The sequence below is a fragment of the Hypoxylon fragiforme genome, assembly GCF_022984875.1.
Source record: "Hypoxylon fragiforme strain CBS 206.31 chromosome Unknown GGS25scaffold_8, whole genome shotgun sequence".
Taxonomy (NCBI): Eukaryota; Fungi; Ascomycota; class Sordariomycetes; order Xylariales; family Hypoxylaceae; genus Hypoxylon; species Hypoxylon fragiforme.
The window spans coordinates 885,164-1,020,605 of record NW_026054763.1 but is presented as its reverse complement, the minus strand read 5'-3'; the positions used below and the strand labels follow the sequence as shown (position 1 = coordinate 1,020,605).

General features: G+C 46.0%; 30 protein-coding genes and 1 non-coding gene across 31 annotated transcripts; 15 read left to right on the top strand and 16 right to left on the bottom strand.

Moving 5' to 3' along the window:
* Positions 1–5,172: 5,172 nt before the first annotated feature.
* Positions 5,173–7,215, bottom strand: GGS25DRAFT_524491 (uncharacterized protein; the record flags this gene model as incomplete). Its single annotated transcript, XM_049264616.1, has 2 exons — positions 5,173–7,107; positions 7,156–7,215. 2 exons carry the CDS (start codon positions 7,213–7,215, stop codon positions 5,173–5,175), a joined length of 1,995 nt encoding a protein of 664 aa, XP_049113780.1.
* A 3,145-nt stretch (positions 7,216–10,360) lies between these two features.
* Positions 10,361–13,494, bottom strand: GGS25DRAFT_408690 (uncharacterized protein). Its single transcript, XM_049258480.1, has 3 exons — positions 13,222–13,494; positions 12,909–13,161; positions 10,361–12,828 (listed from the first exon to the last, which is right to left on the bottom strand). Exons 2-3 carry the CDS (start codon positions 12,949–12,951, stop codon positions 10,862–10,864), a joined length of 2,010 nt encoding a protein of 669 aa, XP_049113779.1. The 5' UTR covers positions 12,952–13,161; positions 13,222–13,494; the 3' UTR covers positions 10,361–10,861.
* A 1-nt stretch (position 13,495) lies between these two features.
* Positions 13,496–15,766, top strand: GGS25DRAFT_408695 (uncharacterized protein). The gene has a single exon (XM_049258481.1). The coding sequence runs from the start codon at positions 14,137–14,139 to the stop codon at positions 15,499–15,501; it is 1,365 nt and encodes a 454-aa protein (XP_049113778.1). The 5' UTR covers positions 13,496–14,136; the 3' UTR covers positions 15,502–15,766.
* GGS25DRAFT_408699 (uncharacterized protein) lies at positions 15,612–16,986 on the bottom strand. Its single transcript, XM_049258482.1, has 3 exons — positions 16,632–16,986; positions 16,002–16,572; positions 15,612–15,690 (listed from the first exon to the last, which is right to left on the bottom strand). Exons 1-2 carry the CDS (start codon positions 16,836–16,838, stop codon positions 16,033–16,035), a joined length of 747 nt encoding a protein of 248 aa, XP_049113777.1. The 5' UTR covers positions 16,839–16,986; the 3' UTR covers positions 15,612–15,690; positions 16,002–16,032.
* Positions 16,987–17,254: 268 nt separating this feature from the next.
* On the top strand, positions 17,255–19,564 carry GGS25DRAFT_408682 (HSP70-domain-containing protein). The gene is made up of 3 exons (XM_049258479.1): positions 17,255–17,551; positions 17,635–17,761; positions 17,824–19,564. The coding sequence occupies exons 1-3, from the start codon at positions 17,416–17,418 to the stop codon at positions 19,274–19,276; spliced, it is 1,716 nt and encodes a 571-aa protein (XP_049113776.1). The 5' UTR covers positions 17,255–17,415; the 3' UTR covers positions 19,277–19,564.
* Position 19,565: 1 nt separating this feature from the next.
* On the bottom strand, positions 19,566–21,554 carry GGS25DRAFT_408641 (N-terminal C2 in EEIG1 and EHBP1 proteins-domain-containing protein). Its single transcript, XM_049258478.1, has 2 exons — positions 21,409–21,554; positions 19,566–21,322 (listed from the first exon to the last, which is right to left on the bottom strand). Exons 1-2 carry the CDS (start codon positions 21,442–21,444, stop codon positions 19,904–19,906), a joined length of 1,455 nt encoding a protein of 484 aa, XP_049113775.1. The 5' UTR covers positions 21,445–21,554; the 3' UTR covers positions 19,566–19,903.
* GGS25DRAFT_515461 (ribonucleases P/MRP protein subunit POP1-domain-containing protein) lies at positions 21,548–25,718 on the top strand (the record flags this gene model as incomplete). The annotated part of the gene is made up of 2 exons (XM_049263085.1): positions 21,548–21,562; positions 23,052–25,718. 2 exons carry the CDS (start codon positions 21,548–21,550, stop codon positions 25,716–25,718), a joined length of 2,682 nt encoding a protein of 893 aa, XP_049113774.1.
* Positions 25,719–26,439: 721 nt separating this feature from the next.
* GGS25DRAFT_408376 (FAD-binding domain-containing protein) lies at positions 26,440–28,789 on the top strand. The gene is made up of 6 exons (XM_049258477.1): positions 26,440–26,850; positions 27,015–27,458; positions 27,522–27,594; positions 27,656–27,964; positions 28,073–28,370; positions 28,465–28,789. The coding sequence occupies exons 1-6, from the start codon at positions 26,633–26,635 to the stop codon at positions 28,662–28,664; spliced, it is 1,542 nt and encodes a 513-aa protein (XP_049113773.1). The 5' UTR covers positions 26,440–26,632; the 3' UTR covers positions 28,665–28,789.
* Positions 28,790–28,914: 125 nt separating this feature from the next.
* On the bottom strand, positions 28,915–30,141 carry GGS25DRAFT_524483 (uncharacterized protein; the record flags this gene model as incomplete). Its single annotated transcript, XM_049264615.1, has 4 exons — positions 28,915–29,254; positions 29,357–29,718; positions 29,819–29,920; positions 29,998–30,141. The coding sequence occupies 4 exons, from the start codon at positions 30,139–30,141 to the stop codon at positions 28,915–28,917; spliced, it is 948 nt and encodes a 315-aa protein (XP_049113772.1).
* A 1,622-nt stretch (positions 30,142–31,763) lies between these two features.
* GGS25DRAFT_524482 (glycoside hydrolase family 105 protein) lies at positions 31,764–33,063 on the top strand (the record flags this gene model as incomplete). The annotated part of the gene is made up of 2 exons (XM_049264614.1): positions 31,764–32,903; positions 32,968–33,063. The coding sequence occupies 2 exons, from the start codon at positions 31,764–31,766 to the stop codon at positions 33,061–33,063; spliced, it is 1,236 nt and encodes a 411-aa protein (XP_049113771.1).
* Positions 33,064–36,363: 3,300 nt separating this feature from the next.
* On the top strand, positions 36,364–38,673 carry GGS25DRAFT_408190 (IMP-specific 5-nucleotidase). Its single transcript, XM_049258476.1, has 4 exons — positions 36,364–36,568; positions 36,661–36,696; positions 36,901–37,059; positions 37,133–38,673. Exons 1-4 carry the CDS (start codon positions 36,544–36,546, stop codon positions 38,236–38,238), a joined length of 1,326 nt encoding a protein of 441 aa, XP_049113770.1. The 5' UTR covers positions 36,364–36,543; the 3' UTR covers positions 38,239–38,673.
* A 670-nt stretch (positions 38,674–39,343) lies between these two features.
* On the bottom strand, positions 39,344–41,276 carry GGS25DRAFT_408185 (uncharacterized protein). Its single transcript, XM_049258475.1, has one exon. The coding sequence runs from the start codon at positions 41,178–41,180 to the stop codon at positions 39,423–39,425; it is 1,758 nt and encodes a 585-aa protein (XP_049113769.1). The 5' UTR covers positions 41,181–41,276; the 3' UTR covers positions 39,344–39,422.
* An 18,605-nt stretch (positions 41,277–59,881) lies between these two features.
* Positions 59,882–62,595, top strand: GGS25DRAFT_515454 (kinase-like protein; the record flags this gene model as incomplete). The annotated part of the gene is made up of 3 exons (XM_049263084.1): positions 59,882–60,158; positions 60,383–60,673; positions 60,851–62,595. The coding sequence occupies 3 exons, from the start codon at positions 59,882–59,884 to the stop codon at positions 62,593–62,595; spliced, it is 2,313 nt and encodes a 770-aa protein (XP_049113768.1).
* Positions 62,596–68,207: 5,612 nt separating this feature from the next.
* GGS25DRAFT_t99 lies at positions 68,208–68,323 on the top strand. The gene has a single exon. It is a non-coding gene; the product is annotated as a tRNA-Ile (tRNA).
* Positions 68,324–70,226: 1,903 nt separating this feature from the next.
* Positions 70,227–74,158, bottom strand: GGS25DRAFT_407998 (glycosyltransferase family 39 protein). The gene is made up of 5 exons (XM_049258474.1): positions 73,606–74,158; positions 73,234–73,523; positions 71,415–73,171; positions 70,345–71,244; positions 70,227–70,264 (listed from the first exon to the last, which is right to left on the bottom strand). The coding sequence occupies exons 1-4, from the start codon at positions 73,845–73,847 to the stop codon at positions 70,738–70,740; spliced, it is 2,796 nt and encodes a 931-aa protein (XP_049113767.1). The 5' UTR covers positions 73,848–74,158; the 3' UTR covers positions 70,227–70,264; positions 70,345–70,737.
* Positions 74,159–75,165: 1,007 nt separating this feature from the next.
* On the top strand, positions 75,166–77,747 carry GGS25DRAFT_502879 (Pre-mRNA splicing factor PRP21 like protein-domain-containing protein). Its single transcript, XM_049262043.1, has 3 exons — positions 75,166–75,440; positions 75,493–77,240; positions 77,303–77,747. Exons 1-2 carry the CDS (start codon positions 75,350–75,352, stop codon positions 77,019–77,021), a joined length of 1,620 nt encoding a protein of 539 aa, XP_049113766.1. The 5' UTR covers positions 75,166–75,349; the 3' UTR covers positions 77,022–77,240; positions 77,303–77,747.
* GGS25DRAFT_502877 (uncharacterized protein) lies at positions 77,715–80,043 on the bottom strand. The gene is made up of 2 exons (XM_049262042.1): positions 79,852–80,043; positions 77,715–79,783 (listed from the first exon to the last, which is right to left on the bottom strand). Exon 2 carries the CDS (start codon positions 79,424–79,426, stop codon positions 77,825–77,827), a length of 1,602 nt encoding a protein of 533 aa, XP_049113765.1. The 5' UTR covers positions 79,427–79,783; positions 79,852–80,043; the 3' UTR covers positions 77,715–77,824.
* A 1,137-nt stretch (positions 80,044–81,180) lies between these two features.
* GGS25DRAFT_533832 (uncharacterized protein) lies at positions 81,181–84,308 on the top strand. The gene is made up of 5 exons (XM_049265714.1): positions 81,181–82,156; positions 82,214–82,311; positions 82,362–82,544; positions 82,601–82,907; positions 82,969–84,308. Exons 1-5 carry the CDS (start codon positions 81,544–81,546, stop codon positions 84,003–84,005), a joined length of 2,238 nt encoding a protein of 745 aa, XP_049113764.1. The 5' UTR covers positions 81,181–81,543; the 3' UTR covers positions 84,006–84,308.
* Positions 84,309–85,327: 1,019 nt separating this feature from the next.
* GGS25DRAFT_524472 (like-Sm domain-containing protein) lies at positions 85,328–85,989 on the bottom strand (the record flags this gene model as incomplete). Its single annotated transcript, XM_049264613.1, has 3 exons — positions 85,328–85,458; positions 85,559–85,630; positions 85,767–85,989. The coding sequence occupies 3 exons, from the start codon at positions 85,987–85,989 to the stop codon at positions 85,328–85,330; spliced, it is 426 nt and encodes a 141-aa protein (XP_049113763.1).
* A 2,641-nt stretch (positions 85,990–88,630) lies between these two features.
* GGS25DRAFT_407673 (uncharacterized protein) lies at positions 88,631–91,242 on the top strand. Its single transcript, XM_049258473.1, has 3 exons — positions 88,631–89,284; positions 89,595–89,699; positions 89,760–91,242. Exons 1-3 carry the CDS (start codon positions 89,170–89,172, stop codon positions 91,118–91,120), a joined length of 1,581 nt encoding a protein of 526 aa, XP_049113762.1. The 5' UTR covers positions 88,631–89,169; the 3' UTR covers positions 91,121–91,242.
* Positions 91,243–91,679: 437 nt separating this feature from the next.
* Positions 91,680–93,994, top strand: GGS25DRAFT_502860 (mitochondrial carrier). The gene is made up of 3 exons (XM_049262041.1): positions 91,680–92,219; positions 92,296–93,040; positions 93,125–93,994. Exons 1-3 carry the CDS (start codon positions 92,032–92,034, stop codon positions 93,335–93,337), a joined length of 1,146 nt encoding a protein of 381 aa, XP_049113761.1. The 5' UTR covers positions 91,680–92,031; the 3' UTR covers positions 93,338–93,994.
* GGS25DRAFT_502858 (Sodium/hydrogen exchanger family-domain-containing protein) lies at positions 93,995–96,179 on the bottom strand. Its single transcript, XM_049262040.1, has 3 exons — positions 95,909–96,179; positions 94,878–95,791; positions 93,995–94,777 (listed from the first exon to the last, which is right to left on the bottom strand). Exons 1-3 carry the CDS (start codon positions 96,147–96,149, stop codon positions 94,088–94,090), a joined length of 1,845 nt encoding a protein of 614 aa, XP_049113760.1. The 5' UTR covers positions 96,150–96,179; the 3' UTR covers positions 93,995–94,087.
* A 1,253-nt stretch (positions 96,180–97,432) lies between these two features.
* On the bottom strand, positions 97,433–98,788 carry GGS25DRAFT_502854 (Phox-like protein). The gene is made up of 2 exons (XM_049262039.1): positions 98,166–98,788; positions 97,433–98,001 (listed from the first exon to the last, which is right to left on the bottom strand). The coding sequence occupies exons 1-2, from the start codon at positions 98,292–98,294 to the stop codon at positions 97,672–97,674; spliced, it is 459 nt and encodes a 152-aa protein (XP_049113759.1). The 5' UTR covers positions 98,295–98,788; the 3' UTR covers positions 97,433–97,671.
* Positions 98,789–99,822: 1,034 nt separating this feature from the next.
* GGS25DRAFT_524467 (uncharacterized protein) lies at positions 99,823–102,303 on the bottom strand (the record flags this gene model as incomplete). Its single annotated transcript, XM_049264612.1, has 5 exons — positions 99,823–100,074; positions 100,139–100,525; positions 100,604–101,020; positions 101,098–101,928; positions 101,989–102,303. 5 exons carry the CDS (start codon positions 102,301–102,303, stop codon positions 99,823–99,825), a joined length of 2,202 nt encoding a protein of 733 aa, XP_049113758.1.
* Positions 102,304–106,608: 4,305 nt separating this feature from the next.
* On the top strand, positions 106,609–108,331 carry GGS25DRAFT_515445 (major facilitator superfamily domain-containing protein; the record flags this gene model as incomplete). Its single annotated transcript, XM_049263083.1, has 2 exons — positions 106,609–106,749; positions 106,811–108,331. 2 exons carry the CDS (start codon positions 106,609–106,611, stop codon positions 108,329–108,331), a joined length of 1,662 nt encoding a protein of 553 aa, XP_049113757.1.
* A 912-nt stretch (positions 108,332–109,243) lies between these two features.
* GGS25DRAFT_502849 (ARP23 complex 20 kDa subunit) lies at positions 109,244–110,611 on the bottom strand. The gene is made up of 4 exons (XM_049262038.1): positions 110,405–110,611; positions 109,866–110,318; positions 109,772–109,816; positions 109,244–109,719 (listed from the first exon to the last, which is right to left on the bottom strand). Exons 1-4 carry the CDS (start codon positions 110,405–110,407, stop codon positions 109,711–109,713), a joined length of 510 nt encoding a protein of 169 aa, XP_049113756.1. The 5' UTR covers positions 110,408–110,611; the 3' UTR covers positions 109,244–109,710.
* Positions 110,612–110,936: 325 nt separating this feature from the next.
* GGS25DRAFT_407443 (cysteine proteinase) lies at positions 110,937–112,904 on the top strand. Its single transcript, XM_049258470.1, has 2 exons — positions 110,937–111,036; positions 111,113–112,904. The coding sequence occupies exons 1-2, from the start codon at positions 111,021–111,023 to the stop codon at positions 112,750–112,752; spliced, it is 1,656 nt and encodes a 551-aa protein (XP_049113755.1). The 5' UTR covers positions 110,937–111,020; the 3' UTR covers positions 112,753–112,904.
* A 465-nt stretch (positions 112,905–113,369) lies between these two features.
* On the bottom strand, positions 113,370–114,570 carry GGS25DRAFT_407486 (uncharacterized protein). The gene is made up of 2 exons (XM_049258472.1): positions 114,158–114,570; positions 113,370–114,083 (listed from the first exon to the last, which is right to left on the bottom strand). Exon 2 carries the CDS (start codon positions 113,928–113,930, stop codon positions 113,433–113,435), a length of 498 nt encoding a protein of 165 aa, XP_049113754.1. The 5' UTR covers positions 113,931–114,083; positions 114,158–114,570; the 3' UTR covers positions 113,370–113,432.
* GGS25DRAFT_407446 (uncharacterized protein) lies at positions 113,829–114,570 on the bottom strand. The gene has a single exon (XM_049258471.1). It carries the CDS (start codon positions 114,549–114,551, stop codon positions 113,991–113,993), a length of 561 nt encoding a protein of 186 aa, XP_049113753.1. The 5' UTR covers positions 114,552–114,570; the 3' UTR covers positions 113,829–113,990.
* A 4-nt stretch (positions 114,571–114,574) lies between these two features.
* GGS25DRAFT_502842 (phosphoglycerate mutase-like protein) lies at positions 114,575–116,983 on the top strand. The gene is made up of 4 exons (XM_049262037.1): positions 114,575–115,333; positions 115,744–116,010; positions 116,131–116,358; positions 116,448–116,983. The coding sequence occupies exons 1-4, from the start codon at positions 115,155–115,157 to the stop codon at positions 116,512–116,514; spliced, it is 741 nt and encodes a 246-aa protein (XP_049113752.1). The 5' UTR covers positions 114,575–115,154; the 3' UTR covers positions 116,515–116,983.
* A 6,858-nt stretch (positions 116,984–123,841) lies between these two features.
* GGS25DRAFT_407182 (uncharacterized protein) lies at positions 123,842–126,000 on the bottom strand. The gene is made up of 2 exons (XM_049258469.1): positions 125,071–126,000; positions 123,842–125,006 (listed from the first exon to the last, which is right to left on the bottom strand). The coding sequence occupies exons 1-2, from the start codon at positions 125,671–125,673 to the stop codon at positions 124,371–124,373; spliced, it is 1,239 nt and encodes a 412-aa protein (XP_049113751.1). The 5' UTR covers positions 125,674–126,000; the 3' UTR covers positions 123,842–124,370.
* Between the last annotated feature and the right edge of the window lie 9,442 nt (positions 126,001–135,442).

Below are 135,442 nucleotides of genomic sequence, written 5' to 3'. Positions count from 1 at the left end.
AAAACAAGGTTATAACGTTATAATTTTTTATTATAAAAACAAATAAAACGATAATATATTTAACATAAATAATATATATTTAATTTAATTCTTTAATAAAATATTTATTAAGGTAAAAATTAATTATTAAACTATAAAATTAAAAATGTTTTATTTGGTATAAATTTACTAATATTTTCAAATATAAATTTAATCGTATAAATATTTTATAATAATTTTAACAAACCATAAATTTATTTATAACGTGATAAATTAAAGTTTTTTACGTTTTATTAATTTAACTAAATTAAATATATAGCTTATATTAGTTTTAATATATTTATTTTAATTTTTTTTAAATATTTAATATATCTTTAATTAATTAAATTTAATGTTAGACATTTTACTTTATTTATTAACACTACTTAACCTTAACGACAAAAAAAAGATTATTAAGGAAATAAAAAACGTTTTAAACAATATTATTAATAATTTTAATTATATTTCTTAACATTATATATTTTCTATTTTTAATTTAAAACTTTTTATATTTTTCCGTTTAATACCTAATAATATCAAATAATATAATTATAATTTTAACGTAAAAGATAATAATTATAATAAATATTTTTTGCTTTTATCGTTAAATTTTAATTATATAATAAAAATATACGTTTAAATAAACGACATTAAAAAACAAGTTATAATAATTAAATATATTAATAACTTTTATCTCGTTAAGATTATTATTAAATTAAAAATTAAAAATAAGCATAACGTTTAGCCCGGAATTTTATATACGTATTTAAAAACGACGGCTTTTTTTAAATAAAGAGGTAAAACGGTTATTAAAGGTTATATATTTTCAAAAATTAAATATAAATATTATTTAAAACGATTTATAATAAAAAATATTATTTTAAATTATATCGTATAATATACGACTTAAACGGCTTTAACGTTTAACATTTAAAAAAGAAATTATACTAATATTTTACTTATTATTTACATTATTAATTTAATTAAATAAATTATTAAAAAGCTTTAAAAAAATTAAAATTAATTATAAAGCTTAATATCTTTTATTATATGATTTGTATAAACTTTATAATCGGCTTATTTAAAATCGACATTTAAGGAGATTATATGGTATATACCAAGCTATAATTATTATAATTCCCTTATAACGATTACTAATAAATTTAATAAAAAGATTTTATTAATTTTTAAATATTTAACATATATTATTAAAAATTAGGCTAAAATGTTTTATAAGATATTTATTACGGTAAATTAGAATTTCCTAATAAAAATAATTATAAATAAAAACTAAAAATTTATTAATAAAATATAATAAACGTTTTAACGTTATAACAACATTAAAATTATTATAATAATAAGTTATTATGCTTAAATAAACGGCATAAATAAAAGGCATAATTAAAACGTTAAAATTATAATAAAGTTTTAATGCGTTATTTTCCTTAACATTTCCTAAAATAAAATATTAAACGTTTTTTAATATAACTTTAATAATTTTTACCATTTAATATTTAAAAAATTATTAAACGAGGTTATATTAAGCTTTAAGCCTTATATTTTATTATTTATTTTAAAAGTAAACACCGGCGTAATAAACTTTAAAATTTAATAAGACGTATATTAATAAAAAACTTAAACTATTATTAATTATGCCGCAGCTAACGTTAAAATTTATTATAATATTAAATAAAACTTTTAATAATTTGTGGGAATTGTGGGGAACAGTCACGTGACCCACATGGCCCGTGCCCATCTTTGTAGCTTACTTTAATTGGGAAAGGATCTTTAATCCTTTCCATTTTACTTAATAACTTTAACTATATTCATGATTTTAACCTTTTATTTGCAACCCACCGTGATCACGAAACCACCTTATTTATTCCAACATAATTTAACATTGGAAAAAAAGTTTTTTTTAAGTTTTATAAAAGTTATTATTTATTTAAAAAACTAAAATAAAAATAATTTAAATAACGTATAAATCTTTTTACGGTTATAAAAAAAATTAAGGATTTAATTTATAAGTTAAATTTTTTATAACATTAATAAATTTATTATGTCGTTTTAATCGTCCACTTTACTCCTATATTTATTAATATAAACCCTTAATTAAAACGCCGGCTAAAGTTAAACTAAGTTTTTATTAACGGAAATAACGACGATTTAATTTCATATAAAATTAAAAAACTTAAAAAACGTTAAATTAACCGCATTAAAAGGCGCCTTATATTAAAATATTTAATATCTTAAAAAAGTTATAATTTAAAATTTAATAAATAATATTTAAAACCATTTTTAATGTAAAACGCCACATAATTTATTAAAAAGTTTCATAAAAGTTATCGACTTATTTTTAACGAATTAAAATTAATTAAAAAATCGGATTTAATCGATAAACCAACCCTTATATATAATATCGATACCTTTATTATAATCTTTCCAAACGGCTAATAAATTAATTAAAAAATAATTTATGTCGTTAAAAAAGGATAAAAAAGGCTAAAAAAGGTTAAATAAATCGGATAAATGTTTAAATCGATAGTTTTAATTAAATTGTAATAATTTTTAATTACGGGCATATAAAAAAAAAAAAAAAAAAAAAAGGCGTAAGAATAATAATAAAACTATTTATTATATATTCTCAAACATTTCTTTTATTAAAATAACTAAATATATAAGTAAATAATTAAAATTTTTAAATCTTAACTAATTTTTCTAATATAAGCTTCTTTAATTTAATCTTATAATACTTATATTAAGATTAATAATTATCGATTTAAATTTTAATAAAAAGGAATAAAAAATAAAAAAAATTAAATTATTAAAATTTTATTATAAGAAATTATAATATTAAATAAAAGTGTTATTATTTATATTTTTATTTTTTGCTATTAAAGCCTTATTTGCATTTTTATATATCTTTTAAAACTTTAAATTTAGGCTTAATTTAATGCTTTTAATTGTTTATATTAATTTAATCTAAATAACTTTTTAAAATATATAGTTATAAACGTGTAACCAAATTTAATTAAAAGGGTATTTAATTTTAAATTAATTAATATAAGTTTTAAATTAAAGCGATATGTGGTTATAAAGTTATTTAAGAAAGTAGGTGGTAAGTTAAGCGGCATATAATTAATTTTAAAATTATATTAAAAGCTTTTAATGCCACGTTAAAGGCTTTTAAAGCTATTTAAAAGCCTTAAAGCTGCTTAGGTTACGCTAAAAAATGTCACGTGATTGCTGTCGAGATAAATACTAATATAACTTTTTAATTATATATTACCTTATATTACGATTAATATTAATTAATTAATAATTAAATTCTTTTTTAATTAAATTTAGTTACACGTTTATAACTTTATATTTTAAAAAATTATTTAAAGTTAAAACTATTAAATAAGGTTTAAGTTTAAAAGTTTTAAAGGCATTAAGGGTTTTTAATATAGCTTAAGAATTATTACGTACTTCTTAGGTTTTCATTTATTTTCTTAAATAACTTTATAACCAAGTATTACCTTATTTTACGATCGGTATTAATTAATTCGAAATTAAAACGTCTTTTAATTAAATTTAATTACACATTTATAATTATATATTTTAAAGAGTTATTTAAATTGGATTAATATAAGCAGTTAAAAACGTTAAAGGCGTTAAATTAAGCTTGGATTTAAGGTTTAAAAGATATATAAGATATATAAAAATACAAATAAAGCCTTAATAACAAAAAATAAAAGTATAAATAACAATACTTTTAAATAAAATAGAAAAATTATAATTTAAATTTTAAATAATATTTGGTAAATAATTTTAAAAACTTTATAAAATTATTAAAAGAATATTACGATTAAAATTTAAAAGTTATAAATCTTTTATTTTACTTTAATATATAATTAAAAATAATTAAAAAAAATAATTTTAACCTTTTATATAAAAATAATAATAAGTTATATAAAGTTAATACCTTAAAAACTTATAAGAAATAACGATAAAATTTAAAATAAATTTTATTAAAAAAAAAGGATTATTATAATAAATATAATCTTTAAAGCTTAAGGCTTTAAGATTATACCTGCCTTTTAAGCCTTAAACATTATTTAAAATATTTATTATAAAAAATTATATAAAGGTAAAAATATTTTAACGGATATTTTTTTTTCTCTCTTTTTAATTTTCTTATAATTAAATAAAATAACTTTTAAATAAAAAATATTAAATCCTTTATCTTAATTATTATTTAACGTTATAATAAAACAAAAAAATAAAATATATATACGTTATAATAAGAGCAACACTAAATCCGCAGTAGGAGTACATGCATTTCGTCTGCAGTGCTACCTGATCTCCCACACAAATTAGGTGTGCGCACAAGTACCTCTGCCACAATCAATTCAACGCCATTTCAAACCCACCCCAGCCCATCCAAACGATTTTTCAAAAATCCCCAAAGACATTCATCTTTGTCGCCTTGACGAGACGGATTGATTGATATATGTCTCAAATCTTCAATAATTATATTGATTGAGGAATTGATTGATCTTTAATTGATCTCTTCGGGCCCTACTGTATCAAGTCCTCAATCAAAGTGGTAACGTAGGTGGCCCATGCACGGTACTGGTTGCAACTTCAACCATTGATAACTCTTGCAATAGAGCAGCTGCAATCGTGCAACCGGGGTCAATCTGCTCCTTAGATTGAGACCTTCAAATTGATATCTTCAATCAAGGATTTAAAGATGGTTTGGATTGGTTGCAATTGATTGACAGCTTGGTGTGTACTGGAGCCACCGGAGCTGCGCTACTAGCGCCATACTGCGGACAAAAAGCTAAGTACCCTTATTCGTACTACGGATTTAGTATTACTTATAATAAAGCTCATTTTAATTATTTAAATATTATTACGGTAATTTTTCTTTTTATATATTACACGATATTAAATTACATAAAAAATCCTCCTTTTTTTCGTCTTTTATTAAGTTCCCTTGATATATAAAAACCTCTTCGTAAGGATCGTAAGAATTTTATGTCATAATAATGGTAACCAATTAATACTCATGTTATACATAGAACGGAAAATGAGTTGCCTTGTAAGGCGACTGCCCTTTTAATAACTGGTTGGTTTCTTTAATTACTTGCTCGCTCGTGTCGTACTCTAAATTAGAGCGGCGACAACCATACCCGCGAAACCCAGGGCGCCCATGCCGGCACCGATGTGCGCAGCACCGGCCGTCGGGATTGGGGAAGTAGAAGATATGGAGGCTGTAGGATACACGAGACCAGTGCTTCCAGGAGCAGTGAACAAAGTCGTGGAACCAGTAATGGTCGGGTAAGGAGCAACAGGTGTCGCAGTCGCAGTAGGAGTAGCCAGGGTAGGAACAGCGACAGGAACGGTCGCAACGTAAGTGCCAGGGACAACTACAACACCAGTTGAGCTGGGACCAGACGTGAGAGTCGTGAAGACGACAGCCGGGACAGTGTAGCTCGTGTTAATGGTGATAGTGCTGCTGGAGCTGGGGATCGTCTCACCAGCCTCGTTTGTGCATGGAACAACAACGGTTGTGGCGACCTCGATGGTGGTAACAGCAGCCGGGGGGGCTGTAGCGGTGGCAGTAAGAATAGTAGTGATAGATTCAGCACCAGTAAAAACACCAGGGTTGATGGGTGCGCAGATCCCTTGGAAGTAGTTGATAGCCTCGGAGATGACCTCGTCCGACTCGCCGTGGGCATACAGGCAAGTGAAGACATTGCTGACAAAGCTGGCGTCAGGGCAGTAGCAGGAGGAATCAGTGTTGTCCTTGCAGCCAACGCTGAACATCCAGGTGTTCAAGCAAGAAGGAACAACATCTGGGCAGGGAAGAGTCTCGACGGGGCCAGCCGGGCTGCTCGTTGAGGATCCGATGGGGAGCGAAGTCGTGGGCTTGTTCTCGCTAGATGAGGAGCCGATCAGAGTGGAAGCGGATTCCGTAGGATAACCGCCGGGAGTCGAGACAACTTGGGTGGAAGATGCGATAGGTAGGGATGTGGAGCCAGTTGGCTTGACCTCGCTAGTCGACGATCCAATCGGAAGCGAAGTGGACTCAGCAGGATAGCTACCAGGGGTTGAGACAGCCTGGGTAGAAGAGACACTGATGGTCTCGGTGACAGGGCAGATGGTCGTAGAAATGGGAACGGTGACAGTGGTCAGAACGGTAGACCTGGCGGGGCAGTTGGTAACGGTTGCACCACAGCTGGTAATGGTTTGTACGGAGGTCGTGAACACGGTTGACGTCGTTAGGTAGCTGGTTACAGAGAACGAAGAGAGAACCTCGCTGCTGGAAATGGAACTAGCGGCAGAGCTCGAAACCTCATAAGCTGAGCTGGTAGTCTCAACGGCCGAGGTACTGGAAATGACGGCTGAGCTGCTGGAAACGACGGCCGAGCTGCTGGAAACGACGGCTGAGCTGCTGGAAACGACGGCTGAGCTGCTGGAAATAGCGGAAGAGATGGTGGCCGGCAGGGATGGGGTGCTCACGGCGTAGGTCGAGGTTGAGGCGATGTAGGATGTGGTAGGTTGGGCATCCTCGCAGTCGAAGTCGATCTGGTGGATACCGAAGTCACAAGTGCTCTTGGGTAGCTTAGGCTGCTCAGGGTAAACGATGGTAACGTCAGTAGCACCACCACACTGGGTGTTTTCCACGGTGGTACCGGAGGCCTTGCAGCTAGATCGGTGCTTGCAAGATGATCCATCCGGCATGGTGTAGTGGAACTCGAGGTCGCAGTCGAACTCAGGTGTTACCTGGAACTTCTTGATAGAGGTCTTGCTGACACCTTGGCTCTTGTCACAGCTGATCTTGGGGCTCTGAGTCTTGTCCTTGGTAGCCTTTCCGGTGATGCACTTGTTCTGGAAAGTCCGGGGAGCCAGCTCATCCCGCTTGCTGAACTTATCGGCGCAGGTGAAGCCGCTCCACTTGAATCCCTTGTATGACTCGAACCCACCGATGTTGAGATCAGACCAGTCAATGCCCTTGACGATGTCAGGGATACACACGTTGTCCGTGTTGTCGGGGCAGGTGAATTTAGGGGCATTGGAAAATCCGAAGCCGAGACCCTGATGTAATTAGATACTACCTAGACGATGATGAGTTATGGAACTTACTGTGGCTGACACCTGGCCGAGGCTAGTAGCCAAGGCAACGAAAGATAAGGTATTCTTCATGTTTATTTGCTTCAAATATCTTGGAAAGTGAAAAGTAGCCGAGATGATATTTTGCTGAAGGAGCGAATGCAATTTGTTACGGGTAGCTGTATATATGACAGAAAAATATAACGAGAGATAGAAGCAAGTAAACGAATGACCTTGACTTCTGAGAATAAAAGAACTGACAGAAATGTCTACCTTCAAGGGAAAGAAAGTGCTTGATGGAAGGAGGCTCTTGTGGGATAGATACAGACGAGGACATCCCAACATATATAGAAATTTCATGTCAGACTGCTGTGAACCACTCGTCGAAGCTAGGAATTTAACGGGGTTCTACGGATGGAGGCCAGACCCTATCAACCTCAGAGGAGGGGCGGTTTTAGGATTGGGTGTTTACCATTCCAATCAGCCATGATGGGGTCTGTGGGCTCTGCTCCCCTGTTCTCCTGTTCCAGGCTCGGGAAAAGCTAGATGACAAGGGTGGTCTTTGGCTAGGAGAGATATATCCATAAATGGCAAGGCATGGCTCTCCTGGGGGTCTAATGTCGAATGGATGTTCGTAGTATGCTAACTTTGCTAAGGGGTGAGGAGCGAAGTTGAAGAAAGCCGCAAGCCCCATTACAGTTAGGCCGAGTTGAGAGCACAGAGCGCGCGGCTGCAAGCCGGGATGTCTTAGATCTTGGAGTATCATTTTCAGGGGGTTCATCAGGGATCACTTCAAGGTTGCATCCGATCCACCGTTCTTAGCCACTTGATCCGACCTCCAAAGATTCCCCGTCCAATGACAACCCCTCTCCTCATCCGTGAACATGGCCTAGAATGGTGAGTGTACTATGTAAGTATAGTACAATAGTACTGTTTCCTGAAATTGCAGCTTTTGTTGGAGTAAGCTTCTATGAGTAATATGAATAAACCTCCCAATGGAAGACATCTCCTAATGATGCTATCAAACGATGCACTTTCTAAGCTTACATGCAAATCGACACATGATATCAGACTGCAAAGGAAACAAAGCGAGACTACTCAGCAGCCTCCTCACCACAAGAGCGATGGTGTTCTGTTTAACTTGAAACAAGCATAGCCACTTTGCTTTTGCCTCAAGAACTCGGCTCTAATGCAGGTACAGGACTTTCATCTGCAGCTAAGTTACATTGATCGATTTCTTGCAACCATCAGTCCGTTCCCTCTTGTTCTTAGCGATGGCATAAAAGGGATCATACATAGTAACCTTGTACCTATTAGATGGATAGTGTTTATGGTATGCTCATGTACATAGTAGGTCTATGCTTGCTGTTTCGTACAGCTTTACACATTATCTGGTTAAGGAGTTGCCTAATAATAGACATAATAGACAGCCAACTTCAAGTTCAAATTGGAATTTGGAGGTCGGAACCGTAAAACCGTTGTTGTATAACAGCAAGCCGGTAATGTGACGGGATAGGTAGTGAATGAGGGAGAGTCCTTGGTCGGAGGAGTAGGGGCATAGGAGCATAGAAGCATAGGGGGCATAGGGGCATAGGGGGCATCCATAGTACTAGAATTAGTGTAGAGCTAACTACCGCTTGTCAGCTCGGAGGCGACTGACTGACACAGTCTGACAGGGACTTAGTCGAGGAACCCTAACCGCCACTAAATTCCGGCCCTCTGTAGCTGACAGTCCAGAACCAATGCCATCCATCATTTGCGGCTTAGCTTGCTGCACTCCATACCTAGAGTAGTCTAGCCCTCAGTCCCTGTCTCAGTCAAAGCTCGCGCAAGTTTCACCACATTCAGTTTAAAGCTTGCCCTTTCGTTTATATGCCTACTACTATGTTTATACACACTATTATTACACAGTAGTGACAGTACATGTCTAAATATGGATACTACCTACAGTTAACCTACATTTGCAAGATGTTGGCAGGTTGAATCAAGGAACCCCCCCTGATCGATCGCTTCATACCGAGAATCTACTTGCTGTCCGCCATCAACTAGCTTCCCTTTACTTGGACCACAAACAGTTCTACAAGGGGTCGAATACGAACGGCACGCACCACCTGAGACCTACCCTTGGTTGATGCGACTTTAAACAATCCCTTTGGCTCAATTTTCAAACATCACCAACTATCATATGTTGATAAGAGCTCGAAAATAACATCTTTTTAAAGAGACAGACCTCAATATCGGACAAACTCTTACACGAGGGAATGATACGATGATGAGATTATGTACATAGTAGATACCTGCTGAATATGCATAATACACTGACGGCAGCTGGGCTGCCTCGCATTTCATCTCGTTTCTGTATCGTCAAAAAGAGACACGAAAACTATTATGTATCAATCTCCACAGTCAACTTGCCACAGCTGATCTATGAGATCAATTAAGCGATGGCCAAGAAGCTACAATGATCGCCAGGCACAAATGCCTCTTTTGGCCATCTACTGCAGTACTAACACTTAACTGGGCCAAGCGCTACCAGTCCCAGCTACGCCAACTCCTTGAGGTCTAACCGTCGATGGTCTATATTAGGATAAGTCCTACGTAGGAAATAGTTACATAAATAATTACATAAAGTATGTAGTATGTATGCCACCGCGCTTAGAACGCTCCCCCGAGTCACCCTCTCTTACCGAGTTACTACATATGTAGGCGAGCTTTCCGGATTGTGCGCCAATGAGTAGAATGCCCACCTACCTACCTACTCTAATATCCGAGGTCTATTAGCTGGTATCCGAAAATTAAAATTACTAGATGAGCTTACAATATTTACTTTGCCTGGTTTGCCAACCCGATGGGCCCGAAGAATTTGAAGCCAACGAAATTAACCCGTAACTACCAACTTAGCAAGTCTTCATGTGGCATGATGGAAAATGATTTCATACAAAATCTGTCGTCAACTCGTCGAAGGCTGGAGGATAAACAGGGTAGGTAGGGTTTACTATTAATAGCTGGGAAACTCTTGTAGCGCTATGAGAAGCTCAGGCAAACTCTCCATCCATTCCATTCTCTTGGTAATCGTTGTTTTCTGCTGATCCTCATTAAAAACCCTACTGTTGATCGCGGGAGCTAAGCCTGACAACAACAATCCTGCAGGACTCAGATCTTATTTGTCCAAATAAGGCAACTTCCTGTGAAAATCGATCTTACGAGTTCGTGCTTTATTTGGCTATTTATTAATGATCGCGATCTGTTGGTTTGAGCTTATTTGGAGGGTCCCCATGCTACCACAGTCTCATCTATACGGTTCTTGCTACATGATGCATACATGGATGGCTACATACCTATATAACAAGACCGGCCACCCATAGTTGACGAACGCCAAATAATCCAAATAATCGATTTAGCAGATCTCAACTCATGTGCATATAAAGAAGCTAAACCCCCCATTCTCGTCCTTCACTTTCAACGTGAAAGGCGTCGTGGTGGCTGAAAACATCTTGTTAATTTCATTGGCCGTTCATCACATTGGAAAGCGCTTACACAGGCTTACACAGAGGGGCGGCGCGTATATGTTCTACCTAGCAATTTATCCCACTGCCTACTCGTTGCATGTGTTTTCTAACTAACCTGCATGATGTACTGATCAATATCCAAGGCGCCACAAAAACGCATATCAGCGCTTACTACATATCCAGTATGTAGCATAGGTATGCAGCAGGTAGTAGGTAGGCGAGGCACCTATTTAGGTACTATTCTCCTGCTGCATCCGGCGTACCCTCTCTTCTGCCGCGCGAGCTCTCCTTTCACGGTCAAGTTTCGTCCTCTGCTCTACGGTAAGCCCCCGCGCTTCCTCTTCACGCTTATCCTGCGCCGTCTTTCTCGGGCCGGCATCCATCAGCGTTCCTCCACGCGTCTTATTATTACTCTGCGTAATTTTGGGTCCCTCCTTTCTGAGCCGCTCTTCTTCAGCCTTGCGGCGCTCCGCTTCTTGCTTCATATTCTCCTGGCGTTCGCGCTCTTCCCGCTTATCCGCCTCCTCTTTCTTCAACGGTGGTGGCACTTTGGCCGCCTCCCAGTCCCATCGTGCCTCGCCCAACTTGTCGCGAGAGACCCTAAAGGCATCGCGCGTTGTGCGGTCACCTGCAAGCTCGAAGGCCGTCTTACCTTCTTGGTTTTTAAATGTTGGGTCTGCACCTCCTTTCACCAGGAGTCCTTGGACGATCGGCGCTGAGTTTTGGTTCGCGGCAAGGTGAAGGGGGGTAGGTGCGTGATGATTCTGCTGCGAGTCTGTTGGTTGGAAGAGGAACTCGGCAGGTAGGTTATTGCTCTTTAGATACGACAGGAGACCAGGTAGTTTAGATCTTCGTATGAAGGCCTGTAACTGTGATGTATGCAGTAGTGCTGTTTCTTCCTCCTCTGTTAGGGTTGGTGCAGCCGGCTTTGCAGGTTTGGGTGTCGTCTTCACCGACTGCTCCTCTTCCCCTTTTGTATCCTGTTTCTGTTCGATCTCGTAAATTTTCAGTCTCGTCAACTCGATGAAAGATCGCATCAGCTCATTCTGCGTTGCTCTCCGCGTGCTGAACGGGAATCCACGTATTCGCGGGTCGTTGCCTCGTAGGACTTGGCCTTCGTAAGGACCGAAAAGTGTTCTTCGATTCGTAGACCCCGTTGCTCGGATGAATAGTAGCTCTGACGTGTCTAGTAATATTTTCCATTCTTGCAAGAGTAAACGGACCTCGTCTGTCAAGGCCTGCTCATTGTACCGACGGATGCTTGAACCCGCCGAGTGCGCATTGCCTTTCGCATTATCGTTTGCCGACTGCGATCCACCTTGCTTCCTCCTGGTAGTATATCGGTGGAACGTCTTGTGCGCTAGCACTATGGCCTCTCTATTCAGAGGGCCCACAGAGCCGTGCTTTGTTTGTCGCGGCGCCAGTGACACGACCATGGCAGCGAAGTGACCACCTCCGATCATGCAAAGGAATATATGCGGCCCCTTGTAGCTGGTCGACGTGAAGTTCCCATCCGGTCCTGGCTTCGGTACCGGTATCGGCTCTAGTTGCTTTTTCTTGATTGTCTCTACAATTTGGCCATCATCTTTTGATTCCTCCAGTGTGAGAATAGATCTGTAGATGCCAAAATACTTATTTGGCGGAAGGAGTGGTGAACTAAACCATAATAATGGCAGCCCAGTTACACCCTTCGGTTTCCTCCTCGTAAATCTGGCACCACCACCACCATCATCATCATCGTTGGCTATGTTGATAGCGCCCTTTCGATCTGCGAGAGTGGCTTGTTTCTTTAGGAGCGTCGTCAGGAGACCATTCTCTTTATCGTTATGGTTGTCTTCTTCATCGGAGTCGGATGAATCAGAACCTGACAGGCTCTCGTCGAGAGTTGCGATTAACGTCTCGAATTCGGCCTCAGAGACTGGTTTATGGCCGCGTGATTTTCGTTTTAAGTTATAGTGATGCAAGTCTGACTTGAGGTGGCTGCGCTGGTCTTGCACATTCGTAAACGAAAAGACGCAGAGCGAGCAGGATTGTGAGCCAACTATAGATGATGATGGGGTATTGTCAGGTATGTTTTGCGCTTCTTTTCGCCCTGGGGACCTTGGCTTATTTTCTTCTGATGTTGTGTTTGGTAATTCATCGCGGACATCCTGTTTTAAAGCGAGTGTACAGAGGACCTGGTCAGGTAGGTCGTAGACTATTTTTATTCAGTAGAGCGTTAGAAATGCAGAAACATGGCATGTGTAGAAAATGGAAAACGAGAGAGTAGAGATTCACCATAAAGTGGTCGGCGTAGTAGATCATCAACCTTCTGATCCATTGTTTACGGCTCATATACCTATGATATACCTAATAAAAGTAGTAAATACCTAGTTAAGTGAATTAATAAATCTACTAAATGTAAAGATGTATGTTGGACATGTTACGTAGGATGCCTAAGGAAGAAGGGAGAAGGGAGAAGGGAGAAGAGGACTTTTTGAAAAGCTTCAAATGTTCGTCTGATGACGAAAGTGGGAGGTACCCTAGGTAACTATGTATGCATGGGTACCTGGTTAGGATTAACTATTATAGAGATGGACCGTGCACTCACACACAGTCAGCTTACATAGTACGAGGTACATCACGTAGCACATACGATGAATGAATCAGAATGATATGTATTTATCCCTGTTGGAATTAACTATAGTATTTTGTGAGCAGGGCAAAGTTGTTCAGGTTAGGTTGATTGTCTAAGCTACTTTGTGGGCCCGGTTGTGGCCTTATATATTAGTCTAAGGTTAGATGACTAATTATACTGTAGTTGCCTTAGGCTGCTACAATAGGTAACCTTAGGCTACCACTGCGGTGCTTCGTACCTTTATGTACTTAGAACTTAACTTAATCAACCACTTGATTCTTCATCATATATGCTGCCTTATTCTATTCCCTGCATAACATACTATCTGCTTCGATATATCTCAATTTAATATTTAATGTTCTTGTCGTTTAATGTTGTACATACCCTAGGTATATAGTAGTGTTATACATGTAGCTAGCCTAAACACTTCAAGTTCTCTTGGGCTTCTCTTACATTTAGAAGATGTCTACTCGAAGTGATATGAAAGGATAGCTACTAGATTAGTTAATTCCAGATAAAGGTCTCTTGAGCGAAGGAGCTTCCTTTCTCATAGGTATACAAAGCTTCTAGGGGACTTTTTAAGACTTAGGAAACAATTCCTTTGAGGGAGCTGACCTTGGTCGGCTATGGTATTATCGACAAAGATTTTGTCACAGAACAATGCCATTCTCTTGTTGTGATTACAATACAAATACTAAACGGGGCCCATCAGCGTAGGCATGGCCCATCTTTACCGAGACATTTACAACTAACGTACCTGAATCTCTAAAGAAGAAAATTCGTTCTATCGTCTTTTCTTTTTGGGAATTTGCTGGCGTGGCAGGTCACCCACACACCTATGATATTTGATACTCATACTAGGTACGTAAGTAAACTTCCAGGGACATCATGCCGTGCGACTGTACTCGCATTACTTCTCGGTACGCTTGCCGTCACAAGGAACGGGAGTTTAACAGATGCTGGCGATATGCTTTGAGGAAAGATCATTCTTGCTTGGGAGTATTCGTCGCAAGGTGCGAGCCCTGTCGAATGGCGGTCAAACTACCACGTGTTTGTAGCGAATGTTTTAAATACTTTGTTACTGTCTTTGGTAAGGAGACTGCTTATTATGCAAGTAGAAAGTTCTTGGAGTATAAGAATGATATGGGATTATCTCGGCAGGCTATAAACCCTGGAACGATCTCTCGCGAATCGTACATCACTTCGGCAGAGCTGGATGGGATAAGTACTGATGCTGCTGCGAGGTCCACTCAACCACTTCAGGTCAGGAGCCCGATACCAGTGGAACATATTTCGATCCCTCCTCCGTCAAAACCTCGGCCGCTGCTCCCCCCGGATGTCTATCAGGATGCGCTTCGAGAGCGCCGCCTAATGCAATCCGAAAAGAAATCAAACTCTACAGCTCCTAGAGTCCAAGAAACAGGGCCTACGGCCCGGCAGAGGCTGGATAGGCTGGATAGAGCTAACAGAAATGCTCGAGATGGTCCGGCGAGGATAGAAAACCGGTCTCGTAATCAGAACCTTGAGGAGCCTATCGGACTTCTAGATCCTGCTAACGACAACAACTTCATCCGTGGCAGAACACAAATTAGCATGCCTTACCAACCGGTGCCGATTCGGTCAATGGAAGCGCCTAGAGACCCTCTGCATAAACTGTCAGACAGCTCTCTCGTGAAGCGCATTACCACAATGGCCGACACGGTGCAGATTGCAGGTTACCCTAGTCCGGAAAGTGAAGGACAGCCAAGCGCACCAAAACTCGAACAGGCCCCTAAAATCCCTGGCTGGCGTAGTGATACCTTTCGTCCGGCTACCCCCGACGAAGGACACCACGGCCCAACCTTCGCCTGCCCGACCGTACCACCTCGCGCTGCCTCGGCTACCTGTATGAGGACCGTGTCCTCTATGGACTCACTGGTCAGCAACGAGCCACGGTCACATTCCGTGTCTAATGAGCTCGTACCCGTACCGGCCCATCGCACGGCTGGGATTTGCGTGTCGAGCAGCGCACGCCACTATAAAGAACATGGTGTGCCGTCGGCCGCATACCTCGAAGAAGAGAGCCACGAGGAGAAGCCGCGGGCTTCGAACCCACCGTCTGCCATGTTGGTCTCTATTAAGACACCGTCACCCAGCTATTCGTGCGCTGTGCAGTCGTGCTTTTGCAGCCCCGAGGAAGAAGACGATGAGGTATGCCCGGCGTGTCGCGACAGAAGGAGGCTGGAGGGGGAATTGCAGATGACATGGATTTAGGAAACTAAAGAGATAAGATGGCGTGGGGCAAGATGAAGCTCCTCGCGCTGACCATCACAGCTTCCTGATGTTTTGTAGTCGAAATGACTTTCTCATAAATTCGCGAAAAGTTGAGCATCATCGATACAATAAACCTTTACATGTTCTGATATATGTTCTTGAGGTCTCGTTTATGCAAAACGCCAGTACCTGAAATGTAATTAGCAGTTGGACAGTCTTGGATTCCGTTTGAGGTCGGCTTTTGAAAAAATGTTTTATATGGGAGGGATATGGTGGTAATGGGATATTGAGGCTCTTGATTTTGGATCACCCTTGACTGGGTATTGCTGATATTATGTTTGAGGATGGTTAGGGTTGCGGGTTAGCCTTAGAAATATACATCATATAACATCAGAGACCATAATTTTGAAACGAGTTGGTATGTGAATATGCTGAACCACAAGCGAGTCCGGGATAAGAGTGGTTGGGTATCGTTGATTTAGCAAGGAAAATAGCCTCACTCTATCTCACCTTTGCTCCTCTAGGATTGACCTAATTCAATTCTTTTATCAGCCTGCGTACCAACTTCTTTTGTTGCTCGATACTGAGGTTCTTTTCGTCCGTTTCCTTGACTGCACGGCCAACTGCAAGCACAACCTTGGTCTTCTCGCTGTTGACCCAGACCTTCCCGTTCCTACCTACGGCCGTTTCGAAGGCGAGGCCTGCAGCTCCCAGCTCTTCTAACACAACTACTTTACCCTCCTCGACCGACTTCCGCATCAATAATCTCCTGGCCATGCCTAGCGAGACTTCAAATACCATACCCTCATTCAACGGGCCCAAGCCCTCAGCCTTGCCAGTCGTAGGAGAGACACACTCGAGCTCCGGGTCCATGTGCCGGTTGGCGAGGCTCACTCTCGCATACACCAGAGATCCAGGGCTCAGATTGGGACGAGTTTTCTTGGTAGCCATTTCAAAGGCGAGTTGGGGTAGCACGGCATTTGAAGTGTACCCTGACAGCTGGACGTAAAAGTAGTCGGTTGCTGAATGGTGGACGGTGCCAATGACGAGGTCACCAACCGTTGGTACATACTATATGATGGATCAGTACGTAGGATATCTGCGAGTGATTATAGAAGTTGAGGATTTACCCGTCCTCCGTTGTACTCAATCCATATCGAGTTCTTTCTGTGATCTGTAACGAGTTGGCCAGCAACAGTGGGCACGAGCTCATTGGGAGGAATGTGCCGGAGTCCAGGGCCAAGGCGCAAAGCCTTTTTAGGATGTGAGGGGATTAATGTGTGATCTAACTTGTCGCCTGGAAGGACTAGGATTCTTTCACTTTTCTCGATAGCCATTTTGGAAGATTATGAGTTCCAAGATGTTATCATGAAGGATTGATTCTCTTGAAATTTATTGGGAATGGTTCAATGTTATTAAAAAGGGTACTTGGGTAGATGTGGCTGATGAAATTTCGAAGATCTTATTAGTAGTACATAAATCAATGCTGATCAACTTGAACTTGAATGATAAGTGTTCATCATGGAGGGGCTATTGTGGCTGATGCTAGTCCACACCGTGCACTGCATGTAACTTGAAAGTACTTTTGTAGTAGTTAACCTCCATAGTTACCTACTATGTACCCAGGCTACCCTAGTAGTAGGTAGGCCCTGGTAGGGTAGTAGCACCTGTAAAGCGCCTTAAACTTTATATCCCCACCTAATCCCATGTTAAAATTTTGTTTGGTTGTAACTAACTACTTCCCAAAAAAAAAAAAAAAAGAAAAAAAAAAAGAAAAACCATAAAAAAATAGAGATTACCCCCACCAACGACGAATCTTGTTAAAGGACATAATTCTTTTCAAATACTAGGCACTTTCAAATTCATTTTTACCACAAAGTACATTATTTGGCCAAGTCTGTGAATTCTGCACTTATGACTGAGAGGGTCAACCAGCTCGGCGTTTCGCCGAGTGATCGATGCGCCATTGGCATCTCCTTTGGCAATTCCTATAGCTCCATCGCGTGTACAAGTGACGATACCCCAGTTGTAATTGCAAATGAGGATGGAGGTGAGTTGGTGACATGCGCCTCTCTATTTCACCATCTACTCTATCTAGCTTTGCTAACTTATTCGTGTCTTGTACCATATTAGACCGACAGATCCCCACCATCCTATCATATGTCGATGGAGAAGAGTACACTGGCAACCAGGCCAAGGCTATGCTAATTCGAAACCCTACGAACACTGTGGTTTCCTTCAAGGACTTCCTTGGCCAGGAGTATGTCTTCCCTTTGTAACCTTCCGAGTGGACTAACAACTTACCTTTACTTTCTTAAATAGATTCAAGTCGATTGATCCCACCCACTGCCATGCCGCCTCCCACCCACAAGACGTAGATGGAACTGTCTCTTTTACGATCCAGGACAAGGTTGAGGGCGAACCTCCATCAACTCTCACTGTGAAGGAAATATCTGCTCGATATCTGCGGCGTTTAATACAATCCGCTTCAGATTACTTGGGAAAGAAAGTCACTTCCGCCGTAATAACGGTTCCTACCAACTTCACTGAAGCCCAGAGAGAGGCTCTTATACAGTCTGCAAACGATGCTGAGCTCGAGGTTCTCCAATTAATCAACGAGCCAATCGCGTCAGTTCTTGCTTATGATGCGAGACCAGAGGCTATATTAGAAGACAGAATCATCGTTGTCGCTGACCTCGGCGGTACCCGCTCAGACGTTGCGGTGGTTGCCTCGAGAGGCGGACTTTACACTATTCTTGCTACTGCTCACGATTACGAATTCGCCGGTGCTCACTTGGACAATGTTCTGATGGATCACTTTGCAAAGGAATTCATGAAGAAGAACGCTAATGTTGACCCCCGAGCGAATGCGAGGAGCTTAGCAAAGCTTAAGGCTGAATCTGAGGCTACCAAGAAGGCACTCAGCATTGGAACCAATGCCAGTTTCAGTGTAGAGAGTTTGGCGGAGGGTATTGATTTCCAGACCACCATCAACCGGTTAAGATATGAGACAATTGCCCGCAAGGTCTTCGAAGGCTTCAACCGTTTGGTTGACGGTGTGATAAAGAAGGCGGGACTGGACGTACTTGACATTGACGAACTCATTCTTTCTGGTGGCACATCTCACACGCCTAAAATCGCTTCTAACTTCCGCGCGATATTCCCCGAGACCACTACCATCCAAGCTCCATCAACGAGCGCTGTTGCTATCAATCCCTCCGAGCTTCAATCACGTGGTGCTGCTCTCCAGGCCTCATTGATCCAAGAGTACGAATCGGACGACATTGAGCAATCAACACACCCTGCAGTCACCACAGTCAAGCACATTACGAATGCTATCGGAGTTATTTCGTTATCGGATGAGGGTGAAGAGTCCTTCACGCCAATCATTGCGCCAGAGACGGCTGTCCCGGCTCGCCGAACAGTTCACATCGTGGCCCCTGACAATGGAGGTAATGTTCTAGTTAAGGTGGTTGAAGGTGGCACCCATATCAAGGTCACCAAACCAGAGCCAAAGTCTAAAGAGAATGGCAAGAAGGACGACGAGGATGATGATGAAGATGACAGCGACTTTGACTCTGAGGAAGAAGAGGAGGAGCACCGAGAAAAGGTGTGGAAGATCGGCAGCACCCTTGCCGAGGCGACTATCCGCGACGTCAAAAAGGGAGGCAAAGTTGAAGTCACGATCAACGTTGCCGGAGACCTAACAATCACCATCACGACGAGAGAAGTCGGCGGTAAGGGAGGCGTTAGAGGAACGTTGAAGTCTTCTTGAAATAGACCATCTCATTACTTATATGCTACTACTTTTCCCCCTCGCCATCGCCATTGGCCCTTTTCGAGGGAAGGGAAAGAGGCCGACTTACGGTACCCGGTGATGGGCATGCTCTGTTTCGATAGAGGGAACAAATGCATGGGGCATGGAAGTTACTCCACGCTCAAGGGCTGAACAGGCTAGGCTAGGCTAGGTAGGCATGGCATAGCATAAGGACTAGAGTAACGTGAAAAGAAAAGGGATTCTTACGACTCCTGAATGGGCTTCATGCATGATGTGCCGTTTGTCCGTCTATCCATTCTGTATTCACAACCCCTTTATTAATCCATATAAAGTACTTAAGAGTAAGCCGTATTAACTAATTACCATCTGTTGGTAGGACACGAATGACGAATATCCTTATTCTTGCTTGCCTCTATGCTCCTCTATGCCCCTCTATGCCCCTCTATGTCCCTCTATCCTGTCCCGAATTATCCCGGCTCTTTCAAGTACTGAGCAAGTTGCCGGATCGTCAATGAGTAGCTTATCAAGCACAGTATCTACTTAGGTGCGTAGATAAACGCGACGCAAAACATGAGATACTTTCTTACTCAAGAGGTAAGCACTCTTAATGCAAGTACGTCAGCATCACGTAACTGTCTCAGGCAATTTCCAGGCAACGAGATCCTCACGCTCCTCATATTCATCTACCTCCTTCGGCCGCCGAAACCCATCCCGGCCGCGCTCACTCCCTAACGTCGGTGCAAGACTCGCTAAGCTTCCACTTCGGCTTCGTGGACCTCCCCCTTCACTGCCATCATAGAGGCCGACTGTCTCCCCTTTGTGGGGTTTCGTGCGGTACCGCAAATGAGAAGCTTGATGAGAATTTGCGGGCTGTGTACTATTAAAATTACTGTTACCGCCAATTGCCGTATGTAAGCTCTTATCACTGCCACCACTGCGGGTACGCATGTGTTGCCGCATGCGACGGATATCATTTGGTCGAAGTGTGCCTACTGCCGCCTCGTCACCGCTTGCGCTGCCACTGTGGTTACTGTTGCGGCTCTGGATGCTGTGGCTGCTATCTATAGATTGGCGCCCCACCGCTGGCTTTCTTTTTGACTCTCCGGGTTTCCTACTATCGCTCCACCCATCGCCCCCGGCGAAGATGTCTTCGATACACTCGTCAGCGGGTAGCTCACCGGGCTGGCAGGCCCAGCTAGCGGCTAGGGCGCGGCGGTACATATCTTGCTGTTCGGAGGCGTCCCTAGACTTGCTGCTCAGGCTGGTGCTTTTTGGGTTGTGGGGTGGCACAGACCCGTCATCAGATCCGGGCTCAGCCTGTTGCAATGGCTCACTTCCCGTCATGATGCCGGCGATGCCTCCGAACATGGGAGCGGTTTTGAGGGGCGGCGCAACAAAGTTGCGCTCCCCGTCGATTTGAACCATCAGGATGCCGATCTTAAGTGTACTGTTAATCTTACTTTCCTGCATGAGGTACCGGCGTACAATACCCTCCTCAGCTTCATCGTCGACAATATCATTTTCTTCTGGATGGGGTGGAGGTGGCGCCATTGTATTCGTCGGACTAATTCCTACCACGACGTTGGGACCGCCGCTGGATTTGCTACTGCTTTGCCTTCGGTGTGATAGGCCTTGGCCGACCTTGTCCCGCGCATGTTCCAGGCTCGCGCTCATCCGAGCTCCCATGCTTCGGCGCGGGAAGGTCTCGCTTTCCTCTACATACTCGCTTAGGTTCAGCCTAACGACCCCAAGAGATATCTTCTCATCGCGGCCACCGACCACCATGGGGAACTCCTGCAAGACCTCGAAGTCGATGGGACATTCTGTGAGGTTATTGGTGCGGTCGATGGAGATGCGTATAGGGATTATTTTGGAGTAGTTGTAGACGACGCGGTGGTTAATCTTATCGATGGAGCATTTCGCTGTGCGGCCACGATTTTCGCCATGCATCGAGTTCGGAAGATGCCATTTTATCGTAGATGTTCCGGTAACTAGGGGTACGTTGTTTAAGTCATAGATGGTGAGGTGAAGCTCGAACTTTGGCTATAAAGGAGGCGAAGGTGTTAGTAGGCATGGTGAAATACTAGGCAGCGCTGGAGAATAAGGGGAAGGCGAGGATTTGGATATACCTTCCGGGCCTTGTTCACTATAGGAAGAACGCGCATGTTAGCTCGAGTAGATTATGATGACAGTATTTGCGCATAGCGATGGCAATGGCAGCAGAAGCAAAAGACATTATGCAACTTTATGCGCTGGTCTCAAATCTGAATGGCAAAGGCCACAGTCGGATAAAGCAAAGATGACAAAGGAATTGCGGAATGAAGATGTCGGAAACACAACAACAAATAGTTACATATTCGCTTATTGAACAAATGCAAGTTCATAGATGATAAAATGTCACTTCAGGGGATTTGGAATGCGGCTCAAGAAACAAGAAGAATTAAAGAAAGGGCGCGAAGGTGCGAAGGTGCGAGGGTACGAGGATGCGAGGATGCGAGGACGGGCGAATGCGAGGCTTACATACTCAAGGATGCCATATTATCACAATATTAGTAAAGTCGCATTCACCCTGGCGGTAGAAACACTGCACATGCTATCTACCCGCGTATGGGTAGCTTAGCAGCAAATACAGACGGCGGTAGTAGTGGCAATGTACTGATAGCATGCAGTCATGATTTGGCGCGGATTTAGATGACGACAAAGTCCGACTGATTCGGTCAACTTCGGTGTCAGGGTGTTCTGTCAGGCAGGCTCTGGGCGTGTTCTGGGTGTGTACTAACTATAGTACTATAGTATGTACTAGATGTACTAGATACTATAACTATGTCTCCTTTTTCTTTCCCTTCGTCTTCGTCTTCGGCTACACCGGGGAGGACGAATCAAGGTCGTGTTTGCGGATCAATCGTACGAAGAGGGTAAAAAGCAATGCTAGATCAGGAACTATATTGAATCTGGATTGTGTTCATCCTAGTCTGTCATGCAACTACTTATTACGTAGTTAGGATATAACTACATAAGGGTTGAGTTACGTAGCAGACAGTCAAGCAAGTCAGGCAAAGCTACTCCATACATAGTAATTAGGAGGTAGTTAGGCAAGATTAAAAAAAAAAGAAAAAGGGAATGGTAAGAGAACAAACAGCTGGCTGGAGCTTGTTTTGTTGAACTTGAAAAAGCCTTTTTGGGGGCTAATGATTTGTTTCAGCTCCAAATTAATTTGAGACCTTGTCCTTGGCACCTACATTTGTATCTTCATATGTAGTATGTATGCATCATAGGTATGTATGGAATCTGTGGATCCATCTGTATGTAAGTTTGTACATAATGTGCATAATGGAGAGGTATGTATGTACTGTAGCTAGTAGCTAACCTAGTAGCTACTGTAACTTAGTTATCAGGTACGTACATATCTTACATAGCGATATGTGCATTTTCAGTACTTCGTATGTAGTTGAACTCAATTAAAAAATGATCTCACGCGTTAATGTTAACAACCAACATCGAACCTTATTGAAGGAAACTAATTAAAGGGAAATGAACAAGAATTAAGTACTTCCTCACTCATTCATATTTATCAATCTCACTTTTGTTTGTTTATACACGATTGGCTTAAAGTGAATATACGCAAACCCTGATGCCTCCTAGTAAGAATTCTCAGCCAAGACCTTCTGGCGCCCCAACTGAGAAGAAGCCTGCTGCAAAAATCACGTCAACAACTAAAGCTGGAGCTGGAGCTGGTATCGGAAATGCTGGAAATACTGGAAAGCCAATACAGTCCAACCCAAATAAGAGAAAAGACCATTCACGGCAAGATGTGATATCCAAGAATAGCCTGGGGAGGCCCCCCCCTGGTCCGAGTACGCGAGAAACGAAGCGCACGAAGATTCATGATATCAGAAGCATTGCTTCTCAACAATCTCACGCAGCCTTGAAAGATGGTGAACTGAACGTTCAGTCATTCATAAGCTCTCTCTCCTTCGAGATGAGTGCTTTGGACGAGAGCATGAGACGCACTCGGACCTCTCAAACCAGTCGAGCATTTCAGCGCGTACCCTTCAAAATGAGACGCAGGGCTGCAGCGCATAACTATAAGAAAGTCCCAAAACGTCTGCAAAGGAGGGCTAGGAGAGAAATGGCCGAGGACAACACTCCAGCAGTAAGCTCCAAGACAAGAAAGCCAAAAACTACCAGGGCTAGGTTACGAACTGAGACGGCCCGCAAATTGGAAATCCTTATAAAGCGAAAGAGGTTGCAGAAACTGAGGAGCTCAGGTGCCGATGAAGAAACCATCTCCATTCGAGCAGCTAGACTCAAAATACGAAGGAATACACTCAACAGTCCCATTATCTCCACTAGAAAATTCAGAAAGCGACAGATTTCGAAAACATGGCTCCCTACTCACTTGTGGCATGCAAAGAGAGCGAGGATGACACATCCTGCACAACCATTATGGAGATTCGCAATCCCTCTCACTCCCACGCAGAAAATATACCGGCCTACCCACCGAATTCAATGGGAAAAGGGCGCTATGGCTTGGGACATGAGCTACATGAGCACTATCGGCCTATACGGACCCCAGAACAGTGTTCAAAATGTACTCAAGTCATTGGGGCTTACACAGGAAGCTATGTGGAGTGATAGAGCAAGACGTTGGAGATCAGGTAGTATGCACTGGACTGGGGACTTGAGCAAGAAAGGCAAAGACAACTTGCGTTTTATCGGTCCAGCCACTATTATCTGGAATCCAGAAAAGGAAGCCGGCCATGCAAATTTTACAGACCAGCGGGGACCGTTCAGGCAACTTTATATCCGTATCCACCCCTCTACGTTCTTAGAGGTCTTCAACGAGGTGTCACGGCTCGCAAAAATGCAGCACCCTCGGCCTTATGTTGAAGATCTGAGGTTCGAGCTTGGGAGCATTGATATCACTGGCCCCGACTCGACAGAAGCTCTACTTGGAATTCTTAAGCCTTACTTTATGCGGCCCGAGTCTAAAGAACGTGACGCTTCGATGTTTGAATCACTCGCTGGCCTAAAAGACCCAGGCGCTTTGCCTATTGGGTCTCTATTTGCCTTTTCGATCGCAGACCCTCGTCTCCACTATCCTCCACGCCGTGCAATTATTCCGAATACAACAAATCCGGATGCCCAAGTTGCGCTTCTAAATGCCATATCAGCACTTCAGAAACAAGATGCTGTGAAGCCGCATAAGTTGTTCGACAGAGATTTGCGATTCAAAGCCTCTCAACTTCCGTCGCAGCGGTCTCTCAATCGTCGTCGTGGCAAAGGTGTACCAGGAGCCATCCTCCAACCAACCTTAGCTGACCCCCCTATTCCTATATTGTTGCTCGCTTCCCGCCACTCCTTAGGGCTACAATCGTCCGGCACGTGGACATTGATTCTACCCTGGAAATGTGTGCTTGCGGTATGGTATGGCCTAATGCATTATCCATTGTCAACAGGCGGCAATCCTTGGTTCGGTGGCGTGGACGAAGTCAGACATCTCACATTCGAGCGAGGTCTTCCATGGTTTCCGGGTGACTTCCCGGGTGCAGAGGCTGGCAAATCTTGGGAATTAGAAGAACGAGGAGTGAGGCAGAAAGCCTGGGAACGTATGCCGAAAGGGAAACGGGTCAATTTGGATTCGCTTGATTTAGGAGCAGGACGAAAAGGCGAAATTGGAATAGGGTGGAATTGCGACTACGAATTACTTCTCGGCCTTGGCAAAGGGAACAAGTCTGACATGACATTGATAGATGGGAAGAATGGAGGCGATGAGTCAAAAGCAAGCCCAATGGGCCATTTAGAAAGCATCACACAACTATCGAAGTCTTCATTCAGGGCCTATAATTTATCGACGACTGGGTTGCCTCATCTAGCTTCATTGGTGACGGCGAATATCAAGATGATGGGGCGTGGGGTAGTAAGTACCTGTGCGAGGATATATCGCTTACCAAATGCAAACCCCATTGCGGTCTCAACACAGGCCGAAGTACCAGCCACAGAGCCGTCTCTACCATCGAGATCAGCGGGCAAGTTACCTCCAAACCTATGCGACCAGTGGCTAGCACAAAGGCCAACCAAAGCCAGCTCGTCTAAAAAGGTCCGCCCTAAACGAGACTTGGATCTAGAGACCCGGCAACAATTACTCGCCCAACAACTGATTGGTCCGCCAGCTTTATTTCCGCCACCTCATCCCAATTCAGACAATATCAACGGTCATCCGTTATGCCCTGACAAGGAAGATCTGATTGGTTTTGTAACTACGGGGAGCTTTAATCTTAGAGATGGACGAGGTGATGCGATCGGTAGTTTGTCGGCTACGAAGGCGCTAGAGGAGTTAAGACGATATAAGAACTCAGAAGATCCCGCCATTAGACTCTGCGTGGTTAGGAACGCAGGCCAGAATGTTGGATGGCTTGCGAGGTGGGAGCTGATTTAGACACCACAAAGCTATGGAAGAGAAAGCTACCTACGTACCTAGGTAGGCACATAGCTGTGAATCAAGCTTCATCCCAGCAAGCTCCTATTTCGTATTCGGCTGTAGTCAAAAGGATGTCATTGGCAATCCTTGTGATTGTATGCCTAGGTTACTAGATACCCAGGTACCCATTTGCCATACTTAGCAGCTGAGCAGCTGAATGTATTAATCCTCGCCCTCTTTTCTGATGATCGACAGAACCGAGTTCAAATGCGACTCCACCACCACCAATCCTCGCTACATGTATGGTCGGAATTGGCGGGGTGTTACATCAGAAACTTGGGGATATGAGTTTGCTCACATAATTACCCCTGGCATCATTAGATGACTTGCCGAGATCTTGACGCTTCGTTCTTGGCCATGCGCCGTCCAAGGCATATACTCCGTACCCTGCTCCGTGCAATTGTGACGACGATCGTTATCACGGGCATCTTTTCATTGCGGAAAACTCACTACATCCGAGGCACACCATCGCCGAGCATGGCTACACTGTCGTTCATAGGAGGATGCTAGAGTGCTTCTTCAATATGGTACGTCAACATGTAGGAATTTGTCAGGGCACCCCGGTGCTCATTATCTTCGAAGCGTGAGCTTTGAAGCTGGATTTAGAAGGACAGGGTAACTACAGCAATCACGAGGAGGCCAAGGTGAAGCGAGGATTGCATGCGGAAGCTCCCCCCCCCCCCCCTTTACAACTACTTGTTCATAAATACAAGACTCATGGCTTCTGCAAGTGCTACCAGACTAAATGACCTGTCAGCTCTAAGGTACTAGGCACTTAGATGTTTGATAAAAATTGTACTAGTTACCTATAAGCTTACCTATGTCAACTGCCGCCAAGCTATCCACGAACTTGATAGTACGTTTGTTTCGCGATGCAGAGTCTGCACCGAGCTCTTCTAACTCTGGCCGTTGTGAGCTCTGGCAATGTATTAGCCGAGCCATATAACACGTTTGATGGAGATGGATTCCCTGCCTGCCACGATGTTGCCAGTGTTCACAATGCTACCAGTATTGACGAGATAGTTCAACTTGTGAAAAGCGCCTCTGCTAATGGCACCCCGGTGAGGGCATCAGGAAAAGGCCATATGTGGTAAGTTGAGAACCACATTCGTGAACTCCCCTTTATCAATATACTTTGTATTTGAGAATCTACCCTGTGCGACGCTTGCTCCATGCTCTGCAGTGCTTAGGATTTCTTGTAATCCTTTAGCCGTATCTACACAGAGACCAATTCTGACTGAAAATGTCATGAAGGTACGATACTATGTGTTCAGACAACCCGGAGACCATTATCATCCGTACGGAGTTCGTCAACGAAATCTCAAATTTAGTACTAGAAGAAGGCGCCGAGTCCGGCACAGTTGATATAGAAGCTGGCGTGACATTTCTCCAGCTTGCCGAATATCTCCACAAAAACAATGCTTCCATGGGCTACACACTCGTCAACTGGAATATTACTATGGCTGGTGCAGTAGCGATGGGCGGGCACCGCTCTGCTATCCGGGAGGACTCTATGGTTGCAGCCGGTGTTCTGTCGATAGATATCGTCAATGGGGACGGGGAAATCGTCACGATCGAACGAGACGAGAGCAATGATGACTGGCTTGCTGCTTCAACCTCCTTAGGTCTACTAGGTGTCATTGTTCGCATGAAGTTCAAGATCTATCCCGATTTCAAGGTGTTTGCGAAACAAGAGACGTAAGTGCTCCGGCCTCCTTTCCCCTATATTTTTCATTTTCAGACTGATACAAGCCCGCCTAGTATCGACGAAGATGACATACTCAACGGAGATATTTATGGCATGATTGCGCCTTATGCTACTGCCAATTTCTGGGTATATACCTAGACATATTCCTCGTCGAGGCTAGAGCTAGAATCTAACGTTGAGTACTTAGTGGTGGCCTTACATGAAGAAGTTTCATTGGAGATATTACGACAAAGTTCCGCTCACACTTAGCTCCCAGGAAGGGTACCAGAACACATTCTCTATCACTGACACCGAAGCCTTCATCGCAAAAACGACCCTCGAGAGCGGAAAGTATCTTGCGACTTCCAACATGTTTTTCGAGACCACCGCGTTCGGGTTATGGTCCGCTCCCAACTTCCGCGAGAAGACGACACAAGAGACGATCAGCGAGTGGCCGGTATATGGCTGGAACTACGACGTCCTAATCGGTGGCCTGTACCCCGACCAGAAGCCTGAGGTAAATACTTCCAAAAAGAAACCCAAACCCCCAAACTCCCCCCTACCTAGGTACCTGGATACATTGTCAGTTTTAAAAGGGGGCAATTGCTGATTTTCGTCGTTGTAGTGGGAGTACGGGCTGCACGGCGCCACGCTTGAGCTCGCGTTTCCCATCACTATAGCCAACGACATGCTCAAGCGTGTGCGCCAAGCGTTCGACGAAGAAGCCAAGAAGGGTATTATAATGACGAGCACTTACCGTAGTGGGATCAATATCAAGTTCGGCAAGCCCTACTATGATCTGCTCGGCCAAGTCACCTACAACACGTCTGATGGCGCAGATTGGAGCAAAGGGGCCATCATGTTTGATTTCCCGTCTTTCAAACCTAGTATTGGCGATGGGAAACGTTTCAACGAAGAGTTTTGTGAGAGATTCCCGCTGCGTTGCTCTGCCCATATTCCCACCTTTCCACACAGACTGTAAGACTATAGGGTCAAAGCTAACAGAAATGATGAAAGATCCCCGATTGGCCAAGACTCTTGTCGATGAGTTCCCGTGCCGACCTCATTGGACCAAGAACACGCGTGAGGTATTGGGCAACGCGACCAAGAACATTGACCCCGAACACCTAGCAAGATTTAAGACTGTGCGCGAGAAGTTCGATCCTCAGGGTATTTTCAAGAGTGTCGTCGGCGAGATCTTGGGTCTGTATGACTAAATGGGTTATATAGTCGCTTGGCTCGAGTGATCTTAAGAGGGACTATGCGAAGCGTTTAGCATGTTTATCATCGTGGGCCTTGAAACTTCGTACAGCTCGCGGAAATAAACACACGTAGGTCATACATAGGTAGGTAGGTAACTACTGCAACAGATGCCATTACAGTCCTGACAATCATAACACCCCCTTACACGTTTAAAAAGAGGCGTTTACGATTTTAGATAGACTCCTTTCCTTTTTGTTATAGGTTTCAGCAACTAGTCTTTGGTAATATTCCTTCCTCAGTATCGCTAGCTCCATTACTTTCGCCCCTGTGAACCAGACCCAGCTCGTTGCTAGCACCAAGCTCGCGATAGGGGCCGACAGCATCGCTCGTGCCGTGGCTATTTGGTGTCAGAGTCCTGGCCCATTTGACCGGAATAAGTTTGAGGAGTGGCCGAAGAGCTGCTGCCGATGTTGCGAAGGTAGCCATCCCGAGTTCGATATCGGCCCAGAGAAGTAGATCATGGTGAAGTCCAGCAGCTACCTCGCCTTTAGCTGAGGGTAGCTTGATTATAATAACAAGCTTTACGATGGTAGCAGAACTAGCACTATAATAATGATGAGCATGGACCAGCCACCACTTCTCTCATCTCCAGCTACCCGCACAGCAATAAAGGGGGCCTAGAGCAAGGGAAGAATCTAAGACTCACAAGGCGCCTAATCCTAATAGCAGCATTACGGTAACCTTCAGCCTCGTGCTCATTTTCGTCTTCCGGAGAATGTAGATAGGCAACAGGGCGTAAAAGTAGTCGATGAAGATGTTGCTGATGGTGCGGAAGTAGCCCACTTGCGTGCAGGCCTTACTCCCCGCCCAGTTGCTTGAGCCGCTCTGCGCGCACGGCCAGGAGGCGAACAGAGTCATAACTATGGTCCATATCGTAACGACGACCATTGACCCGATGATAATCCAACGTAGGCGTTTGGTGGAGGCTAGCCGATAGAGAACCAGCGCCACAGCCAGTTTCACCAGACCGGCGCTGATATAAAGCGTTACTTGGTTGGCAAATAGGAACTGAATAATCAAATGCTGTCAACTCTCTGATCACATAATACTTCTAGGAGAAGGAGGAGAGAGTGAGTATTATTGTTAATGAGGGAAATGCTTAACCTACACGCGTGGCTAGAGTTGTGTTGTAGTATGGCTGTTTATCTGGAGCAGCGTAGCCATAGTGAAGTGAGGTGAACCCCATAGCACAGGAGATAACGAAGCCAGCCTGAAAGTTTGAGCGATATCAGTATCATGTCCCTTACAAGGCACATAGACGAGTTCTACTTGAAATGTGGGATTTACATAGGTCAATATGAGGAAGACGTCGTCCCAACCAAAGCCACGCGAGAGCATCTTCGTTCGAACGTAAAGACGAGAAGCTATGGCTATAGTATCAACCACTAGAAAGACCGTCATGGCTGCGATCAAGTCTTCTCGATGACCCATTTTGTCGGACGAATGGCATTGACGAGTGAGCGGTTATGAGGTTAGGTGAAGTAAGCTCTAGCTAGGCGGGTCACTTGGATGGCATAAAACAGTATGAGGCGTGATTCCATCTAAAGAGATGGATGTGGGGGGGGGGGGGGACAACGGTTGGCTTATCAAGGCTCATAGGTAGCAGAATGGGTAACATGAGCATGACGAGCTGAGAGAAGTGGCAAGCAGAGTGTGGTATTACTGGTCCTACTTGGACTCGCCATATTTGGATACAGGCCATCCATAGTTGTAAAACATAGATATATATGAACGAATGGTGTGCCACCCTTCTACAGCGGCATGCATAACAGCCGGGGAGTACCCAGAGGAAAACAAGATATTTTTGGCAATAGTGTCTTGGACCCAGACAGCCTTGTCAGCTTCGTGACCGAACAACCCCCCATATCATGCACTGAGCTTGACATTCAGATGTGCTGGATATATCAAATGTAGGTTACATGCACATCAATGTACGTCTGGTGTCAGCATCGGCGAGTATGGGGTATGCTGTGTGCTGGCTTTGCAGGGAAGCGGAACAGGGCTAGGCGCACATGCGGGAGCTGAATGTGCAGTGTAACTCTTTGCTCTGGGGTTCATATAATTCGTGAGACTACCCCCAGAATCGACTAAGATCGACTCCCGACCTGAAGGATTGTGGCATATAAGAGATGGGCTGAATGCATTCAAAGTTGACTAGTTGTCCGTGGGTTGGCTATCCCCCCTTTCCCCCTATGTACCTAGGTTAGGTAGTTTACCAGATTGGTACACCGAGTTATTATGGTGCCTACTTACATGTAGGTTAGTAGTATTAGATATGTTGTGGCGCACGTGTAGAAATATATAATACTGACTGTATGTGACCAATCTACTTACCGACTACCATGTTTGGCCCTTTACCACCCGTCATTGCCGCCTCCTGCATCTACACCTAAGGTCTAAGCGAGGCTGCAAGCAGCTCCAAGGTCAGAAGTTTGCCAACAGAAAGGGTACTGGTACTGCTATATATGACACTCCCTTACTTTTAGGAGACCTCCATTAACATTGTTATGCTTACATATGTATCTACCAACCATAGAGAAGGACTAAGGGGCGTAAGGTGTCAGCACCAACACGAATTATTAACCAATTAACCAATGAATTAGGTCAGGTACAGTCACTGTCAGTCACTGTCAGTCACTGTCAGTCACTGTCAGTCGTCAAAGCTTCCAAGTCCGATTCTTTCAAGTGCTGCATATGCCAAATCATGCCTCATTTCCCAGCAATCGGGATCGGTAAAAGAGAAGAGCTGCAGAGCAAACAAAGATAATCCAACATCAATGCCTTCCTAAGTAATTTTTCTTTTTTTTCTTCGCTTTTACTTTACTTTTCCTTCCCTTTCCTTTCCCCTCTCATTCCCAATTTCCCACCATACATACACTTGCACATCTACATGCACCTGCACATGTATTCAATTCGGCTGTAGCGGTTTTATAAGGGCTTTGCGGTTGTATAGCTCGGTATAGTTCCACGAGAAAGATTGAATTGAAAAAAGAAAGAAAGGAAAAGAAAAATAGGAAGGTAGAAAAAAAAAAAGAAAAAAAAAGGTGGTCAGCATGCGAGTACCAATTCGATCCTACCTCGCGTCAGCGGCTGCCGCCTTGTCCGTATCCGCTGAGCTGGCGGTAGGAACAGCGGTAGCACAGACCAATTACTCAACATGGATGGCGACGAGCCTCATGTCGCGCAGCCAGGGCATCATGACCGGCAACGGCGGCTCCTCCGAGCTGCTGCAGGCCGGCATCACCCAGCGGGCCCTCTCCGCCCTCGTCGCGCAGTACCCGGATCATACCCTCGCCGCCGGCATCCGGGACTACATCCACCGTAGCGCGTCATCCGTCGTGCCCTTCATCTTAAACGCTACCTACGACGCGCTCTCGTACCCTATGGACCGCCTGCTCACCGGTGACACCCTTCTGTCGCTGTACTCGCCTACTGACAATAACACCACCTCCTTCCGCGTCGCCGCCGACGCGCTGCGCCATAGCATCGACCTCAACCGTCGCAACTACGAGGGCGGCCTTTGGTATTTTGTCTACCCGCAGTGGAGCTATCTCGACGGCATGGTATCGCTCGCGCCCTTCTACACCTTGTACACCGCCGCCACCGAACCGTCGCTCACCACTGAGAATGCAACCGACGCGTTGGACGACATGTTCCATCAGCTCGACTTGCTCTGGAACCGCACGCGCAACGCCACCAGCGGACTGCTAGTGCACGGCTACGACGCGTCCAAGACCGCCGTCTGGGCTGATCCCGACACAGGCGCGAGCCCCCACGTCTGGGACCGCAGCTTGGGATGGTACTTTATGGCCCTAGTGGACACGCTGGAGGTGCTGCCGGAGAAGTCGACGTGCAAGTACCGCGAACGTATCCTTGAGAAGTTCCGGTCCCTCGCCAGCGCGGTGATGCAGGCTGTGGACCCGGCGACCGGTGGCTGGTGGCAGGTCATGGACGCGCCAGGACAGGAGGGGAATTACATCGAATCGAGTGGCAGCGCCATGTTTTCGTACGCGCTGCTGAAGGGCTCGCGGCTAGGGTACTTGCCACCGGCGCAAGTGCCACATGCATCGGATATCGGAAGTCGGGCCCAGGAGTACTTGTCCAACACCTTTGTCGTGCGTGAGGCGAACGGAACGGTAGGATATAACGGGACTGTGGCCGTGTGCAGTCTCAACTCCACCGCAACCTACGACGTGAGTTAAACCCCATCACATATCTCCTACTCTAAAACGACGAAAGACTGACCACTTATACTAGTACTACGTCCATCAACCTATACTGTACAATAGCGTGCTAGGCTCTGCCGCCTACATACTCGCGTCCCTTGAGGCAGAGCGTCTCGGAAAGGCGTGAAATAGCTGATGCTACTGTGTATAGTGTATATGTTGCACCTTGCGCTGAATTAGACTAATGGCAGAAGGAGCTCGCTAGGGTTATTCTAACATCTTAATAGGCTAATGCCGAAGCTATGCATGAGTTAATAGTTGGTGTCTTGGTAGCCTTCCCTCAACCTTTTCACCTAATCGCCAACCCCCAGCAGTCAATGTGCTGTTGTATATAATTACCCCATGCATTGAAAATGAGTTGCTTTCTTCCATTAAGAATCTGTATAAAGTTTTCTATTCTTTTCTTCTTTTTCTTCTTTTTTCCAGGTAGTTATCTTCAACGTGCTTAATCTCGCGGCTTGAGGGAGGGAGGAGTAACCCCCTTCAACAAGTGGTAAGGCAATATGGCCATCTTATGGTGAGACTCAGCTTGAAGGATCTTATGAACGATGAACGATGTCTAGTGACCAGCATCAGAACTACCAACAAGTAAAACATCCATAGCCGATGGTACCATGAGTACGGGACCGGTACCAAGGGCTCCCCAGGTTCAAGTGCCAATGTGACCAGAAGTTTCGAGAGAACATGACACCAAGTATCTAATTAATATATGTAATGAATACTAAATTCGGTCTGCATAGACAGGGTGCTAAATCCGTGTCCTTCGATATCGAGCTATTGGCGATTCACCGATCTCCATCCTATGTCCTTTGATGAAAGCTATAGACCACCCCCTCTTAGCAGCGTATCAACGAAATCGCCAACATCGAGTATCCTCTAATCAGAGTATTGATCGTTCTTAGTACGCTCTGTGAAAAGTCATGAGTGACAGAATCCTCAAGGCTCGACCCTGAAAATCCTAGGTCGCCACTCAACATATAACTGTGAATCAATGAATTAAGGGTCATGTGAAGAACATCCGACGCACAAGATTTCGAACAACTTCCCCTACTCCGCGTAGGACATGGAAAGAAGGATGTCCACGATGCCAAGTCCAAATGGTAAGATGCGGTCTTAGCCGTGCCCCTATCTTATGGCTTTGCAGGATGGATCATGCAAGCCTTCGTTTCGAGCCTTGTCTTCATTTAACATAAATTTGCCATGTCTAAGATTGTAACTCGAATTGGTCATTTTAGGACCGTCGAGATGAACTTATATGAAGTTCTATGTCATTGGATATTGTCCTGTAATCCAGGCTAAAGAGGCTGAATAGCCTCGTTAGAATTTGTGGAACTATTCGATAGTGGACTCACAAAACGCCTACCAATCGCGGCTCGCCTGATCCCAGCCAGTCAATCTAACATGGCACACTCATCCTGAGGTTTAACTTTCTGTGCGGTAATTTTCGCTTTTCGCCCGTCAATAATATGTATGCCATGACATCCAGGAGTCTAGAACTTGTGATATAGGGAAAGAAAGGCCGCCGTCGCTATTCTGAATTGTGAATCCCGATCCTCCTGTCTAAGCACACGTCCTCGGAAGGACCTTGAAAAGGAAGGTGTCTTCCCTTCATGAGGCTCGTATCTTCGCCGAAAAGCTTGCACCCATCAAGTTTGATTCTTTGGGTTTTGCCGTAGATAATATCATGAAGTTAGGGGTGGTGTTCGGCCTATGCTGGCTCCTGAATTGTCAGACCGCTGACAACTACTGGCAATATAGACGGTAAACGGTACAAACATGTTGGTCGAACTGAAGAAAACCTTATAATATGGCTATACTTGGTGCTGCATAGTCTGGCAGATGTCCCCGTCTTCGTCTTCGTCTTCATCGCTCGTTAGAGGCCTGGAGGGACACCGAGGGCTTTGTGATACCGGAAATCTCTCCATGCAACTAACGTTAATTGTTAGGTCTCAGGTATGTTGCATTGATGATAGGACTCCGGCCTAGATTTAATCTAAAAGTAAGGTTATTCCAAGAATAGCATCCTAGGACCTATCCTGACAATGTTGGGCTCTTCTGCTGATCCCCGAAGCTCCAACTCGGGGACCGTATCCTCCTCGCCTCTGCAGACGGGTGTGCCACGAGGATACGACACTCCTGGGAAAAGGTAGCTTGCCTGGAGTAGAACTGCTTGAACGGGTGATGGTCGTAAGGCACCACATTAGGTATGTAGGCTTGTTGCTAATTAAAGCGCAGGATCCAAGATAGCACCGAGAAAAGGCAGCGTGTATAAAATGGCCCTTCCCGTCCGTAATCTAAGTCGACTATATTTTCTAGTTTCAGATCAGTATATCTTCTTCGCAAGCAAGTGTAAACAAAGGATTGAATACCTACTTATCGACACCATCACTTTGATTGAGCATCAGTAAGTTGATCTTCACCACCAAGACTACTGGGTTATATAAGACTGGCTAACAAGAAATAGAACATCACCAAAATGAAGGTCCTCTTCATCGGATTGATTACGGCACTAGCCAGGTAAGGAGACTATTATGAGATGACGCTGAAGCTTGATATCAAGAGGAAGGGAACTAAGAATGAGATAGCGCTGTCCATGCCGCAGTCATCGACCCGGACGTCACAGAGACCCATCGTCCACCTCACTACCCAACGAAGACGATTGAAAGCACGTCCAGTTCGACTACGTTCATCATCAGTGTCACCACGCTTCCGGGCCACCCCCCGACTCCCCTTCCATGCCCGACGGTGACGCACACAACTCGGCCTGCCGACTGCAGCCCGATGTTGTGCCCGGTACCTGGTTGTACGTTGGAACAAAACCTAATCATTCCGTGCGGGTGTGCGGGTGTGAAGACAGCTCTGTTCGTAGATGGCTGTCAGACAGCTTGCCCGACAGACTGCCTGACCAGACTTCAAACGTTCACGGCACTTTGCGCAACCCAAACTGCGTCTGCATCTGCGTCTGCGACTCCGATTCCAATTTCAGGCTGATACGAGGGAAGAGGTTAGGTATTGATGGGCTGCGGTTAGGTACCTAGGTTAGCTACTTAACCTTAGATACATGTATGTAGGTGGAGCAACATTTCTCTTCATATTATTATCGTGGGAAAGAAGATAAGGAATAAGGACCAAGGAGCAAAAAAAACAAAAAGAAGATAATTCAATGTTAGATATCAAAAAGATGAGAGTTATTGATGTTAGTAACGCTGTTTTATTTGTAGAATTGGCCTATCTAAGGTACCTAAAGGCTTAACATTGAAGCTAGTAGGGGTTTAAACCTTGGAAGTTGAATGTGGATCACTGCATGATGTGTGCCCAGTGGTGTGCCCAGGGGTGTGCCCAGTGGCTTTTCCCAACCTCCGATGACTCTAGCGACTGAGTTAAGTTTAGTTACTACTACTTACCTACATATCTACATATCTACAATACCTACAATACCCCTTAACTCAGACCGTATGTATTCTTCTACTTCGTCCCTTCTCATCTTCCTTTACACTTTTGACTCTTCAAACTAAATCTCCATAATAAGATAAGTCTTTATTTTATCATATTTATTATATTTGTTATATTTATTTTAATTCAATCGATCGTTACGAATTTGGACAAAATGACATCAAGATATAGAGTGGAATGTGAGTTTCTATGGACTATCTCCTCCAAGCGATCCAAGTGATCTACCACCATCATTTCTGTTACTAACACGGCCGCTTTCTGCTTATAATAGATGCACTGAAGACGCACAGGAGAGACCAATTTATAGGTATTATCTCAACACCATGGCTCTTACCTGAATCCTCCTACAATTAGAACTCCATTACTCTCCCCCGGGTTAGCAATTGGGCTTCTACGGTGGATGCCGGATATCCCCATGACTCGAGTGCGCCGAACGGGGAACACCCACGTGAATCGCCTTTCAATATCGTTTTTAATACACTTTTTAATAGCTAACTTTTGACCACCATAGAATGGATCAAAGGACTCCTCGCCGTTCCCTTCGTCCTGTATTCCCAACCAACAGGAATATTCGAAGCAAATGGGTTCAATGTCACGCAAATGTCTGAAGAGGCCCATAGGCGATATGCCGAGATTATGAGGGACATCGAAGTAATGATCGATGATAACAGTACGTCCCCTTTCCCTGCCCCCAAGCCAACCTCGCGACAGTCCATTGACGTATGTCTGCCTCACTTGTACAGTAAACCATCAATCAGATGCGATCCGGGTCCCATCTAAGCTCAAGCTGCTGGTCCCAACCATAGGCACTTTCTTCACGAGACTGCCGCTTGAGGCCGCCTTCAAGTTCCAGGACCGAAAGCGCTACATCTCGTCCCGGCGATTCGTTTCGCCGTCCTTCAACGATGTGCGTCTCATACTAAACACTGCACAGCTCATGGCTGTGACCACTCACGGTACACTCCAACTCGCTACCTTTGATGGAGATGTGACGCTTTATGACGATGGCGAGAGCTTGGAGCCTAACAGCCCAGTTATTCCGCGCATGATTGACCTCATGCGCAAGAACGTCAAGATCGGTATTGTCACCGCCGCTGGTTATACCACGGCTGATCGCTACTACGCCCGCTTGCACGGGCTCTTGGACATGATCGCGACGACAACAGCTTTGACACCACAGCAAAGGCAGAACATCGTGATTATGGGCGGTGAGGCCAACTACCTATTTGAGTTTAACCCCACTTCGCCTCACCTGCTGTCTTCTGTACCCCGCGAGCGGTGGCTGACGGCCGAGATGAACACCTGGTCCGAGGCAGGCATCGAGGCATTACTGGACGTCGCTGAGGCTGCGCTGCGCGATTGCATCAAAAGCCTAAACCTACCAGCGACACTGATGCGCAAGGACCGGGCAGTCGGCATCATCCCTATTGACCCTAACCTACGGATCCCACGGGAGTCGCTGGAGGAGACGGTGCTCGTGGTGCAAAAGACGCTGGAGCTGAGCGTGGGCGGCCGCGACTTCGACAATAAGGTTGTGCCCTTTTGCGCATTTAATGGAGGGCGGGACGTGTTTGTGGACATCGGCGATAAGAGCTGGGGCGTATCGGTATGCCAGAAATGGTTTGGCGGCGGTGGCGGCAGCAGCAACGGTAACAATATCGGTCAGGACAACAACATCTGCAGCATCAAGCCGGAGCAGACCCTGCACGTTGGCGACCAGTTTCTAAGCGCCGGAAGCAACGACTTCAAAGCCCGCAGCGTCTCTACTACTGCATGGATTGCGAGCCCCGCCGAGACCGTGGAGCTCCTGGACGAGCTGGCTGGTTTCATGGGCAAGAAATTGAGTTAAATCGGGCGACTTTGGAGCGGTATCGCATAATATAACGGTGTATGAGGCGGTGGGATTAGTAAATTGTGAGGATTCTAAAGGCAAAACATCTATCCCGGCTTAGTTTGGAAGGCATCAAGAGTTCGGCGTTTAGGACTAAAATAACCCATATGGAGGACCATGAGCATCAGAATAACGAAAGCCCCCAACCCATGCATAGGTAGTTCTTTAATATTTATGATGGGCAACGTGTTTCATTCTGCATATCCACTAGATTGACATTGACATAACGAAAGCTCAATGGTAATAGATATTCGAGGAGATGGCCTGTACGCTGGCATGCTCTGAGAGGATGTCTAGCTCAACTAGCCGTTATTGTATGGCTATGAGGTCAAGGTCGACATCATTGTCTACACTGTCATTGGCTTACAACACATGGGGATGAGTGGTGGCCTCGTCAACCTAAGGCGATCCATGTTTCAGTATCTGATAGTCACTATAAGCCGGTCTTAAGGGGGAATGCTGATATCCATATAAAGAAGTATATATATATATACACTGAATCAATAGACTAGTTGCCTAGCCTCGAATATTATAACCGAATTACGCTCATCCATAACCCATATGCTCTTTAAAGCAGACCACTGTTTTTTTCATGCCTCGCTCTCGCTGAAGATCGGTCGACGACCCTGATACAGCCATCTATGAAGAATGTATAACCCAAGGCCCTGTGTGCATTGTAATTATTTTTTGCCTTCTCCGTCCGAAATGCCGATCGAGCCGTCCACCGTTTCTATATGCTTCTTAAAGCCAAGAAACTCGTCAATGCAAAAGTTGTAAATATCATAATACCGCTACCCCTTAAACCTAATAGGAATAATCCCACCTAGCATGCGCCCTTTCAATGCCGATTTCGTCGCCCTTCAAAGTCCAACACCAGAAGCTAAGCCAACCCATAATCCCGGATGCATAGAGGGAAGAAAGAAAAAGACATCAGTGGGTATTGGGGTATTCAAATTGATGCAAAGGAAATATTTGTGGGGTTGAATCATGCTTAGAATTCGACAAACAACCTCCTCCACCTACCATATGGAAAAGTATGGTAGGAAGGAACAAACGGAAGAGGGAATGATGCTCAGCCCGGAGAATCGTGAGCAAGAGAAGGTGTATACCAAGGAGAACCATGGCTCAAGAGCATTAAGTGCCTATGACAGCTTTCTAAGCTTTCCGAAGGGCGCACCGAAGTTTTGGGAGTCTTTCAACTTAAGAGGGATATCCTCCTCATCCTCCCCAGATGATTCATCACGCGTATCGTGTGCTCCATCACCGCCCGCCTTAACTGTTGACTTTTCTCCAACGGTCCGTGGCTCATCAAAAGGATCGTTTTTCAAAACAGTGGGGGTCGGATCAGTGGACATGGCGTGCTCAAGCTTAGTCGATAAAGCGGCAAGGAATGGCTCATCGGCTGCCGGAAGGTTCCTCAGATGCAGTGGCCCTTTCAACACACGCTCTGGCTCATGGGTGATTGGGTCGAAAGGCACCGGAATGCCACTTGAGTATGGTCGGGGCTCAATAGTTTCCAGTCCGGGTAGAAACCCCGAATTCTCGGGGGCTATGTGAGCAGCGAAACTTGTCCCTTCAGGCTGTGAGTGCTGCCCTAGGACTGTATTTTGAGCATTTTCTTCTATCTGGTGCTTTGGAGTTGCTGCACCGGAACTATTGACTGTATTGGTTGCGTCAGTAGGATCGACAGTATGGAGCCGAGACAGAGACATGGAGTGATTTGGGGTGTGTCCGGCATGCATCGTAAGTCTGTCGGACTCAGGAGCCTGGAGGGCCTCTTTTGTCAACTCTGTTGGTGCGATACGTGGACGAGATGAATCATTCTTTGCCATGGGTGGAGCGGGCCTTTTTGTTCCAGTAGATGGTGAAAGTAGCACTCCATCGGTGAATGTTGATTTTTGGACAGCATCCGGCCTGACACGAATTCCTTCCAGTTCAGGCATGACTTCCTGGATATCTATTGATGGCACTCTATCCTGTTGCGCCTTAGGGGAGATCATCCCCGGTGATGTGCCCTGCATACGCGGATCCAGCGGTATGAAAGGCTTTGATTCTGGCATTGTGGTTCCAAGCATCGAACTGGGTAGAGTGTTTGTTGACGAGTCCTCTGATGGGCTTTGAATCTTACTAGGTGGCTGCATGCGAGCCCTGGGACTACCGGGACCACCTCCTCTTATGCTGCCCACACCAAATTCATCTGCGCCATCAAAGGACTTACCAGCGTTCTTAAGCATGATGGCCAGGTCATTCCTCTGCTTTTCGGCCAACTCTGCCCTCATCTTCCATTCAGACAGGTCTTTCTCCAGCCTTGTCCTCTCTTCAATCCATATCATACGTTCCTCATCCATTATCGCGCGTTCTTCTTGGTAAACTTCCTCGGCTCGCGCACGGTTGGCCTCGAGATGAGCACGCTCAGCGTGCCAGCTTTCCAGAAGTCTTCGATTCTGCTCCTCCCTACGATGGAGCAGGGCCAGTGCAGCCTGGTTGTTCATGTTCATGTTGTCGGGTGGGGATGTCATGCCGTGATTGCTGGCTGATTCCACGGATGGAGATGCAGCACGAGACTTCGATCGGCACACCGTGGGGGACAAGCTTGACGGGTTCTGCTCACAGACGCTTTGGGGGTTCAGGTGTGATGAACGATATTGCGATCGAGATCGTGGAGGTATAGGGTACGAAGGTGAATGTGAATAATTGTTGTAAGGCGATAGATTTGTAACATGTGACTCGTCCAGGTATGACAGATTGTCTATAGCATGCGGTAGGGATAATGGAGATATAACGGATGTGGAAGAGTGGCCGTTAAGATGAGAAGTGAAGGACATGGAGCGTTCGCTCGCATCCATCACGGCCCCCGATGATAGGAAGGAATCAGACGGCAACCTCGTCATGGCGAGCATGATTAAGGAAGCAACGAACGAGTCGTTGTAAGAAGAGAGGGGAAAATGAATAAATTTGTTGCTGCAGATAGGTTGCGCGTCGCAAGAGCTAACTTGATGATCACGAATATCAGGAGAGCTGAGATTCTAGGTTTCCCTAAGTTCACGATAGACTCTCCCAAAATCCAAGAATAAATCGTCCAAGTAATTGCGATGTTGCAAGTGAATCAGTATCAAGCCTTCCATTCATCAACAACTGACGGTAGCCTACCCGGCAAGGACAGGCACGAATTCAACTGTATCGACCCAACTGAGGTAGGGAAGTATCGTCCAACCAATGAACCCTTGAAGTGCGACCACCTGACGAGCTTCGAGCTTCTTTCTCCTGTATGTATAATAACGATGACACTGCCGCCTGCAACAGCCCAAGTAGAGAAGGAGCTTTAAATTCGTAAGTAGTTTCGAGTCGAGTTAGTGAAGTCGTGATAGATCGTAACAAATTGTGATAGGCCGCTCGCTGTATGCGGTACCCGACGTTTCGCAGATTGGCATATACAAGTTGTATAATCGATAGATACCGAGGTTAATCCAGTCTACGTGTGCAACAAGGTCCTAAATTGCGTTCTCGGGTTGTGGCCGGCCTCTACCACCTCCGCCTCACAAGATAATCCTGTGTGTGGGTTGGTATTTGGTGCGAATAGTTTTGTCCTTAGCTTGGCTAGGTCGTCGAATTTGTTCACATGGCAATCGCTTCTTTTCTTTGTTTCTTTTTCTTTTTCTTTTGCTTCTTCTCTTCTTTTTTTTCTTCGTTTCCTCGTTTCTTCGTTTCTCTTTCCAATTTTGTTCGTTTTCTTCCTTATATTTACGTAGACAATAGCTGTTGGGTGGGTTTTGTGGGAAGAAAGTGTATTGTTAGAATATTGAAGGGTAAAAGGTGAAAGGGGACAGGGCGCAAAGACTCAAAAAGGACCGGACAACTTTGAACCTAAAGTTCCCGGGTAGGTTAAGCTTGGTCAGGTACCTACATACGTAAGGCAGGTTCGATGATGGATGGATTTGGCGATGAATCAATTTAATGCGGGTCAGACAGGGGCTCCAGCGAATTTGGAGCATTCAAATTTCATGGATGATACGGCGTAGTAGAACTAATGCTTTCAATGTTCCTTTCCAGATGTTCATTCTAATCTATGTATGAAATTATGAACACTCACAGGTAGTACAAACTTAAATACGTACATGTACCTGCTTTGGTGGATTTTTAAACCCTTTTTTTAGCCTCTCATAAAGTATTTTCTATACACATGTACCCTAGAAAGGTACATACTAGAACGTCAGATATAATTAAAAGTGATCACATACATGTATGTACATAGTAGTACCTACCCTAAGTATACTCGTATACATAACAATTAATAAGTCACATGGGAAACGTTAAAGGCTTGAAGCATCAAGAAGCAGCCGGCCTGTCGGAGCGGATCTGCCTGGCTTTGCGCCAGTGGGCAAAGTGGAACAGCGGGGCATCCTTCCACGTCTGCCACGTCCATGATTCTCTCTCCACAAAATCCACAAATCCACAAATCCACATTCATAGTAGTAGTACTCTGTGAATCTCTATCACTCTCTGTATTACATGTACCTACCCTACATAGACCTACATAGTACATAGAACCCTAGGGCCTAGGTATGTAATTAACTATACATGTATCTCTAATTTCAAAATCCAATATTTTGTGATCCCATCCAGACAAAAGCCAGATCCATTTTCCCCAGGCAATTTCCAATCTGATATCTCTCAATTATAGATATAAGTACATAAGATACATACATGTATATCGCTAGATTCGCTACATGTCATTTATGCAGGCAACATTAAACCTTGTAGGTAATCCAGTTATTTATGTACAAAACCTACATTTACATATATGTAATTCGCTTTCAGAGTAACTACATACATATCTCTTCAATGTTCCTGTGTAGTTGATACTAGTTGTCAAGCAGCACGGCGTCTGGTGTATGTGCTCACACTCACACTCATGCTCATGCTCATGCTCACTCATATTATGCAGTACATATGTATCTACCTAGTAGGATTCTACTGCGTAGTAAGTATCTAATAAGTATACCACAGATGCGGGAATTTGTTATCCGCAGCATGTTGACGATGTTTGATACATAGTTAACTAGGTTACATACATGTAGTACCCAGATAAATGTACCCTCCTTCATGCAAATCTTGCGTCGCATTTTAATATTTTTTTACCGGTTGCTTTTACATTCTACCTAAAGTACTACTACCTCCTCCCACCTATTAGATCCATATATCATGGCCGTTCAGCTAGCCAAGTCAAGGTCTGATTACTGCTATGTAATTGCTAATTGTGAGATACAGACCTGTGTATATATGCCGCTGGTCTCACTCCACCCAATCGTGCTTTGCCAACGCGGCCAACTGTTCGATATACCAATGAACAACCTCCTTCAATATCGGGGATAGTCCGCAGGAGCTTCTAATGCATATGTACAAGTACCTAGGTACTATACTATGTACGTTCAATGTACGTTCAATGTTGTAGAAACATTGAACACCCAAGATGCAAAACGATCCCGCTCCACCAATCACAGACCCCCTAACAAAGATTTATCACGCATAGAATAACTGACATGCGTTCAGCTTCTTACCCTCTTTGGCCCCCACATACCTCGCATACTTCCTCTTATGGTTCATCTTCAGGGTCCCTTTTTTTTCTTTTTTTTTTTACTTTGCCGAACCATCCTCCTCTGTTTGATTTGCTCTCATACAATTAGTACTAGGTATCTAGTCACCTACCTACATACTAATGATCACAACCTACATAAAGTGATACCTTCCCCTATTTAGACTATTCATGGCAATTTCATGCTAAGATCCGGCTTGATTGTTCATGTTGTCCGGAGGCGTTTGCTACTAACCTAATCTGATTACCCATTAATTTATTTCTCAGGAACCATGTCTAAAGGGTCCTAAAGGGTCCTACAAGAACCCCTGGTGGTACACAGTCCTCAATACTACATACCCTTCCTGCCAGGAAACCCCCTCTCATTCCCCCGCGATATGTCTCTTGACATGCACAGGGGTGATTCATTGGGTCAATTGGGCTTGGGAATCTTTCTTCTATGAGCTTCTACTCTGCTTCGTACAATACATACCATGGCGTCTCTGGGGAGTCGTGACACATTGTTTTTACCTCATTTTGCTCTACTTTTCACCAAGCCCCCCCCCCCCCCCACTCGTCAAACGACCATGTGAGTGTTGATTTACGGGGTTCGCAATCAAGGCACGGCAAAACTCCAGGGATCACATTAACTCCACTGAAGAAGCCAATGAAGGAATGAGTACTATTATGCACTGATTGTCGTATAACCCTAAAAGGCATCACAAAAGGGACACACCAGGAAATAAATACTTGAAATGACCCTCCATAGTATGTTGTAATATAGAATATGTATATAGGTTATTCCTTTTCAAAGATGTTAGATTAGATTCAACGTTAGTCATCCATATTTTCATGCTACTTACTTACCTTTCCTAGCCATAGGGCTGAAGTTAGGCCCTGATTATCCATCCTCTTCTCCAAACATTAGAGACTGTTGTTAGAGTCACGGGAGATATCAAATACATATGTAAGAGCTAAGTTCCCTTAGTACATAAGCACCAAGTCTACCTACCTTCGTAGACTATTTGTTATTGGTCAATGGTCAACTGTCAACAGTCCTAACCTACCCTAGGTACTATGTACAGTAACTACATACCTGGTATCTATGTAAAGCTCCTGATCCGAGGCTTAAAGGAGGGCTAAGCAGCCCTGGAGGCTATCAATTTACCTATCACGAGTCGTTTGTCGAAAGGTCCCACCTCATCCAAAGTACGTATATAACCTATTAGTGGTTGTCCGTTCGTAATCGAATTCGACTTCGTCAAGACCGAAAGCCCCGTCGCTTCGTCGCTGTTACGGCAAAATACAACAGCTCGGCCCTTTAGCTATCCAACCTAAACCATGGCAACACACCGCCTTAGGCAGTAGTTCCTATCTCAAGTTGCATGCCAGGCATGACTCTAGAACAAGACAGCAGAGTTGCCGGAGATTCTGTGTGTGGAGAGGGTTAGGTTACTGCCATTTACTGGTACTGTCATCCTAGGCCTTGCCGGCATCGGCTGGCCTACAAACGAGTAGCAGTCCTGGCTGCTCCTAGGATCCACAGTTCCGGCGACTTGGCGGAGTCATTTTTATGTTCAGTCGCACCAGCACAGTGGTTCTCATGACTTCAATCGGAATCAATCCTTTTTCTTCTTTTTTTTCTATACATGTCTTACAATCCACGGCAGTCAGAACTCAATCGTAACCGCAAAGCAGATACGTGAAGGGGCACAGCGATAGCGATAGATGAGCGTGATCAATGTTCACCACAAAATAGCCTTGTATCCTCTATATGCGAGAAGGTTTTATTTAAGCCTTGGATATCCTAACCGGGAGAATTGTATTGTACGTGCAGTGGCTCTATGCTGGTTTCATTCACGTCACCGGCGTGACATGGATTTACCAGCCAGTTGCAGCTCACCCTCACCGCAACAAATTCTGGTAAGCGGTGTCCGCATGGACGCCATAGAATGGAGCTTCCAGTTAATAAACACCGCATTATTGGGCAATTCCTACGATTACCAAATCAATTCGTGAGCGCATACGCTAGTAGCCACCAACCGAGCAGCCCAAACCAAATTCGATAACAAACGGCTCACATAACATGAGCGGGCCGTCAAAATGAGTATGGTTGGGGGGGTTAAAAACGCTTCCTCCCGCACCGGGTCTTGTGGCGTCGAACGGTCTCACCACTATAGCACGTGTGACAGTAACAGAGATTCCAGGGCATGAACCTAAATAGTTATATGTAAGTATTATACCTGCAGTAGTTAGTACCCACATTCCTAAGATTCTGTAAAAGAAAAAAATTTACATAGTAGGTTTCTTGTCGGAATCGTGGGTCCAGACTCCAGCGTGACTCGTCACTCGATAGGTAGGTTTGTATGTAGTATGTACACTATGTAGGTATTCAATGTTGTACATTAATAGTTAACGCATCAGTTGGCCGGAATCGCCCAGACTGCTGGGACTGGGCTTCGACATCGCCGCAGGTCAAGATTAGTGTGAGTATATATCTACTAGTATCTGACTAGGGAGTCGGGACCTACCTAGCTAGGTAGATTTTTCACGCCTTATACGGGCAAAAAAAAATGAGGCTCCTAATTTTGCTAACTAATGAGCGATCTACGGGCCTACCGGTTATGACCTAGGCGAATGGTCAAGGGTCTACCTGGGGACTACACGAGGGACTAGATAGACTCTGATAGAGCAAAAACAGCTTACACGTACATGTAGCTTCCATAGTATCCAGGGAGGTGTTAGATATCCCCGCGCAATAACGACGTTGTTCTGCGTCTTCTAGGTTCCGCCTCGTGACACAGGTGGTAACTCTTACCTTGACATGGCTTATAGGATACAGGGGAGACTTTCCAGCTTTTGTCTTGGAATATTCTTATGAGGTCAAAAAACTTTTCATATGCTCCACATACTCAAGAATTCGTTTCAGTGAGAGTATTAGCTAGATCTCACATCTCTCGTAAGTTAAAGTTTTAGTCTAAGGCATTCGAACATTAGAAACTTGACCTTCCAGTTATATGAATAACAGTTGCATGCCTCCCACTGCGAACTCGAGGAGGTGACCTGTCACTAAGAGTATTTTGATACATTAATTTGATACTAACCTAGAGATACCTAAATATCATGTTCATTCTTACTTCCCCGGCCTTATTATATTAGATCCTATATGTTGGGAACGCCATCTAATACCGAATGACTGACCATATGAATGGTCTCGATGAAACATTGCTACTAGACAATTTGGTAGAATAGAAGCCTGTCGAGGTATCTGGGCTACCCGGCACCTAACCTAATGAGTATGTACATATCGAGTTGGTATCTAATACAAGGTACCAGACTGTTCCAGTTGTCTCTGACTTAGTATTCATTGTGCAGCAGCAGGTTGGGGTTTCTCAGGTCAGCAACTTAAGTTCAAAAGGCTATTTTAGGCACCTGTCGTAGAGGTGATATGTTATATATCGGAAGTCTGAAGCCATGTATCATACATCAGGGGCATCTTCTCTTCGCAAAGTATAGTCATTGAAAGGGGAACCAAAGAACAACTTCGCCATTCAGGCCAGGCTTATATTGCCATAGTTTCCAAGCACAGTCTAGCAAAGGGCTTAACCTAGGAAGCAAGAGCAGTGTATGCTTTCACCTAGATGCCCTTCTCTTATGTTCTACATGACCACCCAACGTTATACTGCACACTCATAGACCATTACATAAAACCCCTCGGTACTTCAACCACAATCATGAACCAGTTGGAAGATGTAAATAAGCATGACAAGGAAATTGCGGTGTAGTTGCCTCCTGAACTGACGATCAAGGAGATAAAGGGGATTTAGAGTCCAGCTAAAGAGCAACACATTGCTACCTTCTGCTGTGACAAACCAAATATACATGGCTTGGTCCCCTTTTCCATAGAAAGCCGATATAACATAGCTTTCTAGTTGTTCTAGGTGGCAAGCAGGATAACAGTAGAAATCCACGTATTGACCAAGGCTTGCCAGCTGCCCTTTCGAGATTTCCTTTTACCTGCTTGGTATTTTAATGAGTTACCGCTACAACCAAGACAATATCTAGAGATTATACTTATGTCTATTCGAAAGATACGCGAGCACTTTCAGGACCCGCAAGACATTTCTTTGCGCAGATAAAGGGGATTTGCGACAGAAGAATTCCAATCTAAAGCTACTGCATGAAATAAATTTATATATAACCTGGTGAATCATTCATAGTCGCCTGCTTGGGAAGCTGCATTAGTAGGCAATTATCATCGTCTACAGACTAGAGTTTGCGAATAGTGACTAAAGACTTGCATAATACCTACCAAGTTATACATACACCCTAAAGGAACCTCTCGGTAGTAAGAGGAAACTAAGCTGACCAAGCTCCCTTCATCCACTACTACTGCCGGTCTCATCGAGACCCGGAGTACCTGGGTACATATCTAAGCAGTGTGCCATATTAACCGCCGCAGGTTAGTGTGCTGAATCACTGACTATAGCTGTCGTCCACCATAAGATACATACCCCTTATCATGTCTACTACAGAGTGCCACCAGCCCATCGGCTTCGTGTGCTGTCACTGCCGGTACAGGAGTAGTGGCAGTTTCTGCTCAAACCCAGACATGCTAGACTGCCCGCATCGCGCAGTTCCTCGCTGCCAAAACTGTCCAATTCTTTTCACCCCGTCACGCTGTAGTAGCGGGGAGACAAAAGAGGCGGAGGCGGTACACCAAACACCATGGTTCACACAAGAGAGGCACTTTTCTATCGACTCGAATACCAGCAACAGTATTTCGTATGAGCACTCTAGGAATTGGAACGAGCAAGAACGATGAGAAATGGAGAAGGGGATGAAAAGGAGAGATAAGGAAGGAAGGGCGAACTAAGTCATTGTCAAAAGTCAGTAACCTAGATCCTTCTACTTTACTCGCAAAAGTTCTAGCGTTACTCTGAAAAAAAAAAAAAAAAAAAAAACACTCCGCCACTTCAGGAGCCAAGGAGCCCTGAGTTGTTGCGGAGATGTTCAAACATAGAACCATAGAAGGGACAAAGGAGTGAGACTTTCTATGTATTCGTCTCAAAGATGGGTAGACTTTAGGTGATATGGAGGTCTGGCGGTTGGAAAACTACCATCAACCATGCTAGATCCCACAGGGGGTCCTACGATTCAGTTACTCAAATGATCCAGCATACCTAGGTTGCTATCTAGGTAGGAGTTGACTGAGAGCCTATAACCTCAGGAGGATAGCAGTAAGCTTCACGCGTATTTCACCACGAAGACATATTTTATCAAGTTTGGGCACTAAACCTAGCTGTCGTAGAAACATAGTCCGTTTTTAGAAGGAATTAGATTTTTACTCCTTTTCGAACTTTATATAATCATCCCTTTCAAGTGATTGGTAGAGTCTAGATATGATAGAACGATGGGGGGAGCGTCTTGAAACCCGCGAAGAGCTTGTTGAGCACTTAATTTACCCAACTAGGATATCTGCTTTCATAAAATACAGTAAAAAAGGTTAGTTGAGGCATATACATATACATGCTAGGGACAGGCACGTCCGTCCCCAACGGAACCCATTGGCCTACGAGTCGATAGGACTAGCTTGTAAGCTGACCTCAACAACCAAAACAGCGAGCGCATTGACCCCTGAAGTTGAATCCTCTGAGGCTCCTCTAAGATATTGCAGAGGGTGGGAGGCCACTTTTCTCTGGCTCACGGTCCGATCTGATCGTGGACTACCTCAAAGTCAATGTCTGTGTAAAGTGGGTATGCCTCCCCACACACGATGACGGTTAATAGTAGAGTATATTGCTTATAAGGGGTTACTGCGCAATTGTATCCGTTCTACTGGGCCATGGGACGGAGCGCTCTCCAGTATGACGGGAAGTGTGCTCGAAGAGGCCATGAACTCGGGTGAATGTAGATACGCAATGCTCAATTATCAATGTCCCAATATTAGACGGCGCAAAGATTCACTGGCGTCGTATAGTTAGACGCACCTCCATGTAGAACTGTTCTTACGCCTTCGGGGATATTTATCAGGCGTCAAGTTCTAGGAAGTACGAGTTTAGTATCGGCTGTCAATACGATCGCCTCACGCAAGCTACATCTTAGGAGTACTCCACCTGCTTAACTGTATGTAAACTCGACTTGAAAAGACGTGGGACAATTTGGAAACCGAAAAAGCAGCTCACATGCTACGGATTTGAAGCCGAAACTGGGGTTTGAAAAATAAATAAAAAATGCTAATAATATAACCATCACAGAGTCTTGGGTGAGCTTTAGGCCAGGGTCTTTGAAAGATCTGTAGTCTGCTATTCAACAGATCTTCTCTGGGTTGAGTTTTGTGGTCAGTCGGATGACGTTCCTGTCATTTTGTACATCTTTGCGGCCTTGGGCACTTTCACATATTCATCCGTAAGCGACTGGACATCATAGAAGCGAAGCAGAATGAATTGTGTGTGAGAAAGAGAATCCTTACTTGCGGACGCGGACACAAGCGAACAGGGTAGGTCACTGAGATGATGTATTATCGGATGCCGCACCGCCTGTGTGATAACTAGGTAGGTTCTAGACTATGATGTGGCTTGATGGGTTAGGTATAGTCGAGTTTGTCTCTGAAGGGTGGAACAAACTGCGTAGCCGTTGAGGCAACGTCACATCCTGACTTGCAAATACCGCGATCCAGGTCTCTCATCTTATCCTCCAGCAGGTAATAAAAACATTCCTTGCTTACTTGCATAGTTGGCATAGTTGAGTCTGGGCAGGCAAAGTAGGTAACATGAGAGTCCCTGAAAGTCGACTTGTATGTGCGCCAACATTGCCGAAAACTCCGCTGGAGGGTCGGAGAAACCATCATGTTATACCGTACTCCGACCTGTGTCTTTGTTCTGCACTGCAGCCTATCTCTTGGCTCTTTCGCTAGTGAACGTAGGCGTTGTTACTACATAAGTATTGATGGACCATATCGACAGTGGCACTCGAAGTCCTGCAGAGCATAGAAATGCATCGTCGAAGAGAGGGCCCGTGGAATTTCCAATCACCAGCAAACGAGTCGGGCGAAACTGAGGTGACAGAGCTCGCCTGTCATTAACGATATCAGTATGGACGAGTCACATTTGCGGCCGATAAAGGGCGACATGCGTTCAAGCAGAGCTCGTTAGGTAGCAACTCCTGGTGATTGAATATCGACGACACGTCATCTAAGTCGTTGAGGAGCAGCTTGAAGCCTTGGCACCATCACTCTATTCGCTGTTTGTGAATACTAACGTAAAGCATTTTGTTTCAATAACAATCTGCTAGGAAGAAGCGCGGTGCGATATATGAGACAAGACTGTCCTCTTTGGACCTTGGGGCATGTTGCACATCTTCTTGGCGGGCAACGTATCCGTCTCGATAAGCGGCCGCTTGTGGATCCCGCAAGTCTCGAAGCAAGGCATTCGTGCGAGGATTTGCCTCGTCAGGAAGATGACCTTTCCTGTCCGACGCTGTGTCTTTGCCCAGAGATCCTTCCTGCTGATGTGCATAAATTTCGTACATCCCCGAATCCCTCCTACCTGCAAGCCGCGCGCCGTGCCCATCGGAAGGTGGATATTATCTAGCTAGACAAGGTGAGCTACAAATCTTTACATGCCGGCATCCATGTTGCCCGAAGCCACATCTGCTCCGAGTAGTATATTCCCGTGCAGAGCCGGTGCCATAACGGCGAAGTGGGTGTCCCCTAAAAATAGTAGCTAAGGAATCCTACGCAACAATTGACGTGGTGTTTCGGCTCCAGATTTGCCAAGAACACGATCCGTCTGATCCCTCACTCAAGAGTGTGTGTGCCAAGCCAGGTTGGGCCGATGTTGTAGCCAGTCCTGTTCAAACATTTGCCTTATACCAAGAGATTCGACCTGCGCACAATCGACTTGGCAGGAACGGCAGTGAAACTCATTACGAGTCCCGCAGCCAGCAGGAAAGAGGCGCCGCCAACATAAGACATATGGGTAGGTACCTCTCTCTCTCTCTATCTCCCCTAGCGACTGATCCGAGAAAATGGGGGCGAATTTCTCTGTAAAACGGCCATGTCCGAGGATTCGTTCTAGGTAAGAAGTGTCGGTATGAGGTATTTTTACTTGAATGCTTTAGCAGACACAAATATGTAAGAGCTCGCTGGCTAAAACGCAACAAAAACGCTTATGAGTTGTCAGAAACTCAGAATGGCTACAACCTTGAACTTATGTATAGTACATAGTGTGTAAAGACTGGACTTGGCACGGCATATCCCTGGATCTTCTCCAGGACGGATGGATTACCATGGATCTTGACAAGACGGGAGCGCGGTAATTTGTCGCGCGCTAGTACCCGTCTTGGCTCATTATGTATATCATGATCTAGGCTGTAGAAAGGGGGTGCCTTGGCTAATTTCTGAAGTCGACATTCATGACCGAAACAAGCTTCACGATGACGAGTGACGAGTAACCGGGGACTCACCGACTTGCAGGATTCTGAAGTACATAGGCAAGACAGCACACGACGGTGAGCAGGCTAACAAGGGGTCTTCAGCGTCTTCAGCGTCTTCAGCGTCTTCAGCGTCTTCAGCGTCTTCAGCGTGGGGAAAACCTGGAGACTTAAAAGGTGTTTCCCCAATAATATCGGTTCGAATTACTTTTGCTGACAGTTTTGCATCTCGATTTCCTGCAGCCTGAAAGATTTCCACGCGGCTTGGATTCCCTGTGGTTGATTCTACTACGGCGGTAGGTGACTAGGTAACAATCAAATCGTTGGCGCATAATAATAAAACTCACCGGCTTTGCAGACTGGCTGAGGCGGGATCATCACTTAAAAAGCTTATTCACCGCCACTTCCGCATTTGCTTCGTGAAGCTGACGACTGTGGTAGGCTAGGAACTTTTATTAGCAAACATAGGATATGAGGCGTTATGAAGTGAGGCTTCTAATATTCAAGGGGACCATGTAACTAAATGGGGCGCACCCATTTACATAGAAACCATGGCGGGTCTTGTTTTTGTTGCCATCATTATGCATTTACCTATGACATATGCAATTACCTATCAACTAATAGTAGTTTGCTGTAACTAATCTGCAATCATAGTAGCGGTTTGACTATGTGTACCTAGTATACGTTCAGTTCATGCCTCAACGTTGATTTGCTTGCGGTCCCACGACTGTCATCATTTGAATGTCACTGAGTGGCAACCCCCTGTTTGAGGGTGCTGATTGCCTGCCCAGTAGCTGCCCAGAGAACTTCAATGTTCCCAGGTTCGCGCGTTGGTTGTTTTTTCCCCGAGACATACCCCATGGGTAACCATGTCGTTTTGTGGTTGAGGGCGAAGGAAAATCCCGCACCCAACTTAGTCACCTGAAGACATGCCCCTTTCGACACTGATGTCCCTCCTTTCCTTCAACTGGAACACAGAACTACATACTAACCTAGTATGATACTACATAGGTATGTATGTATGTATGTATGTATGTGTCAAGGGCGGCTAAGGCTACGGTCTGGATCTCGCCGATACATCATTCTGCGACTTTGCTCTCGGTACATAGTAGTGAGGAAACGAAATGGATTCCAGTCTTGTTGATAGAGAACACTTGCCGATCCTGTACACAGCCAAGAGCCTCAAAAGGCTGACTGCTTCGCCAAGCGTGAAAATTGCCATACAATATAGGCTCTCACAACCAATATGGAAGAGGACAACATAGTCGCAATTCTCTTCTTGGCTATTTATTCTCACAACATGCCTAGTATGTACTCAGGTATGTACCTTACATACATGCTTACGCAGCTATACGTACAGACATAGGTACCTAAGTAGGTATGTCAAGATAAAGAAATCGAAAATAGAAACACTTTACTCAGACGTACGTCGCAATTAACGACGAGGCCAAGACGGCTTGGTACATTTCGACTATGTAGATTATTCTGTAATTATTTAGGTCACGAGTGGTAAATACTCTGACCCGCAGAAAATCCCAATCGGTTACTACGTAGGAGTACCATACCTTACGAAGGGCTGCACGAATTTGCTCATTTGGGACAGCTGCAGAGGTAGATGAGCACAGGCGGTCCAATCGTCGGCCTTAGTTGCGTGGGGGATATACAACGCTCCATCATGTCTACCCAAGAACAAGGTTAGGAAACAGCCCTGCAGACGAAGTGGCGGATTGCCTAATTTAGTTGAACCGTACTCATTGTGGATGTAGTAGCATAATAGAACTCAAGATGCGTACCATCCCTATACTATTTGGGTTTGAGCTGTCGCCGACTTTCAAGTACCAGCCCCATGGTTGGATGAAATAGGATTGGGGTTTCGTGGGGGGTAAGGCAGCACGGGGAAGCTGGGTAGCAGGATTCTACGATTTACGTCGTCATTCCTATACGCTATTCGGTTAACGGGCAACAGGGTCTTGGCCAGTCTCGTGAACGCTCCTGCGTGGGATTCAGCCGGTGTTCTCATGGCTAGGCGGAGCTAGGCGACGATCTCGACCGAAGCCTATTCCTGCACTCGGTCTGCTATAGATATATCACTTTCATATATTCAGCTTGGCCCGTCCCTAGGAGAATGAACCAAGAGCCAGCAAAGTTCACGGTGTTTGTATACCTACAGTAGGTGATAGATACTGAAGATAGTCGACGCCAGTAAACCAATCAACACATCTTGTTCATGTAAAATCCTACTAGGTAAGGTTGTCATGCATATGCGACTTTAAAACGGCCTCTAGAACATACATTCTCGCCAAGTGCATTTAGAGGGAAGGAAAATGAAAATTTTCATGATCTAGTTGTTATCGCGATCTCTTCCCCTCGCTCGCCGTCGAGCACGGAAACATCGACTGCCGGTAGTTGAGAGGATATTCAAGATAGGTGGCGAATGATATGATACTTCACTTAACCTTAGGTTAATTAGTACCTGGATAGATAGATAATAGTTCCTATAGTTCCTATAGTTCCTGGCAAATCTCCTTCGTGGCTCATTGCGCGTGGATTGGATGATAGGTTAATAAGCTGTCGGAGTTAAAATCGAGATTCGGGACAGGAGACAAGCTATAAACCCAATACCGAAAAATACTGCAGTGATGTCTAATCCAACTGTGAAGGGAAGGATATTGGTCCCAGGAAATTGCTTTAGGTAGATTCAGAGTATCATCAATGGACGCCGCAATTTATTGTCAACCTGAAATATGGCCGGTAGGGTTGGCCAGTGGAATACTACTAACCTTAGGTTACATACCTAGCATAGCATAAGTAGGTACCTACGTAGGCAAGTCATGGAGGAAGCGAACGCGGCGATACGTGAGCGGGTGACAACACATCATATAACGTTGCCGCCTCGGAGACGACTCGGGTTGATGTCACATTTTCCTAACGAACCTCCGTTGGGTAGGTAGGTACGTAATGGACCGTGGCCGAGAGAAACAACTACCAATATGAAAATGCAGACGCAAGCTCAGGGACGCGTCTATGTAAATCTAAAAGAATAATTATCTTAAGATTATCTTAAAAATCAAATAGATTTGCCAATGCTGGGCGCATCAAGCCAGAGATGATCACCGGGCCTTGGCAAACTTGCGGAAAAAGTCGATCGGAATATCTGGTAGATGCGCCAACATGATAGATGTTCGCAATATGATTTCGGGTTCCGACCCGATTGCGTTCGATGCTCCATAGATTCAGATGTTGTCTCATACAGAACAGAGCGTCTATCCAAGAAATGACACACACACATACAGTAATTTGTGAGAGGTCCAGATGCCGGCTTGTATCACCCTTCCAATCAAGTACATTGTATGATGTTTGTTTCTGTAAGACCAAACTCCACGGGGCAAATGAATGATCAATGAATAGACCTTGTCGCAAAAGCTATGGAATCTGGATGGATGGTCCTTTACTTACTCAGTAACCAACTTCTTGAGCACTTACATCATCAGGGGCATGCCTAATCACATAACGACCGGCAATTGCGGTTCTTTAACACGATCAACACGATGGCGTCTGCGTCTCGCGCCAAACCCTACAAGTCTAGGAAGCGCACTTATTATTATTAGCGTCAACTGCTACATTTGTACACTTCATTCTTTTAATGGTGGAAGTAAAAGCCCTCGACCCTTGGCGGGTAAAGGAAGGGCGACAGTTGGCTGGATTGAATGTACTCGCCAAGCTCTTGGACTGAACTTGTTAATTGATGAGCGGTTCTTGGTATTGCCAATGTTTCTCTTCCCGGTAGAACGACACTGAATACTCATTACACAGCCAAGAAGATTTAAGACCGGCATATAGGTTACGTAGTTAGGTACGCGTGCTTTTATAATCTTCTTGACCAGATTCCCATCGTAGGTGTGTGAATGATACACGAGCTCTCTTGGCTTTGAAACGAATGGGTTGTGTAACGGGTCAGCCTGGGGGCTTAGCTTCAGATTTTCTAGAAGAGATATCGATGAAAAGGAGCGAAGCGGTTTACGGTAGGTCACAAGCATGACAAGACCGACAAGAAATAACTAATGAAATCGTTTAATGACTTTGCAGTTCAGAACACCGCACCGCAACGAATCAGTCAGGAATGTACTCTAAGTGATCCACGTCGACGAGGCAGTACGGCACGTAAATGATCGGTGACGAAATTTAGGTATTACGAATTCCTTACTGCTGGAAGGATTATTCATTAGGTATTCAAGCGCTAATTGTATGCGTTGTACAATACAAGTACATACACCTACACAGTCTACACTACCCCTATGTAAAACTGTAAATATGGGGGTTCAACGTTGAGATGCTAGTTAGCGAACGCCAGCAAAGTCCATCATTGATGCCATAACACGTATGACAAGAATTGGTATAAGGTTAGAGAAACACAGCCAAACAGTTAGCCAGGGATCTATATTCATACAATATTATATCTTCATGTGTATTGTACAATACCATACAGTGCTACATAGGCTTGAAAACATAGTATTAGATAGACCCCCTTCCAAGCAAGGTGGCTGAAGTTAATAAACAACCTTAGATCCTTGTAAGCATGCAAGTATTACTGTGTTAGACGTCCGGTCTCGTAGCTCTCGTCGTAAATCAATCATTGATTCCCATTACTGTTATAAAATTGTCATCGAGCATAAAATTATGAAGAGGCTTTGATCCCGGTGTTAGAATTGGGAATAGTGCCCTCTGCCTGTCCACTTATACAATAGTAGATAGGTCTAAGCTGGGGCTCTCTGGGGTCTCCAAGGACCCAAGAGACGACTATGAAAAATGGGACTTGGAAATAGCGAATAGAGAACGGTATCGCCTTTGAATAGGCCATGAATTGTCACCTCCACATTTCCCCCGTTCCGCCGCGGTGGTGTTCCTCGGATGTATACAATACGTCTTGGGGTACCGGCCGTTCTAATCGCGCTTTGATTACGTTTTACTAGGAGGTATGCGGTAGCAATGTAGCATCGTTAGGCTATGCAAGCTGTGCTGAACTATTATGCAGTAGTCAGGGCCGTAATCTCACGTTTCTCCATTCTGACCACCGATTCACGCAAATATACTACCAAACTTTTGTATAACTCGTACCGTACCTAGCACGGGGGCAGGATTGTTAATATTACATGTATAAAGTTAGTTATTTTGTCGATTACCATGCTACTATTACATACGAGGTTAGTTATGTATTGTACAATAGTAACAATACAGCATTAGTTAGTTATACTAGCTATGTACAGCACAGTATTTGACACTTGAATCTGCCAAGGTCCGCATGGATTTTGCCGCGCAATTACTGAGCACACATTTCCTACCGTCTACTACAAGCAAAGCAGATCTTCAGCGTGCCAGAGTCAACGGTCAATACCAAGAAGCACTACATACCTACCATAGTATGTACCATAGTATGTAGTGAATCTAGTGATGTTGACTACCTATGTATGCCAAGTGCATTGAAAAAGTCCGAGATTTGCACGTAGCACCTATCTGTATCTCAGATCTCTCGTAGACCCCTAAAAAAAGATAAAACAGCCATCTTGAGTCTTTTCCTCTCTTCTAGATTTCCCTCTAAAGTTCGAAGTCGGTACTTGGGTCTTCTCTTTTAGTCCACCTAACGTTCTCCCCTTTCTCTCTTGCTCTGTTTCTCTCTCCCCACGCTTCGTGCTGTACTACCCACTCCGGCTGCCACTTACACCCTTCCTAACTTATACGCGCAAAAGAGCAAATCCCTAGCATAACCAACCCCATGCTCAAGCCTGAGTTTGATCCTGACTGGGACACACATCACGTTTTCCTGCAGGCCGCTTCATCTAGCCCCATCCCCAGGGTCCTATGCAGCTAGCTGTGCAGGATTTGGTTTCTCCTTTCGCATGTATCTGTCGCACTATCATACTGTATAGTATAGATACTTAAAACACCTCGCGCTTTTACACTTCCACTACCGGCGAGCCAGGGTACCGTAGTAGTGGGTTGCTCGCATACACATTACAACTTTGGCCAAAGATCAACCAAGCGCCCACAGCACTGACTTACAGAGACACACATGGTCACTACCATGTTGGATGCTTCAGCCTTAACTTTATTATAATCGTCTTCCTGTCCCCTTCCCGGACGGATCTATCCTCTTTCCCTTCTTCTTCTTCCTCTTTTCTTTCTCTTTCCTGCCCTTCCTGCCTTGGCATCCAGGCCAAGTAGATCTCCTGGACCTTGTATAAGAGCTATACGCCCTTGTGCAATCACGACATTATACCGCAGACCACATATAAACCACGGCCACCCACCAAAAACCGTTGACCACCTGCACCGAACATTCGAAGAACACAGGAGCAGCCAAGAGGACTTTGCAGAAATATTCTCTTCTCTTTCCCGTTCTCGTCCACTTCAACAGGTCCAAGGCCCCGGGGCATGCTGGGCTTGCATACTTAGTTGCACGAAACTAGTTCGAGATATCCGAGAAACGAAGAAAGACCGGCTACTACCTATAGTACATATTGGTATTCCCGGCGTTACTAGCGATCATCTCAAAAAGCCGCCGGCGGTCTTGTTATCAGCTGTCAAATCTCCGATATCCAGTTGAAGTCTAGTCCAGTCTAGTTCAGTCCGTTGTCTACCCACCTACCATATCTACCATATCTACTATATCTACTATATCTACTATATCTACTATATCTACTATATCTACTATACCTACTATAACTAGTGGTGCTGTAGTAGTAGTGTGGTATTGTAGTATCTAGTGGTTAAAGATATAAAAAGAACAAGAAAAATAAGAACAAAGAAAAACGTCATCGCAAACCCGAATCGACCGAAGCGACTCCGGACTACCGACTAACCGAGGATTGCTTTCCAGGTTTCTCTTCCAAGGTTCTCTACCAGGTTCATGTTGCTGGTCTGACCATCTATTGGTCTGGGACGAATTGCTTCGTTCGCGTAACAAGGCGCTAATAACTTTTTTGGGCATCTTGACCTCGCTGATAAAAGAAGAAAGAAAAAAAGGGTCTAAGACTTTTTCAGAGGGTTATAGGATAGAAGGATTAATGATATTTTAGCTTGGTGGTGTGCTTGTTTTGGCCGGAACAATCCATCAGCAGTTCATCTACGTTTTCAGGCCCTTTTTTCAGTAACCTAACCTAATCTTAGCGTTATTCTGTGACGCTTTACGCGGAAAATAACGCTACGAGATTCGAGCCATTCACCCAAAAAAAAAGAAAGAAAAAAAGAGTACCCGTCAGAAACGTTCCATACGTCCTATCGGTCCCAGCCATTTTTTGGTCAGCGGCCCTAATTTGTTACTGGACCCTTGGAAAGTTACTATTATCAGCGAGACACTACTACCTAACCCCCCTCCTACTTCCTTCTCCCCCCCTCGACCGGCCTTCTTTCCCCCCTAGGTTGCCAGTCAATTGCCCTGAACTAAAAGGGTTTCTAACGTTGCAAGCCAGCCCTAGTGCCTTGTTGCCAGGCCCTGCCAAACTTCTGGATCTCCATTTTTCCTCATTGTACCAGTGCGTACTGTTGTACCTTGTACCTACCGTACCAAACAGTACCTAGTACCAATCAATCTTATTAACAATGACGGTCCCACAAATCCAGACCCAAACCCTGGCTGTAGCGATGTCATCGGCCTCGCTCTCACCCTCACCCTCGCACTCGCCGCCCTTACAACCTTTACAGCCTTTACAGCTCTCTCATTCATCCGCCTCAGCTCATTCTTCTTCTACCAAGAACAAGAACCATAACAAGAACATTAACACCACCACCACAACAGCAGTTAGCATTGCTGCTGCTGCTGATGTTACTGATCCTTGTGTGACCCAACTTTCGTCATTTTCTTGGACAGTTCCATCAGGTATGTCAATTTTACAATTACACAATCTCACAATCTCACAATCTCACCTTTCATCCCGCATCCCGCAACCCGCAACCCGCAACCTGCAACATCCACCCATTCATTCATTCATTCATCCATCCATTCATTCCCTCTTGACTTTTGCCAATAAAATTAATTATTTTTGTTCCTCCCTACAGATACTGCAGATACTGCGGATACTTCAGACAGTGCAGATACTACAGACATCTCTCCGTCACCCTCTTCTCTGTCACTTAGTAATTCTTGTTCCACCTATTCTTCATCCACTCACAACCAAAACCAAACTCCAATTGAGTCACTTCGGCGTTATCCTATAGACCCCACCAGTCCTATTCCCGAAGAAGGCGACGAAGAAACCAGTAGTGAATCATACTCAAACGAGCCCATTACGCCAGTCAGTGGGAGACAATCACGGGATTTTCGATATTGTGATCAGAACGATACATATCAACGTCGTGATTCCATTACTAATGTTCTAGTCGCCTCTACGTCGGGTGTTCCAGATCACCCCGACGTTACCTTAACAGTCGTCAATAAAGACATTGTACATTCCGATCTTTTATATTCCTCACAAACCCACATCTCTCAACCCTCACCAACTACTTACACATCTGCGCCTGTGCCTTCGCAGCCCGCTCATGAACTATTAAATCCTTTCCTCACCGCGCAAGCCGAAGATTACCGGCCCAAAACAGGACGACGTCCGTCAATACCATTTCGTCTTATTCAGCGACGTTCGTCTTCTGCTTTGTCCAAAGCAATGTCGATATTCAAGCGCAACAGTTTCCACGTGGGGGACAACGGTGGTGCAACCACGGAGTTTAAGGAGCCCAATTACAATGCGGATTCCTCTGAAACCACCCTCTCCTCCGCCAATAGGATAACACCCAACGCTAGCCGTCGCCGCTTCTCTTATCAGAGGTCAGTTATCACGACTAGATCTAACACCCCACCATCGCCTGGCTCTCCAGAGGAATCAGCTTCCAATTCCAAGGATGAGTCCAATCGCGTGTCAATCCCTACGTCGCGCGACTTTTTGACAAACCACAACAAGAAAACCAGGTCAAATACTGGTCTTTATCTCCGCAGCAGGGTCGTAGGTTTTGCATCGAATAAGAACCACTCTCATCGGCGAACACGGAGTGTAGAGAAGAAGAAGAAGCAGGATGACCAAGAACTGACTCGTCAGCCATGGGCGATCCCTCCGGATGCCGGCACTGGCATGAAGGCCAGAAGACTGAGTCTAAGTCTTCCCGATGACTTCACTGTGGACGTCGCAGATTTAATGAAGGAGTATGAATATCAGCACAAATTCTTGGGCCGACATGGAAAGCATTTGGGTAAAGGCGCAACCTCTAAGGTAACTTTGATGGTGCGCAAGGGCAGTCCTGGAGAGTTGTATGCCGTTAAGGAGTTCCGATCCAAAAGCTCCTCTGAGACTGTCGACGACTACGAGAAAAAGATCAAGTCCGAATACAGCATTGCCAAAAGTTTGCATCACCCCAACATTGTCGAGACCATCCGCCTATGCACAGATCACGGCCGTTGGAATCACGTGATGGAGTACTGCTCCGAGGGCGACCTCTTCACTCTCGTCTCGAAACAATATCTTAAAGAAGAGGCCCGCGATGTGGACCGCCTATGTCTTTTCAAGCAACTTTGCCAAGGAATTAACTATTTGCATTCGAATGGCATTGCGCATCGCGACATCAAACTCGAGAACCTATTGATCACAAAGGACAGCAAGTTGAAGATTACTGATTTCGGCGTGTCGGAGGTATTCTCGGGTATACATCCTGGATTGCGCGAGGCTGGTGGTCAGTGCGGAATTGCCATGGGCGATGTTCGGCTATGCAAGCCTGGCATCTGTGGCAGTCTTCCTTATATCGCACCCGAGGTTCTTAGCAAGAAGGTGGACTACGACCCCCGCCCCCTCGACGTCTGGAGTTCAGCAATTGTCATGCTCTATCTCACCTTCAATGCGAACTTATGGGAGAAGGCACAAGCTGGCTTAACCTCGCCAAACCAGAAGACGTACAATGAACTTGTGGCTGGTTGGGAACGAATAAATGCCAAGAGAGAAGCAAATCCTGAAAGCGTAGCCAAGGATGCCTATCCTAGAGTAGGCGCGTTTGACTTTTGCGTCAAGCCTCTCGCTCTCCGTCGACTTCTCCTTCGAATGTTGAACCCCGACCCACAGCAACGCATTACCATGAACGAAGTGGTCACAAACAGATGGATGAAGAATGTCGAGTGCTGTCAACTGGAGAGTTATGAGGATCCAGTGAAGTTCATCGACGCTTCCAAGAAGAACTGCATGAAGTCTAGTACAGGCAAGATCTTCTGTCACAACCATCTACCTCCTCTAAGTACAGGACATGGGCTACCCCCAATGCCCGGCAAGCCTGGCTACTAAGGGGACCCAACCAGTAATAGCCTAGTACGCAGGGCTGTGATACCCTGCTTCTTTTCCTCCCTTCTACTGCATATAATTTATAGGGGTTTAAGGTTACGATATGTGTCAATACACTGGCGTTGAACGGAGATATCCCTAGGGCAAGGCGGCGGCATAGGGCTTGTCGTTGCGGTTTGCATTTTCTCACGACGCAGTCATGGATTCATTAGCACCAGTGCCGACACTATATAAGGCGAGGTTCTTTCTTTGTTCGCTTATTCCCTTGATCATATTCCCTTGCGTCTGAAGCATTTGAGTTGTCGTACAAAGGACGCTCACGGTTACCTGCATTAACATTCACGGGTGGTGGTATCATTGTTGAATTTTTTTATAAAAAAAACCTGAGCAGTGGATGGCACGGTACAAAGTGTAACTTCAGCCCAATGAGGTTGGGGTGATTATTACTCTAGTGATAAGAAGTCGGCGACGACATTCGATCCATGATTGGTCTTGATGAGTTGAAGTTGAATGTTAATGTATATATGTGCGCGCTGACCTGACTGTACACAAGTCCACGCTGTGCGACTGAAGTTGTCAGGTTCAGCTCAAACATTACTTGGTACTACTATCTACTATGTAGCTGGTAGACATGAATGAATGAAACAAGCAAGTTATCTGACCAAGTGCCTATGTAAGAAGCGTTCAATGTTCCCCGCCAACATTACCATATACATGTAGGTAATGTATATTGATGCTATGCATAACTACCTATGTATGTAGGTATCCAATGTCTCCGAGGCACACAGATCGTTTTAGTGGCGTAATTTGATGTACGATTGATAACCTTGTCCACAGGTTACTACGCCGTAGTTACACTTAAACGCCTTAGTAGTAACACAGTAACACAGTAACACAGTAAAATAATATTTGATACTATTTTATCTACATCCTACATAAGTTATACAACATTGAAGATGTATTGTAAATCCCAGGCCTTCAATGTTTACATTCAAGAAGATCTATGTATTGTACCTACATAGTACCTAGTAGGTCACTGTAGGTGTCCATAGATGATGGGTACATGATAGATGTATCCACTTAGCGCGTACGTGTGTTTCGGCATCGGCGTCTCGCGTCGATTGTTCGTCAGAGCTAATAAAGCTTACCTATAATAGCGCGGTTCGTCATTTGACGCTACCAAGTAACTAACTACGATGTACTTGCACAGTTTTTGTTCTGCGGGTTCAAACATTGAAGTTGTAATTCCTCTTTACCATTTTGACTGCTTACAATTACCACGTTAACGGTGTCTAGCGTCGCAGCCAAGCCAAAACAAGCCTTTTCGCAAATGCAGAGCTTTTGCATGATGCATTACCTGCTTCTTACGTGAACGATTGGACGAACTACTATGTAAAGTACTGGATACTATACGTACTGTACGTACTGTACGTACTGTAACTACAATACAATCTTAGGGTTGCAGCCTGCATGGATACCGCACTAACTTTAGAAGAAATTGAAAGCTGGACCCTGGTGATCTGATCAACCAATGATAACCTTCATCTGCCTATGCGTGAGTAGCTCAGTATCCGGATACGGTAATCCAGAAAGAGGCCCACTGCGGGCAAGGGGGGGTTAACAAGTTGAACATGTGCACGCAACATGTGGGGGCCCTGGGGGGAACCCTGAGACAAATCATTGATTGAGCTTCAAAGGTTACTGCAACTTATTTTATCCCTTCATCTCTTCATCTTGTCCACTTTACTACATTACTACATAACTAACTACATGCAAATAGTTACATATGTATATCCATCCATACACACACAGTACAGACTAACCCTACAAGACCTAAGTTGCCTGTCGGAACATGGACAGGTTGTGTTTCCGTGTGTACAATGTATACAATGTATACAATGTATACAATGTATAATTGTATATACAATGCATTGTAAGTTCTGTACATATGTGTATTCAACATGATTGCTAATAGCGACAACATGTTCATGTTCAAGAAGATAAAGGATTTCAACAACATTCGATGATTGTCGATGATTGTCGATGATTATCAGTAGTCTATTCAGTACTTCCACCCCCTACTGCCGCCTTTCGGCACCGATGATACGTAAGCAGGCCCCGGCTAACAGCTCTCCTATAAGCTACTATAAGCTACTATAAGCTACTACAGATGTACTTACATAGTTGGTACTACTGGGCAATCCTCCTCCTCTTTCCGCCATCGTTGCCGCTTTTGCCGCTTCGTCTTCCCTTTTCTTTCTTTGTTAGCGGGGCCATTTCGTCTGATTCGTGCCCGCCGTGTCCATGGGATTTTACCTACATCTATCTGCAAAGCCGAAGGCCGGTGAAGGTTATCTCTTTACATGCCAGGTAGGCAAGTAGGTTGGTAATATATCTGCTTACTACCCGGGCATTGAATGAGTTAATTGGCGGTCCATTACGAAGAGTGGCTTTTGGAACTGCGTACCCAGCACACAGCATATTACATACATATATGCATATCTCATATATCCGATTCATTACATCGGCAACATTCAGATACACTACGACCTACCATTAAGCATTGTGGCGGGAATCGAAACATTCTAGACCTCGTCGATTTAAGGCCGTGGCTTTCCTTCGGCGGTGATCGTAGCACGCACCAATACAACTAGACCGGACATGGATAAATCTCAGTTCATTACCTTACTTCGCTTTGGCGTACGTGGGGAACGCGGTGATTAGAAGAATGGGGGTTGTCGCCCTTGTCTTTCTCCGGCTTTCCAAAAACCGAATTAGTATCGCTTCGCTTTTGGTATCACTTGCGCATAGCAGCATAGTACTGTCCATGACTATCTAGTAGGCTACGACCTAGCGGCAAAGGGATGGATGGCAGCTAGGTCAGAGAGAGACAGGATCGGTCATCTTTCGCCCTTCTCCATACATGATATCCTATCTGCAATCACACGCTCGCATGCTTTCCCACGTAGGATATCCCTCTACTTACATAGATACATGCTACATGGACGACAGCTGCTGCAATGAGGTACCAAGCGCGGTATTGACGTCCTGCTTCTACGTAGCCATAACGACGTTACAAACTACCGGGAAAGGCATTTGAACGGGACTTTTCTTGGCTCTGTCAGGTTCCCGTCCCCTAAGCCCCCGAATCTCTGGTGCCCAGCCTGCAAGACGGCCATTCACAAGATGCCCAGCGCCTTGGCAATCAGATTTCAAAAAGAGCCGCATATCGGAAAAAACGGCAGAGCAGGTAGAAGGTGTGCTTATATTCAGAGCTACGTAATGTGCATAACATAGACACGGGACCGACTGCAGAGAAGCGTAGATCATAAGGCGAGGAATTCTTCTTGGAGGATGGCTACGTTAGTAAGCCCTTTCTAAGTACGAACTCACCCATCTCTTAGTCGCCGTATCGCGGGTTTCCACCTCCAATGCGTGTAAGATTTTCGGCCTAGGGCTAAGCGTGGCGAGAGGGCTGGCTGGCGTGCATTGAGAGACGGCGGATGATCAGGGGGGTAAAGGGACATGTGTGACCTATTTCCCGTGTCAGGTATGTCAGTCCCAGGCCTAGTCTGGATAATGTTTCGCGAAGTCTTCCATACTTTTTTTTTTTTTCGAAACTTTGCTTCGAATCCCACTGTCTGTCATCCTCTGTAACTTATGATAGCACTGACCGTATCCGAACCGTTACCTCACCACCCTCCTTGCCGGCCGAGCTATCGCAGTCTCGAGAATGATTGGGGTTTCGTTATAATAGTTCATGAGCGGCTATTTACCGATAGGGGTTTGCCTTGGGTATCCTCGGGCAAGGGTGGGTGTCATGCGGTATTATAGTATGCCGTGCACAAAAACGTTGCTGGCGTGTGTACAAAATGTGCGACGTGCTATTATATCCCTCCCTCCCTCTTCGAGCCGGACGCATCGGGGCTTTATTAGTTTCTAGATGCTTTTCTCTTTACCACACACCTGGCCCGTTATTTGGTGATAAAAACTTGCCCCTACCAAAATACCATGTCACCCCATGCAAAGCTACCATGCCACCACGTACTGTACACATATATATATATACATGATGTAGTACATGCGTGCATACATATCTACGTAGGTACCTACGTACAATGCTATGTAGGTATGCACCAGGCCGACAGACATCCATATACCGGTAAGAACCTACACAGGTCGTAACGGGGCACCTCTGCCGAGTAACCCTAGGGACGCATGTGAAAAGCTTGTTCCATCTTGGCTACTATTTGTCCCACGACGTTGGAACCGTTGCGCTACTTTTTGATTTTTTTCCCTTGGGGATGGGAATGGGGTGGTGTCACTTCCGACGTCCCTCGGTGCTACGGTGCCTATCTAAACTTTACCTGCTTGTACCCTACGTCAACACATATCCCGTTCGTTAAGTTCGCGGTTAGTAGTGGCTTTTCGAAAGGAGGCCTGCATTGCTGGTGTTGTTGCGGTGTGTGGGTTTCCCTTTTCTTGCTGCAACGCTTGGGTATGGTATGTATGGCCTCGGTACACTGGACAAAGTTGCACAAGGGAGTTGGTTTGGATTCAACTCGGAATAACGGCACTTGGGCTTCCTTCAGCAGGGATACACTTGCCGTCGAGATATCTCGTCTAACCTAGTCTAGTCTAACGTTCAAGGACGCATGAAGAGGAGGAGGAGGAGGAGGAGGAGGGAGGGAGGGGAGAGGGGGCTAGCGTCGAAAGAAGCGCCACCTACCTTACCTACGATAGATGCTGGCTGTCGTTGCAGATCCAAGCGATCAACTACGGAGATGCGCTATCTACCTACGTCTTCTGATCTCTCATAACCCTCGATCATCGTAGAAGGAAGGGGGGAGGGGGGAGAAAGGCACAATGATGTAGGCATGCATAAATAACCCCGACCGTGACGCTGCCGGCTTGACCCGGCGACTCGGGAGATGTCGGGCTTCCCGGAGCCAGGCCCGGCTCATTCCCGCTCTCAGAGTTCGTGCCTTCCGACCAACTTTCCCAGAATCACGATATACCTAAGCCTTTTCCCAGTTGTGCGGGCCCGGCGTGGCGTGGTCGTACCTGCGTGTGCGTGTGGCACGGGAGTCCGAGACATTTGTTGTTGTTGTGTGTCGGACGGAGCCGAGTTTTCGGGGGAAAGTTGGGGGCTGGTTCTGTTGTAGCCTATACTATTATCTCGTAACATTACCTCCTACTTATGGGGTTCCTGCCTTGGGGAAGTGTTACTTGGGTAGATTAGGTATTACCTAGCATTGAATTTAAGGGGATGTAGATGCTAAATGCTATGAAAGAAAGGGGTATCTCCTTATAACCTCTCCTGTCAGTTACCTTATCCCGTGTGTGTATGGCGGTACCATTAGAATAACTCTATATGTACATTTAAAGTTGTTGGGAGTCTTGGAACATTATATAGTAGAGGCACTAATCCTACCCCGATGCAACTAGCCTCGAGACCTATCTAATCTCACCGAAGTCCGGCCCGCTTATGAAAAAAAAAAAAAAAAGCTTTTTTCTTTCCTTCCTTTTTTTTCTTCTCCCCCCAAAAGTTACCGGTAGGTACTTTCAGTATTAAATGCTATTATCTTGGCCAAAGTCATCCAAGAACCATCCCGGGTCCCATAGCTCAGTTGGTTAGAGCGTCGTACTAATATCGCTTAAACAACGATGTTATGTCCTCCTTCATCGGGCAGCAATGCGAAGGCCGAGAGTTCGAGCCTCTCTGGGACCAACTTCTGAATCTTTTTGTTTTTATTTCATTTTGCTACACGAATTGATATTTTTGGTACCAAATTCTTCTTTAGCTACATATAATATTTATAATAAGCTTCACTGCCTCAAGAACCGCACATGCGAGTTGCTCCAGCACATGTGCTACCAGTTTGAATGACGGATTGTTGCGATTCACATCATCGTTATCAATATCAACCTACATAGGTAACATATTTAGACTTCGCAATCGCTGTGTATCTTAAAGGTCACGATAGCATCTATGTATACACCAGGCTAAGAGGGTTGCGTCGTGAGTAGGATCACTCTGTGAACGTTGATCTTAAGATGTAAACTTGCTGGATGTCCAAGGCTCGTTCTTGCTACAATAATCTGACTATGGTTCGAGACCCCTTGTGCCTGGATATAATATCATGACTACCTGCGCCAGTGGCCTTATGAACTACGTGGAGCAAGGCATTGAATCTCGTACTTAGTGGAGAACCTAACCTAACCATCAAGACGTCGGTAGAAATGAGTAATGTGAATATAAGATGTGTACTAGGTCTTATTAGAGCAAAGCCACTGAGACGAGATCAGCTTCGCCTCCTTTATCCATCCGTACGCAGAGCTACCTGATACAACAAGAGCCCTTATTCATCTTCATCTTCCACCACCACCACCACCACCTCCTCCTCCTCCTCCCCCTTTCAAACCCCTCAACCCCTGCGCCAACCCTCCAACCCACCTCCTCGCCCACTCCCCAACTTCCCCCGTCCCCCCATCGCCGCATCCTCCTCAAAGCTAACCCTCCCACCCCACCACTCCAACCATTGCTCTGCCCCTACACTGCCACCACCACCTTCACGCAGCGCGCTGAACACCAACAGCCCGACACTCACACCGACCAAGTCGGGCCGCCACGTATCGTGCCAGAAGACGATGGGCGCCGCAGCGGGGGCAGAACTCGCGGAGGATGCAGCCGGGGGTGCTTTCGTAGCTTCTGAGGTGCACTACCCCGGACTCTTTTGGAGTCGAGGGGGATAGGGGTGGTAGTGGTGGTAGTAGCGACGGAGGAGATTGGAGAGGAAGGGAAGGGTAAAAAGAAGATATTACCCCTCGGCACGAACGCCCACGTCTGTGTCTCAAAACCAGCCGTCAGGCGACAGGAGCGGCAGGCAACGGGTCCCGGCGAGGTACTTGCATGGATTTCGGTGGCCTGCTGGGCGCAGCCACCACTTCCCGTCGTGCGGGTTGGCGATTAAGTCTTCCGGCGAGGTCGCGTATGGCACCATCAGGTCCGGGAAATTGGGAACGGGGGAGCCGGCTGGAGGCGTTGGGGCGCGTGATGCGGAAGCGGATGGTGTTGCAGTGTCAGTGCGCTTCTAAGACGTCTTCGCTCTTCTCGCCCCCGTTGTCATCCTCGACGTGGGCTCTTCCTTCTTCTTCGGCTGAGCTATGCATCTGTGGGTGTGGCGGCAGTGGTACTGCTTGATCATCATGCCTTACTGGTCTACTCATTTCCTCCTTGAATAGGCCCACAAACTGGGCCAACCCATCATCGTACGAGGCACTGATTGTGGTGCCATGTCTGATAGGCTCTTCCTCCACCCGTCTATCAGCTAAGAGTTTCCCATCTGGACCGACCCGTCCGGCGATGACACCGGTAGCTACAGCCCACAACCCATCCTTAATAGCACATTGTCCCTGTTGGAAGACATGGCATCCACAGGTACCACAGAAATAGCGCCGGGAAGCCGTTGCGCTCGACGGATATGGTAGTGCGGACTCATCGGGGTAGGCGACAAGACCATCAAGGGACAGCGGGTGCTGAATGGGGATATAAGAGACGCACAGCAGGCCGGTGATATGGCGACGTTGGCTAGTCTGTTGAGGGAGCTTTACTAACTCTGAAGCCTACATAATTACGAATCTTCAAGGCGATACTAAAGTAGAAACATACCTAACCCTGGAGGTAAGTATTCTTATAGTTCAAAGGATATCAACGGAACGGATATTCAGGCCGTTAAAAAACATACATACTGGGCAGATATGCAATTCAAGAGACAATAGGCATAGTGGAATCTTTAGATTATAAAGGAAACAGTCTGCGATCAGCAGGTAAACTGAGATAGCTTAAGTTGTCCTCGTAGGACAACCACATCAATGTCCTCAAAATTCTTTTGGTTCGCATTCCGCCTTCCCCAACTTCCTTTTCATCGTCCGTCATCTTCATTAGTATGGTGGTAATACAACATGAGCCTAGCTGACAACGATGTCATCCAACTCCCTAAGTTAGATGCTTTGACGCGTAGAAGAATCTCAGAAGAATCAATACTAGTGGGGATTTTCTCTTTGGTGGTTTTGTAACGAGACTTGGGCATGATTAAGCTAAGGGATGGGTTGACCGACAGACCGAGGTAGTCAGACTGCTAATTAGACGGTCGCCTCATTGCCCTCACTGGCGGGCTTAGGAACCGAGTTTTCGGCTTCTTTCTCGCCATCCTTGCTCGACGATGCCTCCTTAGGGATGGCATCGTCGTTGACTAGCTGCTTGGTCTCCTGGTCAGCACCTTGGACGTCGGGATGTGGCGGTGCCACGCCAACGCCCGCTAACTCATCTACTGGCACCTCTACTTCATTGCCGTTGCCGTCCACAACGCGCGTTCTTGTTTCGTACTTAGTCTTGAACTCCACCTTGCCCTCTAGTGCTTTCACCTGCTCCTCGTTAAGGATGTTACCATCCTGGTCGCGATACTCGACTCGCTCCTCTCGGCCAACTACTTTTTGACCCTCGGGCTCGAATTTCGGTGCACCCGAGATGCCTTCTTGAACACCGCCGGCCACAGGTTGCTGAGCTGGCGGCTGCACATTTCCTACAGCAGGTTGTTGGGCCGTCTGAGAAACACTTGGGACAGAACCAAGGCTTGAATATGCATCATACTACATCATTCATTTGCGTTAGCTTACCCTCTATTTCATAACGTATGAATATACTTCAAGGTTATTTGTATCCATACTCAAGAAGTCGAAATGGAAAATGCAAGCTCTACAAGTAGTACTTGGCTTTAACCTCGCCCTCTTGATGGGATACCATGAAAGGGGACACTTACACTATCCAAGAAGTTATTGCACTCCCAATCCCAAGTGTCGAAAAGTTTCATGCGTCTGCATTCGGTCTTGGTCCAGGGATTGCCGTATGCGAGGGGAGAGTAGAGGGCGAATACGACTCCAGCGATGGCCAAGAGCGCAATGACACCGACCTTATTGATGATGGGATTCGCTCTGATACCAGGAACCGAAAATCGAGCAGTTGTAAAGTCGTAAATCTGGCAGAAGGCCATGATGGCAAAAACTAATGCAGGGAAGTAATGGTGAAGGAAGAGCTGACGCTGCATCAAGAAAAATGGAAAGTAGTGCAGAGCCCACCCAAGAACTGAAGTCCCGATCTCGTAGTCGAATCGCTTGAAGGTAGCGTTAGAGTAGTCGTTGCAGCTACGCTGCCATCGAAGAATGGCAATACCCTTGAACACGATATAAACGACGATGGCAAGACTCGACGTGTACCAAATCATGGGGTTGCCGATCAAGTAGATCTGACGGTAATCTCTGCCCCAGAAATTGATACCACGACGGAGAATTGGCCATGATTCTGGACGAGAGTCCCAGGCGTGGGACTCGACCAGACCGGCATTTGTTCTCCACATCACCTTTTGCAACTCCCAGAATTTACCGAAGAATCCAGGGGTGACATAGTTGGCTTTCTCAGCATCGGGACCAAGTTGCGGGTGCTCGTTAGTTTCAACGAACCATATGCTGTTGGGAAGAGTACCGCCCTTCGCGCACGTAACTTCCTGCTGCTCAGATGCCCAGTCAGGCAACTTGACCTTATGAGAGAAGAGCGCGCAGCCAGTCATGACGTGAATTAGCCGAAACTTGGTTTGGATGGTACGAAGCCGTTCCTTGGCGATGGCACCGCGGGATTGCTTCTTGACAATTTCTATGCGGAACAAGTCATTGGCATCACCGGGAAATCCTTCATATCCATAGGCGGATACTTCATTTTGCCATTCGGCCTCACTGACTGGTGGCCGAACGTCGTGAGAATGAAGGCGGCGGTGAGTAGCAATGTGGTATAGTCGGATAACGTCACCGTCCTTGATGTAGTTCTCGGTTATGTTGGCCACATTGTCCCAAGCTAGTGTACCATTGATAGGCTCGCCGCTAGCATCTAACGGCTGAGTCTGGTTCTCGAACAGGAAAACATTGTTCTCGTCTTTATGAGGATAGAGGGTAATTTGTTGTTGCTGGCTGCCCGTCGGGTACATTAGGGAATGAGAATGGAGGTAACCTCCCTGGGTGTTCCAGTGTCGGATGGAGACGCGGCTACCGAAAGCAACATTGACTGGCATATCTCGCATACCCTTATTATTCAAGGTAGCCTGGAATTCAGAGCTCATGAATCCATCGCCATCGCCCGGGTTTTTCAAGCAGACGAAGTGGATGGCAAACATAGCCATATAGAAGGTAATCGGGACGATGATCAAGCAGAAAGCACGGGCCAAAAAGTGCTTCGCAAAGATGCGCATGGTGACAGTCCTGGTGTCGCCCAGTAGTACCCACAGCTGGACTAGAGTCAAAGAACCAACCCAGGCGATTGTGAACAAACCAACCCATTTGATGCTAACGGTAACACCCATTCCTAGACCGGTCATGGCGAGCCAAAACCACCAGCTAGCATCAAATGCCTTGGTGGGGCCCTGCTCATGCTGGTTGGTGAAAGATGTAAAGGCGAGTGCCGTGAACGCGGTTGCAATAACGAGAGGAGCATCGAGTAGTATTAGACGGGCTTGAGTAAGTAGGCCATTCTCTGTATTATAACATATGAGTACAAATTCTACGGTATCTGAACGAAGTTGGGGGAAACATTACCGAAGATAATGAAAGCGGCTCCAAGAGTAGCGGTAGCAGTACGGCAACCAGAAGCTTTTAAAGTCAAAAAGACAGTTGGGACCAATAGTATACCGCAGATAGCCGGGAACAATCGCATGGACACGTATGGAACACCCGGCTCCAGGTAATCCTTGCCAATCTCTTTGAAGTCAAAGTTGCCATTGAAACCAGCGAGCCAGCCGAAGAGTGTGATGAGTAGTTTGGCCAAGGGTGGATGGACATCCATGAAGAATTTACCCTTGATATATTTGCTCGCGAAACCACCGAAACTATAGAGAGAGATCTGGTATTAGACATGGTACAAACTGGTGGGTGGTCATGGTGTAGGTAGTATAGAGTATAGGAACTTACTGGACTTCGTCAAAGACGACACTGGTGGGTTGGTAGATGCGGAACAATCGCACAAGAGCTCCAAGAATGGTCAAGACGACCATGATCTGATAGTCGGAAATTGGCAGGAGGAAGATATCATTATCCTCGACGCCGTCCGAGGTGTAATCATCGTGACGCTTTCTGACTTGGTTTTTGTACCTGGGTGGTGTAAACGTGCCGCCTTTCGAAGTAGGCGGCTTGGTCGAACTGGACCTCGCCATTTTCGGTCGGTATGTGCAGAATTGAACTGCTGTAGAACTTGCCGAGAGAAATGCTCAAGGGTAATGTTGAAGGGTCTGGAGAGGATGAAAATAAGTGGTGAGGTGGCCTCTTTGAGGACGTGCTAGCATCGAAAGTTGGCTTGCCCGTGATACGAGAGCTAGCTTTGTGAGCTATGGCGCACAAGTATGACGGGAGAAGGAAATTGACAGACAGGTTAATGAAAGTTAAGAAGTAAAATAGGAAGTAATAAATTACAAGAAGACAAGTAGGACAATAAAAATCCCATTCAAAGAGACAGGGTTGATATTCTCCCCCCTTTAGTCGCAAAAGTGGCGGCGGGATGAATTTAGGAAGAAGTTGAAGGGGAGGATAAGGGGTGGTGAAAATGATGAGAAGGCTCAAACAGCGTTAGGATTTATTTTTTGAGCTTTCTTGCAATTCCCTTTTTTTTCTTTTCTTTTTCTATTTAAGGTATTCCATGTAACTTCCTAATGCTACCAGTACCAGTACCTGGGCTAGCTGCTAAGCAGTACCGGTACCTGAGGATATTGTATTGTGCTATAATAGCCTACTACCTCAGTCTACCTGCTATGTATCGTGCCTTAGTCGTACCTACCTACCCTAGGTAGCTACATCCCAAGTTGCATGGGTCATCCGCGTACTATGTAATTGATGGGTTGATGCTACAGTGGCCTTAATGGCCATCCACATGTATCCAGTTTGGCGGATTGACACAGGGGGTAACTTTTTTTTGGGGTCCTTTTTTCTGGGGATCCAAAAAAAGATTCAGCTCTAGTTAGTTAAGTACATTTATTAGGCTCGTGCTAATTCAACGCGCGCCCCAATTCCGTAAATGAGGATTATGTATGCATCATTGCATGTATAATTTGTACACGTCTCATGTAAATGATAAAATGATATTATGACTTGGGTGGTGCATGTGTTTCTATTGTCCCAATTCAAAATAAAGCGTCAAGAATTGGATTATTTCAATGTACCCGTGCAATGGCTTTCCTTTCATTGAACCGCATTTGAAACAATGAGCTTTGAGATCAATTGATATTTTATAAGTAGGTACATACTATAACGGAGGGCTGTGATATTCAGTTTCTACTACAATATGTAGGAATGCCGTAGGTACATTAATAGTTAAGATATAAGATATAACTAGCTAAGATAGCTAAGATAATAGCTAAGGGTTCGATAATATCTAATTGGCCAAAATCACGGATTATCCTTAAATCCGCTTACAGTTTATGCTTTGTCGTTTATCCTTTGTCTCCACATGGTAACTAGTTGAAAGTTTCCAGGTTGAATGTCGGCTTTGAAACCAATTTTGCCGTGAGCTAACTGAACTCGTACTGCAACATCATCGCGCGAAACTCGACCAATACTTTTTTTATTTTTTATTTTTAAAAAACCACACAAGCAACCTCCACCTCTATATCCACGCTCACGTCACGTCTATATCTTTGAGGGAGGCTCCAACATTGCCATCAAGATGGCTACGAATACTAACGGTGATGCAGCCGCCGTTCTGGATGATATCAGACCTCCTCAGGGTGTTGTTTTGCCACCAAAAGAATTTCGAAGTGAGTTCCACCATCCATCGCCTTGTCGCGCTGAGCTAACCTACATATGTAGCTATCCTTGAAAAGACTGCTGGCTTCGTCGCCCGAAATGGTCTCGCATTCGAAGATCGTATTCGAGAGAAAGAAAAACACAATCCTAAATTCTCCTTTCTAAGCAATGCCGACCCTTACAATCCCTTCTATTTATGGCGACTAAGCGAGATCAAAGAGGGTCGCGGTACCGCCGTCGCTGCTGGTCGAGCTGCCGAAGCTGCCGCCGTCGTCGAGACGAAACCTGCTGGCCCTCCTAAACCTCCCGACTTTCAATTCTCTGCGCGTATGCCCAACATAAGCGCCCAGGATCTCGAGGTTGTGAAACTGACGGCTCTGTTTGTTGCCAAGAATGGCAGGCAGTTCATGACCACTCTCTCCCAAAGGGAGGCCGGTAATTACCAATTCGACTTCCTGAGGCCAAACCATAGCTTGCACAACTTCTTCCAACACCTTATCGATCAATACTCTATGCTCCTACGCGCTGGTGGACTAGATGGCGAAGGGGGAAGAGTTCAGCAAGAAAGGATCGCCGAGTTGCAACGTAATATCGATGACAAATTCCACATATTGAGCCGCGCTAAACAGAGAGCTGAGTGGTTGAGACATCAAGAAGGCGAGAAGCAGAAAAAAGAAGAGGAAGAAGAACAGGAGAAGATGTCGTATGCCCAAATTGACTGGCACGATTTTGTTGTTGTTGAGACCGTCGTCTTTACTGAAGCCGATGACCAAGCAAACTTACCCGCACCGACTTCTCTATCCGATTTGCAATACGCTTCTCTAGAACAGAAGGCCAAGGTGTCCGTCAGTGCTAACTTGCGTATTGAGGAAGCTATGCCTACAGATGAAGATAACACATACAACGCGTATCCAGCAGAGCCTAACTACAATCTTCCTCACCACCCTGCACAGCCAATGACTGGTATACAACTTCATCCGTCCACTTCCACGCCACCCCAAGCAGCCTACCAGATGGCCCCTCCACCACGGCCGAGCGGTACCCAAGAAGATGAGGAGAACCTGCGAATACGTGAAAGAGAGGAAGCTCGCTTACGGATGCAATATGCCCAGGCAGAAGCTAAAGGCGGCGCTGCTCCTATGAAGATTAAGGAGAATTATGTTCCTCGTGCTGCTGCTCGAGCGGCTAACCGACAGGGAACCCAGACGGCGCTTTGCCCGAACTGCCACCAGCAAATCCCAATGAATGAATTGGAAGCACATATGCGAATTGAGTTACTTGATCCCCAATGGAAGGAACAGAAGGCGAAGGCTGAATCGCGATATGCAACCACCAATTTGTCACATGCTGATGTAGCCAACAATCTGAAACGATTCGCGAGCCAACGAGGAGATCTATTCGATGGAGTTACCGGGCAGCCGATCTCAGAAGAGGAGATGGCGAGAAGAAAGCGAGCGGCGTTGAATAGCTTCGACGGCAACCCTGAGGGTAGGAGCCAGGCGCATATCAATCACATGCAAAGCGTGAATGTCGACGAGCAAATTGCCCGAATCCACCAGAGGTTTGCTAAGGACAACCAACAAGGACATTAGCCACAGCATAACGGACTGAAACCACAGCCGTTGGATATGTACAGATAGAAGTTACTCTTGCGCCATGCTACGAGAATTAGGAGGGTTCGCGGATAGATTTTTAGTCTCCGCTATCGATCTTTACCAGAAAGCATCCCCAGGTTCCTCTTATGCTTATAGCACGTATGGGAGGGAAGTGGCGAGGAGATAGGGGCAATCGTTTGAAGGATGGCTGAACAGGTAAACAATACCCAAGAAAAAATAGGTTGTTTGCACTCAAATCGCTCATACTCTTAATACAGCTCTATGTTCCCCGACCAGACTGCGCTGCGGTCCCTATACTCGGGTATGTCGAGGTTTTATATATTCCGTATCGTGGAATTTACTTAGCTTATCAACTAATGTTCTCACCCGGGACAGAGTTACAGCGGCTTTCTGTGAGAGGACCAAATTGTGTATAAATATTAACACCTGGTGATTCCCGGAACCGAGAGCACGCCTGCCTCTATGTATAAGTAACGTCTCTAGAAGACTGCAAGGTATGACCTAGAACGGCCACGACAAAAATGAGCATATGAACTGTATGTCTTTGTAATTAGTGATGAGCAAAAAAGTGACGAATGTGTCGGCGACATAGTTCGAAATCTTGGGGACTGCTAGTTAAATTGTTCAACTATGTTTACATAGATACCTAAGATACGGACGAGTACATATGAAATATTTGGTATTTCACACTTCACACAAAAATTCCGAGGGTGACTTTTCTGATAAAATTATTATATTTGCTACATTACATTGCTGTGTCGTAGATCCCGTATCCACCTCTATGCCCCCGCTGCTAAAGGACTCTTCTCGTCGACTATCTCATCGTCAGATTCTTCGTCATCGGGTATGATCTCCTCCACGATCAAATTGCCCGACCGCCCAATCTTGTCGCCGAGCGTAGCCGTCTCATCCGGCTCGTACACGACCCGCGGCATCGGCGAGACGATTCGGAACTTGTACTGGTGCTCGTAGCCTTCTGGTTTGTCCGCCGCCTTTTCTTCGTCGGCTTCTTCGCTGTTCTGAAGTAGGTCATAGCACTCTACGAATGCGTACAGCTCCTCCACTGTCGTTTCGCTAGCAAACTTGCGTATAACTCTACCCGCGGACGAAGCGCCGTCGGGCATTTTGAGGGCGAGGCGTACAATGTCTTTCGGATCAGCCTTGGCGTCTGGTTCTGGCGAGATGGTGGTTGTGCGCCAGCGCCTCCACTGCTCACACTGGCGGGCTCGGTGCTCGGCTGCCTCGGCTTCCTCGCGAGCTTTTTTCTCGGCTAGAACCTTGGCGGCCTCAGCCTCCCTGCGTTGGCGAGCACGTTCGCGGTCACGGGCTAATGAGCGCTCGTACGCTGAATCCTGTTCCGTACGGAGACTGCGGGCAACTTCCTGGGCGGAGCGCTCGGCACGGACAGCGGCCAGGTCAGGTGCATACTTATGGATGGCAGTTTGGATCTCAGCGAGGTAGTTAGATGGAGACAGAGGACCCGCAAGACGCTTCACGATGCTCATGCGAGTGCTGCCCTCTTTAGGGGTGAGACACACGAGACATGAGAAAGGGTACTTAGTACAGTTATACTCAGCAGCGACTTGGTAAGCCTCGGAGTCGAGGACGTTGCCTCCCCAAACGATTATATTATTAGCCGGGTCATTGACGAATGCGATAATCTCGGGCGAAAGTAGGGTCTCCCGCGTGAATGACTCCGTATCGTCGTGTTCGGGCGACATGAGAACTATTAGTAGGAACTTGAGCTCTTTCTTAGCAAGATCAAGGGCCTGGGCGAAACCGCCCTCGTAAAAGGGCATGCTATTATTCCCATACTCTTCCTCGAACTCCCGCTTAAACCGCGCAGCTGTATCACGGGGCATAAGCATGCGCCGACCCATCGTGCCTTTCCACCCCCTCGTCATATTTGTGGTTATAGCTCGGGGCCGTATCGAAGGGGGAAGGAAGGCAAATATGTACATGAAGGTGCGGAAAAAGGTCGAGAATGCTCGATATCCGAAGTTGAATGGGGCGAACAGGATAGCAAGGAGGAATGGAGGGCGATGGGTCGTTTGAGGTTGCGGTACGATCCTTGGTGCAGGATCTGGTCTGGCTCGCGGTAATCGCCCGGGCCGCGGTGCCATCTCAAAACTCTCTTGTAAGTTCTCGTGTCTCGCAGCTTGTCGTGGGATATGATCTTGAGCGGCCACAGCTTCCGCCACCGGATCGGGACCCTCGCCATCGAAAAACTTGGCGATTGCTATTTGGACGTTCCATTGCGATCTTTCTAATAAGGGTACTGCGTCCTTGATGTCTTGCGCTGTGACCTGGGTGTACTGCTCCAAAACGGACTGCTGGTCCGGAGAGAGCTGACTTATGTCGATGTCGCCGTTGCTTGTCATACTGTCCAGGAAATATGCACAACCGACCGTGTAGTGGCTTTATAAGTTTGAGATCAAGGCCCCATAGATCATGTGAGTTATATACCTCTGAGTAGTAGTTCTTCCTTGTCTCAAAAGAAAGAGCCAGTGACTAGGTACCTGGGATAGAGCTTTGACCGGTCCAATGCTGTATATGTGAGTATACTTATGTAGGTAGGTATAATACTGTAGGTACAGTTCTAGATTTCAGCCTCAACAGTTCGAGTCAAGTATTACGTAGCACCTTCTCGTCATAGGTTGTACTAGCAACAGCTGCAACCATAAAATGCCACCAGCCGCGGGTATTGGTCCGAATAATATCTAATGGAAGGAATAATACTGATTATGTGGAAGAAAACTGATGAGAACTGGTGAGGATTCCGTGTTCAGATTGATGTTGGACCCACCGATGTGATGGACATCATGGCAGATGTATGTGTGTAGATTGTACAGATGTACTGTGGTACAATGTATACTAGGTAGTTAGTTATATGTATGCATTAAAGACTGAGCAGCTGCTGAGGTAATTGCATCGGAAGTGACGACAAAAGTGTGGGCCTCACCTTCATTTGGGGGGCCGACCGGGGGGATTGATAAATTACTAAGGAAATGTATTGATTTCCATTTAGAGTTGGGGAAACAGTAGAGCTTGGAACCTTGTTCTCTTTCTCATAATTACATATTTACCCCATCAGGACTAAGGCATCTCATGCGGGGCAGTAACATGCTTCAGCTTCTAAAGTCTATTTCCACAAGGAGTAAATGCCTAACCCCAAAGTGCTTAGCGTCACACACAACTTGAGAAATTGTTGCAGCCACGGAACATTTTAGACATGGTAGGCACTCAAGGCTGAGGGTAGAAATCTTGGCATCTATGTAGGACGCCGGAGCCAATCAGCCATGCTGTCCCTTCTTAGTAATCCGCCGTCATCCCACCACATACAACCCTTGGAACCTTTGGAACCCTTGAACCTCACTACATTCAATTCTAATTGAAGTTTGCATCTTTTTTTCTTTGTACCCTTAACGTCGGCCTCACACCCGCCTCTTGGAGGTACCAATTGATATTCAAAAACTGAACCGCCATTAACCAATTATACTACGCGTCTTATTTTGTTACATGGGCGAGTATTCCCGCCCTTCTTCCCGAGAAAAATGGGAGCGCTTTGAGGTGTTCAGTACGTGGCACTCCACCTCTCCCTCTCCCTCGATGTAGTAGTAGTTGGCTATGGGAATGGAATAGAACATTGAATAACTGAACGATTATTAATTTGCGTAGGGGTCGTTTCGATAAGGGCGGCATCTACTTTCCTCCCCGCCTGACACATCTCATCGCAACTACTCCATGACGAGAACACGAGAACCTGCAACATCGACTCGATACAAATGGCGAATACGCGCTTCGGCACTGCCGATAGAGGGAGGCAGATGGCCTCCCCAAGACCTAAGACGCGTGGTAAGAACTCTCAGCCCCCCTGCCCCTCACCTCCCCCCTCACCTCCCCCCTCAATTCTTGATATATCTGCCGTGGTCACGCCTGCTGCTGGTGCTGTTACTGGTACCCGTATCAATGATATGTAACTTGCCTCTAACATGTAAGGAACCTACCCCTTAGATACTAAGGAAACACTTTGTCGGAACGTTTTAATATACGGCCACTGCCGTTATGAAGATCAGGGCTGCGCCTTCAACCACGACAAGGGCAATCCCAATTCAATGGACGCGTAAGTTACCTCCCTCATCTTGCTACCCTACTTTCCCATATCTATCCCAACGCGGTATCCGGTATTCCTGGCTAGCTTCCACTACTATAATGAAATTCCCGCGGCCAAGTCCAGTTAGATCCTGAGGAAGTCAATGGGAAAACGTAGAAAAGTGGGCTAGTTCAAAATCCAATCGACCTTCAAAGTAATGCTTCAGGACACCACTGGCATCTTTTCCTTTATTGAAAGGAATCTACTAGAGGTCTTGTCTAGACTGTCCTGGCATTACCAACCGTGTTGATGAAGGAACCCCTCCAACACCCCTCTGTCACCTTAGTCCTCGACCAATTATCAGGCTTTACAATCGATGAATGGGGATGCAGATTTTCATAAGCAATGCACGAATCAACCAGCGCCGAACAAATGGTGGGCAATGTCTCGCCAGCACGCAGACTTCTGGCTCGGACGGAACCAATATCGTCGACGGCACAACCACCATCCCCAACCGTGCCTGGTCATTGGCAATCTAGGAGCTCCCCGACCAGCACACTGAACCCATTAGCTAGTAGCTGGCCGCCCTTTTTATCCCCTTCGAATGCTGGGAATCTTAACCCTACTAGTTTCCGCTCTCCGGCCAACTCATGGGATCATGAGGATTACAAGAAACACAGCGCAGCTTTAGCCTCTCACACAAAATATTTGACATCTTCAGTTCAATCGGCCCAAGGTCTCGTCCGGCCACCACATGAAGGACGCCAAAGTGTTCCGTTTTCTCCCCTGCCGCAGCCCAGGAGATATTCAGCACCTATCCCTAGAAACCAAACGAGCCCAGAAGAGACGTGTGGCTTGCGAAATTGGGACGATATTTTTACTAATTTGCTGCCTAATAGGAGTGCTAAAAAATCTTTAAACGTTGACTCGCCGTCATTTACCCCTACCCAGCTTGGGGGCAAAAAAACCAACTTTTCAACGAATGCCACACCATTCACACCCAGGGGGGCTGCTACATGTAAGTAAGCCTAGACACTGATGTCCATTCATACACGCACTCACAATTTTGCGACAGCGACAGCCTCAGCCTTGCAACAAGATACCGGTGCCTCTTTATATAAACCAGCACCTTTTGCTGATTTTGCTCCTCAAAATTATGACTTGAACACGGCAGTAAGTTACTGAGAGAACCTACGTGAAGATACAAGGTTGACAAAGCGCAGACCCCAACCAATGGTTCAACAGATGCAGGATCGCTTAACTATGATCCTTTCACTATGTCTAGTGTCAGCCAGGCACTTCCTTCCGCACAGTACAATCCCTATGCCGAAGATCATAATGCGTTAACCGGAGCTGGTGCGTCGTATTTCACGGCTCAAAATTCGTATTCAGTTCCATCCCAACCTGTAAGATTTTGTCGCAAGTGCTCTCCCTTTTGGATTTCTGTCTAATTGCCCCCCAGCTCCAATACCATCTCTACTATCCCATCACTTCAGGGAGGGAGAACCTACAGCCTTACCAGCGACAAGTTCATGACTTGTTTATTCCCGAATCCGTCAGAGAAGAACTTCAAAAGAAGTCAGAGGCTGCTAGACAGGTACTCCCGAGCCAGCCTGGGGTGCAGCTGCCTTCCCTCCAGCATTATCACTCTCTCGTGCCTTTAGACACTAAGATCAGAAGTACGACGAGCACCTTTGGCCTTTCGAGCTGGGTGTTCAAAGCAACTTCTCGTAAAAATGGCAACACATTTTGCCTAAGACGAATCGAAGGTTGGTTTTGTTTCTTTCCCACTAAATTCTTCAAGTGAATTTTATACTAAGTCGATGACAGGATTCCGCCTTACCAATGAGGAGGCAATCAAAGCCGTGAACTCGTGGAAGAAGATCATACATCCCAATATAGTCACAACGATCGAAGCGTTCACTACAAGAGATTTTAATGATAGTTCCCTTGTATTTGTTCACGGCTACCACCCTTTGTCAAAGACACTAGCAGAGCATCACTTTCCCACCAACCGCTATGGCCGCCCAGCACCTGTGTCTGAGAAGGTATTATGGAGTTATCTAGTGCAGCTTGCCAGTGCTCTCAAGGCAATCCACAAGGCTAAACTTGCGGCACGATGTATCGACATCAGCAAGATAATTCTCACGGATAAAAACCGCATCAGACTTAGTGCGTGCTCAATCTTAGACGTACTACACTTTGAAGTACCTCGTCGGATCGAAGAACTGCAGCAAGAAGACTTTTTCAACCTGGGCCGGCTCCTATTAAGCATTGCGAGTAACACGCCTCTACGAAACCTTGGCGACTTACGACTGCCTTTAGAGCAACTTGGTAGGACTTACTCTCCAGAGCTGAAGGAAAGGATATCTTGGCTACTTACCCCATCAGCAAACCTGTCAGTGAAAACAGCAGAGCATTTGGTATATGACCTTGCCCAGCATGCTGACGACGTGCTGGTGGCGTCCTTCAATGCGCAAGACGAGGCAACCATTCATCTAGGCAAGGAACTCGAGAATGGCCGGTTGGTGAGGTTAATGGCGAAGCTAGGCTCTATTAACGAACGACCAGAATTTGATAATGATCCCAACTGGGCCGAGACTTCAGAACGCTATACTTTGAAGCTATTCCGAGATTACGTCTTTCACCAAGTTGACACCCAAGGAAATCCATCCGTAGATCTCGGACATATCGTCAGCTGCTTAAACAAGCTAGATGCTGGAGTTGATGAGAGGATATACCTCACCAGCAGGGACCATCAGTCAACTTTTATAGTTTCGTATAAGGAGTTGAAGAAGCAGGCCCAGGGTGCATTCAGCGACTTGCTTAAGGCAAGCAACAAACCACAGGCAAGCCGGGGCTACTAGGAGAATCTAAGTGCTTGCCGTTTACGAACAACAAATAGATCTTTCCCCGACTCCCCGACTCCAGGAGACAGAAGATGGCAGATGTGGTGAGGCTCTTGGATCAGCCGAGAGCTCGGAGACAATACGGGCTCCCGGAATATGAAGACGAACGAATTCCAATTTGGGAAAACGTACAAGACCCGGTAGAAAAACTGGGTAGTAATAACACTGCTGGGCATAGCAGGTATAGCGCGCGGCCTTTGAGGGCAGAATCTCAAGAAACAACTCAACAAGAAAGCGGGAGTTAAAAATAGGAGAACTGAAACACTGGATATGAAATCCGAGTGTAGAATAAACGGCAAAGTACAGATCGGATAACTTCAACAACTTTCCGTACCTACGATAAGCGCATCACCCCCCTTTTCCTGGTCCGACGCCACAAATAAATCTCATTGTAAATCCGCCACAGTGTTACGATTACCTTAGGACTAGTGCATTGGAGGATATTTGTGGTATGCCATATTGGAGTATATTTCAGTATCGGTTGAATAGAATCGAACAACGATTGCATTATGGCTATTCCTCTATAACCTATAGGTTTGGGCTTTTTTAAACAGCCAGGTTTCTCATCTGACAGAGGGCCTTGGCTGGGTTATCTGCCCAACTGGAAAGCAATATAGGGTTGGAGATATGGGGCATTCACGGCCCGTGATTTTTGCTATCAGCAAGGGGTAGGAGGGTGGAAGTAGCAGGTGATGATGGATCCAAAGCAGAGTATAACAACAATATTTTATCTCCATAAGTAACTATAAAGTAGAACACAAGCAAAACTGTCTCTTACTGTTCATTAATTATGTTTCCCTATACTATTTGGGCATGATCCCGATTCCAGTGAAATATAACTAGGCAACGAAGAAGGATATGCTAAATTGGGGCTCATCATGGAAGACTTTTACGTAGATTACGGCATTCGTAGTACTTTACGCCATGCCGGAAATCTGGCCGAGTAGGGAACTATGGTAGAGGATGTTGGGTCTGGAATCCTTACCTATCCTGCCTAGATATACAAAGTCATGGTGATAAGCTACTAACTTAGCTCATGCTATCGAGATATGAATACCGGTAATCACATGGGCATGATCATTCTGAGAGATGCATAAGATGTAGAGAAAGCATGGTGGTAGTTGTTTGGCCAACGTGATCTCAAAATTGTCCATTTTCCCGGATATATCCATCCGCCCAAGGCCATCTTAAACTTGGTGTTTTTTGGCCTCTTATTGGCTAGCCCGGTCTTTTCCTGTTTTGATATCCCCTTACAGAAGCCACCGTTTTTACTAGGCATTTTAATCTTCTGCCTGTTGGGCAAAGGGATTCTCAATCTCTTCGCTTCCATCTACTGGACTGATGACTACCAGTAGGGTACCTCGGGCGACTACCAGGCCGAGGGACCGCGTTGCCTCCTTGCCCTCGTCATCTATATAGGTAGGATGCAAATTAGTCATGGCCTGAGGATGTGACAAGAACGTCGACGTCGTCTTCCGAGATGGGAACGCGAACGACGGGGTAGAACTTACCTCGCATAACTTCTTGAACCTCATCAAGGACCAAGTTCATTAGTGCGTCATAACCTTTAAGTGTGCCGGTAACTACATATTCGGAACTGGGTTAGTTCTGATATATGATGATGTAATATACTATCCATGTCGGCAATAGATGCTGACAATGGCATGCAAGAAGGGGAGCCATAGCAGGATAAAAGAAGAGAAGGAAGGAAGGGCATACCTTCTCGGCCGCCATTGAACTTGACGGTGATCCTCTTGTCTACATATTTAGCCAAGTCTAGGATGTTCTCCTTCTTGGGACGTTCCCGCTCTTGTTGTTGGGTGCCACCGCTAGCGCCCGAGTCAGCTCCGTGCCCACCTCTTCCGCCGCCTCGTCCGCCCCGCGCTCCGCGGGGATGTCCGCCGCTTCCACGACCGCCGCGATAATGGCCACGGTCGGCCATTGTCTTGGTATGGTATGGGTATGGGGGTGGTGTAGGTGATGTGCTGCTGCCCTATAGGGAAGGGGTATCTTCTAATTGATACGGAATACGAAGAAGGGGGGGTGGTGGTTCGGGCTTCTGCACCGGTAGGAAAAAAAGTATTCGGTCAAGGATGTTATTGACCAGATTCGCTTGAAGGAATGACTAGTATCGGAAGCTGAACGGATGCAGAGATAGGGGATTATGAGGGTCTGGACCGTTCGGTGACGTAGCAGTGTCGCAGGCTAGTACGCTTACCGTTGCAACGGGGCGGGCGATGAAGGGGGAAATAGAGATTAGGTGAGGTTATCGTCGGGTGTTGGTAAATATTATAGGGAATAACTCGGGCCGGGTTCTTCGCGTTTCTGTTATGTTGTTCGGGATTTAATACGTGTAGGGTCTGTTAAAAGACAGCACTGGGTGTGTTCACTGGGTGTGTTCAAAAGAAAGAAAACCGCAATTCGAGATTGGAGATTTTGGTGTTACTAGGTAGGTAGTATGATTGGTATATACACTGTAGGATAGTGTAGGTAAGGTAAGGTAACGTGATAAGATCTCGGATTATTTCGCAAGTTTTTGCCCGTCGATCATGGAAATATGTGGGATGCAAATAAATATGTTAACTAACTAACCTAGTTAAATTGCTTTTCTTTTTCTATATTTTTAATTTTTTAGTTCAATTTTTAAATATTTTTAACAGCTAATAAAGTGGAACTTTTTATCGACAAGGCTATTGTGAAGGAGGGGCAAATAACTAAAGCAGAAGATTAATGAAGAGACATTAACTATTTTTTTGGGGGATAATTTTCATTTTGTTCTGGAACTGTTCTGTCCTTGGCTGTGCCCTGTGGATGTGGCTTGTGTGAAACTTTGGGCTGTTTTTGGAGGGGTACACTCTAACATTTCTAAGGGGTGGAGGGGGGAGACCCGACGGACAACTAGCGGGCTGTATGCAACGTCCAGGTAGCTTCCTGCAACTGTAGGGATGTAAGCTCGGTTGCACCTCTATCTACTCTAGCGGCTCCCAGGGATCATCAAAACAGCTGCAGAGTATACCAGAATATCACATTCGTTAGGTATTGAAGACGCCGACTGTCAAACATTCCAAACCCAAAAATCCCTATTGGAACCGGTCATGGCTGAATGTTGGGTGCGGGGCATTGCCTATTGTCTATCAACACGCTGCCTGTTTCTCTCGTTCTTCTATCCATACATATTCCATACATATGCCTTTTGAAGTGTATACTTATAGGCAGGTAGTCTTTGTCCACCTACTGTTACGAATATGTAGGCTGTTTAACAACATTGAAGGTCAGCATGTTAGTGGTCAGTTTGTAGCTGAGAGCAGAGATGAAACGTTGAGTTGTGAAGAGAGCCCGAAGCAACATGCCTGCTACAGATCGTATCCATCCCAAAATTTTGTCGAGTCTAGCGATGCACCACAAATCAGTCGCCATAGGCTGGTTTCAACGCCAAGGGGGTGTGGCACGTCGATCTTTACCTTGTTCTGTGCGGCGGCATAGAATCACATAATCAGGCAAACCCAGAGAAAATAGCAAAAATCTCAACGACGATGATCTTGTCCTAGATGTGGCTAGAGTCATATTGTAGCGAGGGGTTCAAGAACGGTCCAAAAAGAGTCTGAAGACGTTGAAGTTTAACGAGTTGTTGACCAGACTCGAGGAACACTAAAGCGAGTGTGCTATTATACTCAAATAAGAAGTACATAGTTAATATTGAAGATAAAAACCAAAAAAAGGCTAAAACAAATAGTTAAGTAGCTAAAGATTACCTAACTAACGGGTTGGCTCCTTCACCTATGTAAACCATATAATCTTAGAAACCCCTAGTATTATAACATTGAAGTATTGGCATACATACATATGTACATATGTAGGTACAAGGTAGGTACACATATAGTTAATACCCACTCTGGAATTCGCGGCATCTTGAGTGGACCTTTACTAGCAAACTGCCGCCCTAAATTCTTGTGGGCGGTTTTCTATTCTTCACATTCTACCTACACAGTACATCCATTGTCATTCAAGTTTGACATTCAATGTTCATGGATCATGGATACATAACATCGAACACCAGACATACATGACTATACATTTCATTCAATGCTATTAATTGTACTAGGTACCTAGGTTACTTGCTTAAACCTACTAACCTACATCAATTTAGTATTAGGTATAGCACATATCCGTCAAATCACTACTACTCGACTACTTGGCTACTACTTACATACATACATATACATATCCTACCACACATATCATACATACCATACCTGTATAGGTATTCACTCCAACTATTGAACATGCCACTTTGAAAAAGGAACTTCCTCTTCATATTTCTCCATATTACTGGGGTCTCGTTCCGTTTTTTACCTTACCTTACTTTGCCTCTGCCTCTACCTTTATCTTTACCTCTCAACTTCATACTCCCTTACCCGTAGTAAAGATCGATATGTATGTACAATATCGCGAGCCCCGCGTCAATCGAATCCACCCCAGTTCCCGAAAATCCCCTGTTCAGCCTGCGCGTCCACACGGTAGCTTTCTCCGTCTTTTCTATTTGCGTCGAGGCTGAGTAGGTATCATACTCACCTGCTTACCTTAACCACACGCGTATATCTATTCACCCATCCCTCCATACCTACTTACTTATCTACTACCCTTTCTCCCATTCGTCACCTACATAATTTGCCACTTCATTCATCCTCGACCGTATATTTTATCTGAAGCTGTCTGCTGCATACGACTCCAAAAGGTTTATTTTATGACGGCCATTGAGCTTTAAAGGACTTCCAAATCTCGACAGACCAGACTTAGAAGCTTGCGTGCTGCATTTGGGACTTTCGCAAATCAGAGCCATAATTCTTAATAAAACCTCTTCCCGTTGTTTGCTGTCTTCATGATACCTCCACACGCCACCTCCGCAAGTTCTTGAACAGAAATAGCAACATCAAGCGATTCCCCACTCCTTCAGTGGTATACCCTAGTACTCACACATGTCTACCTTGGTTGGCTGTTGACGGAATTAATTGGGCGGGTCGTTCAGTCATTTTTAGAGCTGCTGAGCATATCGTATATCAAGACTCACCAGTATTGAAAAGACGCACTGTAAATTCCCCAGGGGTGGGAAGCGCTAGCCAGCATGGCGCACAGTCAAGACCCTGATCAACATAAACGGAAACGAGATATATCTGATGATAATGGCAGTCAAGCACCCCATGCTGACCGTATACCACAACCTCCTCCGCCTCAGTCAGGTAAGCTTCATCTACCCACCAATCCATACACACTCATACACTCCTACTCCTCTATAGATGGTTTCTGTACGTAAGGCCTGGATTTAGGCATGGCTTGTTTCATATCTACCATTGACCTCCTAACTTGAGGCCGTTAGATTGACCGGTTGCCAAAAAATCTTCAGTCTTATCTATTGTATCTCTATTCATCCATGCATGGTGTATTATTTCTACGAGATGCCAAGAAACCATGGACCGTTTTCCGTTTATTAACCCGTGTATATCGATCTTGTAAGCAAGTACTGACCGTCCAATAATTAAGGCAACATAGCCCTTATAAACTATCTATCCAAAGCCCATCCAGTAAAGCTCAGGCTTATCCAGGGCGAAAGCGATACCTTCTCCGATGTTCTGGCCCTGGTCAACGAGTACGAGGGTAACCAATGCCTATAGTCCCCATTGCATTTTGCATATATGAGTACTGACATATGTCTAGGGGTATTGAGTCGACATGAAAGTCTCGCGGCCAATTTGGGCGCAAAGTTGGCAGGTAGTCGTCTGCTGAAGGCGATGGAGGGAGCTTTTGAGGGATCGATAACGACCACTCCGTCGCAGACAGTCTTTGCTTCCGACCCTGTCACGTGGCTCGACATCGTAGAATTTTCCAAGGCAAACCCGGGAGAATTCGTCCTCACGCCTACTCATAATGGCACGCGTTGCTGTCAATTTCCCTTGAAGGGTGTCCAAGTTGAAATAGGAGAGGATGACTGGAGACTTATTGTCTCTGGCGCCCTTGATAGATTTAAGCTTGTGCCACCACAGCCCCTAGAGGAGGATGAGACGGCGGAGTTAGCGACTCTCGAGATCGTCGAGCAACGTCTACAAGTATTAATCAAGAAAGCAGATGAAGTGGCACGGAGGGCTCGCCAACTGAACTATCACCTGAGCGGACGAAAAGCATCGATACAGGCGCGTCGTGCGGCGTCGCAATCGACTTCAGGACCTAGCTTCCAAGCCGTAAATCAGTCCATAGGTTCTGGGAGCAATCCAGGCTACGACCTACATGCTGATCTCCTCCAACAATTCCTTGCCCCCTCACAACCGTCTAGCCATCGAATTTCTTCCGTTGGCTCAGTACCACCAACACCGAATGCGATAGGCACAGCAACATCGACACCGCGGGCTTCGATGCAGCAGCAAAGTTTGCTGGGTAGCGGCCGGCCATCGCCCGGCTATTCGACTGAGCCTGGAGTAAGGGATATCGAAGAAGAGCATCGCGCCCTAGTCACAGCTAAAATTGAAAAATTGGCACGTGGAGATGCCATACAGCCACCATGTGATAGGTGCCGAAGGCTCAAGACGCAATGTATTAAGCACCTAACTGCCTGCCAAGGATGTACAAAAAAGCACGCAAGGTGTGTCTGGAAGGGTTTGACGGAGGAAGAGGTCACATGGCTGAAAAGAGAGGCTAGCGGTGATGGAGGAGAGGATGTAGACGAACCAAGGGATCTCGACAGAAGCGGATTCGGATCCCAATTTCACCCTGACTTTGGAGACCGCCGTAGGGAGCTGGAACGAGGCGATGAAGTTAATATAAGCAGGTCAGGATCAAGAATAGCTATTGGTAGGTCTGCGGATGATGTATGGAGAAAGGGGCCAGAGTCGACCAGCAGTAGACACGAGAGTATGGAGCTAGATGGACGAGATATACGCCAGGGACAAGAATATGCCCGGAAAGAGTTGCCCAGTGGTGTATTTAGGGAACATAATTCGATGCTCAGCCATATGGCATCGGTTGCATCGGCGGCGGCAGATGCTGCAGCGATCTCTCGCGGAAGTCAACACCATTCCGAATAGATGAATTTTAAAAGGAGGGTACATTTTTATTAGATGTATATACAGTTGTGTACCAGGTAGGTGTCTATATAAGAAGGTTGAAGTTGAAAAACTTGGAAGTTTTGAAGTAAACTACAACTCATATTGCATTATGTACCTAACCTAGGTATGTGAGAATTTTGAGAATTTTGAGAATTTTGAGAATTTTGAGAACTTTGAAGGGGTTGAAAAGGGGTTCTGTACCTATTACTATATATATAGGTACCTAGGGCAGGTGTGCATGTGTATGTCTGGCCTGACCTGGTTGTGCCTGCATCCCCAAATTCCGAATACCTGGCGAGTGGGAAATGTCAGCTATCATTGATGGACAGAGGGTACTATGTATCCACTTAATAAATTTCCATGCTCCATGCTCCATGCTCCATGCTTCATGCTCCATGTACAATACATAGGTACACACTACACAGTGCTACCTAGTAAGTTAGTAGTAACTACTCAGCGCGCTAAAATTTTGGCGCGACAAGACAGCGGGATAAGAAGACCACATGTAAATGTGGCGCCGCATAGATAAGTAGGTCCCCATTAAAAAAATATAAAATTCAAAAATTTAAACAGTGAAGTGGGAAAAAAGTTTAAAATAAAAAAGTCAAAAAGTAATTACACACAGTCTTTGACGTCGTCACTTTACCACATGCAATCCATTTTTACAATTTTCAAACTCGATCACATAATTTGACAAGAACCATTTGGCTTTTCACCAAACTTGGTATTGTTCTTTGGCATTTTCATTCAATTGATGGAGTCACGATAGCTTAGATCTGATCAAAATTGCCTCTGTGCTCCGTATCTAATCTAATCTACACACCTACCACACTACCATACTACCACACTTACCAAGCCATCATTAGCTGTGATCTCCATAACCAGCAACCATGGCTCAGTCGCCATCCCATGCAGCATACACAATGAACAACGCCAAGGAACGTCGCAAGGGCACAATGCCCGAGCCACAGCAGTCGCCTCTCCCACAATCGCGGGAGCTAGGTCTCGCAACTCCGGAAGTCTCGGTGACCAAACCATCACCCTTTTCCAAGTCCTGGCCACATCTAGTTGCTGGAGGGTACGTCCGCTACCATTCCTGCTAAAGTCATCACAACGTCTCTCGAGTTTTGCGCTAACCACTGCTACTCTTTCAGCGTGGGAGGCATGACCGCCGCCATCCTGACTGCTCCTCTCGACGTTTTGAAAACTCGACTTCAGTCCGACTTCTACCAGGCCCAACTCCGAGCTGCGCGAGAAGCGACGGGCATGGCGCGACTTGGCCCATGGCGCACTGCCACTTATCACCTACAAGAAACATTTCAGATCCTTCGCGACGTACATCGCATAGAAGGTTCGCGCGCCCTGTTCAAAGGCCTGGGGCCCAATTTGTTGGGAGTAATACCGGCGCGAAGCATCACATTCTATGTATACGGAACGGGCAAGCGAGCCTATTCGCAGTGGACGGGCGCATCTCCGGATAACCCAGGAATACACCTCATCAGTGCGGTAACGGCAGGGATTGCGACAGGAACGGCCACAAATCCGATTTGGCTTATCAAGACGCGATTACAGCTCGACAAGAACAATGCCGAGAAGAAGGGCGATGTGAGCGCGCGCCGCTATCGTAATAGTTGGGACTGCATTCGCCAGGTGCTGCGAGATGAAGGGCCCCGTGGCTTCTTCAAGGGCCTCAGCGCAAGCTACCTCGGCGTTACTGAAAGCACGCTGCAATGGATGATGTACGAGGAGCTCAAGCGCCAGCTGCGATTACGTGAGGAACACATTGTGCAGAGCGGAAAGGTGAAGGACTGGTGGGACCACACGGTTGACTGGACAGGCAATTTCATGGGCGCCGGTGCTGCCAAGGGGCTGGCAGCTATTTTGACATATCCACATGAGGTGAGTAATTCATCAACAGGGGGTCTGGACTTGGAGCTGGAAAGGTTATCATGTAGAGGAGAATACTAACAAGTTGGACTATAGGTTGCGAGGACCCGTCTAAGACAAGCACCGGTAGGAGACGGGAGACCTAAGTATACGGGGCTTGTACAGTGCTTTAAGCTCGTCTGGAAGGAGGAGGGTTTCGTCGGTCTATATGGCGGCTTAACTCCTCACCTTATGCGCACAATTCCCTCAGCTGCCATCATGTTTGGCATGTACGAGGGCATACTCAAACTTCTCAGCACAAAGAGCTAGAGGATTCTAGCCCATGTAACCACATCTCCTTCCCAGATGACTCGGGTCGTTATAAACGGTGAGAAAACTGGAAAGGAGGTGGGATGAATGTGTCTACCATGACCGTGATCATACCGGTACTGCGAGTGTGTGGCATTTGGGAGGTGGCTTACTGCCACAAATAACCTGCTTCGTTATAGACGGTGCATTTGATACTGGTCACGCATCCATGTACCATTGAGAGAGCTCTGCGAGCTTTCAAAGGAACTACCCAACTCCTATTACCAGTTTCTATCGATGCACAAACCTACACACCAACACACTCATTGTGTAGGGAACAGAATCCCACCACTGGTATTGTATATCAAAGTAAAATGAACAAGGAAATGTACCATATGAAGAAATGGGTGACCAAGTGGTCGGAGAGAAAGAGAACTTACCCTGAAATTTGGTCGGGGGCGGCTGATCAGCTGACTACCTACTAGTATAGGGCAGTTGACTCAATCGCAGATATACATGAGGTATGATTGGTAGTCACGATCTGTTGGCCAAAGCATATGGCATTCCCGGAGTTCAGGAAAATAGGGAAGAAAAAAGTGCGTGGCAGATGGGATGAATTACTGTACGTAGTACGAGAAAAGGAGAATAGGACGAAACTTGAAATGACCACTCTGCGGAATCGCATATACTGTGACCGTAGTACGTAGGTACCTATACATATATGTACCAGCTATGTATGTGTCTACCACGCAGTAATCGTGCCCTCTCTGCCTAGCTTACCCCCCAAACACCCAGGACATTCCGGCCGTCGCCGCCTACAGCCTCTCCTCTCCTCCCTTCAAGCCTCTTAATCCTCTTAACCAACAGCCCGACACAAACCGGCCCTACAATGGTACACAGCACTATCGCCCACGTGACTATCAAAAAGAGCTCCGAGGTTGCTGCTGTTGTTGTTTCCGAGCCCCCTTCCTGCTGCTGCTGCTGCTGCTGCTGCTTCTCGGACGCGCTCCGGAAGATCCCGTGGCTTTCTGCGATGGCGGAGATTAGGAAGCCGATCTCGCCCCGCGCTACCATTGCGAATGAAAGGATACCGGCTGGGTAGAGGGATAGTGGCTTTGCGGGTGGGATTGGGGGTTGTGTTGTTGGAGCGCTTGGCTGAGGTGGTGGTGGTGGCTGCTGTGCTTCCTCCCTCGTATCATCTCGTCTGTCATCGGTATTGACATTCTCGACCCTCTCTTGCTGTTTATTGCTAGCCGAACCGCGCCTCCGAATCATGGATAGGAAAGCGTGATACCGAGTGGTTACCCCTTTCCCGGCTGTGCTTAGGGATATGGGAAATCGCACCAGCCACGCCCCGCAGACCAGCTTGCCGATTATCATGAGGATGGTGTAGACGATGCCGCGCCAGAGGATGGATGCGGAGAACATCTGGGATACAGGGATCGAGAAGCCGATGGATGCCTGAGTTGGTTAGCCGGGAAGAAAGATTGAGGTGTGTAGATGAATGGATGGATATATGAATGAATGAATGAATGAATGAATGAATGAATGAATAGCTTACGAAAAAGAAGGGCTTCAGGATATGCTCAACAGTCTGCGAATAGTAATGTTCATAGACTAAAGCTCCCGTGATCCTGCTCTCGCCACCTCTGGTTTGCCTTGTTGCAGAATCCGTTTCTAAAGCGTTGGCATCATCACCATCCGAACCTGGTTCCCGCTCCGGAGATGCAGTCGTAGAAAGCGTTCTTCTAGAATCTGCGGTTGTTTCCCCCGTAGGTTCACTATTATCTACCACCACAGTCGGGCTCGGGCTCGAGCTCGAGCTCGGTCCGACAGCCTCTACCTCTGCATCCCACCACGCGATCGTGATACCCGCGAGATAAGCCGCCAAAAGTACCGAAGCGCCCGCGTAACTAGCACCAACCACCAGGGCAAGAAGGAGACACGTGTGAACCACAAATGCGACATGCCTCTCCCGTAACAACGGCAGCGACGAGGCCCTTCGCGTCTTCTTCTCCTCGACACACATTGGAGTCAGGTACTTCATAGCAGGGCGCAAGACACAACGACACGCCAGCGGCACCACAACCGCAAACGCAGCCGAAACCAACACAGGGCGGACCACCGTCACCGCCTCGAAAGATCCTCCTCCTCCTCCTCCTCCTCCTCCCAAACTAGCAACAACCTGCACCATAACCAGCCCCACAACATCATCCAGCATCGCCGCCGTCGTCAACACGCTCCCCAGCCGCGTACCCACCAGCCCGCTGGTCCCGAGCACCGTAAACGTCGTCCCCAGGCTCGTCGAGCACAGCGCCGCGCCCGCAGCAAACGCCTGCACGGGGGATGCGCCGAGCAGCCTGGGGCCGAGCAAGGCGAAGGAGAGGCCGAGAGGCGCGGCGACGCCGGTTAGCGCCACGCAGACGGAGAGCGGCAGGTTGGACTGCATGCGGGAGAGGGAGGAGGAGAGACCGCCTGTTTGCTCTCGCTCGCGGTCAGCCCTGCCTACGCAATGTATGTATGTATGTATGTATGTATGTATGTATGTATGTGTGGGTGAGTGGGTGGGTGAGTGAGGGGCGTACTACACACCTTCGAAAACAATCAACACCAACCCAACATACCCGAGCTGCACGACCGCGCGCTCCACGTCAGCAGAGAGCCACCCGCCCCCGGGCGTGCCCCACGCGACGCCGAGCAGGACCTGGCCCACCAGTCCGCAGTAGAGCGTCTTGTCGAGGAATGCGTTGACTGCATTGAGGGCTAGTAGGAATGACGAGAGGGTTAGGATTTCGGTGATGGAGGGTTCGTGGTAGGGGAGGGATGCTGCCATTTTTAGGAAAGGGGGGGGGGGGGTTGGTGGGGGATCTGAGATGGTTGGATTGAGGTTGAGAGTGTCACGGGTGCTAAGACCGCACTGGCCTTAGAGCCGCATAGTATGGGTAAGTATACCGCAACCAACTTTTGACCGCGAATATTCTTGATACGAATGCTTGCAACTTTGGAAAACGGAGTTGAAATGACAATATTATCCAGGTTTTTATTTTACAACTTGTTTTTATAAATAAGATCCGTTATTAAATTCCATAAAATTGGGCATCAAAGGATTCGCCTTACATTAAAACGAAATAGATACCGACATCATTAGTTCTACGAATGCGTATGCTCGTATTGATACTTTAACGAAATGGCTCTGTAAAAACTAAAGTAATCGGAAATCCAAGCGTTAACTACCAAACAGTCGAGTACTCAAAGTCACATGAGGCTTGCCAGCCATCCCAAATTCCGACCCTTTCTCGCCTTCTCTTCCGAAATGATGTTTCATCGGGCTATTGTGCCATGTCCAGTCATTCCTTTTCCATTTCCTACAATTCCTAGTCAAAAAGCGACTAGTAAATGAGATGTGATATCCCTTCTTGTGATTTACGAGGCATGAAGGATGGTAATGAGGTAGGAAAAGGATATCTTGATGACACATTGAGTGCTGTCGAATGAACTCTGGTGTCATTAGTTTAGTGACAAGCTAGACAACACGATTAAGTAGGTATGTTTGATTTTAATATGGATGTACATAAAAAGGGGGCAAGAAAAGAAGTACAAAAGTCGACTGTACAGCGCCTGCAATTTACAGGCTTTGAGAAGGAAGCTGGTTGCCTTCGTAGGGATCGATATGGGTAGGTATAGCCAGGGGCGATTATGAAAACGCAAAAAGAGAAATCGTAATAGCATCGATAAGATTGATGAGATTGATGAGATTTACCTGCTCCCTTTTCTCGCCGTTTTCCATAGCCTGTTTCTTAACCATCATGTGCGTGTGGGGCCTTCAGTAGCAGGGATACTCATGTGAGTGCCATGAGATAATTTTACGCGTAATATTCCCTCCTTGTCCAATCTCATTTCACCAAAGTAAGGTAGTCCCTCAAGTGCCTCCTTGATCATTAGCATCGTAAAGTCGTTTCAGTCTCCCAGCTGCTCCGTTTTGACGCTACCCTTTGCAAATGGGTTCCTATAAGCTGTTTCGGTGGCCGTTTTTTTAACTTTCGAGGCGTACGACGGCCGCCGGGTATCTGCGACCCGTTGTTGTTCGTGAACGAGTCGAAGAGACGCAGTCACCAGGCGTTGCGGTCCCAATTAGGGTCTGTAGAAGCAAGTCAGCTGAATTATTTTTATGTGGCTCAACACAGTATCTCGAAAGCCGTGCAGGAGTGCCCTGAATTTAGCTCTTTCCGCGTAAACACATAACTCGTCCGGAGCTATCCTCAGGGAGAGGTGGGCTATTTACATTTCGCCATATCACACAATGGGAGCCAAGCGGAGCAAAACCATATTTAAGTAAAGAAAGGGTGGAGTCTAAATTACTCACCCTGCACGAATGCTGCTAGGACCTTGCTCCCGGTCTGAAGGAGCGGGTGTCCTACGACAATCTTGAGGAACTTCTCGAGCCCGGCGCGACGGCCCTCGATAACGTCGTCGGAGAAGCGGTTCGTGAAGACTTTCCCAGGAAGTGGAGGTATGGTGACGCGGGCGCTCTCGCGCTCAAGTATATCGCGGAAGTACTCGAAATCGCTGTACCGGCGCCGCACTGTTGACTGACGCAGCTTGAAAGCTGGGATGTTGGTCCGGCATACGATCTCGTAGTCTGTATACATGTTGCGCGAAGTGCCATGAGTGCGTGGATTGCGGACCTATCACCCGATTAGATGCCTATTATTGCCCAATCTGTCTATTTCGTTGTAAAATGGCTAGGTTATCGCGTCGCGTAGCGTCCCCCAAAAGACAGAACGACGATGAAAAAGAATGGTAGCATTGATTTGCTGGCTTGCGTTCGCACTCAAGGAAAGACCCATACCTCTATCTCGAGGAAGTTCTCGGGTGGGCCATAGATCTCATCGAATGATTGTTGACGTGTGTCGGGCATGGACTGCATGATGGGCCGGGTTAGGCCAGCCATTCCGCGGGGAGAGTTTGTGGTTGGCATTGCGGATGTCTGAGTCGGTGATTTGGGTGGTGGTGACACTGCGCCCCCGCTAGCCGCGGAGACCTGCTGTTGCTCGGTAGGCGCCGTTTTGGCGGTTGTTTTTGTTGCTCCTGGTACTCTGTGTATTCGCGATCGCGTGAGAGGCTTCCGCCCCGTACAGCTCCGTAGACAGACAAGATAATGATGTCAATGGAGAGAATTAAAGAAAGAAGGAGGGATAGAGAAGTTTCTATCTCCGAAGTTCATAGGATTAGGGAGAATTGAGTTGGGAGCGCGCGTAATGGTGTGATCTCAGGCCAAAAGTTATGATGGTTAAACGGGCAGAAGGGTTGGAGGAGGGGAAGGAAATATTTAGTTCGTCGTTGGCGGTGGAAAGTTCCATTCTAGGTGGGGATCCCAAACATTGCAGGTGGAAGTGGGGTGTACTAGGTATTTGTACAATACATTAATTAGGTACTGTTGATGTACATGTATTGTACCTAATACTTCGTATGTAGTACATACATACATGGCACTCAACCCCCAAACATTAAACTTAAGCGGGGAAGTTCGATTTAACTGACGTATCGCCACTCCGGCTGACTAATGTGGGGAGTTACGGACCCGGCTAGCTAAAATTCAACTTCATCTTATCATCCGAAGTCTTTCCATCACGTGATATATAGGGGCTCAAAATTGAACTACAACATTACTAGGTAGTATCATCACCACATCTCAACATATCATCTCAACATCGCAACATATGCTCAACGTGACAGCACCTGATTCCTACATAACTCTTACGGTGGCTATATTTTGAATACACACTTACAGGATCTGGCACATATATAAATCACAAAAGAAATAAGAAGCACATGCATGAGGGAAACCTGTTTGTACATATAGAGCTCTGATTTAACTTAGCTACCTATCGTTACATTGTATCGGAACTACCTCATTTGCAGTCTCGTTGGAGAGAATTTTGCAAGTTGGATAGTTGCTTGCCATATAGGGCATGAAGATCCGGCATGGTATTGCCGGGCATTGCGTATTCTATCAGCTCGGGTGGGATATCTCGCTAGATTCCTACCATTTCGTGGTATGATGAGAGAACGCTTCTCTTCATTCCAATTCCACTGTGTGTTGTACAGTTTGTCCTCCTCAACCCGTATCGGTGCGGGGAGAACTGGTGTATGATGCCAAGGTGTTGGGCGTAAGGCTGTTGGTCATAAAAGCTGTTGACCAGAAAGGCGTTAAAGCGTTCGAGGCTGGACGCAGTAAAAAAGCAAAAAAATACGCAATGCAAGCAAGCAATGTAAGTACAGCAAAAGAGACAAGGCTAAATGTCGTCTAGAAGAGAGCAAATATCATCTTCAGTTTGTTTAGTCTTCGGTAAATCGAGGCCTCGGAGTCGGTATTGGCCTAAAATCTTGTATCTTGGGAAATCCGTGTACCGTTCTCGATTTTTCATCTCGGTCTTTTCGAGATCTTATATGCGGAAGCTCTAATCCGCCGCCCAACGGAGAGCACTCCAGCTAGCCTTCTTGAGCTAGTAGACGGGAGTAGGACCTCCCTCTATAGCCCGATGGAGGATCCGCTCCATAGCAGTCCACTCAAGCTCGGCAAGACGAGCGAGAGACAGGTTGTCAAAGCTTGGGCCAGTAGGGTAGCCCACTTCGCACCAGAAGTAACCCCAATAGTCGGAGGTCTGATCTTGTTCGATTTGCAACTGTTGTCGGCGATTGATGCCTAAGCTGCTGACAACGCGATTGGTCTCTTCGCGAATGAGAGCAATGTAGTACTATTGGGTCATCGTTAGCAAAAGCTCAAATGAGTAAAGAAATAGCAGTAGGGGCATAGCATACCTCAATGACATCGGCGGGAGCATTGGCCTTGGTGCAGATGGAGTATTGGTGTGCCCACATATGGGGCAATCGTGGTAGCCCAAAGCGATACAAGTCGCTCTCGTCAAGGTTCATAACAAAACCGATGTTGTCTTTTTGATTGACAGTGAAGCCCGGGCAAGTCATGGCTGCATTGACAAGTCGGTTCAGCAGCTGAGGGGTCTTACGGATCTGACCCGGCTTCTCCTCAAGATCGGTCTTCAAAATGCTGATCAACTTCAGCGTGGTTTCGTAGATCATGTGGCGCTCCTTGACAGTGATCCATTCAGGCATGAACCAAGGCATCTTCTTGAGGATGCTGATCATAGATTCGTATCCTCGCTCGGGGCACTTGTTTGCGAATGAAGTCTGCAAAAAGAAAATGTCAGCAAGGGGATGCTCCAGAGGAGATTAATGCAGAAGGGGGGGTGGGAAGAATAATCTTACGCGGTCGGGATATTCAATATGCTTGGATAGCATCGTTAGTTCTTCTGCCGATACAAAGCACTTGAAGTTTTCCCAGCTGAATCGGGAATCAAGAGTAATTGCATAGGGTCTCATTCGCCAATCAACACCCTTAGCGATGGGGAACAAAGCCTTCATGAGGCTGCCTTGGCTGGAAACCGACAAATAAACATTGCGGCCTCCGATGCGCTGCTGGGGGTCGTTATTCTTTGCCGCAATGGTGTGCTTGTTCACGGCAGCAACAGCATGGTCAAGCGACTCAAACTCAACGTAGCAGTCGTTGGTCTTACTGTTAATGCGGTCCATAACAATATGGATAGGCTCGTCCCTGTCGGGAGCGAGACGAGCACTGCGGCCGAGGAAGGCAAGTATTTCAGCGCGGGAAACATTGTAGGGGATCTAAGAGAAGAGATTGTTAGGATTCACTCAAAAAGTCTTGAATGTACAAAGAAATGCTAAATAAGTGAGCAACTTACATTGGTAATCTTCACGACGCCATAGTTGGTATGAATGATGTCCCGACTTGGGTTCTTAAACGGCATGTAAAGAGGAATGGCAATATACTGCGGAGAGGGGTGGCCATCAACTCCCGTCAATAGGTTGAGCCACTGAGAGCGAGCTTCCTGGACGTAAATTGGAACGGGCTCGAAGGGCAATGGCCCAAGATCAGGTCTCGTGACAATCAGTCCAGTAGATTGCGTTTGTCGAGAATATTGGGGGCTCATGCCGGTTGTATGGGCACGAGATGGAGTAGGTGGAACGATCGAGCCAGCTGAGGAGCTCTTGGCGACTGACACCGGGCTAAGTTCTGTGTACTCAGGAATAGGCTGCATAGCTCGAGCACTTCTAGCGAGGCTGTCTCGTCTACTTGGGCGGTGGATTCTCTGGGTAGTATCAGCTTGACCATTGCTGCTCGGAGCATATTGGTCGACATTCTGTTGGCCTGTTCCGAAAACTTGGTGAGACGTTGAGCTTGTTCCGTATTCGCCATTGCGCTCTTTTTGGCCCATGGTGACATTACCGAGTCCTTTGCTATGAGAATTCATCGCATCATTGGCTCTCTTAGCCTCTCGTCGCATATGGTCACCCCAGATACCGTCGACAAGGAACTGCGTATCAATGGCTTGCAAAGTGCTGCTATCACTTCGTCCTTGAGGGGAGATCCATGCACTAGGGCTCAAGAAGACTGTAGGTGACATTGTGTCTTGACCCGGTGTTCCAGGAGATCGTAGAAACAGCTCATTATCAGCGGCGTTAGAAGCCTGGCCGCTGATATACGTATCGATGAGATGGTTGACAATTGGCGACTATCGATGACACTTGTTAGCATGGAAAGTTTGTTCAGTGCGTATGGAGGGGTTACTTACCATATTACTGTGCGGAGTTGTCTCGCTAGGAATGTCACCAGGTGAAGCCATGTGCTGCTGGCTAGGATTGGCAATGTTGTCGTAGTTGCCATAGCTAGTACCGGTGAATCTACCCGGCTGCTGGTTGTTCTTGGGCGTATGAGGTCGATCAAAAATAATTGTCTTGGAGTTGTCTCTCAAAGAAGCACCTCCATGATTGTCATTGTCGACCGACGAAAATGAAGCTCCGCTGCTTCGACGAAGCTTGGAGTTAACCCATCGTGTACGTGGAGGTATAGCAAGCTCCGGGGCTGGTCCAGTCATGCGATAAGCCATAGCTATATGATGTAGTCAAATAGTTATAGCGATATCAAAGCGTGATAAACTAAAGGTAAACGAAGTCCAGTGTGGAAGTAAATAGCCTTTTCATAGATATGAAGTTAGTGACCATCAAGTATAACTGATAATATTATTAACCTTTGTGTGCGCGAGCGAAAAAATTAATAAGTGCTGGTGTTGGGGTTGATGGATGAGCATGCTAACAAGTATCAATCTGAGTTGACTGTGCAATATGTGAAAGAGAAGACAAGGCAACCAGGTAGAAAGAAGGTCGGGCCTTCACACATTCGTACACATAAGAGTATGGTATGTAAATATATGTGTATGTGTTGATGTAATCATATGAAATCCCTAGTACTTACCAAGGAGGTTGGATGCTATGATAGGATGATCGTCTAATTTAAAGAGGAAAGAAAAGATGTTAGGTCTGGGAAAGAATGGGGAAAGAATGGAAAGATAATGTGAAAATCGGAAAATGAGGGAAAGAGGACGGGAAGAAGGCGCGACGGAATAGATTGTTGTAATGGGAGTGGTTTAGGAAGTGTACTGTGCGTCTTGGACTTGGAAAAGAACGAGCACGGTTCCGTGTAGGTACCTTAGGAATTGTATGATATCTGGTAACCAAAGTACCAAAGTACCAGCACGTGTCAGCTGGCAGAATGCAGAATGGAATTTTCGTTATTATTTTCTTGCTGGGGCACGGCGAAGTGGCAGGAGGGGAGATGAGGGATGAGGAAAGGGTAGAAGTGAAGTTGGAAGGCGCCTAGTAGGTATTGTATGAACGACTCTAAGGAAAATGACGATTGATTTGAGATTCCTCCTTGCTAGCCTCTTCCCAAGTATGTAACTGGGCTGTGAAAGTCTAGAGGAATTCAAAGAAAGAAATAGATATATGAGTTCGCAAAATCTGAGGATTGAATGCGTTGAAGATGTTGGAGGTGATAAAGGAAGAGAAAATTGTTACATACCTAATCAAGAGCAGGCACGAGTGACCTAGATACTTGTGCGAGTGAGCTCAGTTGACTATCGAGATAAGAGGTTAGATTGTTTTGTAAAAAGGAAGGAAGGAAAAGTTTGTTTGAAGAAAAGAGTGGATGAAATAATGAGGACCAATGAACGATATTGGGTAGGTAGGTAGATGCCTTTTATTTAAGGGGAGTGGCAGTACGTACCTGAATGTACCACCTGAATATACCTTGGTGGGTGACGAGTTTTTGGGCACTGTGATCCAAGTCAGTTGGCGGACATTTCCAAATGTACTGTTGCTATAGAAATAATAGGAAGCGAGGAAGACGATGAACCGTGCTCTAATTACCTAGATAATTTGACCAGGGACAGCTCTTTGGGACTTATCAAGTTGGTGAATTCTCTGTTGTTCGCGATATGTTGCAGAGATCTATAAATTAAAGGCTGTTCAGGAACTGAAAATGATCAATTAAGTAGTGGTGTCTGTGAGGAAATACTCTGGCGAGTGTAGAAGAGGGAAAGGGCTTCAGAAGCCGTGCGAAGATTGGGGTTGATTCTTGATGGTCAAGGCCGAGAAGTTAGAATGAGGAATAAGGAATAAATAACTATGGGAGGAAAGGATGGAGATGGTGTAAATGCAAAGTTCGGATGCTGGTGGAATTACCTATTGGCTGTTTTCTGTACTTGACCAAAGTACCCAACCTGATCAAGAGTTGAGGGAGCTTTGGAGATGCCTGGATAGTGAGTGGGTCCGAAGAGGTTTAACTTATTGAAATAAGGTATGAAGAAGAGGACATAAATGGGTAATTCCCCATTAGCTGCTGAATGGGATGTTGTCGAAAATGGATATGTAAGGTTAATTTTGTAAGTACGTAGGTACTAGAGTGTTGCGGATAAATGGAAGCTTGTAGGAAACTTGCAGCTACAAATAAGGCATCCAGGCATCAATCCATTTCACACGGTAGATGCGTTGTATTAGATACCAAATATTGCTATATTCATATCAGAATACTTATACCTAGGTACAAACCAGTTGCCAGAACTGCCATCAGGCACGAATGACTACCTAGTAGTACACCACCTACACAAAACCAAATACCTCCTCTGGATAACTATCTTGGACGAGACTAATCGAGAATACCTCAAGAATAATTATTCCTACCCTCTGCTAGACAAATAGATGGCTGAACCCGTAGAATTATAATACCATGTGATGCCGCGGTGCGCCTCATATTCATAAATCTGTCGTTATATTACTTATTCTTTTACTACGCACAAGCCGCGGCCTTCGTTGTCATATAGTTTGGATTTGAAGTAGGAAATAGTATTGTGATGGAAACTAGTTTCAACCCAGTTTTCCGGCAAATTTCATCGCAAACGTTGCTGCCATTGTTAAGATCCCTTCAGGATCATGTTGTGTGTACAATATCATTGGAAAATTTATTTGAGTACCTAGGTACCAACCCCACAGAAGCAACAGGGCGTTCCCTTTCTACCTAAAATTACAAAAGTTTTTTTTTTTTTACCTGGAGCGGAAACTCTGGCGATGTCTCTCTATTCGAATATTTTGGGGTTAGTTAAGGCGAATGATTAGGCGTGGGGTGTTATCTGAGATATTGGTAGGCAAATATAATAATATATCCGCTGCCTCCTATCTTCTTATGCCAAGGCAATTGAATGGCTGCCTTTGGGCGTTGATGATACCTCGTGGCTCTTATTCCTCCACTTCCACTATCTTGGAATTCGATCAGGATGGCTCTTTCTGTGGATGCCAGATGCGCTTCTAGATCACTGATGAATCATCCTCTTCTTGAGCGCAGAATAAGTCATATCTATATCTAATTGAACCACCACAAACTCATATGCGAACATTAGGTATCATAGGACACCTTTTGACCTCAAAGAAATCATTGTAGCCCGAGGGGATTTTAGATGATTTCCTATTTCTTAGGCTTCAAAGTAAGACCATTAGGACGTGGTGAAGAGTGAAAATCAGGCAGATAATTTGTTGTAATCTTGTAATAGAGAAGCATCAAATTATAGAGTACTAATTTATAGGAAGTTTCAAGTTCTCTGTATTGTAACTGGTCTCAAATGGCCTGCTTGTTTCTTCTATGATATGATCAGATACATATATTATTTCCTTAAGGGAGCCAATTTAAGAATCTCTTGGGTATGATCCGAGGTGCTATATGAAATGACGTCGTTGGGATTCTGTCTTGTATTTTTGGTAATAGCTTCTGAAATTCGTCGCTGGGACCTAAGAGATGGTGCTAACATGATGCCCGCATCTGAAAAAGCTTCAAATATTATGGAATGATATAAGTGCAACGCCTACTTCTGGAAGTGGCGGTGTTGCTGAACCCGGGTCTTGATATCTGTACGTTGTTCTTTGGACGAAAGGTTCTTTACTTCGTGAAGAAAACCGGCCTTTTCCTTTGAATTTTGATCCTCAATGTTCTCCTTCTGACAACAAATTTCTTGCGGGACTAACTAGAAGAATGTACAGATCATTGCCTTGTAGATAGTATATCTTGTCAATGCCTATGCGACCGAGGGCAAGTACTGTTAACGACGGTATTGATAGTGTAGCTTCACGATATAAACATTCTAAGGTTACTGAATACTTATGGGAGGGCTCTTGAATCTTTTAGAATGTATTTACATCTAGGCCAAAAAGGCTGACCTAGATGTTCGCCGATGTCAAGTTAGCAAATGCGAGATTCCAATAATGAACCCCTATTTGGGGCTGATACCTTTCGATTAGAAGGAAATAAATGTATTGAGAGTAGATTTCAACGACTGAAGATACTTTCAACCCAAAAAATATGGGCTAGATATTAGAGACTAACATGCTGGGTTTGACCTTGGGGTTTTCATCTCATACTGATCTATGTACAGATATCGTCAAGGTGGGCGCGCAATCATTGGGTGGGGCATGGTTGTTGGTGGATCGTGAGATGTTTGTCCGAATTGGGCAGGTACCCGATTTGGGAATTAGTGGGGTGGATCTTAGGGAAGGCGGGAAGGGCGTACCCGCCATGCATGGTGCCATGTCTTGCCTCGGAAGGCGCAAGGACATTAGCTGGGGTAATTTTTTTAATTCATGATTGGCCGTCGAGATAATTTACAAGAGGAAAGAGGTAGTTAGTTAGTACCTAGTAGTTACTCGGTACCGGCATGTACTAAGTACCTAGTACCTTCAATGTCAGCCTTAAATATTCAATACATTGGTGCCTATTTATTTCTTCCCTTTTCCCTCATCTGTCACGCAACTTCCCATCGATTTATCTTCAATTAAAGACACGATTAAATAGCATTCAAAATTGCATGATCATGGGCGACATTACACCTGCCAAGCCTCTTATGGCGGATGCCGCGTTGCCAACTGAGCCACCTGTTGAGTCGCTTGAGATACTCGATGCTCCTAAAGTTCGCACAAAGCCGCGCATGTTCGCCATATTGGCCTCATTATATGTACAATATTTATCCTATTTAAAACCACAGCGGCAACCCTTTAGCTGATAGCCCCCTTTAGCTCGTGCTCTTTGTAGCTGCTCTTGATCAAACCATCGTAGCAACCGCCATCCCCACTATCTCGGCGTCTCTGCATTCGGCTTCGGGGTATGTCTGGATTGGCGGTGCGTACCTACTAGCCAATGCAGCAGCTGGGCCTATCTGGGCTCGATTCAGTGACATATGGGGTCGTAAGCCTGCTCTTTTAGGTGCCGTCGGGATATTTGCTATCGCTAGTATGATTGCCGCCCTAAGCATAAACATGTCCATGTTGATTGCCGCGCGAGCATTGCAAGGCACAGCTGGTGGCGGACTAATGCAGATGGTGGCCATCACAATTTCCGATCTCTTCAGTGTTCGAAATCGGTCTCTCTATATAGGCTTACTAGGAGTAGTGTGGGCTCTCGCCGGATCTGCCGGGCCTCTAATCGGAGGAGCGCTCACGGAACTTGTGAGCTGGCAATGGTGCTTTTGGATTAACCTCCCTGTTTGCGGGATGGCCTTCCTATGTCTACTTCTCTTCCTAGATGTGCATAATCCTCACACAAAGCTAATCGAAGGTGTTATGGCTGTAGATTGGTTCGGCACTATCTCCATACTAGCAGTTACGCTTCTACTCCTCCTCGGTCTGGATTTTGGTGGGGCTATATTTCCCTGGAGTAGCCCAAAAGTCATTTGTCTAATCGTCTTTGGCATGGTTATGATCAGTTTCTTTCTCTTCAGCGAGATACGTCTAGCCAAATACCCCTTGATGCCGCTTGATACGTTCAAGACCCGGTCTAACAACGCAACCTACCTTGTCGCTTTCACGCATAGTATGGTGTCCATCGGGATAGAATATTATCTGCCGCTATACTTCCAAAGCGTCAAGCAGGCCTCACCGGTTCGCAGCGGTACTCTCATTGTTCCTATGATGGCGACGGAGGCAGCTACCGATGTTATTGTCGGCATATTGATCCATAAAACAGCCCGTTACACTGAGTTTATTTGGATTGGGGCAGCTCTTATGACTTTAGGAACAGGACTGTACATTAATTTCGGAACCGACACATCCATTGGCAAAATAATTGGATTTGAGATCATTGGGGGCATCGGCACTGCGCTTCTATTCCAAACACCTACGATTGCCATCCAGAATACCGTCAGTCAGGCTGACACTTCGTCAGCCACGGCAACTCTAGGTTTCATTCGAAACGTAGCTACATCATTGTCCATCGTAATTGGCGGCGTCGTGTTCCAGAATAGCATGGCTGGCCGCCACCCATCTCTTGCCGCTGCTGGCCTTAGCGAATCCGTCCTCGAGGCCTTGTCGGGAGATAAAGCAGCGGCTAATGTGGGAATTGTACAGACTATCCACGACGCGGCTCAGCGCCAGGCGGTGGAGGATGCTTTTGCGTGGAGTCTGAGGAACATGTTCATCATGTACACCGCCATAGCGGCCGTTTCACTGGTGACGAGCTCGTGCATCAAGCATCAGGATCTGAAAACAGAGCACACAGAGACCAAGACGGGTATAGAGGAGTTGAAGCAGCGAAATACCTGAGTGAACATAATCTAGCATGATTACTTTGCTTCCGATAGGACCTATAACTTCATCGCCGCCTCGAAATTAACCCCCGTGTATCGATGCCTACCTACCTACTACCTACTTGACTTTGAGCTCGAGTTTCTAGTACCTAGGTAGTGTTAAGATATTCCCCGCCATGGATGATCGAAGGTCTCCTACATTTGAGATAGTTCAGCAATTCAAAGCGGGCACCAGCCCAATGTGCTTAGAGTTAGCCATGCTACACTGAGTCTTAATAATACTTTACAACACAAGCCGCGACCGTGCACCTATGACCGTGCCGAACAGAATCCTAGATGTTATCCGGAAACTTCCGGAAGGACCATGGTGCTCTGTGCGTATGGTACGAAGTATTTTAAGGATCACGAGAAGTATGATATGGCGGCGGATCATCGAGGCCATCCCATACTCAGCCCTACGGCAACACTAGTGAGCCTTCTTGCCAACCAAATATGCTGTTAGCAGAGAATAGCCTGTTATAGTTGTTGCCACGCTGAGCCAAGTAAGAACGGACGTCTGATTCTCATAGGTTGCCATTGATTACCGGATATCGGAATATACGAATGATGTTTTTGGCTCTGCCTTTGGATATGTGGTAACGAATCTAGACGTGCTCATACAATGGCTGGAGGAATTTATGAAGAGTAAGAATACTTTCAAGACAAGACAAGACAGATCGGAAATTGACTGGTTGACTCAACATTGTTCATATTCTCCTTTTTGGTTTCGGGTTGGAATCCCCATTACAACATCCTCAATGAGTAGATTCCTAACAGTTGTTTTCTTTTTCCTTTATTAGATAGGTAGGTAAATATAATTCAGAGCTCTCAGACATTTGATGGTGCTTAAGAAGCTTCATTTATACTACCGTAGGAGCTAACCAATGGAATGGAACATGCGGGAGCACTACTCAACCCGTATGAGATCGTGATGAACTAACGAGATTACTATAACTCTAGTGGAACAAAGACATTTCCAGGTGAAATTGCGGTAGGATACAAATGTCTAAAGTAAGGTTCATAAGGAAGAAAGGAAGGTAGCATCCGAATCTGTTAATGGCAACACTGCTGAGATCAACCAATCTTAAACGATCCCTCTCCCCGTAGAAAGAGCATAGATTGGTTAAGCAAATCAAATAAAATCCTAACCTAAAATCCATTGATTGCTATCATTTTATGTGTCTAAGTAAAGCGTATCACCAGGGTGCACTACTTGTCTGTGCGGTCTCGCCGGCGGATGTTTTGGGTATGTTAATTCATGCATTTCTATGAACAGCAGATTCATAGTTCATGCCTTCATCTTCTCTTCATCAACTAGGAGGAACCCCAACATTCTATCCCGTATGTAAATTTCACTTAGTCAAACTAGAATATCATGTCAGCAGTAATATTTTGAGATAGGGACGAAAGGACTTACGGGTGTTAAGAAAGACTCGGCTACGAATCTTGCTCGTGCGTTCAACTGGGCACAATTAGTCTACGATCAAATTGTGGGGTAAGGGGCACCATACGAATAGCTTCATCTCTGAGATTTCCTTGTCGACCTCTTCCATGAATTGAATAATGAAGTCCACCAACTTGTGCTTCAACATCTCCTCGGTGTGGAAGTTTGTTATTAAGAAGGAGATATCGTAGCCCTTGATCGGCTTCCTCCTGAGGATAAAGAAGGCTTCTGCTCGCTGGGTAAGGAAACGGGTGAACTTGTGGACGAGGATGTTCTCAATCTCGTCGGCCTGCTTAATCTTGATACTGATTCGTACGCTGTTGATGCTGGGCTCGATCAAGACCTTCTCGTTTTCGTTTCGGGCGATTACCAGGGGGTTGAGTAGAACCTCGGGGGATGTTTGGGCTTCGATTTCGGGGACATTATGGCGCTCAGAAGTCTGGGAGGCGAAGTTGGAGAGGCAAAGAGCGGCAGTCAGAGTGCTTCGCACGCATTGAAGGTAAGGGCGGAGTGATTGAGACTATTTGACATTTCGAGTTAGCAAAGCTACGTTTGGTATTCTACATAATTATAATCAAATAATAGTGAGTCAGGAATTATCAATACCATGGTGCGTAGAGCAGTCCCGTCCCTTGAGGATTGTCTTGCTTCAATGGGCGTGTGTGCGTGTGTATGTGTTTGGAGGGGAGGTGAGGAAGAAGCAGTCGGCAAACCGTAATCTGTAGCACACGGACGCAGCCTGATGATGGTATGCACCTGCTAGTTATTAACTATGTACTACTAGTAGATAGGTAGGTGCTCCTTAGAGTTGAATGTGGGGTATCTAAGGTATAAGTATGAATTTATAGGGGGTATTCTTGTGTTGTGAAGATTAATCATCAGTAATAACCTTATATGAGATGTAAGTCCCACTTAGGCATCGGTTAGTTACAAGGCTTACACAACCTGGGCAGGAATAAATCGCATCCATCCATCCATCCATCCATCCATCCATCTTATCCATCCATACCTACCAGGTCCTACCTACCTACCCATCCATCAATTATTGGGTGACGCACGACGAGTTTGCCTGGTAACAAAATCATCTCCATTACCACAACGTTCTAACTCTAGTCGTTGCCTTACCTCACATTCTATTTATCTCTTCCACCACAACAATTAACAACAACATTACCCATAATTCAAAAGAATATTGTGAATATAATATTGTTGGTTTTACAACATGGCGACAATACCGGGTAAGCATTCAAAGCTGTCAAAGCTTCAGATCTCCATTACAAGCCACCTCCGCTAACCTGTCCTTGCTCGATATAGTCGTCGTCAAGCATCAAGGCACCAAGTACAATGTGGAGGTCGATACCGAATCCACCGGTGAGATCTTCAAGTTTCAACTTTACAGTCTCACCGGCGTAGAGCCCGCGCGTCAGAAGATCTTGATCAAGGGTGGCCAACTGAAGGATGATACTCCTATGAGCAAGTTCGCCTTGAAATCTGGCCAACAGTTGATGATGCTGGGTACACCTGAGAAGAATGGAAAGGAAGTACTTTCCCGGCCAAAGGAGAAGATCAAGTTTCTTGAGGACATGACCGAGGCTGAGGCTGCTCAGCAGGAGGGAGCTATACCTGCTGGCCTGACCAACCTTGGCAATACCTGCTATCTCAACTCCACACTACAAGCTCTGCGTGCTATCCCGGAGCTAAACAATGCTCTGGTCAAGTACGAACCCCCAAGAGCTGGTGCTACTGGTGTCATGCCCCAGTTAGACCTGACCAGACAGCTCCGTGATCTTTACAAGTACATGTCCGAGACTCAGGAAGCTTATAACCCGCTCGCATTTCTTGCCGCTCTCCGCAGGGCCTTTCCCCAATTCGCCGAGCGCTCCCGAACTGGTGAAGGCTATGCTCAACAAGATGCCGAGGAGGCCTGGTCTCAGATTGTTAGCCAGTTGCGACAAAATCTGCGAGTGAAGGATGCCCCGGATTCTGGTGATGCTTCATTTATTGATAAGTACATGGCAGGCGAATTCACCTCTGAACTTGTGTGTGATGAGCCCGCAGCCCGCGAGGGAGAGAAGGCCGTGGTTTCGAAAGACAAATTCCTCAAACTGAACTGCCACATCGACTCAAACACGAATCATCTGCGGGACGGCATTGCAAATGGCTTGAGTGAGAAGCTGGAGAAGCGATCCGAAGTTCTCGGTATTGACACTATGTATACCAAGACCTCCAAGATCTCTCGCTTACCTAAGTATCTCACCGTACATTTCGTTCGCTTCTTCTGGAAACGAGAAACCCAGAAGAAGGCCAAGATCATGCGAAAAGTAACCTTCCCCCACGAGTTGGACCTCGTCGAGTTCTGCGACGACAAGCTAAAGGGAGCGCTCGTTCCTGTCCGGGACAAGGTTCGGGAAGTCCGAAAGGACGAAGAGGATATCGAGCGCGCACGAAAACGCCGTAAGCGCAACGCGGCTGGCGAAGAGCCCGAAGAAGATGCTCCTGGCGGGAAAGGCAAGAAGAAGGACGAGAAGAAGGCAAATGGCGACGTAGAGATGACAGAAACTTATAAGACAGATGCCGAGATCGACGCCGAACGCGATGCTGCGCTGCTCGCATCTAAGAAGGAACTGCATGCACTTATCAACCCGGACTTGGCCAACGACGACGGCGCGAACCAATCGGGCCTGTACGAGCTCAGAGGTGTCGTTACGCACCAGGGTGCTAGCGCAGACAGTGGCCACTACACGGCCTATGTCAAGAAGACGGCCCCGGTTGATGTAAAGACTGGTAAGCGAAAGGAAGAGGACGGCAAGTGGTGGTGGTTTAACGACGACAAGGTCTCGGAGGTGACATCCGACAAGATTGAGGCGTTGGCAGGAGGTGGCGAGTCGCACTCGGCTTTGATATTACTTTACCGCGCCATCCCCCTGCCTTCTGCTGAGGGTACGATGGACTAATGGCGAGGATACGGGATTACAGTATCGCATACGGGCGTTTGAGTGCATGGCGAGTAGGTTTACAGGGCTGACATTAGAGTCACGTTTATTCGATAGGGAACAACAACGGTTGGGAAAATGAAGTTATGCTAATGTAGCCCAATTCATAATGTTCTCTACAAAGTACCTATCTAGGTACCTACCTAGCAAGTTGTATGCTACATTGTGCATTGACATCTCCAATCTGATTCGGTAACGTAAAAGATAATTGAGCGCCACGGATCTCTAGGTTCTAGTGTCTTTCTATATAAGGATGGACCCACGATGCCTATGATTTGCTTCGACTCTACCCTAGTATGTTCCATCCCTTATCTCACTCGTACGACTAACTACTGGGAGATTTTAAAACTCCTGCCTGTCATTTGTATCTCGATCATATCTGAGATTGACCGGGTTTGTAATGATGTCCAAGTAGGCGCAACATGTACATCCATCCAAGACCCGCAATGCTCGTAGCTTGTCTCAAAATGAGTATTCGTAGATCTGACCCGTGTAGCCGTTCGTAATAAACCCCACATCAAGACATGCTCAAATGGAGCTTACCTAGCTTTGACAGGTGACTTCTCAGCAGCCTTTTTAGCTGCTTAACCAATCCTCGAAGGCATCACCGTAAACGTGTTCCAGCACTAGTAACAATGCCTTCACTTCTCCCCACCAGCCGCGACATTACCCTCACCACCGCTACTACTACCCTCCTTAACCTCCCTCATCTCCTCCATCCGCATCCTCTCCCTCAGCTCCCTCAGCCGCCGCTCAAGCGGCATCTTCTGGGTGACGAGCATGGCGCGCCGCTGCTCGAGGTACTCGATGCGGTCCTCGTAGCTGGCCTCGACCACCTGCTGCTTCTCCTCTTGGTACTCCTTCTGCGCCTTTAGACCGGCGCCGTAGATGGCGCCGACGACGGCGACGGCTGCGAAGGCGCCGGTGTAGATCACGCGTTTTAGGGTGGGGAGCTTGTAGGCCCCAGGCCGTGGTGCGGAAGGGGGGTGAGGGAACTTGCTGCTGCTGTTGTTGCGGCTGCTGGTGGGTAAAGCGGAGAGGGGCGTGGGTGTGGGTATTATGGGCGCTTTGGCTCTTCGGGATCGGGGTATCCGCGATTGTGCTCGGGGCGACGGTGGGGGTCGGGGTGGTGGTGCCATGATAGGCACTGCAGATATCCAACCTTTCCCTTTTTTTTTCCCCCTTCCTTCTAATCCTTTTCACCCCCAGTACTCTCTCCAGCAGAGCTGACTTGCCTGTCGCTTCTTGCTTGGGGATCGTCGGCGCGATACGTCATGACAAGAGGGTTCGGACTGGGATCGGGTGTGTCCTCTGCCGCTTTGGGCAATGCTGCTGCTGTTCTTGCTTCCGAAACTATTCCGGCTGCTGCTGCTGGAGCTCGAGCTGCTGTTGAAGGAGCTGGCGCGACTGATTGGACGTAGAGCAAGTAACGACGGGGAGGTGATTCCTTCCTTGGCGCGAAGGACAACTGATTTGGGTACTTGGGGTAATTTGATTTGTAGATCACGGGAGCCTTTTGGTTTGGTGGTGTTGGTGGTGTTGGTGGTGTTGGTGGTGTTGGTGGTGTTGGTGGTTGTGGTGGTTGTGGTGGTTGTGGTATGTGTGGAAGGTGTAGTGGGCCAAGGTTGGAGCTCGAGTTCGGAAGCAAAAAAGTCGGCGCCGTTGCCGATTTCATGGATTCTGCGTTTTTTAGTGGTACCAACGATGGGCAGGGATAAGGCCTTTAGTAAGCGACCTGTAATATCGGGAAGGGACATCATCGATGACTAAGGACCTTCTTTCTTTTTTTTTTTACTTTCATTTATTATAAGAATATCCTTCCCATTCGTTCGATCGTAGAACTCTTTCCTTTCCCTTAAAAAAACATTTAAAAAAATAAGCCAAATAGTTGAAGTTTCATACTTGATTCTTCTTTGTCTCCACCCTTCAAACTAGCATACTTACTTCCAAATTTGAGACAGTTCTTATTTAGATACACGGTACCTACATCTAGCGTCATACATCTTTTCAGTGTCTTCGATCTCTTCGAGGGGTTCGAGGGGTTCGAGGGGTTCAAGGGTTCATCCCACTAGCCAGACCTCTCTACCCAAATTGGTTAGCAGTTGGAATCTAAGTATCAGAACGGACGTTAGATTCTTGGGGGGTCTATATTTCTGCTGTGCCACAGTAGATAGAACACCCCGCGGACCTATTTGCCGGGTGATATCCGTGGCTCGCTGTGCTTCCAAAGTGTCTTATTAATAGACTAGGACTCCATTGTCAACCGTTCTCTATCACAGCGCCAATCACGACGGTATAATCATACGTTAGGTGCCTACCTACCTAAATTTGGCTCGAAGTTCAGCCCTGATCGGTTGAACGCCATGACAACCCCTCGGGTATTCCTCGTCCGTCACGGCGAGACGGAGTGGTCTCTGAGTGGGAAACATACAGGTGTCACTGATATACCGCTGACAGCCAATGGTGAGAAGCGAGTCAAGGCGACAGGTCGCGCTCTCGTAGGGGATGACCGATTGATTGTCCCAAAGCAACTTGCCCATATGTGAGTTCCTCTCTATTTAGCTTTGTTAAATGTCAACATAAGCACGGATCTCTCCCCTGTATCCATGGATGTAAGCAGCAGACAGTCAGAAATACTCTTGCCTATCAAGGCATCATACAGCTTGACATAGCTTGCAAAACTTGGTGTTTTCTCTGTGAAAAGCTCTATAATTGCGTATCTTCTTTTCATTTAGTCTGCTTTATATTATCTCTTCCCTCTCAAACTTGTATTTTCACATTTTTGATTTACTTTAAGTCAAGGTTTTGTGTGCTTTGGACAGGTGACACGGGACCTCTAGACACTATGATAGAATAGATCAGATCACATAGGCCGTGGTCTCTTGTTACGATCCATTAACATGTGTTCTACTTAGGAGTATGCATGTGATACTAATATAATCTTTATTCCAGATACGTGTCGCCACGGAAGCGAGCGCAACGGACCTTTGAGCTACTTAACTTTGGCATTGATGACCCGCTACCATGGAAAGTCCATGGCGATAAATTGCCAGATGTAGGCCCTCATTGTAGCGCTCGGGTCGAGGTCACGGAGGATATCCGCGAGTGGGATTACGGTGACTACGAGGGCATAACAACCCCTGAGATCCGCGAGATTCGCAAAAAACAGGGCTTCGATCAGAAATGGGACATCTGGAGAGACGGCTGCGTTGGCGGAGAGTAAGTCTTAGCCTCTCCTATATCTATCAGCACAACGGTGCCATTGCAGGCTCTAGTCAAATATGTTGGCGTTGATAAAGTAAAGACCATAGAAAGGGGGAGAACTGATGTGGATATTAGGAGTCCTGAAGATGTTACGCAGCGTTTAGACCGCATAATTAAGGAGATCCGAGAGAATTGGCATGCTCCTGTAATAGGTAAACCCAAATCAGCACAGTTGCCGCCAGCAGATGTCCTCATTGTGGCACACGGTCACATACTCAGAGCCTTCGCTATGAGATGGGTTGATAAGAAATTCGAGGAGGGTCCAGCGTTCCTGTTAGAGGCTGGTGGTGTTGGGACATTGAGGTAAGTTATCTTTTCCTTCGAACCGAGGAAGTGGTCTCTCCCTTCATCGGGGCTTACAATGCATGTGATACTAACTCATTGTTTGTTAGCTACGAACATCACAGCATTGACGAACCAGCAATATTACTTGGTGGTTCTTTCGTAGTCGGCCCATAGACAGAAAAAGCACCTCGTAAGGTTTGAAATATATGCCTATTATAAAGACAGGATATCATAGATACGAATCCTTTCATCCATATTGAAGAGATATATAACTATAGATGAAACGATACCAACACTCTGACCTTTATGGCTCCCTCTCTAGATATACATACCTAGTATATATCATTGTTTTGTTACTCCTTCCCATAGCCATGCATCTAGTGTAGTGGTTGGGATCGATGCGGGGCACTTTTGCCCAAAAACAGGCGGTTGCAAGTCCTACCCCTATTCATGTCATTGAGCCACGACTCGTACAATCTTCGGGCTCATCTATATATATCTACAATCATAACTTTAGCGTCTTGAAGCTCACGTCCAAAGTTGATGGTAAACCTTGCTACTTCGGCCCCAGTAGGTAATCCTAAAAGAGATGGAAATGTAAGAAACCAAGTATAACGAATAAATGACCCCATCGTTTGGAGAACAGTCAATTCCACGTACTTCGTAGCGAATAGGCCTCGCCTTGTTAAGGGTACCTAGGGGGGAAACAGCAATACGGCAAAGTGTATGATCCAATTGCAAGAATCAGGCCAGCCGTTCAATGAAGTTAAGGCAGGGTAATGTAAGTATTTACAATTAATATCACAGTTGAAACCTATTAGATTTGGTGTTGTTCGCCGTCTCTAAATATCTGGACAAGTCCCATCCCCCTTTTTCTCTACGTTCCATATATGCCCCTATAAGATCACTGGGTGCCTATATATCTAACTACGTTATAGTCGTAAGTATCGCTACCATATGCCTCATTCGACCATTCATGAATCTTTCCCAGCCAATCTACAATAGCTGGACTGCTTATGTATCTACCCAATCAAGGCCCCATTCCCATCCATACATAACACCGTAAAGCATAGACCCATCGTGGTTTTTTATATTGTATAAGGACGACTCGAATGTGCTTGACACCTACCTACCTAGGCTAGATAGGTAGGTCTTTTATGCCCCCTTACTTAGAACAGATGTACACCTACTTGCCTCTACTCTTAGCTATACCCATCAAGTCTGTTATTCCAGCCGAGACAAAAGTTCCAACGTTTGAGTACCTAGACTCGACTACTAAGACGACCTGAACTCGTTTTTCTTTTCGTAATTCTTGATCTTGCGTATTACCTACCTACTTACTTACTTCAACGTCAAAGACGTAACTTATACCTCATCAACCATCTAATCTCGATATATGGTTATACGCTCATCTAGATCCTGATCACAGCTGAATCACACGCATATATGTATGCAGCTGCCTGCCTGCCTGCCTGCCTGCCTGTCTGTCTGTATATATGCAAGAGAGTCCAGAATAGGGGGAGTGTTGAATGACCGACTGACTGCATTGATACCCGATCCCAGTCCCTTTTATAATTTTCAAGATCGATTCCTGGGTAGGCTATCTTATATGCTCTCCCATCAATACATAAATACTCCTATACCATAGGTACGCAAGGATTGCCCACCTAAGGTTAGATACCTGCACGTAAGCCTCGGCTGGTGCCACGCCCTGCATGACTTAGCTTGGGGGGTGGCAGCTCGCTTACCTGCAGCTATCCTCTTGTCTTGTCTTGCCTAGAAGCGGGACTTTCCTGAAGATGATTAGCATGTACTAGGTAGGTAGGTAGGTAGTTAGGTAGATAGATAGCAGGTGGACAGTATAGAATATCACTGTGAGTATCTAACCTACATAGTCATATCTGCCACTTACTCCCTATTAAGTACTCCCCACACGATCTATATCCCTATCTATTTTATAGGCTGTTTCCCGTCCCCGGTGGGTTTGGATAAAAGGGGTGTGTGGACACAGGGGTGACGTGCACACATACTGCTCTCATGAAAGCTCTTCTTGCGTGGTTTACGTACCTACACAGGTTAGATATCTACTAAATACTACCTATGCTACGCGCCCTGAGCGAGATCCTAATCTCCCATTGTTTACGAGGATATGATGCCAAGTAAACCCATACCAATCATATTCTTTTACCATAATCTGTAGTATGTATACCTACCTAGATAGTTAACAAAACCCACGAGCTCCACAAGCACATGGCCACACATCGGCACCTATACAACCTACACCACCCTTGCGATAGTATAGTATAACCACTTCCCTACTACCCAGCTTACTATAATCACGACTTTCAACGTCATCGTACCAATGTGTACGCCCAAGTATGTGTATGTGTTGGAGCACGCACCTACCTCCCATCTACCTATCTAGCCACATACATGTCTAGCAATCGCTGAAGAAGCAACGCCCAGCAGCAGCCAAGCAAACAGCGCTAACCAAGGAAGCTACTGCAAGAGCGGGCGGGCGGGCGGGTGGGCGATCACAGATAACCTAACCTACATATGTATGTCGGCACTTGCCTAGTTTTAGCGGTCCGTTTGAATACCAACCAAGCAAGCAAGCAAGCGAAAGGGGGAGTCAACTGTACTGTACTGTCTCGCCCCGCAGACTCACTGACTATTTGCAGAATACCTACTTACGTCCTTGCTACATATCTATTAGCGATAGATAATACGAGTTGGGCATGGGGGAAGGAGGGAGGGTGGGGGGAGGTATAAGTAAGTAAGGTAGTCAGTCGAGGTAAGCGAGCGAGCGACAGCTTGACGAGAACAACAAAAAAAGCAAAAGCAAAAGCACCTAGGTTAGCAAACTGCTTGTCTACCTGCCTATCTACGACAGAAGCGTCATGTCTCGGAAGAGGGACGATGGTGGACTTGCGGTGTGGATCTACCTAACCTACTCCCCTGCCCATCTCATCTACCCACGCACTCTCCTTCCCCAAAGCTTCTTCAGGGTGCCAAAGTTTCGCCACTGCCTGTCGACGAGCATGGTGATGATTGGTTGGAGAAAATGCCGAAGTGGCCTTTCTTCCCTGTCAACAAGCACAAGCACAAGCATGTGAAAAGGCGAAAAACAAAAAAAAACAAAAAACAAAGAAACAACCCAATATGCGGGCGCTCTTGCGGGATGCGGGATGAGACATAAAGGCAAGCCAAGCTAGCCTTATCAAGCTATCGATCGAGCCCTTGAAACATGCCTCTTCGTCTGGTCTGGGCGCTGGGCAGGCTTGGCCTGGGGTTCCAACAGATGTTTCGATCGAACTTGGGGTTTCCCCATTCTTATATCGCAGAGCAGGTGAGTTAGGCACCTAATAGGCGAAAGTTGGTTCTGTTCTGGCCTAGGTATGTAGGCCGTTTACACTGTTTTTAAGAGGGTTTCCTGCCTGCCGCTTTCTCGCGCCTTCTACCACCATTTATAGAGCTCCTCGCCACTGTGAGGACTTGGGGAACGTGGGTCATTCGCTAGAAGGATCTCCTTGAGAGGAACTTTGCTTTACAATAGGCGATTTATGAGTAGGTACTTGGATACTTAGGGGCAACGGGAAGCAATAACTGTATGTAGTGTATCTAAATCCAGACCGGTTGAATGCTATTCGTACGCTGCTTACGTATGTTGTAGGTAAGGTAGACGGCGTGGGAATAGACAGGACTCGAAAGTTTCGTAATTCAAATCGGTAGGTATGATATCTAAGGAGGTTAGGTACCTAGTAGGATAGGAAGCTTGCTCGCTATGTCGGTTCTGTGTTTTATTAGTTAGTTAGTTAGTGATAGCTATTCCTAAGTAGCCATACAAGTATCTATACCTACGTACCTAGATGCCCATAGCCTCTGTAACCATCATGGCTTTTGTTTCTTTCCGTGCAGAGTGTCTCTTACCACCTAGTAGTAATTCACACAACGGGAAAAGGGCGCGAGAAGCGAGAGCGCATCGAAAAGACAAACTGACCTTGTCTATCTTCTATCCAATTACTTACTTTAGGTAGTAGGTAGTAGTTGGTAGTCGAATAATTACCTCCGTGGGCTTACAAGAAGCACTTGCTTACCACCGTGTAACCCAAACCGCAATTCGACATAGGGGAAAGCGATGTAAGTAGGTAGGTAGAGCAAGTAGAACGCTCGTGTCTCAACAATCCACCACAAGGCTATAAATCGCGCGAGTGTTGGCTTATCTTCCATAAAAGCCTTCTTGTCTAGCTTCCTCTTTGATGTTTCTCCATTATTTTTAGGTATGGTAATAAAGGGTGAGGTACTTTGCTACACAGAAGTGTCGAGGAAGAATCGTAGTGAGATTACGGCGAGAGCTTGCTACCGGCTCGGAGCGGACTTGATTGGTTCCCTTCGAATGCAACTTTGGTGATGTATACCTACCTTGGTACCTAACTATGGTGTTCATATAACGTACAGGTTACGGCGCAAGAGTAATGCTAGCAGTTTACTGGATTTGCTCCACGGCTATCCATCTGATTTATCTCCAAAGAATCTTTGTATTTCGCAACATATTCTTTTGTGGGATTCGTATGGCCGCAATAAGGGGATGTCGGTGGCTTTATCGACGCTTCTCCCATCCTGCTCGATGGATACGGATGGACGTAGTTATTTCTATTTGCTCTGTTATTGTACCTCGCGAGTCATCGATGCTAGTTACAGACTAGGTAACTTCGGCTTCGGTCATGCTACGAGTTGTGAAAAGATGTTATACGAAGGATCGCGGCTTTAGTTCTAGGGTTTCTCGTATTATACGATTTCTTCGGGCGACGGGTGGGTGGCTTGACCCCGTATCCAGGGCGTATGAAGGATCTAGGCGATGGAAGCAAAGGGGGGCGCGTGTTGAAGAATGACCAACAGTTAGGCTCTGTGTATGCCGACACTTTCCAATGGCAACGAGTTGAATCCATAGCGACTGGGCAATAAGGATGGATGAAAGCACATTATATGTGAACCAGAAAAATGCTGTATTGATGCAAGTGTGTGTTGTAAGTGGTTACCGCAACATGCCTTGTAAGTTGGTAGTAAAGTCGTAGGTAGGTACATATGTGTGCCATATCCATTAGGATTAGACAGCTAATCTAACCACTAATCACTTGGTTTGCCCTAGTTAGTGTATTCCGAACCGACATATGTAATAACACCAGCGTCGTAGTAGTGCTATGTAGGATATTGGAGTTTATTAGTAATCCAAGGGAGGCTTGGCCGGGCTACTTACTGGGTAGGCCGGTAAACCGGTAGGCAGGTAAGTAGGTAACTAATTAACATAGTAAATAGGTAAGTATGTAAGTTTGAATATTGCCCTACCTAGCAAGCCTACCGCGCCGTTGGTTTCAAAAGTTCGCAACACGCCAACACGATAGGTACTACGTAGGTAGCTTCCCTTTTTTTTCTCCTCCCCTCCCCTCCCCTCCCACACACACACCCCCCCTTCCTCCCTTTCTCCGAACTACCTATACAAGGTCCAGTCAAGTTGGAGGAAATCACCCCGAACGATGGAGACAAAGAAACAAACGCAGAGTTTCGGTACGGTACGGTACGTGGCGTCATCCGCGTTTGTCCCACTACTCTGCCGAATCTTGGAGCTAGTGTTGAGCAACCTGGAGCGGCCACGCAGCAGAGAACTGGGGCATTAGGGCTTTTTTCCCCTTCCCTCCAGGGTGTGTTATGTATCACAGATGACGGGTATTCTTCATCCGTTTTACACGGGGTATCATACCCCTCCCTATTCCTATAATGGACTATCTTCTTGGGTTAGGTGCTTATTCTGGATGCTCCTACGTATGTATACCTATGTAGTATATATGTAGGTTAGGTATGTATATGTATGTGCGTAGGTATGTGCGTAGTTCGCGAAGCCGTGAGGACGGCGATCATCCCAACTCCCCCTCCCAGCCTCGATCACCCTATAGCAGAGGATCACGATACTATGGAGTAGCTATGTACGCAACAGAGCGCTACTATGAACAGTATGATTTGTGTTTGTTGCTGCTGAATGGGCCGGACCACCAGGGGTTATCCTTACTCTACACTAAAGCTAGAGCTCCCACGCCACTTAGGCCAACTAACAAGCTTGAGGGCTTATTATGTTCATTGGTAATACGAAGTATCTTCAGTAGCTTTTCCCATTAGCTGTCCATTCGGCTTAACTAACCGTTAGTCAACTTAGTCAATATTCGGTCTGCCCCGTCCATGATTCAGGGTAGCTGAGGGGTCTTTTGCTGGGGTTCCGCAAGGCTAGAACACCTTGTATCATACGTATCCTCTTACAAGAGGCTACCTTACTGAGGAGAGGCATGTTAGGTGTTGTTGGGCTCTTATATACCTGTGCCCCTTCATCCAATACCTACAGAGAGAGAGGCTCTAACTACCTGAATAGGTAAGTAGGTAAGTTTAAGTAGCTATCTATCTACCTACCTGCCCACATGGCAGCTACTTCATCCCAAGTACCTCCAAAATTCTACCTAACCTATTAGGTACCTTGGAAACATTTTCTGCTTTGAAAAAAAAAACCAGAACATGCAAAGTCGATCCGAAATTCGTCACATGGGGACGCCTACTCACCGCACCCCACCGTCTCACCGATGGTTTTTTTCAAGCCAGTTTGTCTGCTAGTCCTTTGCTTTTACTCCACGGAAGCAGAATTGGTCGGTGAATCCTGCTGCTCACCACGTTGGTATCCGTTTGTATTGTACATAACGGGGCCTTCCGGTCGGTGGAGGGCCAGCTACTGCTTTTCGTTTCCCCTCTTTCGTTCAAGGCAGGATGAGAATGCCAGTGCGAGGTCACGACGACACCAGCGTATGCGTGTAATGTGTCGCTAAAATCCCCAGAACGTAACGGCGACTGGGATACCGCTGTCAACGTCAAATTAGTATCGAAAAGCTCACCGGATCTCAATCCGCGACCATGGCGCGAGTGGCAGAGTAGCATCCATGACCAAAATTACCAATAAATCCAGCCCTTTCTTATCAAAACTTGGCCGTCGTATCCACTCCTCGGATCCACTGCTTCTTCTATTCTAACGAATCGCCCCTTATCCTCTAGGTATCCTCCAGCTCTCCCCCAGCTATCCTCTAGCTACCCCCTTGAGCTACCCCCTTGAGCTTCTCACATCATCCTCTACGTGTCCATGAAGGCTACAACCTTGGGCATACTAGCCTACTCTCTCTGCCGTGCCAAAGAGCCCCGAAAGTAATGTCGCCAGGTACTCGAATATATTATAGGTAAATACCATAGCACCTAACAGCTACTTATTACTCTCGATAACATGGCACTTATTAATGCAAGGACAAACATGTCCGTGATAGCTTGTAATTTTTTTCTCTTTTCCCTCTTCCTTCTTTAGATTAATCTCCTCTTTTTCTAAGGACCAGCAGCAGTGCAAAGTCAACATCTCGTTCAGATCATGTCTAAGCTGGGTTTTGAGGGCAATGTAAAGGGACGAAGCCCTTAAAGACAAAATGTAATACAACCAAAATAAACACCATGTTTCGAATTTGTGCCGTGAGGCGAACCATTCTTCTCGTTCCCTCCCAGATTTGCATCGAGTAGGTGTCTTTTTTAATAATTAAGTATACGCAGAATCTCTGCAGAAGGAAAATAAAAAGCAAATAAGCAATATGCTATGAATAGGGTTTGTTGCCAAACTAGAAGTGATCTAGGTAGTCTTCCGGGCCGCCCGTTCTCATATTTTCGTAATCGTCCGTAGATGACCGCATTTTACGCCTTCGACTCGTAGCCGCCGCCGCCGCCGCCGCCGCCCCTTCTTAAATGCAAATGCCGCTTAAAATGCCGCCGACTCGTGAATTGGAAATCGATTATAACACCGAAAACTCGTCGCCAGTGTAGCCGATTTAGCCATTCGAATAAGCCGCCAGCAGCCATCTATTTCCCCAGTTCCTTCCTAGCACGTCCTTTCCATGTTTCTCATGGGTATAATAATCCCCTCGCCACCCAGTGGCTTATGCAGATCATCATTATACCTTTTCCTATGTCCGTCGATTCAAACGTCCCAGCATCTTTTGGTCAATATCATTGCTAGGCGAAGGGCCAGAGCCCATAATGTTTTCGAGGCTCATCACAGAACTCGCGGTGCTTGCCCCCACTGAAGGGCCGGATGGGCTTCCCCTAGGCGGTGGTGTCCTATTATCATACCCAGCATACGGAGCTGGCTGGGATTGCAGTTGCGATAACGGTTGTAGATGGCTTGGACTACCGCTAGACGAGGGAGATCGTCTTCGGGGATTGTCGTCGGGAAAATTGCTCGGAGGTGGTAGGCGCACTCCGTGCTCGTCATCTGCAGGTCTTGGCCTCCGTCTACCTGATTCAACCCTCTCCTCCGAAAAAGATCCATAAGAACCAGTTGGTGATGGAAGCGGCTGATCGTATTGCGGATTCGAAGCCGGATAGCCGCCAGCAGGAGCAAGGTTTGATGGGCCTGCTAGTGGCTGTCCGTATGCTCCAAATAGCTGTGTTCCCGGCGGTATACCGTTGGGCAAAGCGGAAACGGGAACGAATGCAGTGGATGAAGATGAAGAAACAGGCTGGAAAACGCATTCCTGGTTCATCTTAATGCAGTTGGTACATTTCCCTCCGGGCGAATTTTGATACCCACTGCAACGAATCTAATTTTCTATTAGTCCATCTACGAATTATTAAGATCAGTCAGTTCATGTAATTAGGCCTCACCTTTCTTCTTCTACAATATCTGCAAGCAATAGAAGTTCGCTGCCGGGGAGCAGATTGCTGCATCACCGCAGCCCCTCCAGCACCTCCTCTTGCATAATCAGGATGATAAGCTCCTGGGGTCCCGCGATCCCTATACGTAAATTCGTACGGGCTCGGAGCGCTGTAGCTTGAGAAGTACGGAGATGCTCTCGGGTCTGGCGGATAGTTGGCTCTGGGGTCCGGAGCCGCAGCGTGGACGGGTGGAAGATATGAGGGATGGTTAGAGCCTGGAGGAGGATAGGCGTTACCACCACTAGGGGGAGAGTAGCCGGCAGCTGGAGGCGCGTGTGCGCTGCTAGGAGGAGGGTACCCATTTGTAGAGCCAGGTGAAGGGCCGTAGCCACCAGCTCTGGGGTCCCAACCCCTACCACCCGACGGGCTATAGGAGCCGTGGGGATCTTGGATAGAGGGTAATCTTACTGTACCCGTCGCCATTTGGGGCCGTGGATGATAAGGAATGCCTCTTGCGCGGTCGTCTTCTTCACCAGAAACTGGTAGATATTGAGATTCCTCGCTCTGATCGTGTCTTGGTGGTTGTCCTTTATTCCGACGATCTTCTGCCATGCTACGTTAACAAGACGCTGAAGGGCGCCAGGATGAAGTATGAAAGCAGTCAACCACGTAGCAACCGGAAGACAAGTGGTTTTTAAGTGGATCTGAGGCGGCGAGCGTTTTGAAACCAGTATACCCAGATGACTCAATGTTTCCTGTTTCCTCCTTCAAATGTACAATTTCCGAAACAAAATAGCACAGTAGACGATGACCATATCAGTTCTTAAGATCCCTTGGGTAAATGCGAATTTAAGCCGTGGTCGGTTTGTGAGTCCGAAATTGTCAGACTCGCTTACACAAGTGTAGTCTCGTTTTAAGGGCTACCCGAAGCTGGCCGATACCATGCAACTGTAAAGCTGGTAATATGATATTAGAACAGCTTTCCCAGAATTGGGTCTAATCGAGTAGAAGAAGATGCAAGAACGTCAGGGAGAGAGTGTGTGTGTATGTGAGAGAAATGGAGAAGGAAAGAGAGGAAAGGAATTAGAAATAGGAGTGTGAGTAGAGGATGAAGAGAGGTATGGGTATATGGGGGTATGTATGGGTATGGGTGTGTGTGTATGTGGGAGAGAGAGAGAAAAGGAAGACAGACGATTGCAGCGTTAAGAACGGCGGCGCAAAGAAATTTAGGTGGAATGGCGGGGCCAACCGTGGTGGAAGGGGAAGAACCTTAACAATACAGACGGCGGAGTCTGTAGTGCCGGGAGGAAGAGAAGGGGCCTGACTCTTCTATAATTTGATTGCGGGATGACCCTTGGGGGCTGCTGCAAGAGAATCTTGGAAAAGCCTAGCTAGCCCGTTAGCTGGAATGGGCCCGAGTAAAAATAAGAAACTAGTTCAGTGGTGTAAAAATATAGTTAGAGACGTTTTTAGTCAGCGAATGGACCGCAAGGTATGAAGAAGGGGGGGGGCCTTTTTAAGACCCTCTAAAACCCTTTAAAACGGAATGGAATAATAACCAGGCAAGTTTAACTTGGGAAAGCAAGAATATCAAATGTTCAAATGACGATTTATGCTCGCCTATTGAACCCCATGAAAACCCATCGAAACCCATGAACCCATGAACCCATGAATTTCATTAAACCATACAACATAGATAACACGAGCTTTTAATAGTACAGAACGGAATCCCCGATATTAAACAACATAACTGACCTGTTAAGAACTTATGCAGTAAGAGGGGGATAGAGAAAGACGGAGGCAAAAAATAGAATAAAAGGTAAAACGAAAAAAAAAAAAAAAAAAAAAAAAAAAAAAAAAAACGGAAGGCAGGTGAGCAAAGCCAGTCAAGGCAAAACCAACCAACCAACGGCGGAAGTTTAAGAACGGCAAAAAATGGGTTTGACGTCTGATAAACCAAATTTAGTTAGGTGAGGTGGGAAAATGTAGAAAAAAGACAAGGCATTTAGTGGGTAGAGAGTCCAAAATGGCAACATTGGTTGTAACTGAGGGACCCGGCGGTAGTATAATGTCAGGTCGTACGTAGTTTTGCATGCGTGTGTACGTGCGCGTGTGGATGTTTGAGTGTATGTGCGTTTACGTGATGTAGATGGATGGATGGATAGATGGATAGGCGGATGTAAGTAGGTATGTTATGTATAGGCAGGTATATGTATATGTTATGGGTTATGTATGTATGCCGAGGCCTTTGACCTACCCAGCTGCCTGCCTACATGCATACCTACTACCTACATGTACATACATATAGGTACATATAGGTTTTTTTTCAAAGGGAAAAAAGGTACATGTAGGCGTTGGGGCCAGGGACAATACCTAGACGACAACAGCTATTGCAGACGCAGTTCTCCAAAGCGGAGCTAGAGGGACCCGCAATTGCAAGGATGATGGTGATGGATATGGAGATGGAGATGAGAATAGGAACGAGGATAAGAAAACGGGAGACTGGGTCTGTGGAGATGTAGCGTAGGTACTAATGTAGTATGTAGTATGTTGGAAAATGCCCCAATATGGTTGAGGCATGTATGTAGACAGTTTTCCGTGTAAGTTGATTCGAGCGCTCGTTGCCGCGCCCGGCGCAGGGCAAAGACAGAACAGAACAGCACAGAACAGCACAGGGCAGGCAGGTTTCAGGTGGAACTCGACCGGAGAGGCCTAGCTTCAATGGTAATATTGAAACGTATAACGTACCTTTTTTTTTCCTTCTTCTCGAATGACTTGACTACGTAGAAGCTAATGGATCCCCCTAGCCGCAGCGTTTCTTCTGGGGTGGACTAATGAGAGCGGTGATTCGCACCGGTGGACCAAAATCAAAAAGAACGGAACCGACGGCGGATGAACTACTGCGGGTGGAGGGTGTACGTGCGGTGCGGATGAGCTGGCGACTAAAAAAAAACAACTTCCCAAAGACAAGCTATTGAGTTGGCTAGCCGAGTTAGAGTCGATTCTACCTTGCGGAGTGGTTAGGGCGGCTGGATGATCTCACTAACAGAGGATAGTTTCATCCAGCTGTGGTCCAAGTGTTGTTTGTGTTGGTAAGATGTCAATGATGCCAATGATGCCAACGATGGTTAGACGGTAAGAATTAGGTAGGGGAGACAGGCAGGCAGGATAGGATAGAATGGGATGGGGATGGGATGGGTGCGATGTGTGTATGTATGTGCGTATGTATGTAAGTATATGTGTGTGTGTATATGTAAATGTATATGTACGTCTGTATGCGTGTGTGTGTATATGTGTGTGTGTGCGTGTGTGTGCGGCGCGCGTATGAGTTGAGAGTGAAAATGAGCGAGCGAGAGAGAGTGAGTGAGTATGTGCGTCTGTGACTGTGTCTGTGTTCTGTGTCCACCGAAAAAAATAAATAAAACCCAAACCTAATTCAGATAAAAATCTGCAGATGGATGATCTAGAGAGGATGGGGAAACCTTCGCACGGTCGCAACCCCGGGTTTATCGAATCGGTAAGGCAGGTAGTGGATAGGAAGTGATGCGACGAAATGCAAAGTGTGTATCAAATGTTGAAAAAGAAGGAGGCAAAGTAAGGTCAGTCGTTGTAATTGTAGCGGTAGTGGTAATTGTAGTAGTGGTAGTGTATGTATGCCAGTGCAATGTGTAATGTGTAATATGTAATATGTAATATGTAATGTGTGTAGTGTGTAGTGCGTAGTGTTAAAAAAGGTGTAGGTAGTAAAGTAGGTAGGATGTATGTATTGATTGTACCAGGCCAAACTGGACCAGACCCAGGGCTACTTCAAATGTTGATGATAACTAGTAGTGTCGCACAGGTGTTATTATTTATTGGAAGTTGCAGTTTGATGTTCCAATTGGAACCTTGGAACATTAAATTTGGAGATGGATTGACTCCTTCTTCAAATGTTCTTTTTTTTTCACCCCTTTCCTTCCTCTTCTTAAGAAAGGGTAATTTTTTTTTGTTCCAATCAAGTCAAGTTTAGGCTTGTACTTCGCGCCTAATGGGCAATGGCGGAATCCCGTCAGGATGGTTAGACCTAACAGGTCGCAGAACGGGCCGCAGAAGGAAGACCCAATCTGATTCGGTTGAATGACTGCCCTTTCTCTAAAACGTGTGCCTCTAAAAGCTACCAGCAACTTTTTTAGGCTTAGAGAACCTGAAATAGACTGCTGAGCTCTGGGTAATGATGGGTACCTTTTAGCACCTCAATGGCAGTATCACTTCCCTACCTAGTAGTATGTAAATCTAGGTAGGTACTGTATTTTCTTCCTCCTTTTTTCTTTTCTTTTTCAATCACAATTCTTAACGCCTTCTCTTCCAACCTCCAAACTTAGGATTGCATACCCCTACCTATATGTACCTACGTAAGTAACCGAATTATAGAAAGGAAGTAATGGCTGAGTAATATGAGTGTAGGTGTGTTGGTTATGTATATGTTTTGTGTTTTGTGTTTTATGTTTTGTGTAGGTATGGTACTACTTACAGTGAATTGTAAGAAAACGTGGTCTGCTAAAATGGCCTAGTAGGGGGGACGTAAGTAGAACAAGACCAAAAATCATCAACGGTGGCAAAGCTGCGTTGTAATATTTGTTATATCTTGTTGTACTTGGCGGGATCCTTGCGACGAAGCGCTATGGTTAGATCTTAGAGACAAGATTAAAAGGATTCTCTCCTTCTCTCCTTTCTGTTTTTTCCTTTCCTTTTTTTTTATGGTTTTTATTTTTGGATGAACAGGTTGATCAAGGTTTTGCTGTGCCGCCCTCGTGGCAGTACTGCGGCGTCGAAGAGGCTGCTGGCCGAACCGATCCTTTCGCTCGGTCCGTTTGACGGTGACGTACGATACCAACTAAATAAATAAATATAGTTTGAAGCGCCACAAGGGAGCGGGCGGTTGCGTTGAATTCGAATTCTGGAAATATCGCTAGCCGTAATCACAATCCTAACTAATAAACTGACTATCCTTTTGGCTAAATCGACTATGAAATCCAAAGCCACCTGACCTAGCGGAAACAGAGAAATGGAAAGTAACCGAAATCAAGACGAGTTTCAAGGGCTACTGACTGGTTTGGCGTAGCCAGCTTCTAATCCCTCAAATGCAACGGTGGCTTGTCCCGAGAGGGTGGGACGCTTCGGGTAGGCTGTTGGCTAGCTTCCTCGGCTTGCCGGCTCGGGCTGGCTGCGTATGCACCACGGAGGACCCCGGTGAGGTTACCGACAGAGTTGAGTTCACAAATTAATATACTTGCACCTCGCAGGTGCGATACAGCAAGGAAATCGTTGCGTCGAGAATTTGAGAGTATTTTGTTTGAATGCCTAGGTAGGTAGGTGGTAACTCTCCCAGGCAAATAAAGTTGAGGAGGGTGACCAGATGCGAACGAGTCAGCGAGTATTATTATGTTATTTTGTTGGTGGGGTGGCCAAATTTTCTAGTAGTAGAGAATTGGAAATTTGCTCTCTTTCCCTCCCGTTTCCCTTGTTTTTCTTATTTTTGCGTCTGTACCCCCCCTCTCCTTCGAGTTTGTGCTTCAGGTTACTTGCTGGATACCAATCAGGCCAACGGGTTTAGACCCAACGGGCGAGGGCCAGACATGTAGTACGACACGACGAGTATGGAGAGAGTGTGTGCTAGGTGCTAGGTGCTAAGGTGGTGGATGTGTGGATGCTTTTCCCTTCCCAGGTTGTATCTATACAAGAAATATTCAGGATTCTTTGCCTCCGTCTTTAACCCTCAGGACATGGGGGTCACGTTGGAATGGAGGGATCGTGCAAGCTGGGGCTGGGTACTAGATAATAAGCACCTGATGCACGCAACGCAGGCGTGCAAGGTCCTTCCGGTTCAGATGACGGGGTACCCGTCAGCTAATCACGATGCCGATGGCTTGACCCAAGGCTCTGGGCACTTCAGCTTGCCTTTCCCCCCTCCTTGTCTAAACTAGGGTTTGCGTTTAGCGTGTGCCCGTTTGTTCTCACACCGCTGCTTTCCTTCAGTAGACACTTAACTTGTTATGCTATTAAACCCGTTCGCTGTTCTCGGGTACCGTTGGTGACCTAAGAGATCCAGGTATGAGACTTGTAGGCGCCAGAAGTTCGCACTAGTCTGCTTCCAGGTGGGAATGCGGTAACGGAATACAAGGCAGACGGATAGATCCCAACGTAGTGGCTCCACGGGGTGGCCCGAAACTCTGATCAGCAACGGCTGCACAATTCCTTCCTGGAGAAGCAGTCCGACCTTGCTGCTATAATACGGAAATGAATTTGTGTATATGTGACGGCGGAAGATATGAAACTGCGGCTTTTAATCCGAACACATATCCACCTGTGCACACCCTAGCCTAGAAGCCTAGTACCCCAGCGTGAGCTGTTAACCAAGTACCTAGGTTATCTGGTTAGCTGGTTAGCTGTACCTGCAAGCCGCGACACGAAGAGATCCAGCAAGGATTGCCGACCCCGGTGTCCCTGACCGGGGGTGTGGGAATCCAAGCCAAATCAAGCCGACTCTAAACGTTTTGCGGGATGCACTACGTAGGTAGGTAGTTAATTGACGCCTATTATAAGTATAATAGACGGAGTTAGTTCCTATAATTGTGATGAATTACCCAGGTGTGTGATTGATTGTCCTCCTATGTCAATGTATTTGATTGTGACTTCTATACCAGGAGAGTGAATCACTCTCCATCCGCTTGTTGTGTAACTGAGATGCGTCAGAAATGTGCCTGAGATCCGAAAGCGAAGTAAGTAAGGACAACGAAGTAAGTATGTAGGTAAGAGGACTCAAGTTGAAAAAAAAACCGCTATGTATTTGGAACAGTATCTAAATGGGAAAAGGATGTCAGATTCGAGATGGTAATCCTAACCATTTACCAGGATGAAGGATGTTTAAAAGGAAACCTGGCAAGACATATGGAGGCCCAGGATATGTTGAGCGAACGGTTCCTGCTGTGATGGTTGTGGTGAGCTTCAAAGGTTGTACGGAAGGTCTACAAGCGGCTGTCGTGCAACATCCAAACGATCATAGAACCCCTGAGGCCGCATGCAACTTGTGTAGCAATGGTGGTAGACAGATGGTAGGTTGGGATGGAATGCAGCGGGGTCCGTAGGGTATATGATAGTAGGTAGATACCTATTAGGTATAGGTCCGTATGTGTTTCCCGCTCTCGATATTGCGGTTGAGTCACTCCAATGTTGGGTGTGCCACCACGATTAACATTTGAATACAACCTTGAATGTTAAGGATGTGGATGACATACATACCTAGGCCATAGGTAGGTACGTAAGTATTCTGCATGACCTTTTTCCAACATCGAATTATTACTACCTAGTACCTCGTGATCTTCCTTTACGGGAATGTTGTAAAGATGCATTGCCGCCAATAGAATCCCACCCATTCTTTCGTCATATTCCCGCGTGTCTTGTTTTATTATGGCATTATGAGCTCGCAACTTTGCACTATGCCTTCAAAGTTGGAATTACCTACCTACATATGGTGGAGGCTGTGTTTTTTGAATTACTGTATGTAGTATACCAAGTCATACATACATTCGCCCAAGACTTCCAAGTTCCATTGTGGTCCGTTGTGTGCGTCCACTTGGCTTCGATGTACCCCAGCGATATGATTACCACAGACGCAGTCAGCCTCGGCCTTGCCCTCTTGTGGGGTGCAGGTACGTAGTTAGGTAGGCTAGGGGCCGGGCCTTGAGGCAAAATTCCTCATGTAGCAAATGACTTGGAACAGCCTTATACATTATTCTTTTCTGCTTCTTTTCCTTCCTCTTCTTCTTCTTCTTCTTCTTCTTCTTCTTCTTCTTCTTCTTCTTCTTCTTCTTCTTCTTCTTCTTCTCGGGTAATCTCTGTTTTTTTGTTTCTTTCATAGTGAATGCATATCTTTTTTTTTGGCTCCTTTTGAAGTGGTGGATAAGGGGGTTCCTGTTTATACCTAAACTTCGTCATGCGTACTTAAACGCCTGGTTATAATGGGGACCATATCGCCCACTTACATAATTAGCTGATATGTACATATGTACATATGTACTATATCTATGTATGTGCTATGAAGCAGTTGGGTACATAATACATATGTATGTAAGTAAGATTGAGAAGGTACAGTACTGTGAGTATAAGAAACAAAGTGAATAATGGCATGGGTCGCGTTTCAGGTCATGCAATATAAGTCAGTATGGGATGTTCTTTTATGCCGCGATGGTGTTCCAGAACATCTATTTCAATACAGATTACGTGTGTACTATATGTACTTCGTACATAGGAGATTCTGCCCACAATAATATCCTATGTAAGTACCTACCTCGGCGCCACAAATGTAGGTATGGATGTTTAGGTATGAATTTAGATATATAGACGTCTACACACCTGTTAAGTGTTCATCAACTATATATCAAATAATTATCCTCCTAGCAACTCAAGCTCTACATAGTAACCCAGATACTATCATACTGGGCAGGTTAGTCGACGGGAGGGGCGTACGGAGAAATAGCAAGACCCAAGACCCAAGACCCGAACGGCCGGGTTCGCCGGACACGTAAAATAAGCAAGGGGTCTAGGATCTATCAGAGGAAATGGCAATCGAGATGTTGCGGTGGTATGCATAAAGTACATAGTAGTTGATGCGGAGGACCTGCAAGGTCATCGGAGGGTTTTGAGCAAGTCACAAAGTACAATACAATAAATACATATCACACCACTGGGCAATGTACAGTAGACCGACGATGACGATAAGATGACATATATGTACATGTATGTAGTTTTCAGGTACATAAGTCTTTAAGACAGACATCATATCAATATTGTAGGCATTCTACATACAAGTGAGAGTTGAGCTGAGCTGAGCTGCAACTAAGCCTAGGTACTTATAGTTATAACCTAGTAGGTACATAACAAGACTATCTAGTACCTAACCTTACTAGCAACAGCCCTAGAGAATCAACCTTTGATGTATGTAGTGTAGGTACCTACAAGGTATGCACCTAGCAGCTGCCTAGGTAAGTTAGGTATTGTATTCAACTTATGGTGCATGTATTGTATTGTACCTACATACATACCTACCTAGGGTAGGGTACCTAGGCACCATAAGTAAATGTAAGTAATTACATACAGATCCTCCCGTTAGTCGGGTCGCCGTTAGCTGCTCCTTCTATTTACGTACCTAGCTTCAACCATCCCCGCTCCCTGTTATTCTTTTTGTTACATTGCAACTCGCTGACTGCATTGCGCTAAACTGTCTAAGGTAGTTTGGCTTCTTTTACATCCCTCCGTTTGGTAATGAACGAGCCGAACCGTCAGATTTCATTGGTCCCATAGAAGCTTTCGGGACGTCAAATCTGGTTAAACCTAAGCACGGGACAGGGGTCTAGCGGTAATGCGGTAATGCGGTAATGCGGTAATGCGGGTAAGGGAACAAGGAGACCAGGTAGGTAGGTCACTTTTTTGGTTATGTACGTTGTAGGTACTACTAGTTAACTAGTAGTAGATAAAATAATATAGTACTCTGTTTCTCTGTCTCTCTCTCTCTTTTCTTCTTCCACTCACACACATTCACACACCCACCCACTTACCTACCTACCATGCTACCATAACTTCCACGAAGGAATCCCTACATAACGCCTCTTCTTCTATAGCTTCCATGATTCCTCCCCCCCCAATTCCCAATTCACCCATGTGACCCTCTAGCTAATTGCTTACCTACCTAGGCAATAACTCCTCCTCCTAGGTTTACGCTCCTAATTAACAACCTGTGACATTGGTGGCTCATTCAATTACTTATATTACTATCCTAACGCCAAACGGGTACAGGCCGCTACACTACACAACCCACAATGCAATGCCCCCCTTTTTTCCAGTATTTTTTTGTCTTTCTTTCTTTTACTACCTATCTACCACTTCGAACATCCGGCGTAGCCCCTTGATCCGGATATTACGCACCATTGCCGTGATGAATATGAGGGTTCCCGTCCCCGTTGGTGCTGCTTAGAGGGTGTAGTGAATAGGTGATGTCTATGCATATGCTGCATCGCTGCATGTGCTACCCGTCCTGAACACCTCAGTGCAATGCCGCTGAGGTCTTGATTCTCGCCCTCCCCCTTTCGCCAAACCTCCAAATTTCCAAGTAAACATATACCTAGTATGCACCTACATATAACACAACAAAAAAAAAGTTACACATGTATCCCTACCCATAAGGCCAGAGGTTGCGGTACCACGATGTAGCAGCACCACGGTTATCCGCGACACAAGAAAAAAAAGGGTGTAACTGTAATCCTTTCTCTAGTTCTAGGCTTGCGCCTTTCTAGGTTAGATTTATTTCGACACATTGCACTGCTGACATTGGTATTCTCATCAAGTT

Bases quoted from the DNA above. Each gene is read 5' to 3' on its own strand.
- GGS25DRAFT_408690 (XM_049258480.1), bottom strand. From the start codon at position 12,951: ATGGATCAGAAGGTTGATGATCTACTACGCCGACCACTTTATG. The intron at 12,829-12,908 runs GTGAATCTCTAC...GAATAAAAATAG, and splicing joins ACTACGCCGACCACTTTATG to TCTACGACCTACCTGACCAG.
- GGS25DRAFT_408695 (XM_049258481.1), top strand. From the start codon at position 14,137: ATGCCGTGCGACTGTACTCGCATTACTTCTCGGTACGCTTGCCGTCAC.
- GGS25DRAFT_408699 (XM_049258482.1), bottom strand. From the start codon at position 16,838: ATGGCTATCGAGAAAAGTGAAAGAATCCTAGTCCTTCCAGGCGACAAG. The intron at 16,573-16,631 runs GTAAATCCTCAA...TCCATCATATAG, and splicing joins TTGAGTACAACGGAGGACGG to TATGTACCAACGGTTGGTGA.
- GGS25DRAFT_408682 (XM_049258479.1), top strand. From the start codon at position 17,416: ATGACTGAGAGGGTCAACCAGCTCGGCGTTTCGCCGAGTGATCGATGC. The intron at 17,552-17,634 runs GTGAGTTGGTGA...GTACCATATTAG, and splicing joins AATTGCAAATGAGGATGGAG to ACCGACAGATCCCCACCATC. The intron at 17,762-17,823 runs GTATGTCTTCCC...TTTCTTAAATAG, and splicing joins AAGGACTTCCTTGGCCAGGA to ATTCAAGTCGATTGATCCCA.
- GGS25DRAFT_408641 (XM_049258478.1), bottom strand. From the start codon at position 21,444: ATGCGCGTTCTTCCTATAGTGAACAAGGCCCGGAAG. The intron at 21,323-21,408 runs GTATATCCAAAT...CCTCCTTTATAG, and splicing joins TAGTGAACAAGGCCCGGAAG to CCAAAGTTCGAGCTTCACCT.
- GGS25DRAFT_408376 (XM_049258477.1), top strand. From the start codon at position 26,633: ATGCAGAGTCTGCACCGAGCTCTTCTAACTCTGGCCGTTGTGAGCTCT. The intron at 27,459-27,521 runs GTAAGTGCTCCG...AAGCCCGCCTAG, and splicing joins GTGTTTGCGAAACAAGAGAC to TATCGACGAAGATGACATAC. The intron at 28,371-28,464 runs GTGAGAGATTCC...AAATGATGAAAG, and splicing joins ACGTTTCAACGAAGAGTTTT to ATCCCCGATTGGCCAAGACT.
- GGS25DRAFT_408190 (XM_049258476.1), top strand. From the start codon at position 36,544: ATGACATCAAGATATAGAGTGGAAT. The intron at 36,569-36,660 runs GTGAGTTTCTAT...TGCTTATAATAG, and splicing joins ATCAAGATATAGAGTGGAAT to ATGCACTGAAGACGCACAGG. The intron at 36,697-36,900 runs GTATTATCTCAA...TGACCACCATAG, and splicing joins CAGGAGAGACCAATTTATAG to AATGGATCAAAGGACTCCTC.
- GGS25DRAFT_408185 (XM_049258475.1), bottom strand. From the start codon at position 41,180: ATGCTCGCCATGACGAGGTTGCCGTCTGATTCCTTCCTATCATCGGGG.
- GGS25DRAFT_407998 (XM_049258474.1), bottom strand. From the start codon at position 73,847: ATGGCGAGGTCCAGTTCGACCAAGCCGCCTACTTCGAAAGGCGGCACG. The intron at 73,172-73,233 runs GTAATGTTTCCC...GTTATAATACAG, and splicing joins AGCCGCTTTCATTATCTTCG to AGAATGGCCTACTTACTCAA. The intron at 71,245-71,414 runs GTAAGTGTCCCC...TGAATGATGTAG, and splicing joins GCAATAACTTCTTGGATAGT to TATGATGCATATTCAAGCCT.
- GGS25DRAFT_502879 (XM_049262043.1), top strand. From the start codon at position 75,350: ATGGCTACGAATACTAACGGTGATGCAGCCGCCGTTCTGGATGATATC. The intron at 75,441-75,492 runs GTGAGTTCCACC...CTACATATGTAG, and splicing joins GCCACCAAAAGAATTTCGAA to CTATCCTTGAAAAGACTGCT.
- GGS25DRAFT_502877 (XM_049262042.1), bottom strand. From the start codon at position 79,426: ATGACAAGCAACGGCGACATCGACATAAGTCAGCTCTCTCCGGACCAG.
- GGS25DRAFT_533832 (XM_049265714.1), top strand. From the start codon at position 81,544: ATGCACGAATCAACCAGCGCCGAACAAATGGTGGGCAATGTCTCGCCA. The intron at 82,312-82,361 runs GTAAGTTACTGA...GACAAAGCGCAG, and splicing joins ATTATGACTTGAACACGGCA to ACCCCAACCAATGGTTCAAC. The intron at 82,908-82,968 runs GTTGGTTTTGTT...AGTCGATGACAG, and splicing joins TTGCCTAAGACGAATCGAAG to GATTCCGCCTTACCAATGAG.
- GGS25DRAFT_407673 (XM_049258473.1), top strand. From the start codon at position 89,170: ATGGCGCACAGTCAAGACCCTGATCAACATAAACGGAAACGAGATATA. The intron at 89,285-89,594 runs GTAAGCTTCATC...AAGGCAACATAG, and splicing joins ACCTCCTCCGCCTCAGTCAG to CCCTTATAAACTATCTATCC. The intron at 89,700-89,759 runs GTAACCAATGCC...ACATATGTCTAG, and splicing joins CCTGGTCAACGAGTACGAGG to GGGTATTGAGTCGACATGAA.
- GGS25DRAFT_502860 (XM_049262041.1), top strand. From the start codon at position 92,032: ATGGCTCAGTCGCCATCCCATGCAGCATACACAATGAACAACGCCAAG. The intron at 92,220-92,295 runs GTACGTCCGCTA...CTACTCTTTCAG, and splicing joins CCACATCTAGTTGCTGGAGG to CGTGGGAGGCATGACCGCCG. The intron at 93,041-93,124 runs GTGAGTAATTCA...GTTGGACTATAG, and splicing joins TTTTGACATATCCACATGAG to GTTGCGAGGACCCGTCTAAG.
- GGS25DRAFT_502858 (XM_049262040.1), bottom strand. From the start codon at position 96,149: ATGGCAGCATCCCTCCCCTACCACGAACCCTCCATCACCGAAATCCTA. The intron at 95,792-95,908 runs GTGTGTAGTACG...GAGAGCAAACAG, and splicing joins GGTGTTGATTGTTTTCGAAG to GCGGTCTCTCCTCCTCCCTC. The intron at 94,778-94,877 runs GTAAGCTATTCA...TAACCAACTCAG, and splicing joins TCCTGAAGCCCTTCTTTTTC to GCATCCATCGGCTTCTCGAT.
- GGS25DRAFT_502854 (XM_049262039.1), bottom strand. From the start codon at position 98,294: ATGCCAACCACAAACTCTCCCCGCGGAATGGCTGGCCTAACCCGGCCC. The intron at 98,002-98,165 runs GTATGGGTCTTT...ATCGGGTGATAG, and splicing joins AGAACTTCCTCGAGATAGAG to GTCCGCAATCCACGCACTCA.
- GGS25DRAFT_502849 (XM_049262038.1), bottom strand. The intron at 109,817-109,865 runs GTATGGTGCCCC...AATTGTGCCCAG, and splicing joins TCTCAGAGATGAAGCTATTC to TTGAACGCACGAGCAAGATT.
- GGS25DRAFT_407486 (XM_049258472.1), bottom strand. From the start codon at position 113,930: ATGGCACCACCACCCCGACCCCCACCGTCGCCCCGAGCACAATCGCGG.
- GGS25DRAFT_407446 (XM_049258471.1), bottom strand. From the start codon at position 114,551: ATGATGTCCCTTCCCGATATTACAGGTCGCTTACTAAAGGCCTTATCC.
- GGS25DRAFT_502842 (XM_049262037.1), top strand. From the start codon at position 115,155: ATGACAACCCCTCGGGTATTCCTCGTCCGTCACGGCGAGACGGAGTGG. The intron at 115,334-115,743 runs GTGAGTTCCTCT...TCTTTATTCCAG, and splicing joins CCAAAGCAACTTGCCCATAT to ATACGTGTCGCCACGGAAGC. The intron at 116,359-116,447 runs GTAAGTTATCTT...ATTGTTTGTTAG, and splicing joins GGTGGTGTTGGGACATTGAG to CTACGAACATCACAGCATTG.
- GGS25DRAFT_407182 (XM_049258469.1), bottom strand. From the start codon at position 125,673: ATGGCAGAAGATCGTCGGAATAAAGGACAACCACCAAGACACGATCAG. The intron at 125,007-125,070 runs GTGAGGCCTAAT...ATAGAAAATTAG, and splicing joins GATATTGTAGAAGAAGAAAG to ATTCGTTGCAGTGGGTATCA.